General features: G+C 55.9%; 1 protein-coding gene and 3 long non-coding RNA genes across 5 annotated transcripts; 3 read left to right on the top strand and 1 right to left on the bottom strand.

Annotated features, from left to right (window-relative positions):
• Positions 1-72,662: 72,662 nt before the first annotated feature.
• On the bottom strand, positions 72,663-83,957 carry INSIG1 (insulin induced gene 1). The gene is made up of 6 exons (XM_026479210.4): positions 83,850-83,957; positions 82,867-83,295; positions 80,492-80,616; positions 79,117-79,283; positions 78,668-78,767; positions 72,663-74,580 (listed from the first exon to the last, which is right to left on the bottom strand). Exons 2-6 carry the CDS (start codon positions 83,267-83,269, stop codon positions 74,551-74,553), a joined length of 825 nt encoding a protein of 274 aa, XP_026334995.1. The 5' UTR covers positions 83,270-83,295; positions 83,850-83,957; the 3' UTR covers positions 72,663-74,550.
• Positions 83,958-84,245: 288 nt separating this feature from the next.
• Positions 84,246-88,317, top strand: LOC130542064 (uncharacterized). The gene is made up of 3 exons (XR_008956352.1): positions 84,246-85,937; positions 87,765-87,917; positions 88,055-88,317. It is a non-coding gene; the product is annotated as an uncharacterized LOC130542064 (long non-coding RNA).
• Positions 88,318-108,214: 19,897 nt separating this feature from the next.
• Positions 108,215-114,317, top strand: LOC130542096 (uncharacterized). The gene is made up of 2 exons (XR_008956404.1): positions 108,215-109,218; positions 111,219-114,317. It is a non-coding gene; the product is annotated as an uncharacterized LOC130542096 (long non-coding RNA).
• A 94-nt stretch (positions 114,318-114,411) lies between these two features.
• Positions 114,412-138,029, top strand: LOC123002271 (uncharacterized). Of its 2 annotated transcripts, none has more exons than XR_007188182.2 (3): positions 114,412-114,635; positions 123,490-123,619; positions 137,551-138,029. It is a non-coding gene; the product is annotated as an uncharacterized LOC123002271 (long non-coding RNA). The 2 variants fall into 2 exon arrangements; XR_006412012.3 differs by lacking the exon at positions 137,551-138,029 and adding an exon at positions 124,184-125,997.
• The last annotated feature ends 2,230 nt before the right edge of the window (positions 138,030-140,259 follow it).

Here is a 140,259-nt window from a genome sequence, read left to right as displayed (position 1 = left end):
GCACAAGGGGGCTCTGAGGTTTGGAGACTTCCCAAAGCTGTGGCAGCCAATAGAAAAAGGAAACGGGAGTCTGCTGTGTTATTCTCTAGGTAAAGTCTCCTCTACTCCCATGCTGGCCCCAATTCCAACCCCCGCCCCTACACACACACACACACACACACACACACACACACACACACACCACTTTCCAGAGCTCTGAAGGGAAGTGCCTTAATCACCATCACTGTGCGGATGACAATCCAGATTTCTGTCCAGCTCTGAGCGTGACACCCATGCACCTGACTGCCTCCTGGCAGCCTCCACTCCGGGGTCTAATTGGCATTTCAAATGTATCAGTACAAATGGATGGGTTGAGTCCCGCCTCCCTTGTCCCCCAGTCTGCTCCTTCTCCCCCACGCTCCCCCACGCAGCCAGTTTCTCTGGCTAAGCCTCCAAGAGACAGTGCTGGGTCCCTCCCTCTAGCAGAGGCCACACCCTGACCTTGCTGCCTGCAGGTCCCTCCCACCATCACTCCCATCCGCCTCTTCAGCTCCCTCTGCCACCGATTCTCAACCCACGTGCATGTGGCTTTCTACCTCTGCTGGTCCTTGCAGTCGGAAGAAGCCTCAGTAAGTGCAAACCAGTGCTCTTACGTCCTTTGTCTACACCAGCAGTTTCCAGGAATGCGGAGAATGAGACACAACCCTGTAACCATCCTTCAGGGCCCCTCATGATTGCCCAGGCCTCCTCTCTCACCTGAAGTTAGGCCACCGGCCCCCCTCTGCAAGCCTGGGCACCCTACTGATCCTGCCATCCAAGCTACCCGCCCCCCCCCCCAGGGTTCTCGCCCCTCTGGCTGGAACATCCTGCAGGTCCTTGCAGACAGATAGTCCAGAACGAGGTCCTGTGTCTACAACAGTGCCTGACCCAGTCGTGCATTCTTCCTGGCACTTACGGCTGCATGAAGTTTAAGTGTCCACGTGTGTACTGTCGGGCTGAGCTAGAATCTGCAGCTCAGACGGGCGGGGCCGTGTCTCCTCTGGCTTCAGCCCCATCGGGCCAGAGGAGCTGGCGCGCGGCATCACCCAGCCAGCCTCTCGAGCTTCGGTCTCGGAGCCCCTTTATAGTCTTAAAAATTATTGAGGGCCCCAAAGATCTTTGTTTGGATCCTACCTACTTATATTTATCGTATCAGAAATTGAAACAAAGCGGCATCTGCGGGGCTCAGTCCGTTAAGCACCTGCCTTCATCTCAGGTCATGACCCCAGGGTCCTGGGATCCAGCCCACATCCAGCCCCACATCGGACTCCCTGCTCAGCGGGGAGCCTGCTTCTCCCTCTCCCTTTGCTGCTACCCCTGCTTGAGCTCTCTCTCTCCTTTTCTCTCTGTCAAACAAATAAATAAAATCTTTAAGAAAAATTTTTTTAAATTGTGATTAAAAAAATTGAAACAAAAGTTGTAAACATGTATTTTTTTAAGATTTTATTTTTTTATTTGACAGAGACAGACAGCGAGAGAAGGAACACGAGCAGGGGGAGTGGGAGAGTGAGAAGCAGGCTTCCCGCTGAGCAGGGAGTCCGATGCGGGGCTCAATCCCAGGACCCTGGGATCCTGACCTGAGCTGATGGCAGACGCTTAATGACTGAGCCACCCAGGCGCCCCTGTAAACATATTTGTTGATTGACTTGCAATGACAATAAAAACCTTCTTGATGTTTACTTAAATAATATATTTCAATAAATGTTTACTGTGCCTCCCCAAACAAAAGAAAATTAGTCAGCAGAGTGGTGTTTTACATTTTTACACATTTTAAAGTCTGGCTTAATAGAGGATAGCGGGGTTCTCATTTCTGCTGTGCAATCGGTGACTTTGGTTTGAGTCTATGAAGAAAATCCAGCCTTTCACAGATAGGTAGTTGGCAGGGGGAGGAGTGTTTTAGTAGGTTTTTTGGTCAGATAATTATGGACAACCTTCCTTAATACGGCACCAAAATTCAACGAGTCGTAGTTTCTGAAAGGTTAGTTGCAGCATGGAATCTGAAACCACATCGAAGAACATTTCATACCAATACATCCAAACCCATGGGGCCATCTTGAATTTGAAAGGCTCTTTTACCCATGAAAGATTTTGTGCCGTCATTTACTGGCCATTTGGAAAACACAGGTCCTCTGGGTTAGGCAGTTCTTCCAAATGTGGACAGTCTCATCGCACGATACGGCAAAATCACATTTATTTCACCACTGAGCTCATCAGAGAAGTCCGTAAGTACTGTGAAGTTGTCTGGCTCATGGTGTTGGATACAAGGTTTCCAAAATTTTGTTTTTCACTGGAAAACTCAAATTTCATTATTGGCAACCACTCCTGTTTTCCTGGACACGACAGTCTCAGTTCATTTATTTTTGAGAAAATACCTGTCAAATACCCAAGTCTGAATAAGCACGGTCTGTCCGTTACATACTGCTTCCTGTAAAATGGGGTTTCACGAAAAGAGGCTTGCATGGCTCACAACTCGGTCGACAAGCGCTTCTCGTCTGGACAGCCACCACGATTCTGAATGCCCACTGCCCCTGTCTTCACCCAGAACGGTGAGAAAATATGTACTCAAGGGCCAAGGTTTAATAAAACCGCTTTTTACTGTTTTTCAAGGACATCCTTCAGTGAAACTGGCTTCTTTTCTTTTACGAAACTGAGAGCACATGGCCGTGAGAGGCACGGCGCCCGCAGGCGCGGCTGGCCCGTGGCTGAGGTCCTGGGGAGGACCAGCCCTTCACCTGACTGGGATGCTTGCCCGTCCGTGTCCATGTCTTCGGGGGCCGAGGTAGATAGTGGCCCAGCATCACGGCACAGATAGCCATGTGGGGACCCCCGGAAGGACCGGGGAGACCCCCAGGGCGAGGCACACTACATTCTGAGACCCACCGCACTAAATGTGTATTTGAATGATGAATTAATTTTACTCCAGTCTTTTGAGGTGGACCCTTAGAGGTGGTTCTGATGAGAACGTCTTTGATTTCGGAAAGGTAACACGGTGCACGTCCTGCGTGTGACCTGTGCGTGGCCCAGTGGGGGCTGACAGCACCCTGCAAGGAAACATGTTGCTATTTCTGCAGTGAGGGCAGGTTTTACCACGAAATGAGGTTGGGAAGTGACTTTCAGTTTTGCAAGTGCTTGGATCGTGGGCTTGCAGACGTCTACCACGATGCCCACTCCGTCAGGGTGCAGCTGGGATCAGAAGGTCGCCTGCCGCCCAGCTGTGCAAGCAGGGGCGGGAACAGACCGCCCACCGACGCCGGGAACCCACTGCGCTTTGCTCCCCAGAACCCAGCCTCCACCTGCGGCTCAGCAGCCCTCCCCACACCTGCCTCCAGGCCTGGCAGAGCCCTGGCCGCAAGGTCCAGCGGGCTCTTAGCGCCCTGCCCGCGCCCTCTTCCTCCCCAGAGTGGCAGAGCTCAGAGGTGTCGGATCCTGGAGCTCACCAGGCACTTTCCAGCTTCCCAACGTTTCCCTTTCCGTACCACTCGTGAGAATCCAAGGTCCACCAGGGCTCTGGCTGCGCTGAAAATGGTAAAATCTAAGACTGAAAAGGACATTTTTGAGTTCTGGGTGGCTAATATTGGTGGGAAAATGGCTATTGTTTTCAAAATGTTAATCCTCTTTACGAATGCTACGAGGGAAAACATCTGATAGTGAAGTTGGCTGTCTGATCTAAACTTTGATTTCACATGTTATTGAAATATGGCTTTTTTTAAATTGTGAAAAAAAATAAGGAGAGTTAGGATCCTGACCATTTTGAAAGGCAGTTTAGAGGCAGAGCCCGTTCACACCGTGTGCAGCCTCCAGCACCCTCGTCTCTGCACCCCCGCATCTCCCCAAACTGAAAGCCTGTCCCCACGAAGCACCCGCCGCAGCCCGGTGCCCCTGCCCACGTCTGTGAACCCGACCACTCCGGGTGCCCCGCGCGTTCATGTGCTGTGACTGGCTTAGTCCACCGAGCGTCGTGTCGTCCAGGCTCGTCTGTGCGCTATCCCACGGCAGGACGGCCTTCCTCGGAAGGCTGGATCATATCCCACTGTAGGAACGCACCACGTTGTCGCGTCCCCTCATCCAGCCATGGACGCTCAGCTTGCTTCCCGCCTCGGGGGCTGTGAGTGATGCCGCGTGAGCACAGGTGGGCGCATAACTCCTCGAGACCTCACTTTATTCTCTCGGCCGCGCACCCAGAGGTGGGTGGCTGGGTCCCATGCGGGGTTCTATTTGGAATTTATCTGACGCATCATCATCTGCCTTCCACAGCAACTGCCTCCCCACCAGGGGCGCACAGGGTTCCCGTGTCTCCTTGTCCACGCCAGCACTGGGCGCTTCCCGGCAAGGCACAGCTGTAGACCCAGCCTCGCGATTCCTCTAGCTGTGGCCGCAGCAGAGCCCTGTGGCAGGTGGGCTGTGCCCGTGCCTCCGTCCAGTTCCCGTGGTGCACGGAGGGGTGTGAGAGGATGGGTAGAGGGCAGCTTTGGGGTTGGTGATGTCTCAGGTGGGTCTAGAACTGCACTCCGCAGTGGCAGTGGCCAGGACCCGGGGCAGGGATGAGGGGACAGAGAGCCACAGCACACTGGGGAGTTCGTGGAGCTGAGCCAACAGGAGGGCCAATAGCCAGAGAAGTGGTGTTCCCGGTCGAGGTGAGGCGGGGACGCAGAGGTATAGGAGGCCGGGGGAGGGCTGGGGGCAGCTTGGTGGTCAGACCCTGTCCTCACCCTCTCCATGAGTCTCCTGGCCCTGTGCCCCAGGCTGCTGGGACCTCCCACTGCTCACCCATGCCACCGTTTCCTGCTGTCCCCCATCCCTGGCCCATGCTCGTGTTCACTCACCTTCCTGAAGCATCTGGAGAGAGTACGGGGCACATGGGGGAGAGTCCCCAAGGACAGAGAGCATGATGTCTTGTCCCTGGCACTTAGCAGTAATGACAGGTCATGTCTACGGAATGATTGCTGTGTCCTGGGCATTGTTCTAGAAACTTCATGCAGAATGATCCTTCCGCATGCATACGAGCCCCGTGGGCTCTTGTACCAGCCAGGGCTCTCCAGCAGATCAACAGGAGCCTGGCTTTACAGAATTGGCTCTCGACACTGCAGGGTGGCAGATCTAAAATCCCTCTGGCGGGCTGGCTGGTGCAAGCTCTGGCGGGATTCCTTCTTCTCTGGAAACGTCCATTTTGCTCCAAAGGCCTTCAGTTGATTGGATGAGGCCCACCTAGTTGTGGAGGGTGGTCTCCTTTACTTAAAGCCACCTGATTATAGATAGTAATCACCTCTACAAAACACCTCCAGAGTGGCCCCTGATCAGCGTTTCCAGCCTGGCAACTGGAGCCTCACAAGTGACCCGGAAACCCATCCTTCCGGCTCGAGGTGTGATCAGATTGAAAGGAAGGGAATTCAATGCACGCACCTGGACCCTTCCCCTGATCTGCTGTGCCCAGCGTTCCGGGCACAAGACCTGGACACCCTCACGTGAACTAACAGCCCCGGCGACGGGAGCTCCCCACGGTCTGAAGCCTCCAGTGCGGGGACGAGGCTTTGGGACGCCCTCTGTCACATGCACTTGCTGTCGTCAACCACACTTCTCAGGTGGGGACGTGGGGGCTGCTTAGGTGTGGGCCCTGGGTCAGAAAGGGGGTAAACACCACACACTGCTGCACTGTGTCCTCCAGGGGTGGGGAGGAGGCTGACGCGGGCTCAAGCCGCATCACTTGCCAGACGACGACGTAACCCCTCCCAGGCACCGAGGGAGCACCAAGCAAGTACCACGGTCCTTTTTGCTTTTATTCCATTTCGTTTTTCACAAATAAGCTGGTAACTCCTCCCAATGGACATCGTGGGTGTATGACAAACACACATGCACAAGCACCCCTCCATGGCCTGGAAGGTTCCAGGCAGGTCGACACCTTCTCTCTTGTCTCCTGGGGTGCTGGTCACGCGACTGTGGCTGGTCATGCCAGCCCGAGACAGAAGGAGAAGGGGTCCACAGCCATATTTAGGGCCAGCAGCCGTGGTGCCTGGGCCTCCCTAGGGCTGCCCTCTGCCCCCGAGCTCCCAGCCCTGCACCTTCCGCTGTTCTTCTTCACTCCCATCTAAGAAGTGACTCCATGCTAAGATCAGATGGCCTGATACATTCATCCCTACCTCCCTCCACGTTCAGTTACACAAGGAAAAGTTAACAGCTCAATCCGGAGGACTGCTCGATAATTAGGCTACTTTTAGGAAGAGGGGCAGCTGAGGGCTTGTGAATCTGGGGACCTTGAAGGGATCCTCTGGCTCTGTCCCCAAACCACTTTTCCTTGGCTCCCCATGCCTGCCGTCCTAAGAGGACAGACAGCCCTTGAACTGGGAAGGGCTCTGCACCTGGCAGTGGGAGGCAGACACACTCTCAGAGCCACCCACGCCTTCCTCTCCCCAGCCCGTCTACACACAGGCAGGCACAGACCCATGCTTTCATGAGTTTTCCTTGTGAGGGAGGGGTCTTGAGACCCCTAAGCTGCTGGGGCTGGAAGGGAGCTCCACCCACAGTGACCCCAACAGGGAACCGAGGCTTGAGGGCGTCAGCAACCCCCCCCCCGGGCCCTGTGAGCCCTCAACTGTGGTTTCCACACCATGACACAAGCCTGGGACATGTCTGAGAAACTGATAAAACTGCCCCAGAGGGTAAATGCTGTGCTGGGTGCACTTGCTGTGGGAATCCTGAACCCGTGCATGTGTGGAATGCGTCCCTGTCCCGTGGGTGCACACCTGTGTGAGAACAGCCAAGGCCTCGTGTCTTGCCCTGGGGCCTCCCCCTGTCAGCTGGGCCTCCTCCTGTCCCCTCATGGCTTCCTTCCCAGGACCTCAGGGGGTCACCACAGAGGTGGGGACAGCACAGCGCCCCGCTGCGGCCGAGGGCAGTGATGCAACTCGCTCAGACAGAGCCGATCAGTGGAGGAGCGCAGGTGGGCTCAGGGACCCTGCCCCTCCAGCACCCTCACCCGGCTCGCCCTCAGGGCTTGTTTCAGCATGAGCCAGGAGCGCCCGGACCCTGGAGCCGGCTCTGTGTTCTGTCCCCACGGAGCAGAGCCCACTGTAGGATGCTCCCAAAGTCTCTCGATTCCATTCTGAAATGCGTTTCCACCCGTGACACTCGGACGGAGGCTTCAGTGATGTCGAAAGTGCATGTGTCCTGCTTGGGGACTGGGTCCACCTGCTGAGGAACAGTGTGACACTACGCGGACTGCAGACTTCTCTTCCTGTCCGGTAGAGGTTGGCAGCACGGGGCTGGCGAGGCCGGCGTGTCCTCATGGAAGCCAGACAACCTCTCAGACACAGAGGAAGCAGGGTGAGCTCAGGCGGGAGCCAGGGGCTCAGCACGTTTGCTGATAGAACCGTTTTGTTCAGAAGGGGGAATGAAACATGAGAGACTATGGACTATGAGAAACAAACTGAGGGCTACAGAGGGGAGGGGGGTGGGGGAATGGGATAGGCCGGTGATGGGTAGTAAGGAGGGCACATATTGCATGGTGCACTGGGTGTTATACACAACTAATGAATCATCGAGCCTTACATAGAAAACCGGGGATGTACTGTATGATGACTAACATAATATAATAAAAAATCATTATAAAAAAAAAAAAGAACTGTTTCGTTCGGATTTCCTCATTGGGAGGTATAGGCATTTCCTCTCGCCGCTGTAACGAATTGACGTTTAAAAAAAAAATTACTGCAAGCCCAGGGGCTTAAAACAGCACACATCTATTATGCTACAGTTCTGGAGGTCAGAAGTCTGAGTGGGGGGGCGCCTGGGGGGCGCAGTTGTTAAGCATCTGCCTTCGGCTTCGGGCGTGATCCCAGCGTTCTGGGATCGAGTCCCACATCGGGCTGGCCCTCTGGGAGCCTGCTTCTTCCTCTCCCACTCCCCCTGCTTGGGGCTCCCCCTCTCGCTGGCTGTCTCTCTCTCTCTCTCAAATAAATAAATAAAATCTTTAAAAAAAAAAAAAAAGAAGTCTGAGTGGGTCTCACTGGGTTAAAATCAAGGTGTTGGCCGGGCTGATTCCGTCTGGAGGCTCCAGGGGACAGTGTGCGCCCTGGACTTTTCCAGGTTCTGGCTGTGCCTGCACCCTCGGCTCGGGGCCCCACCTCCCTGCCCAGAGCCCGCACGTTACCCTCTGTTTCTACCTGACGGCTCCTTCCTCCGGCTCTGACCGTCTTGCGTTCCTCTTACAAAGACCCTCGTGAGCACACTGGGCCCACGCAGGGACTCCAGGATAATCTCCCCGTCTCGAGACTGTTGTCACATCTGCCATGTAAGCTCGGGCTGCCACAACGGGGCACCACAGACCAGGCCGTAACAACAGTTACGTCTGGCCGCTCGGGAGGCTGGAAGTCCAAGACCAAGGTGCAGGCAGATCTGGCGTCCGGTGGGGACCTGTGTCCTGGATCATAGACGGCACCTTCTCTCTGTGTCCTCCTGCGGCGGAAAGGGAGAGGGAGCTCTGTGGGGATCTCTCTTCTAAGGGCTCGGAGCCCATCTCGGGGGTCCCACCCTCATGAGCCAGTCCCCTCCCAAAGGCCCCACCTCCATCGTATTGAGGATGGGGTTTCAACATATGAATGTGGGGGGACACAAACATTCAGACTATACCAGTAACACATGCCCGGGTTCTGGGGACTGCGGCATGGACACCTCTGGGGGGCCGTTGTTCTGTCTAACACGGCAGGTCTGAGGGGATCCGGTGGGGACGTTCTGAGAACTCTGCTCCGTCCCACCATTCCAGGGACAAGTTTGTACCGAGAAGCCGGTCTCTGGACGGCAGGTCAGACTCTCTCCAGACTGGTGCTTCTCGCGTTGCAAGGATCATCTCACATCTCACGGCAGGCTCTTGGCCTCATCGACTTCTCCTCAGTCAGAAGCCCCACTTCGAGTCCCGGGCGTGACTTGGGAATCTGTGTTTTTAACTTTCACTCACACTAAGATTTGATCGTCTCTCTTCTAGACAAAATGAGTCGTTGGCGAACAGACTAGGAATCGGCAAAGCCGAGACCTCGCCTTGCCCCCCTGCATGTGCCCCCCAGTCCTCAGCGAGCACACCCCACTTTCTTGCCTCTACCTGTGTGTTCTGTTTGTCTCCCCTGCTGCACTGGGGTTCCAGAAGTGGAAGGGTCTCCCCGCCATGCCCCGCCCCCGGTGCACCTGTAACTCTGGCCAGCCTGGGGCGGCCGCCACATCCCCCTCACCGACCTGAGGGGATTCGGGAAACAGAAGCTGGCCGAGATTTGTATTCAGAACCTCCTCAAGATTGGGATTCAGACTTAAAAACCTGCTCGCTTTTGTTCCGACTGCACTTCCAGATATTAAATGTTCTGCATACAAGCCCTTCAGATCAGCCTCCTCGGGGACAGGAGGCGCAGCGAACAGGGCACTGGGCTGGGGCCGGGAGGGGATTCTAGTTCCAACCATCATTAAGCAGCTGAGCCGCTCGGGGCAAACCCCCACGCCTCCGTGGCTTCCAGCATGAAGGTTTGGGAAGAGTCCCCTCTGACACCGTGATCCCGCCTGGGACCGCTCCCTTCCACAGGTGGCCAGGCGAGGGGATATTTTCTAGGCTAATTGAGCATCGCCCCCAATTCCACCCTATCCAAAAAAAAAAAAAAAAGAAGAAGAAGAAGGCCCTTGATTATTCATGTATGAGAACACGGCTTTAAATAGCACCTCAATCTGCTTCCTCACCCACCGAGCCAGGGTCTCTGTGGAGAAGCAGGTGCCCACGGGAGCCTTCCCTAGTCTACATCCGAGAAGAGTCTGGCAGGTGGGAGCCTTCTCCCCCCTCCGCCCCCCAGGGAGGGGACCTGCTTTCATCCCATTTCCATGTGGTGGTGATTCTCATGCTATGACAATTAAAAAGGTGGAGAAACCATTTGCATTTTTCCTGGGTGTTAATGACCTTCCAAACCAGTGTTCAATTGTCTAGTTTAAAACAGTGGAGTGCACGTTGCATGAATAATTCAACTGACACTGAGTTCTCCCACACACAGGGTAAAAACCTCATTTGTGACCTAGTTCCTAAAGTTGAATCGTTCATGTAATCTCTGCATACACTTGGTTTCCGTTTCTTAAGGTATATGTTATTTTACGGAGAGATATCACATCCTAAGTAAACTTACTGTCAAGGTTTGGGGACTTAAATTGATGAAACAGAGACCTAATTTATTTTACATCACCTGGAGCCTTAAATTTAATTAATTTTCCATCTTGGGCACAGGCGCACCTACCGGCTCCCTGTGATCTGGCCCAAGTCGGCGTGTAAACACGCAGACCAAAGGAGGCGTTCAGGATGAGCTCCGGGAGCCGCGGGTGCGGGGGCTGTGGGGTGTCAGAGCTGAGAGCCGCTGTGGGCGGACCGTGCGGGGCAGGCGGGAGTTGCTGTCGGGGCCGCACGTGCTCCCAGGACCTCCCAGCTGTAGACAGAGGCTAATCTTTACCAAGCACATGGCTGGGATTCTTCTCCTCCATAGCACGGGGCTCTTCTGCTGCCGAATCGCGGAAGCACAGGCCCCACCCTGAAGGGATTGAAGCTGAATTTCTGGGCTGAGCCCCGGTGTCCGTCTCGCAATGTGGTCCCTGGGCGTTCTTCATCAGTGTTAGGGTCCTATGGCTGCATTGCAAAGGACCCCAAACTCGGAGACTGAACACAATGGAAATGATTTGTCTCACAGCTCTGGGTGCCGGGGGTCTGAAACCAAAGTGTCAGCCGGAATGTGCTTTCTCCGAAACCTCTAGGGGAGGGTCCTTCCTCCCCTCTTGCAGCTTCTGGCGGAGGCAGACGGTCCTTGGCGCTCCTGGGCTGGCAGCCGCCTCCAGTCTCTGCCTCGGTCCCCGCACGGCGAACGGCCTGCGTGCGTGCCTACACCTGGCCGTCCTCCTTGGGCACCAGGCGCGTCGGATTAGGGCCCTCGACACTCCGTCATGACCTCGTCTTACCTCACTGCGTCGGCAACGACCCGATTCCCCCATACGGTCACGGTCTCAGATACCCAGGTGAGTGCTTGGACGAGCCTTTTTGAGGGTACAGAGCTGGCGACAGCACTGGGTAGGAGCATGGGAGAGATGCTCGCCACGCATTCCTTGTAAGGGACACATGAGCTCAGAGAGTGTGTTACTGCCTCCTCCATTCATCCAACGCAGTAACTGCTTCGTGAGGTCCAGCGTTTACCGGAGCTGAAAGACCGTGGGACGTCGAGCGCTCCCAGGCGGGAGGGGGCAGCGCACAGGGAGACTGTGATGTGCGCCACGGCCAGCGCCCTGGGCTTTGGGGGCACATTTGAAAAACATCTGACCCAGCACGGGGGGGGGGGGGGGGGTAGGGGACTGTCGAGGGAGGGAGGGGGATATTTTCAACAGTGATTGGTCTTCCTAAGAAAACTCGGTGTGTAAATGTGTTCACGCCTCCATTGAAGTAATAGTGAACACTAAACAGAAGCTCCCAGGCAGGGGCCCAGACTGGCTGCCCCTTGGGTGTGCACGCCTCGTCACCTCTCAGAAAGACCCAATTGGACAACCCCGCCCCCACCAGAGCGTGGTGCCTTAAGGGTCGATAACGGCATTTCCAGTCTTTCCGGTTTGAACTGTTTGATCAGATGGGAGGGCTTTTGCCCACAAATATCAGAAAACGGAATGACAATGGCTGAAAGCAACCCTTTCTCCGCCCCCCCCCCCCCCACTAAGAGGTAGTGTAGCTTTGGCAGCTTGACCTTGTCGAGCTGTGTCCTGGGGTTCTCGTGACCTTTCTGACATTTTCCACCCATGATCTCAAGCTGTTGAGGGTCTGAGGTTGAAGCAGAGAAAGGAGGGGACAGGAGAGTGTTGCCTGGCACATCTCTCCCTTTGTACAGGAAATCCGCGGCTATCCCGGAATGCCCGGGGGTTTCCGCGACATCTCGTTGGCCACACCGTGTCACACGGACACCCTTAGCTGCAAGGGAAGCTGGGAAAGTGAACATTTTGGTTTTCTAGGCTTCATAATAAAAGCAAGCAAAGGAGAAAGGGGTTGGGGTCATCCAACCTATCGTGTCTGCCACGAAGAGCGCCCTGGCATGCTGTTAGCAATTTTGAAGTTGAATTTTACGGTGAACAGCTGTACACCCACCGTCTGGATTCTACTGCTGACTTTACTGAACTTGCTTAGTCCTATTAGTCTTCCTCCCAGCAGGCTTCCTAAGGAAACACCTATTAACTCCCCCGTAAGCTGTTCCTCCAGTTTCCCTGCCTCCTGTGAAGACCCCAGGAATGCTGGTGACCACAGGTGTGGGTACGTGTGTCAACCCTCCGGGGATCCTGTGGCAAAGCAGCACAGCAGAAGGCTCCGTTGGCTCACCGTTCCGGAGGTCCCCGAATCAAAGGGCTGGTTTCTTCCGGGGCCCCCGAGGGCAAGTCTGGTCCAGGCCTCACTTCCAGCTCGTGGCGATTGCTGGCAAAGCTCAGCGTTCCTGGGCTTGGCCCTGTCCCTCTGGTGGGTGTTTCTGATTGTTGAGAACGTTCAGGAGAGGGAGGTCCCCTCACTGTGCCCCGGAACTTCTCATCTGCTGCTCACCCCGGGCAGACTGCAGGAAGCCAAGGGTAAGCTCGGGCTGTGCTGCCTGGCCATCCCTCCCCTTGGCTGCCCTACTGCCATGTTGGACGCGAATTTTCACAGGACCCCTGGAACCTGGAAGCTTCCACCAAATGCCAGAGCCCCCAGGGCCAGGCTCTCGGGCTTCCCCACACTGATCTGCCTCTTTCTGCAGGTCCCTACCTGTAGTCTGCCCTCAGGCTCACCGCCTGCCACACTTCCAGAGCCCAGAGAGGCCAGGTTCCCTTGCCCTCTGGAAGGGACCTCTCATTGGATCTCCCAGACATGGCAAGGCCCCTATTTTAGTCAGATGTTTTCTCTACCCCGGGAGAAACACCTGTTGATCACCAATGTGGCTTGTGGGTAAGAGAATCAGGAGGTGCTGAGGGGCAGGGGCACCCCAGGGTGACGGTGACCACACGTTGTTTCACTGTCCCCAAGTGTCACTGCTGTCCTCGAAGCATGTTCTGAACGATCCCTGCCTGACTTCGTCTGTCAGCCCCACAGGCCCTTACTCAGCTTCGGTCTGGGTATAGCCTGTAATTAACCCCATTTTAGGGAAGGGGAACCCCATGTGCTGGTAGCCCAAGTAATTCATTCAGGCACACGCAGTTAATGATGCTGATTTGACCCCACATGGTTTCTAATCCCAGGGCCACGGGGCTAGACCACTGATAATACCACCATGCATGTGGCCATCCCGGTGAGAGAGCACACAGCAGAAGGCTGTGCATTACCGTGGATACGTGGTTGTCTCAGCCTCCGGGAGCAGGCAAGAAGGTCTCTGAAGCAAGTCGCCTGTTGAAGAGACTTATTCCCTGTCTCTCCCACCTGCGCCCTGGGACGAGCAGCAGAGGGAGAAGGAGAAGCAGGGAGCCCGATGCAGGCTCAATGCGGGGCTCGATCCCAGGACCCTGGATCATGACCTGAGTCGAAGACAGATGCTCGAATGACTGAGCCCCCCAGATGTCCTAAAGATTGTATTTTTTATTTTTATTTTTTTATTTTATTTTATTATTTTTTTTAAAGATTTTATTTATTTATGTGACAGAGAGACAGCCAGCGAGAGAGGGAACACAGCAGGGGGAGTGGGAGAGGAAGAAGCAGGCTCATAGAAGAGGAGCCTGATGTGGGACTCGATCCCGGAATGCCAGGATCACGCCCTGAGCCGAAGGCAGACGCTTTAACAACTGCGCTACCCAGGCGTCCAAAGATTGTATTTTTTAAAGCAATCTCCACATCCAACACGGGGCTTGAACCCATGACTTCGAGATCAAGAGTCGCACATTCCACCGACTAAGCCGGCCCGGCGCCCCCCGGGGGTCACTTCTTGATCACATCGCCTGCTTCTGCAGATCCCAGCAGACACCTGTTACAGGTAAGGCGAGCGCGGAATGGAGAAGTGGGAGGTGCAGGGTCCCCACGCTCCTTGCATCAGGTGGGGCTCGGAGGGCCCAGCGTTTCCTCAGGAACCCTGCTGTCTTCTGAGGGTCCAGGTAGCGCAGTGGTTGAAGCCTTGAAGGTTTGCAGGGCACAGGCACCTGCTTGCTCTCAGAGCGGTGGGGCCTGAGCAGGACTGGGGGGGACAGAGGTGTCAAGGACGGATGGTTTCACCCCCAAGAGAATGGGTTTCCAGGGCCATTGGCAGGAGGGCAAGGTGCTGGGTGGGAAGGGAAGATGGTGAGCAGAGGCAGGACTGCAGGGGACACCCCCGGTCACGGAGCCACGGAGGCTGGGCACCACATCATTACCCCTGGTGGTGTCTCTGTAAAATGCCCGCAGACTTGGTCCGGAGATGCCCCGGGAAGTAAATAGAGCTGTCTCTGGTTAGTGGGATGAGGGCTGGTGTGGCTGCACCCGCACAGGGTGCACAGGCCATCGGAGGCACTGCTCTGCCCATCCGGGTGCAGGGCCCTTGGGGGGGACCCTTATATGAGGGATCCTGGAAGCGGAACACGCTGCTCTTCCCTGAAGCAGGTGTGAGGCCGTGGGCAGGGCACCCCACCCACATCCACACTCCTCCTAGTCTCCTGGCAGCCCGACCTGTGGAAGCCGAGCGCTGGCTTTGGGCATCTCCCTGAGCTAGACGCACCGTTCGTTCGGAGATTTCGCCTCGAAACCCGTGCGTGGCCCAGATTCGGGCAGGGTGGTAGCGGTCTCTGCAGCTCTTCTCCCAAACCTCTCCTGTCTCCTCTCCCGGCCCCTTGCCGTTCCCCTCCCACCGCGGAGCCAACGAGAGCAGCTTTGATAAATCTATCAGCTCTAACAGCCGGGATTCAGGCCACTTCTCAGATGAGTGGCAAATCTGTCATAAAGTCCTTAGCACTGAGCCCCGGTGAACTTAAGGGTAAGCCCTGGATACTTATTAAACTGGAGGCCTTACAGAAAAGGGTATCTTTTTTTTTTTTAATGCAGTAAAATTCCTTTAAAAATATCTCCAGTCCCGGTTTGCTGAGTTCCTAGAGACCCAGCTAAGGCCCTGAGACAGTAAGTCCCACCTCTGGCTTCTGGCGTGCTTGCCGCTGCCAAGGCTTAACCGGGGCGAGCATTCTGGTCTCTCAGAAACGTGCTTTGCACTTTCTGTTGAGTTACTTTGCTTGTGTGGAGCTTGGAGCTTTTAGCGTGTGTGTGCGTGGGTGCATGTGTGTGTGTGTGTGCACGTTGTTGCCTGTGGCGTGTGTGTGCGCGTTGTTTCCTGTGGTGTGTGTGTGCACGTTGTTACCTGTGTGCGTGTGTGTGCACGTTGTTGCCTGTGGGCGTGTGTGTGTGCACGTTGTTGCCTGTGGGCGTGTGTGTGCACGTTGTTGCCTGTGTGCGTGTGTGTGCACGTTGTTGCCTGTGGGAGTGTGTGTGCACGTTGTTGCCTGTGGGCGTGTGTGTGCACGTTGTTGCCTGTGTGCGTGTGTGTGCGTGGGTGCATGTGTGTGTGTGCACGTTGTTGCCTGTGTGCGTGTGTGTGCGTGGGTGCATGTGTGTGTGTGTGCACGTTGTTGCCTGTGGCGTGTGTGTGCACGTTGTTGCCTGTGGGCGTGTGTGTGCACGTTGTTGCCTGTGTGCGTGTGTGTGCGTGGGTGCATGTGTGTGTGTGCACGTTGTTGCCTGTGTGCGTGTGTGTGCGTGGGTGCATGTGTGTGTGTGTGCACATTGTTGCCTGTGGCGTGTGTGTGCACGTTGTTGCCTGTGGCGTGTGTGTGCACGTTGTTGCCTGTGTGCGTGTGTGTGCACGTTGTTGCCTGTGGCGTGTGTGTGCACGTTGTTGCCTGTGGCGTGTGTGTGCACGTTGTTGCCTGTGTGCATGTGTGTGCACGTTGTTGCCTGTGAGCGTGTGTGTGCACGTTGTTGCCTGTGTGCGTGTGTGTGTGCACGTTGTTGCCTGTGGGCGTGTGTGTGTGTGCACGTTGTTGCCTGTGTGCGTGTGTGTGCACGTTGTTGCCTGTGGGCGTGTGTGTGCACGTTGTTGCCCGTGTGCGTGTGTGTGTGCACGTTGTTGCCTGTGGGCGTGTGTGTGTGTGCACGTTGTTGCCTGTGGGCGTGTGTGTGTGCACGTTGTTGCCTGTGGCGTGTGTGTGCACGTTGTTGCCTGTGGGCGTGTGTGTGTGCACGTTGTTGCCTGTGGGCGTGTGTGTGTGCACGTTGTTGCCTGTGGGCGTGTGTGTGCACGTTGTTGCCTGTGGGCGTGTGTGTGTGCACGTTGTTGCCTGTGGCGTGTGTGTGCGTGGGTGCGTGGGTGTGTGTGTGTGTTGGGCACATACCCGCGGGTGCATGACCGGCCGCCAGGCACAGCCCCGCTCATGCAGGTCTGATGAGCGCTAACGGTACTGGAGGAACAGCTCCACGTGGCCACGTGGGGACAGACACAGCCACCCCGCTGCCCCCATGACGGGGATGGGGCACTGGGCCATGGTTCGGAGGGGGGTGCACGTCTGGAGCTGGAGCCCTGTCTCAGTGTGGCCTCTGCCTGCTGAGCCCCAGATCAGGCCTTGGGTGCTGGTGGCGGGGCAGCCACTCACCAGATGACCCCAGGGCTTTGCACATGACCCTCTGCAGACCTCCCTCCCCTGCCCCTCCGGTTGGGGGCAAAACGAGAGCTGGGATGATCCTATTGGTAACTCAAGGTTTCGGAGGATAAGTGATTCCTTCTCTTCTGTGGACAGAGGGGCATAAATGACTCTCTGGGCAGCTGAAGTGCCCTCCCACCCCCGTTCAGGGGGAAATCCAGACCAAGATAAGACAAAGGACTTGCCCTGGCCTGAGACTCACTGGCAGAGTTTGGAGAGGAACAAAGCCTGGAGTGTTAGTTGTTGCTAACGTCGTCTGTGCTCGGCGTGGGGTTCAGAGCCCTTGGCAAACCCTGCTGGGGACGAGGACTCCTCCGCCTCTTGGGGCAATGTGGGAGGATGGTGGCACACAGGCCTCGTGACAGCCGCTCCAGCGGGGGAGCCGAGGGGCTCCAGGTCAGTCTCCATGGTGCCCAAGGTCAGAGCAGACAGAGTCAGCTCCCAGCCTCGTTGCCTAGAGGAGAAAAGAGCTAAGAACAGAGAATTCACAAAATGGCCTGGGGCCAACACATGACCATCCCAGGCAGAATGTGCTGGTCAGAGGGGCTGTCAAAGATGTCCAGGGCCCGGTCAGCCCTCCTGGGCATGTGGGGCAAGGAGATGCCCTGTGCAGACCCCCTTCGAGGCAAGGCTGCTGGGAAGGCTGCTGGCAGTCACCTCCAGCCGTCACCTCCTCCAGGGTCCACCTTGGCGGCACGCCCATCCCCACACACCTGGCAGTGGCTTGTCCAGCAGAACGTGGAGCCCAGACACCAGCCTGGGCCTCAGCCTTGGGCCTCCCTCCCCGTCCGTCCCCAGGCCAGACCCTGAGTAAGTGTCCCACCCTGCAAACCGTTTCAGCAGCACAGCCGGGGGGTAGAGAGGGGGCTGCATTAATAAAGTCAGGTACTTGGTGGGGGGTGCCTAGCACAGAGAAGACAGATGGGAAAATGCCCAGGGGTGGGGGAGGAGTGGGGGAGGGGTCAGCGCCTGGGGAGCCGGGACAGACCGCGGGGTGGATTCCTGAGCAGGACAACGACACGCAGGGAGGGACCCAAGGCGGCGGGAGCCATCACAGCCTTGCTCCCCAGGCAGTGCAGGGCGGACCCAGTGCTGGGCCGGGTAACTCCGGAGAGGGCTTTCCGGCTGTGAGAGAGGCAGCCCTGCGATAGGCCGGGTGAGCAGTCGGTAAGGAGGGTGTCCTTCTGCCGCCGGGGCACCTGCCACCAGCACTGACCGATGGGTGCCCCCGTGGAGCCCCACGTTGGTCCCTGGAAGAAGGCAGTGTGCCTCGCTGCAGGGAGCAGGACCGCCGGGAGCCCTTCCTCCCCTGAGGTGCATGCGAGTATCTCAGCAAAGCTTCATTACAAAGAGAGCCTCGGTGTTGAGAAGAGGAAAACAAACAACCCCCAGAAAAATCCAAGGAAAGGATATGCAAGGTGATGTCACCCGGAGGAGAGGAGACAAAGCTGGCACAGGGAGAGAGGCCCAGCACCCGTCCTGCGTCTGCCGGAGCGAAGGAGGTTGTGCGGGCTCGATAGGCCGGATGGCGCGGGAGGAGCTGCGTTCCTGGAAAGCCATTATCGCCGGGAGACGCACGTGCTCGCATGCGGGGACAGTGCCTCCATGTCTGGGATTTGTCCTGAGTGCACTTCCACCCAAGCAGCCGTGGGGGAGCCAGACGGAAGACAGTTTGTGCAAAGTCGACACTCATGGGCGTGTTTGCGTTTACGTTCTCTTCTCTGGACATTGGTGTGTGTGTGTGTGTTCGAGATTTTCCTTAATACGAGTTTAAAAATGAAACAAGAATGGCATGCATGTCTGGTGAGAATGTGGGGACCGGGTTCCCTCAGCCGGTGTGGGATACATGACTCACAGTTTTGGGAGAGCAATCTAGCAATTTCAAACACAAGTATCTTCAGGACGGACTCCCGTAGAAAGAGAGGCGCTGATACCCGAGGATGTGCACACGAGGCGGGTTGGAGGCGGCCCGGGCAGAAACGGGCGTTAGGAGGGACGGACGAGGGATGTGTGGTGTGGGGTTCAGTGGGACCGCAAGCTGTGATGCCGGTGCTCAACCGTTGTGAGACGAAGCATCGCCCCGGGTCTGTATGTTAGAGTCCTGGCCCTCGGCACCTCGGAATGTGACTATATCTGGAAGTAGGGCCTTTAAAGACATAATGAAGCCACAAGGAGATCTTTAAGGTGGGCTCTAATCTGCTATGATTTGTGTCTTGATGCAAAGAGATCAGGACACAGACCCGCAGAGAGAAGAGCAGGGGAGGACGCGCGGAGAAGAGGGCCATGCACACGGTGAGGAGCGCGGCTCTGGGAGAAACCAGCCCTGCCCACGCCCGGATCCCAGACTCCAGCCTCCAGGACGCGAGCAAGCACACGCCTGTTGTTCACACGTCCTGAGTGGCAGTACTCTGGGATGGCCGTTGCAGCAAACAGACACAATAACCCCATTTTTAGAAGCTTTTATGTATTTATTTGAGAGAGCGCAGGCACAAGCAGGGAGAGCGGGAGAAGGAGAAGCAGACTCCCCGCTGAACAAGAAGCCCGATGCAGGAGTCCATCCCAGGACCCGGCGATCATGACCTGAGCCAAAAGCAGACGCTTCACTGACTGAGCCACCCAGGCGTCCCAACCCCCTTTTTATTAAAAAATACAGCAAAAATCCCCTCTACGTGTGTAGACACACGCGTGTGTCAGTGGAGAGTGTGAGATCAGGCTCCACCATTGTCACATGGGCCGCGTTGGGGGCTTACAGGTAAGAGCGTCCGCTCACGTTCCTGTTTTGTGTCTTGCCACACACTGAGCATGAAAATCAGGCAGCAACCGTCTGAGACTCACAAAGAAAAAAAATGAGAGAGAGACACACATGAAAGAAAAAGATTCTGGACCATGTAACAGGAGACTGGGGTCAATGGAGATTGTAAATTTCCATTTCTAGAAATCCTGCATAAAACTGCCTTCAACAACAACAAAAAAAACATTTAGTAAGTATAGAAAGTGGAAACTTAGGGGAAAAGTCAAACGTTCTACCTCTTTTGCTGAGGTTTCTTTCAGATATAAAGCGAGTCTATGTTCATTGTCTAGGACCATGACACTGTGTTATTTATAAGTAGGTCTCCCCACGAAATTATCATATTTTTCTCTTTCAATAGAAAAGGACATTTTCTGGTAGCTCCATAGAGAATCTCAAGGTCACAGACCTGAGGGGGTTGGAGCTCTAGTCTCAACCCAGGGACAGATCTCATTCCCCCCGAAGCCCCACGCACCAGCCAAGCCTGGAAGTCTCGGGTTCCCTCTCCTGCCGCGATGAATTCTCATGCCACGTTCCAGCCTCGTCCAGAAGCGGCCCCCAGGCCGAGGAGGGCTGAGCACACTCCCTTCCCTGGGAGGAGTGGCAGGACCCAGAGGCAGATTGGAACCCGACCCGCTCTGTGATATGAACCGCCTGGCTTCCCTCTTTGTTCACACGCTGTGATAGGACACTGTGATTTTCATTATAACATCCTTCCAGCGCTTAATTTTTTGAAATCATTTTATGAGAATAAAGACCCAGACACAATATAGACCCGCCATAGGCTAAACAATGAAATCCAAATGTTATAATTCAAAATATTTCAGTGTCTTTAGAAACGCAAACATTTTAGGTGGGCGGGGGGAGAAGAGGCTGTATTTTTGTTTATTTCTAAGCATTTGTATCTAGTTTTAGACGCAACTTCACCCATGGTGGGTTGGTTACTCTCTGGCAGTAATTAGGCAAGTAATTTGGTCTCCGTGTTTCCATTTCGAAATCAGGCATGGGTTACTACCTGTGGTTGCCACGAAAAAGAGATGTCAGGAGAATTCCCGTTATTCTCCCTCTTCGTGATCAAGGGACTGAAACCCTAGGGCGGGTTTTCGTCGGTCTTGCTCTGGGCTGTGTTCACCGTGCCCAGGATACAGGTCCCAGGAAACACCTGCCGTATGAATGAATGAACGACAAATGAGTACCTCAACACGACTGAGTTCTTTAAAAAGTATGCGATGCCGTGTTGTTTGTCCATATACCCATTCAGCCGGTGAGGGGAGAAACGGCCCCCGGCACCCACCGCAGTGCCGGCACGGGGTGGGGGGCACTCGCTAAATACCTGCTGGATGGGTGATCATGACGAATCCAAGCTGGGACCTTGACCGCAACCGGCTCCGACCGCGGGCGGGCGTCCCTGACGTCCGGAAGAAGACACAGGTACAAGCATGCCGGCGCCACACCTGGGGCTTCCTTTTGTTCAAAAATTAGGTTTTTTTTGGTTATTTGCTAGTTTATTATTTGTTTTTATTGGAGTGTGGTTGGCACACAATGTTACAGCCGTTTCCGGCGTGCGACATAGCGACTCGACGAGTCCATACAGCATGTCGTGCTCACCACAAGCACGGCTCCCATCGGTCCCCTCACGACACTGTCACAACACCACTGACCGTATTCCCTCCGCTCTGTCTTTCATCCCCCGACTCACGCGTCCACCGCCGGAAGCCTGGGTCTCCCACAGCCCTTCACCCGCTTTGCCCATCTCCCCACCCTCCTTCCCTCGGGCAGACATCAGTCTGTTCTCTGCATTTATGGGTCTGTTTGTGCGTTTGTTCGATTTTGTTTTAGATTCCACATATAAGTAAAATCATGTGGAATCTGTCTTTCCCTGACTGACTTCACTGAGCACAGCAGCCTCCGGGTGCATTCGTGTGGTTGTCAATGGAAAGATCTCGTTCTTTTTTATGGCTGAGTGATATTCTGTTGTATATACAAGCACATCGTTATCCACTCAACTCTCGACGGACACGCGGGCTGCTTCCCTGTCGTGGCTACGGTAGAAGCTGCTGCAGGGAACGAGGGGGACCTGGGGCTTCTTGCTCACACCCAGCCCAGAGAAGAGGCTCCCTTGAGAAGCAGATCGGCTCCTGAGCACCCATGTCCTCTCACACTCTGGGACTTCGCGTGGGGACCACCCTCTGCCCCAAATGCCGGTCTCACTTCCTCCCACTTGACTCAGGTGCTCCCCCTCTGGTGGCTGTCTGCACATGCAGGCCAGTGGCCCAGGGACAGGGACGGAGCCGGGGGACCCCAGCCCTCACAGCCTGCATGGGTGCAGTCTACCCATTTTGAGCCGGTCCTCTCTGCAGACTGGGGACATCTTCCCGGGACAAGGTATGGGTGCAGTGAGGACTGAATCGGGCACAGAGACCTGGGGCATGCGCTCTGCCCCACTGCGCCTCAGTGTCCCCAGGTCCATGTGATGAACGATTCAAAGCATCCACGGAGAGGCTGCACAGAGGGCTTTCAGGCTGTGAGGACCCAAGAGGTGTACACGCTTCCATCTGCCTTTGCTCGACGCCCTCCCCTGTGCCAGGAAGCGCTCACCTTTTCCAAACCTTGTTGCCGGTCTCGGCACATCGGCTTCTCACCCCACTCCCGTGGCATGGGCAAGAATTATTACCCTGCTTGATGGGTGAGGAGGGTCCAGAAGGGCAAGAGACTTGGTCGAGCTCCAACACTTGGTGGCAGAATCGGATTTGGACCCAAAGCTCCACCATCCATGCTCATTTGGGCGCCTCTGCTTCCTTCGACGTTCCTTCGTGGTGCTTGTCCTCACTCTCGTAGCCACACGGATGACGGGGACGACGATGACAGCGGCTAACGTGTATCGAGAACTCGCGTCGTAGCCAGACCCAACACTCGTAGGACTTCATTTCACCCCGACAGCAGCCTGATGGGGTTGGTACACTTACTATCAGCCCCTGTCACAGACAGGCACACTGAGGCTTAGCAGGACTGAGCAGCTCCCTCCGTCACACACGGGGTTGCCTGTGGTTGCTTCGCTTTTTAGCCCAGTGAGACCCACGTCAGCCTTTTGACCTGAGAACCACGAGACAATAAATCTGTGTTGTTTCCAGCCAATACAAGACGCTAGCATAATAGAGAACAGAGCCAGCTCCCGCGTCTCCCCGCCCCAGGCGGCCAGAGTTTGGAGAAGGTTTGCATCACTATTCTCCGTGATTACAGAAGAAGGGAATCAGGTGAGAAAGTTGGTCTCTCCTCAGGCAGTGTACCTTAGAACCATTCCTAGCCTTCCCCCGGAACAGGGGAGCGCAGGTGGGTAGATGGCCCGCTCAGGTCTCTCCAGCCCCTAGTTGCCCGAGTCGGTGCGTGGACAGATGCCGTCCGAGCAGTTTCCTCTGCCCACGCAGCTCTGTGACCCACTGGCCGGGGGGTGGGGGCAGGCGGACTCCACGCTGACTGCTGGCAAGTTATGTTTTGTCCGGGCCTCCAGAATGGGAACCACCGTCCCCACCTCACAGGGAGGGAGGCCCAAGGGCAGGCCAAGTGCAGTGGCTGGGGCCCCTGGCATGTCCACAGGCTGGGTGAGTGGAGTCTGGATGCCAGAGCCCTGGTCTACACAAGGCTGATGAGAGGCGGGTGAGGGCATCTGAAACTGGCCAAACCCAACGAGCCCGATGTGTAACCTCAGCCAGTTCCGAGATTTAGAGAGATTTGGGGCACCAGAGACCCGCAGAGCAGAGCGAATCTCAGCGGCTGCAAGAATCCTCCCCACACCCCGTAGCTCTCAGTTTCTCCGGAAGGCCAGCTCCCAGGAGCACTGGCTTATCAGAGCCTCCCGAAGAGCGGGAAATCCCTGTTGGAGGAAGCTGTTCCGGAGACAAGGAATCAGCCATACGCACGTGTGCACACACACACATACACTCACACGCTCCCGTATCCAGAAACCGTCTCAAACCCTGAGCCACCAGGACTCTCGCGCAGGAGCTCCGGCCCCGATCTGCAAGTGTCAGAGTCGGCCTGGGTGCCTTTCTTGACCTTTTCAGACAAAGCACTTGCTCTTTTAGGCGTCTGATTCCCACTTAGCTCCTGGTGCCCTGGGTTAGGTGCTGAGGCGCCGAAGTCAGGTCAGGCTCCGGGGCCTGGGGCAGCCAGGCGGGCGGAGAGGATTGACCAGGTACAATAACCTGGGCAAACTCTGAGCACACCGCTGGACGGACTTCTGCAGGGCGGCCACGGAACCGCCACGCACGAAGATGTGGTTGCTCTCAGCAGTCTTGTGGGCTCCCTCCACCCTCTGCAGTCAGCACCAACCCAGAGCAACCGTACTCTGACCTCAGACCATGTCTGGGTGGGGCCGTCCTCAAACACGGCACTTAGCCAGCTTGTCTTCCAGCGGTTTGGGCGTAGGGACAGGGGAAATCCTTCCCCCCCCAAATGCCTTCCTATCATTGTGCCTCTGCACCTAGATTTTCATATTAGAGGCTCATTCCTTTGGATGAGCCTTCCTTTACTCCATGGAGATTTAGCAAATCGACAGCATCCTTACAAGGTGTTAATGGCTATGGGATCCTGAGAGGGGCTGGGTCTAGGCAGGGGGCCTGGGGTGAGGCTGAAAGAGGCAGGAGAGTCCCTGAGAAGAGCGGAAAGTGAACCTGTCCATGTGCAGACGACCCATCTCCGCCCCTCCTCCCTGTTGGTGTGCCGGCTGCCCAGCCAGGGAGCAGGGTGGGATCTCTTCGTAAAAGCAATACACAGAGATTGTGGTGACAAGCTACTATGTAGGTATTACAGTTAGAAAATTTTTTTAAAAAATAAAGAACTATCCCTGTAGCAAAGAGTGCTTAAAATGACAGACTCTGGATCCAGATTGCTTGAATTTTAATCCGCCTCTTCCTCTTATTTGTTGTGTGACCTTGAGTGAATGTCTTCACCTCTCTGTGCCTCACTTTCCTTGTCTTTCAAATCCCCTCCAATCTTTTCTTTTGTTCATACAACTGGGAGGGGGCAGGAACCCCCTCCCGAGCTCAGGGCCTGCTGAAGACATGGGGGCACCGTTCTGAGGACACATGAATACAACTTAGGGTTGAAGGAAAGGGGGCGGGGACGCACAGGGACACAGGTGCAAAAGCCCACAGAAATGCACCAATGACTCCTCGGAGGACGCAGCCTGCCAGGGCGCTAAGGGGGACACACCCTCACATGTGCAGGTTCACGCGCACATACACCTAGCTCTACCCGTGCACTGACCGATGCCTGGTCGATGGGGACCCCTGCCCCCAGCCCCCCTGCCCTTCCCCACTATTCCGCTCTGGCACGGGGAGGCCTTGGCTCAGAGCAGATCTGAGCTCTGAACCTGTTTTCTCCACTGCCGGGCCATCATTACCAGCCCCTCCCCCCCCAAGGGTGTGCAGAGGTGATGCCCAGCCCCACCTGGCGGATGATCCTGCGGGGGTTGGGGGACCCTCCACCAGCCCCTCCTCGCGCTCCCTCGCCCTCCCTGCAGCCTCCAGCCTCCAAGCGAGCGGCCTCTCGTCTACCTCTCCGCCACGGGCCCTGCACCAGGGATCTCTGGAACTGTATGAAGTTATGTGCTTGCGGAGCTGACAGCAGCCTCTGGGCTCAACTTTTGATCCGCCTGTATGCTGACATCTTCAAAACAGAACAGGCTTCCGATCTCCTGTTCCCTTAGTTGGTGGTGGCAGCTCTCCTGCCGGGGTGTGGCAGGGGCGTAAACGCCGGGATGTAAGCACAGAAAGAACCAGGACGGGCGCTCTCACGTTCAGGGCTGCTCTCTGCCTGAAAGGGAGCTTTGGGGTGGGGGGCAGCCTCCCCTCTGCTCTCAGCCTCTCCTCCCTTTGTCTCCCCTTCTCCTAGGCCTCCACCCATCCCCTTCCAGACGCTAGCGACTCAGGCCTGGGAAAGGAGGGCCTGCCGGGCAGAAGCGCAGGTCAAGTGTCCCTTCAGGACCCACATGAATGAGCCTCCAGGGGCGGCCGCTGGGCAGGGGTGGCTGGAGCGGGCTGTGCCCTTTCATCTCAGGGCAATCACTTCGGGGTTTCTCCTGTGTCCTTGAACGTACAGAGGACAAGGACTGCTTCCGAGGGGCTGGGGGAGAGAGACTGCTGTGTGTGGTGGTGGGAACGAGGAGGAAAGATGAATGGGGACGGATGGATGTTGGAAGTTCCAGGCCGAGGTGTCATGGGGCCGGTTACTCCGGAGGCCACTCTCCCTGGCGTGTGGAAGGCCGACTTTTCCCCGTGTCCTCATACAGTCGTCAGCCTGTGTGTCTGTGTCCTGACCTCATCTCCTTATAAGGACACCCGTCAGACTGGATCAGGGCCCACCCTCCTGACCTCATTTTATCTTTATCACCTCTTTAAAAACCCCGTCTCCGTACACAGTCACATTCTGAGGTCCTGGGGTTAGGGTTCAACACATGCATTTGGAGAGACACAATTCAGCCCCTAACATCCCTCTTTGGTAACTTTTCCAGCCCATCAAGTCTCTTAGATTCTGTCCACAGCATCGGGCAGGAGACACAGAGGGGCCCACGCTCAGCCTTTCTGTCCACCACAGCCTGTAGAGGGGGGTGGTCCACTGGCTTTTGCAGCTGTGGGAGCAGGAAGTCAGCTCAGAAGCGGCCGCACCTGTTTCTGATGGCGAGGTGAGCGAGTCGGTGCAGCTGCGGCAAACGGGAGGAGACTTGGATGGGAGGATATTTCTCCAGCGAAAGTGAACGGCCTGAAAATCTGGCGTCCAGGGAGCTGCAGGTGAGGGGGGCTCTGAGGGCTGTGGGCACCAGACCAGACGCCGTCCTCTAGGCCAGGGGTGCAAGCAGACGAACTCAAGACTTAGCTGGCCGCCGTGCTGGGACCCCAGTAGCAGATCTGCGGAGAGGGACGTTAAGCCCTAGCAGCCCCTGCCAGGTTAGAGAATGTGGCCAGGGGCAAGTGTCCTCCCGCGACACTGGCCGGGGCCTGGGGTGCACGTCGCTGTCTGCACCCGAAGGATGGGCCCCAAACGAAGCTGCCAGTGCTGGAGCCCAACACCTGCCTCGGGGGGGGGGGGCGGGGAAGGGACCCGGAGGGGGGCAGCCAGACAACCACAACCCTCCCTCTCGGTCTACAAAATGTTCTGTGTTTTGAGGAAGAGAAGGAAGAACGAAGCAGTGGCGTTTGGACTTCATTCCGCAGGCAGTGGGGGGCAGTCGAAAGTTTCCGAGCAGGAGTTCCATGAACGTCTGGGGGTAGGACGCCGCCCGGGGTCTTGGAGGCTAGACTGGAGGCGCGAAGGAGGGAAACGGGCAGAAAAGCCTGGTCGCAGATTTATTATTTCTCTTGAGTTCGGTTGTTTCCTATCCCTCCAGAGCGCTCTCCCCTTTGGCTTTTGGACTGTGCTTGGATCCCAGGTGGACCCCTTTCCTTCCTCAAAGCCGCCTTGCCAACCCTGCGAGGCCGGGGTGCTTGGCTCGCGGCCGGGGGGGGGGGGGCGGGCAGGGGAGCTGAGGACGGGCCGGGCCCGCCTCCACCCCTGACTCGGGCTGCCTTAGTCTGGCTCCCGGAATGGTGCTGACGGTTCCCTGAGACGCCACGCGCTTTCTCTAGCTGCAGGGAAAGCGGGGTCTGCTTTAGACTTCTGTAGCCGTGCAAAGAATTTCTGCGTGCGGTTGGCTACTCCAGGCTGGATTACAAACCCACTTTCATGCCAGCTGGGTTTCTGGCAGAACCGCCACAAGCCGGCACCTGGCAGTGCTCCTGAGCCGGCAGACTCGGAACACTTCGATTGTTCGCAGCTCACACGGTGAAACCTCCAGCATTTTCCGGATGTTCCTGTGGGACTTGCATTTTTGCAAGGGGGCGGTGTGGGAAGTCACGTTCGATCACCTCCAGCGTGATTAGGAACCAACGGTGTTGCTGGAAGCTCCCGGGTATTTGCAGTGAGGGCCACCAGCCCCTTCTAGAGACCTCCACTCAAGTCCAACTGAGTCACGCTCAGCTCCGTCCATCAGTCGGTTGTGTCTGTGCTGAATATTACGCATCGAGCAGACTTGAGGGAGGTGGGGGCCGTGGACCACACCCAGGGCCCAGCATGAAGAGCAGCAGGACAGAGGGGCTGGACCCGCATAACCTCTGGGGCATAGCTGCTGCCCCTGCAGACCACCTGCCCCTCGGGGCTGCCGGGCGCACCCCAGACAGACGCACGTCACCACGGATCTTCTTGCTCATTCGTTTACCAATCTCCTTAACGCGAGGGGTTATGGTGCACTTTGCAAATAGGCACCCTTTCCCTCTCGGGACGACTGTCGGAGGTCAGTGCTGTCACTATCCCCGACACATGAGGGAGCTGAGGCACGCCTGGGTAAGCAACCTGTCTGAGGCCACAGTTAGCGAGGGAAACATCAGATGTTCGTGTAAAATCGGGACTTCTCCCTGGTGCAAGGACAACCAACCAGAGAGAGTTCAAGGAGAAAGGAGGAAGAATTATGTTTATCTCTTCTGGAAAACTCTGGAGTCCTCAGATGCCACCTGCAAGGAGCCAAAGGTCTCAAGAGATGTGTTGGGGTCTGCGGGCAGGCGGGTGAGGCAGCGGGAGGACACTGCCGCAGACGCATGGCGGGCTGTCCCGGGGAGGGCCTAGGCTCAGGGCAGAGCAATCTCCAGGCGGGTCGGTGAGCGGAGCACTACACGGTGAGTCTGGAGTCTTAAGCCCCAGTCCTAGCCCCTGCCACAGGACACTCGACGGGTCCCCGTCTCCTCGAGCCTTGCTTTCCTCCTCTGGGAATGAAGGGGTTGGCCCACCTGCCCCTGAAGCTCTCCGGGGCTGTCACACGAGAAGCAGCGCTGGGCATGGGGCAGAAGCCTCGTGTGGTTTTGGTGCTTGCTGGTGCCGTGGTCTCGGACAGATGGCTACGTTTGTCCAAGCCTCAGGCACCACATCTGTAAAACAGGTAAGTGACAGTGGACCAGCCCCCGGCCCCCCGCCGGGGCTGCTGGGATGAGAGACCTCGCAGAGCACTGTACTCGTAGGAGGAGCTGGTCCCAGGCACCCTCCTGTCTCAGGGCAGTGTCACCTGCTCACGTCCGTGCTGCGGTGTCCCCGTGACCTCCCCGCGGCTCGGCGCCGCACTCCCCTGGCTTCTTTCTGCAGCTGCTGCTCACCGGGCGTCCTCACCTCCTCCTGGGAAGCGTTCTTGGCAGGATTATCTTCCTAAAGGAAAACGCTGACAGCAGCGTCCTCTCCCCCATCGGAAACCTCGGTGTCCTCTTGCTCATAGGGTAAGAGCCCAGCCCACGGCAGGGTGTCCACGAATGAGCTCTGTGCCCATCCCCCACAAGCCCTGCCCGCCCTCTGACCTCTGAGCAGCTCTGTGAGCACAGCGGGATGGCCATGACCCTGTGCCTCTGCGGTGCCACTCCTTCAGTCCAAATGCCGTTCCTCACCTTAGCTGCCTCTCTAAGCTCCAACTCCCACCGACCATCTGGCCCAAGGGGCAGCTCCTCTGTGCACCCCCCACCCCGCCCCTGCTCCAGCCCTGTAACCAGCTCGTCTTCACGCCTGTGCGATCTGTGAGGTCCTCCGAGGCAGTGCCATGCATGGCTCCGTCCACACTGCCAGCAGCACTCAGCACTCAGCACTCACGCGTGCTAGGGGCTCAGTAAACAGGCTGCACCATGCAAGAGCCCGGAGCCGGGATTTGACACAAAAATGATCGGCGGGCGGGGGACAGCAGGTCGCACGACACTTACTAAGCGTACCTGCCGTTTTGTGAATGCTTGAGACCCAGCATCCCGTATCCCGTGTTTGTGGAGAGGGTAACAGAGGCTCAGAAGAGGGAGTTGCCCCTAGCTAGTAAGTGGCCGGATTCAAACTCAGTTTGGCTGACTCCAAAACCCATGCATGTGCATCTCTTCTGGGCCGATGTGCCTGGCACTTGGCTCGCTTAGAAAATTGCTGGTTCCCTCTATAGGCCTATTCCCTGGTTCCAAGAAAATTGATGAAGGAAGTAAATAAGAACTCTCAGCCACAGCTCGGCCTTGCTGTCCCCAGTGCGACAGGGGTCGGGGTGCAGTAAGGCGTCAGGAGGGTGAGGCTAGAGGTCTGTTTCTGCCCTTGCTTCGCACTAGATCATGGCACTGACTCGAGGGGGTGGAAGGAGGGGCGCTCTACCCCACTGGCCTTTCAGCAGCCGGAGAAAGCCGGGGAAGCCAGCGGCACCCAACCCAGTGCGCTTTCACCGCTAAGACGTAAATTAAAAGCATAGACAAGTGGGAAATCCTTCCGGGAGGGTTCTCCTCAATTGCGCTGGCCCCGGGAGCAGCAGGGACTTTCGGCGGGTGCCCCCGACCTCTGCCCTGCCAGGGAGTCCCATGCGTCCCTGGCTGCGTCGTGACTGCCAGCTCCGTGGCGTGCCAGTGTGAGAACACTCAGTAGCAGGGATCATTATTTTTGTCAAGCTAAAATCAAATACTGTAAATTCAGAGCGGCGTTCGGAGGAACAAAGGGGTTCACACGAGCAGGCCACGCAGTGTTTGGGGAGGAAGGGGAGCTGGGCTAAGTCTCCGTGACCTCGGGCAAGGCTGTTCTCTTTGTCCACACCCGCAGAGGAGTGCTCTTCCAAGCTGCCGTTCTGAGGTGGGCGCCTCAAGCAGTCACACACTGCACTTACAGGACCCAAAACATTGTCCGTGGAAAGCAGCGCTCGCTAGGGTCCTGCCGGCTCCCGAACGCGCCTGCAGGCGGTGCGGTTTCCAGCCATGGGGAAGCAAACAAAGCCTGTGCCGTTGTTTCTAGCAAGAGGATCCTGGGTGCCACAGCAGGTGGGCGCTAAAGCATGCCTGTGTCCCCAGCGGCCCGCCCCAGGCTCAAAGCCTCGGCCGCCCAGCGGCCTCCCCCTCTTGGGGCTCCACAGCACCTGCACAGCCTCGCTGTGTTCTCCCTGCGGTCCTGGCAGGTTCCAGGAGGAAGGCTGGCTGCCTACTGCTCCCCGGAGGGGGACCCCCCCCTCCCTCCCGGCACCCCGACCTCTGCCCCTGGAGGAAGCACCCGGGATTCCTTCTGGGTGGTGATCTCCAGGTCACCTGGACGGCATCAGAAGACAACACTGGGCTTTCCAGAAGCAAGTCTGTAAAACGCATTTCAAACCCAGTGTGCAAAAATTGCGTTCCCCTCCTTGTTTCAGGTCCGGCCCCACAAAGCTGCCTCTGGGAGAAGCACCAGCCCTCCCGTCGCTGGCGAGATGGGGGCGCAGCCCCGCCATCACTCCTGGGTGACTGCCGGCTTCTCAGCAAAGCAATTAATTTGGTATCTAAGGAAGTGTGGTCTCCACTGCGAGGGCGACAGGCCCAAAATGGAGATTCTCAAGAAAGCGTCATTCGTTTAAAATTAAATTTTAAATGATTTCTTTTCCCAGCTTTCAAAGCCCAGCCCGATTCCTACAGCCACACAGGGCTGTGTGTTCATACTTTCTGTGGAAAACAAGCACATTCATTTCACTGTCTTCTGAGCAGTGGCCGATGGGCCTTTCCTCCTGACTTTCCACGTCTGTTTATTCTTTCAATATGTTTATAGTTTTACACTTCGTTCCAATTTTTAGAAAGGAAATTCCAAAAACCTGGCAGAATGACACAGTGCCCTCGTTTCTGATTCTGAGAGCCCTTGTCAAAGAAGACGAGCCTCTGTGAGCTGTAATCCACGAGCCAGCGCTCTGTCTCTGGGCTTCTGGGGGTCCGAGGGGATCCCCTGGCGCTCTGGCCCATTCTTCCCTCCCTGGGTGGGGGGCCGCAGGACCATAGGAGAAGGCGTCACCCCCCCCCAGAGGAATGGGTCCCCTTGGCCCTGCTGAAGCCACTAGCCAGGGAAGGGTCTGCAGTGGGGGCCCCTAAGGCTTGTTAGATTTCACCCTGAGATCTAGAAACACCACACTTCTTCAAGCACCTCGATTTGCCACTGAGTCTGATATGAAAAGGGAGAGGCCGAGAAACCCTGGGGTCTTGGGGTAGCTGGCCCCCTTGGCCACCCTCCAGCCCGGGCTGGGACATGTCTGACTCCAGGCCGTAGGCAAGCTGGTTTTTCCGGCCACAGTGTGGGTCTTGTCTGAAGCTTTAGGATGTGTGGCTGGGAAGGAGGACGCATTACGGATCCCGCGTCCCAGGCTGCGCAAACCGAGAGGCCCTCTCCGACGTGTTAGACACTCGGGCAGCCTCGGCCCATCTCAGAGGCAGGACTGTGAGCGGTGAGTGGGGAGCGTGAACTCTCAGTCCGGCCGGCGGTGTCGGCACGCTCCCCTCCCACACGGCGGGGAAAGGGGATCCCATGGATGTTTTCACAAAATTGGAAAATATATTGTTTTATGTCTTTCACTCTGCAGTATTTTTCAAGAGCTATCATACTGTGAGTTTTTTTATATCTAATGATTTCCCCTTCACACATACACGATTTGTGACAATACATTCAGTGTTCTCAAGAAATAATGTGGAATAATGTTTAATTTGAATGTCATTGCCATTTCCAGGTCCATTGATGAGGACCCCGCCCCCCCGCCCACCTCCCCACTGTCCGTGGTGCCCAGTGAGAAGTTTGCTGGTGTCTGTCTGTCCCTCGGGCTCTGCACGTCCGTGTCGGTTACAAGCCACGCAGCGCTGAGCACTGCGTGCGAGCCACAGCTGGGGCCCTGAGCTTTCTGCCACAGCGTTTCTGTGGAGCGTTCCCCTCTAGCTTCACAGCCAGAACACAGTGAAGCGACTTTTCAGAGGTCAGCTGGAGAGTCTCGGCTTCCCCTGCTGCGTTCCCACAGCTGCCGAGGTGGGAAGGGGTGACTTCCCCTGGGACGACCGCAGGACACACATGCCACCAGGTCCTCAACCATCCGGCACCTCTACGGCGCCCCCCTCTGGCTGCTGAGCGCTTCACCCCAGCTGCTTCGAACCGAGTGTGTGTGTGTGTGAGTGTGTGTGTGTGTGTGTGTGGGGGGGGGGGGGGGAGGGGAGCCGGGTTTGGTTCTGGGTGACATGCCTGCCACAGGCTGGACCCCCGGCACCCCGCACGGCGGGCCCGTGAGGATGGTAATGAGGGCAGTGACATGCCAAATGGAAGCAAGAGTGGGGGCGAGTGGGTGCACGGGGCCCCTGGCCCGGGAGCCCCTGCTTGGCTTTCTCTGAGTAAGTCATGGAGGGCTGTTTATGCATCTCGGGGGCGCTCACAGCCGGGGGCGCCTGCCAAGACTTACCTCTGTTTGCGCATCGGGGGCCAAGGTGTGGTTACGTGCAGCGGCTTCCCCATCTTGGAGGAGGGGGAACCTGGTCCTACAGCATCTGGGCCGGGCCGTTCCCACGCACTCTGCCCTCTCCACAGGCTCTGCGCCCAGGAGGACCTACCCAGACGCAAGCAGCAGCTCCCTTGGCCTTCGGCTCTGGTGGGGTTTGGACGGTGGGGAAGACCCCCGGGCAATCGAGTGGGGCGAGTACGCATTTCCCCCTCCTGGTCTTCCCCTCTCACTAGGTTCAGGTGACTGTCCCCATGCCACGCAGTGGGGCCCGCTCCACGCCGCAGCCAGCCCAGGCAGTTCCACGTGTTCCACGGGCCACCTCTTTCCCCTGGGGGACACGACTGACCCTTCTTGCAAGCTGATCATGAACGCAGAGTCGTTCACGGGAACTGCACCATGTTTAGGATGAAGCCCCAGATCTCTCACGGGCCCCCTTCTTGCTTTTCCAAGCAACACTCACTGCCCCCCAGCCCCTCAGCCTCAAGCCAGAATGGGCATCCTCAAGGTCCTATGGCCACGTCCTGTCTCCCCCTGCCTGTCCTGGGTCACCAGATAGCTCCTTCAGTGGCCTGAGTCTCAGCTCACCGGTGTTCCGGCCAGATTCCTCCCTGATCTCAGACCTGGAGTCCTCCCAGTCTCACGCTAGGTCTGAGGTCCACACCCCAGCCCCACAGCGTACTCAGTAGCCATATCCACTTGCTTCTGGAGACCCCACTGTGTCAGGGGCTGGCTTGTCTATGAAGGAGAAGGGCTGTCACAGAGGTCCCCATGCCAGGGACTGCACCCAGACGGAGGGCTGACATGGCCTAGAAGTGGAGGGCTGGCAGGCTTACAGCATCAAGAAACCGGAATTAAATTCCAATTCCATGCCTTACTGGCTGGTGACCTGCCACCAGTGATCTGACCTCTTGGGCCTCAGTTTCCCTGCTGTGACAGGAGAAAGAGTTACCCTACAGTGCTGTGAGGGTACCCTACGGGCACTGCTGCCTCCCTGCTCCCACCCGGCCCCTCGAGGAGGCAGCATGGCCTCAGGTCCCAGAATGTGGCTCACTGCCAGTCACCCCGCGTCCTGGCCAGCACCCCATCCTCCGGGTTAGTGCCACCCCTCCCGCGGGAGGAGGGGCAGTGCCACAGCTCCTGCAAAGTAGTGAAGACCATCTGTAACCAGGAAATGTGGGGGGGGTCCTGCATAAGGGGGTGATCTTTCACACCCTGGCCACTGACCATGTTTGGTCTCCTCGAGTCACCAAGATGGGAGCAGCCAGGTGTCTGGTTTGGGGGAACCACCCAGACACTTATGCTGGGGACTGTGTGAGAGAGGCGGGTGCAGGCTAGGAGGGAGGGGTGCAGGGAGCTGTCTACGGTCTTCACAGGGACCCCCACCAGGCTCCTGTAAGGACAAGCCTGCTGTCTGAAGCCCAGGGACAGGGCACACGCACGGAGAGGAGAGGTTTTCCCCAGTCAGCCCTCAGGAGGGCCCTGCTTCCCGGAGCTCCTACCGCGCCAGCCCTGACCACGGGGTCACAGCCACGCACGGACCCTATCCTTCCCTTACTGTTGCCCGTGGGCTGCTTTTGTGTTCCTAACTAGATTGCCAAATTCGGGGGCAGGACTCATTAGTACAAATGTGTGGGTTGGTGAAATCAGTACGAGTGGGAGAGACAGACTGAGAGGAATAGTCTGGGGTGCCGGTACCTCACTGGACCCCTGAGAACGCCAGTGTCTTCTTTTAGACACTACGGGGTTGGCTGGAGGAGAGTCGGACTTTTTATCCAGGGGCAATGGCGGGCACTCCCCTAGTGCTGGGGTGTTGGTACTCCCCTTTGATCGGAATTTTCCCTCACGAGGGCTGGTCATCCTTTCCTATCTGGTTCTATGTTATGGAGCGGCTCCCCCAGTACCCCCTCATCCAGCAGCTACATAGCCCCAGGACCCCCAGACCAAAGGCCTCCCCAAGACCACAGCTGCACCCCAAGAACGCACTGGTCCTTGGGTACAGGGGCTGCACAAGCGAGCAGGGAACTCCCACGCAGATGAGGGTAAAGCCCCACACTCAGCTACGAGATAGCAAATATTTGGAGCTAAAGGAACCTTCAAATGAGCTAATTTATTATTTTTTTTAAGATTTTATTTGCTTATTTGACAGAGAGACAGCCAGCAAGAGAGGGAACACAGGCAGGGGGAGTGGGAGAGGAAGAAGCAAGCTCCCAGTGGAGGAGCCTGATGCGGGGCTCGATCCCAGGACTCCTGAATCAGGCCCTGAGCCGAAGGCAGACGCTTAATGACTGAGCCACCCAGGCGCCCCTCAAATGAGCTAATTTAAAACACCCTTTGACAAAGAAGGACACTTAAAAGGCGATGACGGATTAAACCCGAGTGGCCTGATGCCTGGCCGGTTTATTTTCTCCGTGCAGGGACTGTGTTCTGGTCTGAGCACCAGAACCTTCTGCCCCAGGCTTACTGTGTTTGTGAGCGAGCCCTGGCGGAGGGCTCACCTCAATGACAACAAGCCCCCCGTTTGTACACTGCCTACACTTGTCAAGGTGCCTTCGCTGGTCCCGTTCGGACGGTCTCAGCCCCACGGAGCTGGCTTTGGTAGCTTCCCTCCACACGTGAGAGAACAGCCTGCCTTAGAGATGACATCGAGGAGGACGGATCACCCCAAGCCTTGCATGCCTGGATATTGGCAGAGTCAGGACTCCAACCAGATGCCCCTGGCCCAGCCCCAGGCTCCTCTGACACAGCACCCCACATTCTGCAGGGTGCCCTGTAGTGATGGCGTTGGCTGTGCCCTGATCCACGCACGATGTGCATACCGTCCCTCAAGCGACCTATGGTGCTCCGTCTCCGAGAGTGGAGGGTGGGCAGAGGTGTTCGTAGACACCCCAGCGGAGCGGTCTGCCAGGGGTCAAAGCTGGCCTTGCATTGTGAGAGCCCCTCATCCCCGGTAGCAGGGCAGGCACTCCCGTGGACGCCGGCCCGCTGTTCCTACCCCTCTGGACATCTGTTTCCTCCTCTAGAGAGCGGGGTAGTGAAAGTGCTGCCCTTACAGATCGGTGGTGAGGATTGAACGAGTGCGTGTGTGACATGCGCAGAGCCGCGTCTGGGCCTTCGTACCCGCTGCCTGCGTGTTGGAATTACCATGCGTGGCATCATTTCTTCAGACAGGCATTCACTCAGCGCTTACACTGTGCACATCCCGGCGTCATCATTCCTACTATCGAATTGGTGCAAAGGTCAAGGAAACCGTGAGCATTAAGGTTGGCAGGGAAGCGGGGGCATCTGCTTCCTGCAGGGGCTGATGGAGCAGTCAGCTCCCTGGGAGGCCCGGATGCCCGACCTGAGATGAGGATGTCACTGCGGCCTGAGGCATCAGCCTGTGGTTTGGGGCTGACTCACAGCTTAACTCCAGCCCCTGACCCTCAGGCTCATGGACCGAGGCGCAGAAGTGCCCACAGAGAAGTCGCAGCGGGCTGGTGCACCTGCTTCCATCTGTAACACCACCCCTCCCGTGGCAGGAGACAACCCCCACGCACACACGCTGGAATCCTGAATGTTCTGGCTTGGGGGCCACTTGCTTCCTCCTCTTTCCCCCCTTACAGGAAGCTGAGGTAGAAAAAGAGATGTTTGAATCGATGCTACCGGAAGTCACGTGTTCTTGGAACACAACTTTCAGGCAAAGGGGCTTAAATCAGCACAGTGTTTCCTTTATTCCCACGGAGGGAGAGGCGGCCAGATACGCATTCACTTGCATTAATTAAGCACCTACTGCACGCGAGCCTGTGAAAGTCCCTCTCGGCCTGGGGAATGCCGAAGGGAAGGCGTAGCCTCAAGATGTTATATTTGCAAGGAAGGCTCAGCGAAATCCAAGTGCCGTGACAGACCTCGGCCCCGGGCGGTATAGGAAACCAGAGGTCGGACAGCCTTCCTAGCCTGGGATTAGGGAGAGTTTGGGGAACAGTGCAGGGAAAGGCATCCTGGGAGAGGAGGCTAGCTTTGGTTTATAATAGATTCCGAGACCTTAGAGCCGAAAGGGACCAGGTGCTCAGGGATTTTTGACACTAAAAAGAAAAAAAAAAGAGTAAAAATAGGGACTCTGGACGAAGTGGGAGAAGTAAGTCACAGGTAGCTCTTCTCTGCCTGGTCCCCGGGTGCCTGGGCCCACTGGGGCTTTGAGGGAGCTGGTCACCGGGTCCTCTTGGCAGGAATTACCGAGTAGAGCCAGGTTTCAGGTGGCAGAGACCCGAAGCTAAGCCAGCGGGTCTCTACCTTGACGTTGGTTAGAACCACCCAAGCTGTTCAAAAACGTTCCCCAGATGGCTGTCGCGGGCGGCCGGGGTTGAGAGCCACTAAGCTTTGTCCGCAGAACAGTATGGCCTGGGTCTTGTTTGCTCTGCAGCCCAGCTGGGGGCTTGGGATGGAGGACGGTTTTCCCCATTTCACAGAGGAGGAAGCAGATTCGGGGAGGTCCACTGGGGGGGCCAAACATCATAGATGCGGCAGGGGAGGCCTGGAGTCAAGTTTGCCAGCGCAGTGCCTTCTCCTTCACTGGCCCCAGGTCCTGCCACGTGCTGACCCGCGCGGAACCAGAGAATCAGTCGAGCTGCACCAAGTTTATGGTTTTCGGGGGCCCTGGAACCCCCCACTTTGGAGGGTGCCGTGGAGCCCCAAGTCTCCTGGGGATGAGCTGTTTTGTCACAAAACCCTCAGGGGAACTGCAAATGTCAGCCCCCATGCTTAGTCCCCACTCCATCTGGACTCTAACTCAGGGTGGGTGAGGGGATGGGGTGAGCCCGAGAGGGGCAAAGGTCCCGAGAGCATCCCTGGGCTACCCAGGGATCTGCCGGGGAAGAAGGAGAGCTATCGAAAATCCCCACCTTGCTGCTAAGCCCCAGCTCCTCAGGAGCAGAGAGGGGACATGCCTGACTCCCCACGAGGTGTGGCTGCTCTGCTCCTGCTGTCCCCTGTCAGCCTCGTGGGCTTCTGGGACCCTTGGGTATCTCTCAGAGTCCCCAGAGGCCAACTTCAGGCCTGAGAGGAGCAAAGGCCCATGCAGGAGCTGAGGGACAATGGTGCAAGGAGGCCATGTGACCATGAGGGCAGGTCTGGGAATGCCAAGGGGAGCCAAGAGTCAATGCCCAGCACCAGGAGCTCGGAAGAGGCAAGGGAGGCCCTGCTCACACCTTGATTTCAGACCATCAGCCTCCAGAATTGGGAGATAATAAATTTTTGTTCTCCTAAGCCCCCGGGGTTTGCCAGACCTTGTTGTGGGGCACCAAGGACGCCAAGAGAGATGGTGAAGTGACCTTGGAGGGCAGGCTGAGCAGGCAGGCCAGGGCGCCAGAGGCCGGGGAAGACTGTCCTGTCCACGTCCAGCAGCCCCATGGCTTGGGAGGAGTTCTGGGGCCTATCTGGGATGGAAAGCAGGCCTCCCAAGCCCCCCGGGCCGGGTCCCAGCGCTGCCCCCGCCTCTCCTCCCCCAGACCGGTGGGTGCTACACACGCTGCTGGGGAGGGGAAGGCATCCATCCCCAACGACCTGCTGCAGGGGTGTGTGGGAGTGTGTTCTTAGCTCACCGCCTCTCCCTCCAGCCCGTCCCCTGCCCATGCACAAACTCAGTTCCATGGTGGAGGAGGGATGAAGACCAAGTCCCCAAGTACACTGTCCTCTGAAGTCCACCTTGAGCTGCCTGCCTGCCCTTGAGGTTGCTGCCATCTCCCCGGGGCTCCCGGCCGTGGGCTCCTTGGGCGCACCCCTCCCTTCTTCACCTCCCGCCCCGCCCCGCACATGCCGCCCTTGACCATGAACCCCGCCGGCAGCAGCTTTCAGCAACCAGGAGTTTGCTTCCCTCCTGGCGGGAGCGCGGCACCTGGGGGAAGGAGGCCAGCGCGATCCTGCAGCGGCTGGGGCGGGGGAGGAGGGGTCAATGGCAGCAGCCCTGGAGCCGCCCCACGGGGCTGGGCCGGGGCTGTGGGAGGGAGAAGTGCCCCCGACACTCACCTGCTCCAAGCCGTGCCGGCCTTCTCAGCAGTCTTTCCAGGGCCAAGAAGGCCTCTCTTCCTTCCTGGAGCCCCATGCTAGGCTCAGCACCGCTTGCACACGCATGCACTCGCGCACACTCACACGCTCGCACACGCTCATACACACTGCGCGCCCGTGCACACTCACATCCCCCCCTCCCCCCGCTGCAGGGCCCAGCGTGGGGAGGCCTGGGAGGTGCGGAGGGAGGGTGTGCAGGTCTGGGCGGGGTGGCCTCAGAGAGCAGGGCCAGGGCTGGCGCCTATCCCGCAGAAGGACCCCAGCTTGAGGCCCAGAGGCCCCCTAGAGCCGAGCGCACCCTGGGGGCCGGGGTGGCCAGCCTGCCTGCGAGGGGCGGGGGTGGTGAGGACCCCCCCACACAGGGGGCTGGAGGTGCGGCACTGGACACCCGGCTTTGCCCAGATCCCCTCCGAGGCGGAAGATGGAAGTTGGCTTTTATCTGACCCGGTCAGACAGAGCCGTTTTGTGGGATAAAGGCTTAACGCTCGGTGAACACGCAGAAAAAGCTCAGCGCTGGCCCTCTGACAATCCCATTGTCTGGGGCCTGAGCCCAGCGGTTAGGGCTGAAAGCGCCAAGTTCATGACATTTCAAAGAGAAATGATACTGAGGGGGAGGGGAGGGGGGAGGGAAGGGTGTGCAGGAGAAGCAGAATCCTAAAACACCCGGCGACAGCACTGGACTCCTCCACCCGGTGCTCCTGGGCAGCGCGCCTCACAGCCACTCTGACCAGCTCCCTTTCTCAGGCCGGTTGGATGGGGGAGCCTGGAGGGTAAGGTCAGGGTCGCCAGAAGCTGCTGTTTGCAAGGTGAAGGTGTGAAAAGAAGCCCGATTACGTGGGTGCAGGGTGCCAGCTTCCAGCCCTGCTGGCTCAGTGGGGCGGCCTCCAGCACGGCCTCCCATTGTCCGCACAGCCCTGCCACATAGGAATTTGCCAGAAGGACTTCAGGTGACAAAAGGAGTTTATTTTTAAAGCACTGCAGTGTTATTGTTTTCTTTCGTTTTTATTATTGTTATTACCAGATCCTTTAAAAAAAACTATTTTCCGAGCCTGGGAGATTCCATTTTTAGTGTTTCATTTGTCTCGCGTGCCTCTGCAAAAGCAAATAATTCGGGAGAGAAAGCGAAGGAGTCAGGAAATTGAATGTGTTTTGTCTCCAGCCAAGTTTCCCTTGAGTGATTTCGTTTGCTTTCTGTCTCGCGGATCGGGCTCTGTTCTCGGACCTCCAGCCTGCTGGGCCAGGCAGGCAGCCCGCCATCCCCCGCCCCATCTCGGAACGCTGGCGGGGGAGGGGGGGTTCTGCACCCCTCAGCCCATTGGCCAGGTAAACCGTCCTCCCGGAGAACAAAACGAGGCCTTGCAGAATCATTCTCCTGCGAGGAGAAAATAGGATTAGGCCAAAGTATCAGCAAGGTAAGTCGGATTAACAGCAAGGTTCAATACATTTTGGCATTCTTGCGCAATTTTTAATTGTACAAAGGTGTACGTTTCCCTTCCCTGGTTTTATTTAAAGAGGATGTTTGTTTGTGCCCCAGAGGTAACCGATGAGCGATAAGGCTCTGGGTGGAACTGGAAACGTATAACCTTGCAGAATGACATTTGGCCCCGTAACGTGTGACACGCACAGGCGGATAAAGGCAGCGTGTCTACGCCCGTTCTTTGTTACCGCCTCTTGCCCCCTGGCGTCGCTTTGATGCAAGGACACCCCTCGCGCGGCTGCCACGGAGGCTGCCAACGGCTCCCTCCCCACAGGCGACCACAGGGAGGACTGCAGTCAATTCATTTTTTAAATACCCAGGCAAAGTCGGCGTTTAAAAGCATATAAACAGGCACTGCAGAGCTTGATCGCAAAGCCCGTCGTTGATGCTACTGGAGAAAATACCCAGGTCTCTGCTGCATTCTGCCACATGCAGGTTTAGTCGACGACGTTTGCTCGTGGGTCATACATGAGCTCCATTTCTTCGGGGCCAGACAAGGCTTATAATTGTTTAAGTTTGCAAATCGCTTAGCAATGGACTCGGGGAGGGAGGCAGAGGGCTGCAGCTCCTGAGCTAGCCAAGGCCAGGTCCTGAATCACTGGGAAGTCATCAACTCTGACTGTCTGTGCCATTGCTGGAGGCCCTTGCCAGGATGAACTGCAGACAGAAAGCCAGAGGGGGACAGAATCAGTCCAAAAGGTTTTTGAGGTTCTGGCTGAGAGAGAAATGTGCGTTTGCAGAAGCTCAGGGCCCAAGGAAAAGAAAGTTATGCTTCATCAAAATTGCCCGTCAGGTCAGGGGAGGGCCGGGACAGAGGTCGGTGGAATTCGGCCTCCATTCATGGCAGACGGCACGCAGGGCGCTGGTAGGGCACGCGGGTCTGGAAGGCCAGTTTCTGCAGCTAGAGACAGGTGTCCCCAGAAGCACGGTGCGGGGTCAGAAGTCTGGGGAAGTTGTGGCAGACGTTTGTCTGCCTCTGTCAGCTCCTGGACGCAGATTATCTTCTTCCTGGTGCGGGATGGAAAGAGAAGTGCGCTTCCTCCGGGGCCTGGCTTTGCCCACCCTGTCAACGGCTGTCCAGAGCTTCCCGCAGCTGGAGGCGTCCTGGGGTGCATTTCCGTAGTTGTCTGGGGTGAGGCTTTCAGGTGAATTCAAGAAGTTTGTAAATCCATTTTGATCAATCTGGTGAAAGAGGATTCAGGGATCTGCTTATTTTTAAAATGTTCCTGTTTCCCACATGTAACGTAGATGCGTGTGTGAGTGTGTGTGTGTGTGTGAGAGAGAGAGAAAGAGAGAGAGAGAGAGCAGTAACGGAGGCTTTTTGCAAGGCCTAATCTCACCGATTCCATGTTTTCATGGCTTGGCTTGTGAATTAATTCACCAAGTGCCTCTTTAAAAACTAACCAATAATTCCACTTATGCCAATGCTGGGGGAGGCCGAGACCCATTACGCTCTCTCAGGTGGGGTGAGACACTTTGGTCTAAACTCTGTCCTGGTTACTCGGTGCACACATTTCAAGTTCGTGATTTCCACGAGACAGCTGATGGTTCTAAAGGCCTGAGGACTCTGACCCTTTTTGCCTCCTCTCCCCACCCTTAAGCTATCACATGTGGGGGGGGTTTCCTTCACTTGAGTCTGGGTCGCTTCGCAAGGGGTTCACTTTCCCAGGTGGCTGGTGGGGGGTGCAGACGCCCTGTGGGAGGAGGCGGGGGGCTGAGCACAGCACACCTGCACCCCGCCCTTCTCCTCTGGCTCGTTTTGCTGGAGACTTGAGCTTAGTGTGACACAGAGTGGTCCCCAGACCAGGGCAGGTGGAACAAATGTCAGCTAGGAAGACAAGGACAGAAGGGCCTGTGTGGGGAAGGCCCGTTCCTTGGCAGCTGTTGAGTTGACCGAATGCGTAGAAAACATCAAAATGTACGCTCACTCAACACGCCTTTGCTTGGGCCTGAGATGCGTACCCTCCGCTGACGTCCCTGGGCTTGTTCATAACCAGCAGGGGTATTTATTCGAGGCAGACTGCCTGTATCCCTATCAATCGCATGTTTTGTTTAGCCAGAAATTAAAAGTAAAGGTGGGCCATCCTCCCAGGTGAAGGAGCTACCCAGGAACTCAGGGACCAGAAACAGAAACGAGGTGTGGGATCAACTCTCTTCTCCATGTGTATTCGTAGGAGAGGGCAAGGGGAGGAAAGGGGGTGGAGGTTCCTTTAGTAAATCCAGGGGCCCCTGGAGAAAGCCAGAGACCCGGCCTCTTCCTGCAGGCCTGTACCCCCTGCCTTCCCGCCTCCAACCCACAGATGCACTAACCTCCACAGAGACCAGGGGGCTCTCAGCCACTGCATCTGTGCCTTTGTCTGCCTTGGGACCGGTGGCCTCCAGCTCATGGAGTGGTGGTCTACACCAGCAGACCCAGGCTCAAAAGATCCAGGGCCAGTTTTTTGGGGGGAGGGGAGGAGGTGGATAAGAGCTGGACCTCCAGCTGCACCACGGCGGGGGAAGGGTAAGCTGTTTCTGGGTGCCCAGTGCGCTGATTACCAGGGTCTGGGGTTCCCGGGCCCAGGCAGCCCTCCTCCGCAAAAGCCCACACCCGGCTGCCCAGAGCCTGAGCCCTGAGTCAGGCATGAGCCTGAGCTCCTGGCTCTGGGGTTGTTAATGTTTTTGTTTTTGTTGGGAGGGGGGTTTGGAGATGTGGAGTGCGCTGGCAGAGTGCAGAGGAAATATCAGGATGTCTCCTTGGCAAGAACTCAGCCCTAGAGCCAAGGAGGCTGGCTAAGCTAGGTTTTAGGGAGACCCAGGCTGGTGGGTGCTGGGACAAGAAGGGACATCACGCTGGGTCTTTGGGGTGGTGCCTCCTTCCTTTGCAAACTTGAAGGAGGGGCACGGAGCACACAAGAGGCCATCCGGTGAGCCGTGAGACTCCAGGTCCTGCTTCCCACTGCTAGCCTGTGTGGGGGAAATGAGATAAACCCACGTAAGATCACAGAACTCTCTCTTGCGGGGGGGGGGGGGGGCAAACAGAAAGGGAGAAGTGGAGACAGGGAAGGGCAAGTTCATTCCCAAGAGTGCTGTAAAAGTCTCTCTGGGAGAGAACAAAGAGGGAATTGTTAATGTTTGTAAGTGTCCATATTTCTTCAATATTTGTCTTCTCTAAATATAGCATCTAATAAAAGATGTCTTAACCCCCCTGAATTGGGCAGAGTCCAAAAGCTCTCTCGTGGCCAAGTTCACACACACCAGCTCCCTCCCTGGGCATCCCCACACATTTTATTTATCCTTCAGTTTATTCAAACTTATTTTTGAACCAGAGGAAGGCAGTTTTATTTGGCTAGTAAAGATTGTGTTTAACTCATTGAGTATGCATTGTAAAAGTTTTGCAGTCAAATGCCAACCCGAATTCCAAATTGGGAAGTTAAATATTTGTTTTTAATTTTCTGGCTTAAAAATGTTAACTAACAGAAATGATTCTTTCTGCTCTAATGTGCTTGCATAAATGGGCTGTTATTGGAGTCTGCCCCTAAAACAACATTTGCTTCCTGTCCTGACACATTGTGTTTGGAAACTCCACTCTTGGAAGCAATTTTAATACGTATAAATAAAAAGCAAGTGCTTGACCTTACAGTGTTTTGGTACACAGGCTTATAGGAGGCAGGAAAATGAGAAAACAGCATTCATAATATTATTGGAGAAGCTCGGTTATAGACAAGTTTAAGTAAAAGAATGTATTTTGTGGGAAATTATAAAAGAGCTTGCTTTCCAAAAAATATAGGCACCAGAGGCCCCTTAATGTTTGTCCTTTTAATATTATAATTCAAGATTGAATAAATAACTTAAAATCTGGAATTTTATTTAAAAAATTCAAGATTTATTTGCCAAATATTTTAGCTGTGCTGCATTATCTTGCGTTTACCTGTTTATATGCGTCACTTTCTCAAAATTAAGCAAATTGCTCTCTTCTTCACTGAGTGCAACTAAAGGACAGAGAAGACGAACAGGCTTGAAGATGACCTCCCACACGTACCCCGCGCACCATCGTGCGGAGTGAAGCTGGAGAACACCGCGCCTTCTCCGGGGAGGTGTATTTCCAGGTAAACCAAAGTGCAAACAGTTTAAAACCCTCTGCTGAAAGGAGACTCTCAGATGATGGCGAAAATGAACCATCTGACTGGAAACCAAAACGGGTCCATTTTAGAGGGTCAGCAGCATTCCAAGGGCCCTCATCTGACTTTTTTAAAAAGCGCAATTTTGGGGAATGATGTCGAAAACCCAGGGGGAATGAGAAACTCCTAACAACCCCAACAAACTGGTCTCGGCTTGTCTTAACTGCAAGCCACTTCCTCCCTCTCCGCTTTGTCCCTAAAATCTAAAGGGAGAAGAGATTCCCCTCCTCCCTGCGGCTGGATCCAGAGAGCACAGAAGCTGGACCCCACGCCAAGGACCCTACCTTCCCCTCCATCAGGCGTGAACTCCCACAACTAAGCCCTCACTGACTCAAACCCCTTCCATCTGTTTTCAGCCAAGTAGGGTTTGTGTGAAGCCTGCCGTCTGCAGCATTAGGGCGCCCTCCCCACTCTCCTGCCTGAGACACGTGTGCAGAGGGGGGCCATGTGTTATGGAGGTGTCAGTGGCTCAAACACAACCATTCCATACCCCTTGGTAGTTTGAACTCCATGAACCTTCCTCCAGGAAGAAAAGGGAAGAGAGGTGTCTCGTTCTCGTTTCTGGGGTGGGCAGGAGTGGAGGGGCTTCTCGTAGGCAAGTTACTTCCCTTCCCCAGACTCAGGGATTTAGCGGGTTACCAAGTAATTTGTTGGACCCTGTAATCTATAGCCAACCCCATTTTAAATCTCCGGAGTGCGGGGGAACTTCTGGGCCTCGATCTCCATCTCCTTCCCCCTTCTGAGCCCCGGAACCCCCTTGGGGAAGCGCTCACTGGCACACAGCTGAGGCAGGCTTTCCTCCCTGGGCATATCGCCTTTCCCGGATCAGTCTGAATCTCCTCCCCAGACCGCCCTGCCTGCGCCCACTCCTGTCCCGGTGGTCCTGCGGGAAGGGACGAGGAGGTGTTTCCTTTTTAACTGTACTTAATGCTTCCTCTAAAAAACGGCGGGAGGAGAGACAGCGGTCTTACCTCCTAGCTTGCCACCCTGCCGCCATCTCGTTAGCTGGAAGAGAGCCCCTGTATTTTAAAAAGCGACCTCCCCCTCCCCGCATTCCCCGCACTGGCTGGGCCACTGCGGTGAGTTTGGCTGCACCGGGCAGCGCTGGCTGCCCGCACGTGGAGACCCGTGCCGGGCGTGTCGCGCGTGCAGGGACTCGTGTGCACGGGGACGGTGCGCGGAGGCTCTGCGAGAGCCCGGGTGCCCCAGCGCGCAGGCTGGAACGCGGGCTTAGGGTGGAGGAGGTCCACGGTGAAACTGGTCGGAGGGAAAGGAGGGAGACAATTAGGGCTTGTCGGGTGCCTGCCCTTTCCCACCTTCCCTGCGTGACCTTTAGGCCCGTGGCGGCCAGGAAGTGAACAGTATTGATTGGGTTCTTCCTCGGGTTCCACGGCGCCGCGCTCGGCTGTGCAAAATGAACCATTAGTGGACGCTATTGACCCAGCGCGCTGGCGGCCTCTCCCCATTCACATGTCCCCGCGTAATGAATTCGTCCATTTAGAAACATTACAAGGAATATTGGAGATTGACTGCCAGAGGAAGTGACACTTGACCCTTGCATCCTGCGCCCTGGAGGGGACAGCCGCCGATTTCAAAATAGGAGTCCTCGAGCAGCGCCGCGCGGCGGTGACCGGCCGCCGCCCTTCCGCGATTCTCCGGGGCCCCTTCCCTGCCCGGGCCCCCTTCCTCGCCCCTCCCGCCTCGCGCGCCGCGTTCCCTGCTCGACACCTTCTCGAAACCGCGTTTCAATCAAACTCACTGGGATGGCACGGAGCAGGCGCCAGGGACAAGAAACGCGGCGCGGGCGACAACGCGCGAACAAGCCGAGCCGCGCGCTCCAGCGCCCCCGCTCACGCGCGCTCTGCCGGCGGGTCCCCCACCGGCCCGCACCCGGCGCCAGAAAGAGCGGGGGCCGCTTACCCTCGGGGACCGAGGGCTGGGAGGCCCGGGAGGGGGAAGAAGGGACTTCGTTCCCGAACCGCCGCGCTCCCCGGTTCGCTTTCCGTGGGGACCGGCGCCAACAGCCGACCAGGAGGAGGAGGGAGGAGAGAAGGGAACAGAGAGGAGGCGCGGGAGGGACGGAGGGCCTGGGCGTGTCCCGCCCTCGGGCCTCGGCGCCCCGGAGGATCGGAGAATCAGAGCCCCGGGCTGAGGATTTGGGGCGCGGGGGAGTTCACAACCACCACCGGGGTGCCAAACGGGGTTCTAATTTTCGCAGTCGGGGCGGCGGCGCGGCTGGGGCGCACAGAGCCCCGGCCTCGGCTCGGCTGGCTCTGGCGCGGGCGGGCAGCACGGACCCGCCGCGGCCGCTTGGCCTGCAAGTCCGGCTGCGCCTTTTGTTCTGCCGGGTGGCTGTAATTTCACATAAAATGCCTATTAGAACCGCGGCTGTCGCAACACGACTTTCTCCTTGTTTTGCCACCAACTAACAGGATTAGCCAACAAGAGCGAGATTTCAAATTAACCATAAAAATTACAAATTGTAATTCATTTAGCTGCCCATTTACTACATTAAAACACATACATAAACGAATGTGCGTATTCGGAGGGTTGAGGCGCCCGCGAGAAGCCGCGCAGCTGAACTCCGGCCTCGAGACCTGAGAGTCAGGGCCTTGGCGCCGGACCGGCGGGCGGATTCGCACTGTCCTTCCGGGGACCAGAACGGCGCCACGTGCCCTCGAGAGCCGTTCAGAGGACTTGGGACGAGCTCGTTGAGTATCCGAGCTATTCCCAAGCAGGGGCTGTGCAGGGCGCGGAGGAGTGGTTCCGAGAGAGGGCTGCGTGGAAACCAAGCCTCTCAGGAGGAAAGCCTTCGGGAAAAAATCCGGGGTTGGGACCATTCTCCATTCTCGTTGGGTGCCTGGAGCGTCGTAAGGAACGACAAGTGGCGGGTTAGTACTACGTGCGGAGGCAGACACGCCGAAATCAAGTCATTCACTCCAGTCACTTTGCACTGGGGTCTTTTTTAGGGAGCAGGCCATTCCTCGGCCTTGCCGGAGGGCTTGTGGGGCCGCGAGGGCCTTTAAAACCCAGTTTCTGCTTTCGCTGTTGCAGTTTTTCGCGTTACAGATGCCCAGAATCCTAGAGTTTTGTCTAAGCAGCAGACTCGGCGGGAGACCTGATTTCTGGGGTTGCCATGGGTCCGGGTGGGTCAGCAAAGGGGGACACGAAGCGGGCCGGGTTCTCCATCCTTCTCCTCCGGCAAACAGCATTCAGAGGGAACACTGACCAATGCTTCGCCCCTGCGTGGTTGTTTTTTGTTTAGTTCGGCAGATTTCGTTCCTAAACCAGGTCGTCTTTGGTAAGGGACACGTGCCTTTCTCCCCCTCTGCCTTGGACCCTAGGCCTCCCCAGGGAGGTGGCGTTGCCCCCACCGCACGCAATCGGCAGGGGGCGCGCTGAGACGCCTCCGCCGCGCCAGCCTCCAGCCCGGACAGCCCCGGGGGCTGCACTGGCTGGGGGGCTCCCAGCATCTCTCCCCCGGGAAGAAGGGACCGCTTGGGCACCTGCGGGCGAGCACTTCCCTGACTGGGGGAGTGCGCGCCGGGCTCCCTATGCGGAGGGCGGGCCGGGGAAGGCGAAGGCAGAGGCCGGTTGGAGCCACCAGCTGTTGGACCCAGGGAGGTCAGATCCCGAGCTGGCGAAGAGCTCAGCGTGGACTCAGCTCCAGGGCTCCATCCCAGGACCGGAGGAAAGTGCTGAGTCTGCCTGGTCGCATCCAAGATGCGCACCTTAGTTCTTTCCGGACAGTCTCCACCACTCCAGCCCTAAACTCTTGGCCAAGTCCAGAGGCAAACGTGACTTCTCCCTAGGATATTCTCGAATAAGTCTAGAACGAGTCCTCCGATTCCACCGGAGCACAGGCCTCCACCGATAAAGCCGATAAAGCCGGAGTAAGGATGGCGGGGGATGGGACGAGAGCCTAGGCTGGGGCTTGGGTCTCCTAAGGAGACCCTTCTTGGCTCTGACACTGCTGTCCCACACAGTGATTCCTCTCCCCAGTAGTCAGAATCTGCTCAACGGTTGGGTGGCGCCCACAAAGAGGAGCTTGGAGATGCTGGGACGCAAGGGGTACAGACTTTTCCAGAAGCTCCATGGAGCTGTTGCCATCATGGTGGGCAAGGCCTTGGCACTTCTGAGGCTCCAGCATAGGGTGGGCCAGACGTCCAGGTTGCTCCCCCCCCATGCAGGGGAGTGACACTATCCAGGCCCCCAGCTGCTCCCCACCTGGGCCACCTCCACGCCCAAGAGAGAGGGGAGCGCCCAGCCCAAGCCCAGCCCTGTGATGTCAGCCAGTCCTGCAATGTCAGCTCGCTGTGGAAAAGCGAGCCGGTCAAGATATGGTTTTCCTGTTCCCCTGGCTGGCTTTATCACTCTAGTACACTGAGCCAGAGGACACAAAGGGGAGTTTGTTCTTGAATTCTCTGCCAACAACCACGGCCAGATTATGTTTCCTTTTCCTACACTCACGGTGGTCCAGTTCCCGGGTGCAGGGAGCCGGGAGCTGCCTTTGTTCGGCTGACAAAGACCGGAAATCCAGCCAAGGATTGTCACAGGTCAGGTCCAATGGAATGTCCACATCCTTTTGCAGGTTCCTGGGCTAAACCCTTGCCCTAGGGGCCTAGGGCACCCCCTCCGATCCCGACCCTTTACTTTTGGGAACCTAAACCATTCCCTTGAGCCTGCCAGAATCCTCTCGGACTCCCAGCAAAAATACCCTGTTGTGTGCAAAACAGGACCTTGAGCAAGAGTTGAGAGGTCTGGGAAGAATCCCTACGGCAACAGGACCAGTCTGCTTCCCAGCCACAGGCGGAGCGTGGGCTGTGGCCAGGGTCCATGCAGCCTGCCCCTCCTTTATAACAATAACCACCATAGATCAAGTGCCCAGGTAGCCTGCCCCGTCCTCACCCTGCAGACCCCAGGTGTGGAGCCTGCTGTGCACGGAGAGGTCCCAGCCTACTAGCCTGCAAAGCGAAGATGGTTAGCCGGCCCCACTTACCTCATTGTGGAGCGAAGCCTAGACAGAAAAGGGGTGAGCAAATCCCCTGAAAAGTGTAAATATCTCAACATCGGCGGTTTGCTCCCAGGGGGGAGGACAGGACGTGTCTTGTCTCCTTTCGGCCTGAAAGGCCAAGTGCGTGCTGGACTTTTCCCAAAGCAGCTGCTGTGGCTTTGCCCTTCGGAGCAGTGGGGCCGCTGCCAGATAAGACAGTGCTTCGCACGCTGATGAATTTTAACCTGCTGTGTTTCAAAGTTCCACAATTAGCGGCTGAGTCATGGAGCTGAGATGAGTACAGGGTGGTGAGGTCAAGTCCTGTGGGAGAAATGATGCTGGAATCTGAGATTTCTGGGTCTCGGCGCTCAACACATTTTATTAAGCACCTGCTGTGGGCCGAATATTGCATTAGGTGCCCCGAGGGCCACGCACACGCCCGGGCACTGTGCAAGCTCCTGACCCGACGCTTGCCCCACAGTCTATGCGCTCTACTCAGGGAAGGTGCCCTCCAGCATAGCTTCCGAGTCACAGCTTGAAGAAATGGGGCACCGACCGGCCTGTCTAGAACCTTCCACACGATGCCAAAACCCTGCCCGACTCACTACCCAGCTTCCTGTTGATGGCTTCCCTCAGCCTCCCACCTGGACCGGGTGCCTCGCAAGTGAGGACAGCTCCGTCCACCTGTGCCAGCGAGTGAGTGACAGGTGAGGGGCGGGGGCCCCAGGAGACGTACACTGATGCGCGTGCACGAGACAACCAAGCTCTAGAACATTCTGTGGAAGATCCCTGCGATGCTCTCAGAGGTCTGAGCGTATAGCGCTGCCCGGTGCAGCCCCTGGGCTTCTCCCCACCCCGGCCCTGCTCTCCTGACTCCTCCAGACCATGTCCTCTGGCTGACAGAGACCAGTCTGGCCTGGGAAACAAGCCCCAGCTCCCACCACTTCCGGCACCGGTGCGTCGTCTTTGCAGGTGAAGAGCCTCAGATGGGAGAAATAGGCGGCGGAGGCCGTTTTCCCAGGGCTTGCATGCACACCTCCAGATTGGGAAATGAGATCCCGTAAGACGAGATGATCAACCGTCAGGAGGTCAAGCACGGCCCTAGAGGAGACTTGTCAGCTTGTCAAAAGCATGCTTGGGTAGCCTTCCCTGCGGGCCGATCCTCGGGCCTGCCACTTGATAAAGGCAGGTTCACAGCCAGCCTGAAAGATAGGCTCCACCCTCATTCTTCCCACTTTCCAGATGAGAAAGCCGAGGCACCATGAGGTTTGGTGATTCGCCCATGTGACCCACCTGCAGGTAAGTGATGGAGCCTTGAGCTGTCTCCCGACAGTCTGGCCCCGCACAGCGTCACCGCTCACCGAGACATGCCCGTGCCCAGAGAAGCCCCAGCACCCACTGTCGCTGGATGCGGAGAGACAGGGAAGGAGGCACAGGAAGGTCCAGCCACCCACCTGGCTGCAGGGACCCAGCCTTTATATATTTTTATTTTTTAAAAAAGATTTTTATTTATTTATTTGACAGAGATAGAGACAGCCAGCGAGAGAGGGAACATAAGCAGGGGGAGTGGGAGAGGAAGAAGCAGGCTCATAGCGGAGGAGCCTGATGTGGGGCTCGATCCCATAACGCCAGGATCACTCCCTGAGCCGAAGGCAGACGCTTAACCGCTGCACCACCCAGGCGCCCCGGGACCCAGCCTTTAATCCTCAGAGCCTCCTGGTCCTGGCCCTGAGGATAGACTTGATGAAGGATGCCTCGAATCTTCCCAAATCAAAGGGCACAGCTGGCCCCACATGCCATTCGTCCAATAACCCCTGCTGGGAGAGATTCCAGATGCTGACCCTGGCTCCACTCCCCCTGGTCCTCAGCTTTGATCTGATGAGTCTTAATCCCCGCTGGCGACCTGGCCTCCGTCCATCTGCTTCTGTCCACCATCCAGGCAGCCGCGCCAGCCTCTTCGGGATTCTCTGGCCTGAACACCTGTTCCCACTGGCGACTCTTGTTCCTCCCGTCTTCCCACAGGGTGGCGGAAACACAGCTGGAGTGAAGCTGTCACTGTGCCCTACGTAAATGTCCCCCAAACTGTCAAGAAAAAGTCAAGTGTATTTAATACACTGCATTGAAAAGTCAGGAAGGGTGTTTAATAACAGATTAGAGGATTCCCTCCGAAGTAGGTAAAACAATGTTAAAAGTTGAGATACTTTTCTATTAGACGTCCAGGAAACTCAGCTCCGTAAGAAAACAAAGTGTTTCTCTATAGTTCATTCCAAAACTTTGCAGCCCAAACACTACCAGCGAAGTCCTAGGAGCCTGCTTGGGGTGGGGGGTGGGGGGTGGCTTTGAGCCTGGCCTCAGCGCCCCACAGACCTGTTCTGGAGCCCAGCCCCTCTACTCCCTAGCTGTGTGGTCTTGCAGAAGTCTGCTACCCTCTCTGAGCCTTTTCTCCCCCCTAAGTGGGGCAGTAACAGTCATCAGGGAGTTGCCGTGACGGTACATGAGGGAGAGTAAGTCAGGTGCTTAGGACTCCATGTCTATCACATTCATTTTCTCCTTGGGCTCAGAATGCCCGTGCACCAACAGATCTGGACGCCAGGGCATAGGTAGGGGAGGAGAGGCAAGGAGCAGAAGCTGGGCTTTAGAAGAGGGGCCATGGAGAGGGGAAACGAACAGACTGTGTTTGGGAGAAGCTCAGTGCTCCTGGCCTCCACTGAGCTCCTTCCTTCCCAGGTAGACCTCGGGCCGTAAGGTGTCTGTTCTCTTCTGCTCCTCAGGAGATTCAGAGAATTTGTATGATGTCTCACCTGCGTCATGCACCATGCTTCACTTTCCTTATGTGTCTGTCCTTCCCGGGATCCGGTGAGGTTAGGGTCGTCCTTGAGCACGTTGCATCTGGGCTTTTGTGCGTTAAACAAAGGGTCCACCCCTTCCCCCAGCAACCATGCCCCAAGGGTCCCTACCTTTCCTGCCTGGCTTGAAACTGTACCCCAGTCACCTATGAAGCAAACTGCACTCATGTTGGGGTTCCAGGTTTCAAAGCTTCAGGGAGTGTGGGGATGGAAGCAGCTGGATGGAGTTTGGGGAACTCTCGTTTTTCCAGCGGGTTTCCTTTCTCCAAAACCACATACATCAATGCCGTACCTCTTTTCACCAGAGCATCTGATGGCTGAAGGAACAGGCAGGGCTGCGTTTTACCTTCATGGGCCTTTTTGGAGACCCTCCGAGGAGGTCCACGGGTGAAGCAGGGGTAGGGATCTCTAACCCCCAAGATGATAGGGCCCCCTGAGAGCAGCTCTGACTCCCTGCTCCCTTCCTGTGGGCCCTGTGTGCTCTGTTGTCTATAAGAAATGAACCCTCGTGGGCGTCTCCCCCAGCCACCCTGATTCCGGGGTCGCATTCACCCAGCTTCCAATGACCTTGCCTAAGAAACACCCCTCTTGACATCGACTTCATCCAGGGCTGCAGAAGCCCAGTTTAAATTAAAGGGGAAGCCACCGGCAGGGCTGGGGTCTGGGAGCCTTTGAAGTTTGGGCTCCAAGCACGTTGTCACCTGGGGGGCAAATGGATTTTCATTCGGAGGAAATCAAGTCCTTTGAGAGAGTGCCTGAATGAGAGAAGATGGGCGGGGGGACGGAGGGCTGGGGTCTGGGCTGCTGTCTGAGACATGAATCACTTCCCCGTTAGCAATGCTGGCCTGGGGAAGTGCTGCCACCCAGCCTGAGTAGGGCCCCCACCTCTCCGGACCCTCTTCTCCACGGACGGTCCCCACAAAGAGGCCAGGGGGATGGCTTTGCTACGGGAATGTGCTAACTCCACCCTCCGTTCAACATCTGAATCGAAACCTGGCCTATAAATGCAGTATTTTTTGAGGTCCCAGAGGGGCCCCGTGGGGTCTCCATGGCACCTGGAAGCTGTGTCCAGCAGGCTTCCCACACGGCCGGTCCACTACCAATGACCCCTCAGTCACATCTGATGAGTGGCTGGAGGAACCCCGAAACCGCAGAGCACACTCATCTGGTTAGTGTCATGCCCTGTGCCATCCACGCGTGGCTCTCGTCTCCCCTGTGACAGCTTCGATGGACTCCGGATGGGCCGGCATCTCGGTTCCTTCTCCGGGAGGGCCTGCCGTCTTACCCCAGACTCCGCACATCCTTGCTCGCCTCGGCCCCCGGAGCTTCCTGAAGGGCTGCCGGGAGCCCATGTGCTCTGCGGGGCTCGGCGCGGTGTCCTCTGGCTGCTCTGACGGTGAGTAATCCCCACCTTGCATGACGGAGCAGTGAATCCATTCACAGGCGCTTGAGAGAACAGAAGTCGCCAGCAAAGACTTAGGAAGAGGGAAGGGTGGGCAGAAAGGAGGTGTTTCCTGGTGCCCCTCTTTCCCCTTCTGCCGGACTGTGAGGGCGCACGCAGTTCCGGGTGCTTCCGTCCTGTTGCGTAGCCCAGTGAGGGGACGCCAGGCAGTGTCACCCGGTGTCCCATGGACAGTTCTCATTCAGTGGGACCCAAACGTGGGGCGGTTTGGAGGGGCCCGTGGAGACGGCCACTGGCCTCTCCTCCAACTGTCGGTTTATTCTCTCCGTGCAGCGAACGCACACCGTGCACACACGGAACCACACGCGGCGACTCGAATCCTCTCAAAGGTGAATAATCCCAGGAGGGAGAGGCGGCGAGTGGGGCTAAGAACCAGGCGCTCTGGACGTGCGCAGGAGGGGAGAGCAAGCCGTGATGGGCGGGGGGCTGCGGCGGTGAGCAGGCACTCCAGCCCCATGGCAGGTAGCTCTGTGACCGCGGGCAAGCCAGCAGCGTCTTCCGCCCTATTGCCAGGGCGAGGGGGGGGCCTCCTGCCGCCTGTGAGCAATGCGCTGAGAACATGGGTCTGGAGGGAAATGCAGAGATGACACTTCAGTGTTTCACTTCCCGGAGGAGGACCGAGAAGTGACGCCGCCCTTCAGAGAGCCAGGTGTGTTTTTGGCTCCTGCTGGCTCTGGCTCAGGGGGACACAGCTTTGCGCCATGTCCCACGTTGGGGGTCCCTCACCTGTCCCTCCCGTAGACGAGCTGGAGTAGACGGCTGGTGGGGGGGGCTCGAACAGAGCGCGTTTGTACGGGGGTGCTCACCTCCCCGCCGTGTCCTTCCCAGACCCCGAGAGTGTGGCTGTGTTCGCAGATGTCATCAGTTAGGTTAAGATGAGGTCATCCTGAAGCAGGTGGGGCCCTGTACACCTGACTGGTGTCCCTGTAGAAGAGAGGAGGACACGGAGCCACCCAGAGAGTAAGGCCACATGCCGATGAGGGCAGAGACCGGGCCGTGCGGCGGCAAGCCAGGGGACGCGGGGGCTGCCGGCAGCACCAGAAGCCCCAAGAGGCAGGGCGGCCTCCCCTGCAGGTTTCCGAGGGAGTCCGGCCCTGCCCACACCTCCGTCTACGCCTCCCAGGCTCCAGACTGGGAGAGAGTACACTTCTGCTGTTCAACCCCCGGTCTGTGGGACTTTGAGCAGATGCAGCTCTCAGACTGGGCCTTAGCACCCTGGCAGAGACGGGCAAGGTCGCGGGGCGCCGGTGGCAGCCAGGCCTGGGGCACGGGAGTCCCTCCTCCCACTGCAAAGTCACTGTGCTGTTCCTGATGCCACGTGTCCTCCCCTGTCTGCCCTGATGAAGGGGGCCTGCAAGGCCCACGTGGGACGAGGCTGGCATGTGAGGGCGCTGGAAACTCCCTCTGCCTTTTCCTTCCGCCCAGCCCTGTCCCCACCTGACAACACCTGCCCGGCCTGCTCCGTATTCTAGGAACATCTGTGGGGGCTGGGGTGTGGTGAAGACCATGGGAGGGAATGCAGGCCCGGCCTGGAATGAAGATGTTTCTAACAGTCACAGGACTGCCGAGGGGGTGGCCACATGCCTCGCAGGACCTCAGGGAGCATCAGCGTGGCCGCAGGCAGAGGGCAGGAGTGAGGGAGAGCTTAGGGGTTTCCCAGGGCAAGGCAGGGCGGGGTCAACAGATGAGGACTGACCGGTTTGAAGAATCTCAGGGGGCTCTACGCTGTAGGGGTGGTTCTGAGTTGCCCGGCGCTGCGTCCGCTCGCACTGGGGTGATTAAAGCAGAAGAAGGTTGCCTCCAGGGGTTCACGGGCCAGATGGAGGCCCGCGGCTGTAGACCGGTTGGTTTGCATACAGAGGCTGCGCCACTGGCCCTGCACTGCCTCTGAGAGGCGGCTCCCCCAGGGACCGGCAGTCTGCCCCGCCGGGAGCGACATCACACTACACACTAGATAGACACTCTGTTCTTGAACGCCTGTGTGTCTACTCGCAACAATACCTGTGTTTGAGCAGGGACGACGCAGGATCGCCCGCCAGCCGCCCGTGTCGCCCAGCCTGGCGGGTGTGTCTGGGCACGTGCAGCGCTCTGCCTCGCCGTGGAGGGGGAGTCCAGGCCCCGAAGAGCTGGCTCCAAGGCAGACCTGCGGGCAGGCGGAGGAAGGCAGGGGTGAGGCCTGGAGCGGGAGCACGGTCGGCGGCTTCCGCCTTCTCCGCAAGCTTGCCGGTGAGTGTCACCGCTTCCCGGGAGCACTCTGTGCCACGGATCAGAGACCACGGGGGTCCTTGCATGTCACCCAGCACCTGAGGACATGACATTGCTACCCATCTGCGGCCGCCTGCTGCCCGGTCCTCCCCCCGCGCTCTGCAGGGGTTTGCTTGGAGCACGCAAGCCGGGGCCCGTGACCTTGAAGGGGGAACACGGCTTTGCAATGTGCCAGGCTCCCTTCCGGGGAGCACGCGGGGTCTGGCTACACATCTGCCTTGAAATCCGTGGATGAAAGGAGTTGCTGTCCACGCAGTGACAGCACAGCCTTGAGGCCCAGAGAAGAGGAGCGTGCATGCCGCACCCAGCCCTGGTCTCTCGGTGGCCCCACTGCTGCGGCCGCAGGAGGGGCAGGAGGCCAAGGGCGGGGGACGAGAGGGGGGTGCGTTCGTTGATGGGGTGCCGCAGGTGCAGAGCGGTGCCACCCCGTGCCCGTGTTCCTTTTCCTCCCTCTGCGCGACTTGTCTGCCCTCTCTCCTTCCGTTCAGAAGGCAGGAGCGACGGGCAGAGGTCCCTCTTCATGTTTTGGGTCAGGGCCTGCAGGATCTTTATAACAATGGTGGGGGTGATCACTCGGAGCCCATCTACACTTGGGTCTCCCTGTGCCTGATTACCCCAAGGGGACATGCCCCCCGGGAGCAGCAGGGACCTTCCTGCCGGGTCCAGACCTCAGGGTCAGTGTTTCCCAGATGGCATTCCTGGGAAGGTTAGTTCCTCTAGGGGTCGATATCGTATGCCATGCAGAACAGAAGGGGGGCTCCCTGGAAGGAATAGGCGGGCGTACCACCATCCGGGGCCTCCTCCCCAAGGTTACGATACTCGTGTAAGCATATTAAAGCCTCTGAGAAGTCCTGAAGGAATAAACCTGTGTGGTTTCATTTAAGCAGGGGCTTTCCCCAGAATCTTTGCCGGTGCCCCCGAGCCCTCGGCGTCTGGTGCTCTGGAACACTCGGGGAGAGTCCTGTTTCACAACATCGAGGGGAGATGGTCTGGGAGCAAACCAACAGCAAGCATGGTTTCCGTTTCTGTGACCTAATAACCAAGCAGGCTCTGCCTGCCGACAGGTTTGAAAGCTGTTATCTGGGCCAGCTCCTGGGGAAGATGAGGCAGCTTGTCTTCAGTGCCTTTGGCCTCCCCGTCTTGTCCACTTCTTCCCTGTCGGTGACCCCTCTCTCCTTGACCTGCCCACATACCCAATTTTCTGATTCTGCCCATGTTTCCTCTCCTCGGAAGTTTCCTTTATGACTAGAATAGAACACTTGTTTATACTAATATGTAAATGGCTAGCCAGCTGATAGCACTTGAATTTGGCGTGGGCAGGAAGCCTTGTGTCCGCTGCCCACATGCCTGGGTGTTTGCCTCCCAGCTGAGGACCGCCTCCCAGCTGAGGACCAGCCCCCATTTGCTCTGAGTTGAAAGTGTCCTTTCTAATTATAGAATTTCAAAGATTCGGAAGTTGGTTAGAGTTGGTCTCTGTTAACGACTGTTAACAGCACCTACTCTGAGGAGAGGAGGTCCTACGCTAGATGCAGAATATACACTGGTGGGCAACAGGGATAAGGCCCCTGGGGGCTTGGCTTCCAAGACGGGAGTCGGAGAAAACCAAGGTAAGGAGGTGAGCTACATTTCATTCTAACAGGGGGTTGGTCTAAGCAAAGGGAGGAGGGACTGTCAGGGAGCTGGCGGCTGCTGGCGGCTGCCAGAGTGTGAACGGTGGGAGAGGAAATTCAGATGAGTGGGCGTGTTCTGCAAAGGGCCCGAGTATAAATGGAGTGACTGCGGCTTTGGGGCCACGTGGGTCTCTGCCTGCATGTTCTTCTTTGTGTTTTGAAAACCCTTTAGAGGGGCGCCTGGGTGGCTCCGTCCTTAAGCGTCTGCCTTCGGCTCAGAGCGTGATCCCAGAGTCCTGGGATCGAGCCCCGCATCAGGCTCCTCCGCTATGAGCCTGCTTCTTCCTCTCCCACTCCCCCTGCTTGTGTTCCCTCTCTCGCTGGCTGTCTCTGTGTCTCTGTCAAATAAATAAATAAAATCTTTAAAAAAGAAAAAGAAAAAAAGAAAACCCTTTAGAGACGGGAGAACCAGTTGTTCACCCTGGGTCACCTTTGGTCCAGATCCCTGGCTCAATGTTGGAGTTCTGCCCACCGGAGGGCACTGTTTTTAGGGAAATTTCTGGTTTCCTTCAAAATAAGACAAAGTAAAAATTTAAAAAGCATGGGTGTAAGTCTAGGGGATGAAGGAGGAAAGTGCCTGAGGTTGTGATGGTGAGTGGTCTGTGTCCACTAGGCCAGCCTCTGGGGCCCAAACCCCAGCCTGGGTGCGGCCATGACAGTATGTTGTAGATGTGTTAACATTTAATCGGTAAACTTTGAAGAAGAAAATTGCCTTGCAGAATGTGGGTGGGCCCCACCCAATCAGTTGAAGGCCTTAAGAACATGGACTGAGCTTTCCTGAAGAAGAGGGAACTCTGCCTCAAGAGTAATATAGAAGTAAGTCCTGTCTGAGTTTCCAAGCCTGTGGCCGCCTTTCAGAACTTGTCCTCAAGATGTCAACACCAGCTCTTACCTGAACTTCCAGCACCCCCTACGACTTTCAGACTTGCCGGTCCCCACAGTCAAGTGAGCCAACTTCTTAAATATATCTCCCTCCCTCTGTGTTCCTCTCCTCCCTCCCCACATACCTTCTTGGTTCTGTTTCTCTCCTTGGAGAACCCAAAGGCAGCCACTTAGAAAATAGTCATTCATCTGAATTGCCTCTCTGTAAATCGTCCTGAGCCGCTGAACCTTTCCTGGGACGGCTGCAAAGGGCAGGTGGCATGTCTGGCACTATCCTTCCCAGGAGAGAGGAGAGAAAAGACTTTGGAAGGGTGTGGGGCCAGGCAGCTGCAGCGTCCTGAGCAAGGGAAGCCTGGATGTCTGCTGAAAACCAACAGCCTCACTGAAGGCCTTCCCCTGTCCCTGCCCTTCCTGCCCCCATCCCTCAGGGCCACCCAAGGTCGTTTGGCTGGGCCAGGAAGCACAGAGCCTGCCGCTCAGGGCTGCGTGCGTCCACTGTCGGCAGGAGGGACAGGCACATGGGAGTCTGTGAGTCCACCTGGAAGGTGCCCTCCCTTTCCTGGGCTGTCCTGTGGCCTGTGAGGTGCCCTCTGACCCCAACACTGACCCCATCATTTGGGGTATGGAGGTCCTGAAGGCTTTTCCTTTCTGAGTCCCAAGTTCAAGTGCAGATAGGCCCTAGTCAGCTTTTCTTTTCTCCATCACGTCCTATGGCGTAGGGATCGACCAAGAAGAAGGTCCACAGAGGTTCTTGTCGTGCATGGTGGAGACAGGAACTGTCCCTCCGGACACGGGAAGAGCCATGTTCCCCGGTCTTCTCTCGACTGGGCGAGGTCAGGAAGCTGAGTGTGGGGCAACGGGTAGTAAGCGGAAGGGCTCCTCCCCTCTGGCCATTCTCCTGTGGCTGGTGGCGGGCCACTGGCCCTGTAGGATGAAGGTGACTCCTGGGCCACGGCAGGGCAGCCTTGGGGAGCAGAGCCCCCAGGCCTCAGTCACCCCCGGCCTCGACTCTTGAGAGACAAGTGCATCTCCAACGAAACCCTTCTATGTTCGGGAGCACTGTTCTTGTGAACCCTGCCTGAGTCAGCACGTCTCCTCTCCTAGGTACGTGCCCACACCTCAGAGAGGCTCTGAGGGCCGGCGGGGGCTGCCGCGGGGTCTGGAGCCGCAGACATCGGCAGGGGGAGGGGGAGGGTGCACGAAGAGCCCCCTCGGAACGGGGGGTTCAGGGGGTGCCTTCCCCGGGGGCCCCACACGCCTATGACCCATCTTTGCCTCTTGCCTCTGTGGCCACAGATGGCAGCTAAAGGGGCTTCGGAGGCCCTGCCTTCCCAGGAGGAGAGAGGAAACTGGGCTGTCCTGGGTCCCCACATGGGGACCCCTTGTGCTTCTTGCCTCTCTGTACTGTTGGGCTCCTCGGAGCAGCACGGGGTCAAGAGGAAGCATCCCAGTGTGTGCGTGTATGTGCTCTCCGCCTCAAAGAACAGGTTTAATGCAGCGAGAGAATGGATCAGTTGAACGGAACACAGACAGACTTCTGAAATCTGCGTCTGCGTCCCTCGCTAGTCAGTCAAATGGTGTTAGTTTATGTAAACGGAGCTGGGATGGCGATTGGGACGGGGGTCCTGGGGCCGGGAGGGACAGGAGTAATTGGCCACATGAAAGACACCTGTGGTTGGCTCTCCTCACGGCCGAGCAGCGGTAAGCGCCTCATGGAATTATTATATACAGGGAATGAATTTTAAAAATTCATGCTTCCCCATGTTCTTCTCTTCATCACATAGTTCTTTAAAAATATCATCCTCAAAAGGCAATCTTAAATATTTAACAGGATCATTCTTGATTAAAATCTAATAAAAGGTGGGGGTCGCCTTCCACACACAATGCAGGCATACAACTAAGGGGGGGCTCTCCCGGGGAGTTCACGTGCTCCCCGGCGGGGTCCTCCTTCTGTTCGAGCTCTCTGCGTGTCCCGCCCCTGCTTCCGTCCCAGGGTCCAGGACACCTGCTGTTTCCCTTCACCTGAGAGGTCTACGCCCAGCTCCAAGGACGGGGATCCAGCTCCCGGTGCTCACAGTTTCCATCCCGTGTCTAATGAATCACATTCTACCCAATGGCTTGGTTAGGACGAGGGGTGCAAACAGTTGTCGTCTGAGCTTTTATTGTGCCCAGCCCCGTGCTGGCCCAGCGCCCGCCAGCCAAGTAGACACTCCTCAGGGGCGTCCTGGGGGACGGGCCTGGGGGAGGGACGAGCCTGGGGGCAAGCATGCTGCCGACTCCTGGTCATTTCCAGAGGTGAGGACTCATTTACACCTGAACATCTTCTGTGCATCTCTGGGCAAGATTGCATTTGCCGGAGAAGATCTTTCTTGTCCCGGCAGTGTTCTTTTGAGACCGAACCTGCATTTGAGGGTAGAGAAAGCACTATTTAAGTAACGTTCCATGATGTCTTGTCCAGGGGGTGAAATGCATTCCTGTGTTGGTGGCGGAGTGTTTCTGCTAGTTTCACTGCTTTTAAATTGTTAAGAGCATTGAAATGACTGGTAGCTCAGACGCTCTAAACTGGTTCCTCTCGGGGCCCAGGAGAGTCCTTGCGGTCTAAAAAATGGAATAGAGACAAATTAAATGATAATAGCGCACCTGCTCAGATCTGTAATTTAGACTCTTGTAATGAAAAAACAATGAGTGGCTTTGCCTTTCTGCTGTGTTGCAAGCTTTTATCACAGTTGTTCAGGTTACAAATAAAAAGCCGTAAGCCCCCCACCATCACCTGCAGCAGAGCGCTTCCTCCTTCCCCCGGGGCTGCTGCGGCTAGACAGAATGCATGTTCCAAGCTGGAGCCCCCGTTCTCCCCGGCAAGTTGGAAGGGCTCCCGGCTCCTTTAAGGGGCTCCCTCCATGGTCCAGGGTGATGATGCCTCGTGCTCCCTGGGGTCTGGCCTGCACGATAAGCTCCCCTGTCAAGTCTGTGACCCCTCAGAGGGCAGAGCACATAGGCCGATGATGATTTCCCATAAATAAGGTCGCCCAGAAGCTTTGCTTGTCACCCTGCTGGCCCACGTTTGCTCACCTGGTTCCGCCTGGCTTCAGGGGAGGCTGGGAAGTGAGGTCTTCTGCAGGGTGTCCTTGGTGCAGCCCAGGTGTTCTGGAAGGTTCTAATAGGAGGAGAAGCTTCTGGGGGCATAGCGACAGAGGCACGGAGCAATTACACTGAGCAGAGCTGAGCATCACCTGCGAGGGGATGCCCGTGCCTCGTGGTCACTGCCCAGCACTGAGTTTCCCTTGGACCATGGGGCCGGAGTCAGGAAGTATGGGAGAGAGCACTTCCCTTGCTATCCGGGGTGTGAGGGAGAGGTCCCCACGAGGCTGTGCCCAGGGCTCCGGTCACACCCCTGTGTCTCAGGCACTGGGACTCCCCTCACCTGGCCTTCCTCACACCAGCACATCCCCGAGGATGTGGAAGGAGTAAAAGGCCAGGATGAACGCCCGGCTGCCCAGCTTGGGGTAAGTCTGGTCAGTTGCAGGAGCTCCCTGACCACAAACTAGGGGCTCGAGCAACGCAAGTGCACAGTCTCTCAGTCAGGACTCAGCACGGCCCCAGATCCAGGTGTGGCCACGCCCGGCTCCCTGCAGGCGCCCAGGAAGGACGTGTTCTCGGCCTGGCCTCTCCCGGCTGAGTCCGGTGGTCCCTGGCAGAACTCCAGTCTGTGCATGACATCCCCTGCCCCCCCTGCACCTGTCAGCACCCACACTCCCCTTTTCATGAGGACACCAGTGCCATTGGATTAGGGCCACCCTGCTGCTGTGTGACCACGTCTTAACCTAACTAGTCAGATCTGCAATGGCCCCATTTCCAAATAAGGTCACCTTCAGAGGTGCTGGGGGTTACGACTTCAACGTATCTTTTTGGGGGGACACAATTCAGTTCATGAGAAAGGTTCTGTCCAAGTCGAGGGGAGGTGGGAGAGGCAAGCAGGAGGGTCAACTGTGCTGCAAGGCTTTATCTCTTCACAGAGTGGGGACAACATGTGACATCTTACCCTTCTTCCTATTTTTCATCTGTGTCAATGCAGCCAACAGTAGAAGAGACACAAACCCACAATGACGAACAGAAGAGCGTACAGCCGTCAAGGTGGGTCCCCCCGAGCCAGCGGGGCAGTGGAGACACTCAGACCAGCGCTCAGTGGGGGTGGGGCGGGGGTGGGGCGAGGGTGGGGGAGGAGGGGCACAGCCGGGAATGGGGGGCGCCCGGAGGAGAGATGACCCTGTGCTGGTTCGGGGGTCAGGTACCACGGAGGCAAATGAGGGATGGGTACACGTGGAAGGTAAGTTCTGGCAGAAAGGGGACCATCAACATCAGGAACAGTAAAAAGTTGCACAAGAAAATGAACATCTTAGCACGTAAGGGGGTAGCTATGAGCAGGGCCGAAAGCACTCAATGTCAGTTTGAGAGAGATGATGACCGAGGCAAGGGGCGGAGAACCAGCGTGCGGCGGGGTGACCCATCGATCTCCACAGGAGGAACCAACAGGCAGCTCTTCACGGTGCATATCCACGAGGAAGGCTCCAGAAACAAGAGCTAGGGGAGGCGAGTGGCGGCCCCCGTCCAGGGGTACCAAGTGGTGGGAGGGGCAGGGAGGACGACTGCTGCTCTGCATCATAAATCGGACACACCATGTTACTTTAAAAACGTATGATCTTGGTAAATGAAATGAGGGCTAACGTCCTTGAATGCTATGGCATCTTTAAAAAGGTGTGCGTGTCAGACCCCAGGGCCCCCGAGGGTAGCTCGGTGTGGGAGCCCTGAGGACGCAGACACAGAGGGCCGGAGCAGAGTCCCCGCCTCACGGGAGTGCCAGTTGGGGGCTGATTGGCTGCTGGGGGGGCGGGGCTGTGCTCCAGATGCCAGCAGCATGTCCCCACCGTCCAAGGCGCCCACGCCCGGGACCCCGGCCGGATGCCGGGCTCAGCCGGCAGCGTGATCCCAATGGAGACCACACATGGGAAGAAGACAGGGTCGTTGGCCTGGCGGGGCTGGGAGGGGACATGTTCGGGCTGGGGAGATGCCCTGAAAACACACCCCGAGATCATCTTTCCCCTCTTCCGCGTCTCAGCGCTGGTGTTGATCCGACCACACACCGCTGGGGCTCTGGGCCTCGAGGGGCTGCCCACACAGCCGTGCCTCTGGCCAGGGACCCACTCCGGACCCTTCAAGATGAACGTCTGGCGCACTGGTCTCTCTGGTACCCGGAGATGCCTGCAGCAAGGGACGAAGGGGACAGCAGGGCCTGCCTGAGGTCATGTGGCTTGCAGAGACCTTGGGCTGCCCTCTGGGGCCTGGGGGCCTCTGGGCAGCATTCGGGGACCCCTGTTCCTTCCATCAGAGAGGTCTTTCTATTCCTAGCAGCTTCTATGGCCCCCAGACAGCTCAGAGCCACCCTTCTGAGTGGGGCTGGGCTGGGCTGGGTCAGGCTCTGCAGCCCACGGGTCTGTCCTTGCCTACGAAGGACAGAGCTGTGAGGTGCACACCGGCCTCTTGCCTGGAGGGGCTGAGCGGTGTCCTCACGTCCCTCAGGTGCTGATGGTCCCCCTCCCCCAGGGGGTTTTAGCGTGGAAAGAATTCCCAGCCTTTTCTCTGTGATTTTCCCCTTACTAATAGGACTTCCAGCTGTTTGTCCCCATGAATGAGGGAAAAAGTGCATTTTTCTTCATTAACGTGCCTGCTACCAAAGCCACTCATTTGAAAATTCGTTTTGGCACAGGCCGCAGCATCTGTTACTGTGTTGCCTAGGCCCTGAGGGCACAGGTGCTCACCTTGCCGGCTTCAGATGGTCCTGCACGAGCATCCTCGCTCCCTTCCCGGTGTTGACAGCAGGCTGGGGCAGCTGGGAATGAGCGGGGCTCCGTTTCCCCACCAGGTCACACAGACGGATTTGGCCGCCAGAGCCCCGAAGGCAGGCATGTGCACCTGGCCGCCCCTTCCCCTCGCGCCTGAGCCCTGACAGTGCCTGCTGCATGGAGCGCTCTGGGTCGACCCCTCCATGCAGGGCATACGCAAGAATCCATTTTCCTCCTGGAGCACTGCAGGGGGGTGGCGCTGAGGGCTCTCTTTGCAGGGGTCCCTGGAAATCCGCTGCAAGAGAGGCAGTTGAGGAAACAGGTGTGAGGGGCGAGCTGAACAACCACCAGACAGTAAGGTGGCTGGGGAGCGGTCTGGGTGGACCCAGAGTCTGCATCTCCTGAGTCATGAATTTGACCTTCTCCCTTTCCCAAACTGTTATTTTCAGCTCTCTGGAGAACAAGCCCCGAGCCCCCTGTAATCTCAGTGAGTAAACTACCTACAAGCCTGTGTGGTTTGTCTGCTTAGGAAAGAGAATAGATTATCTACAACCAAATTCCCGCTGGTGGGGGGGGTGGGGGTTGTGGGCTGCGGAGACGCAGGTGCCGCGCCGGCCACCAGGGGGCGCGGCGCCGCTTGGAGAAGGTGACAAAGCGCCGAGGGGAAGGACGCCAGCACACGAAGGACTCGGGGAGCCCATGCCTGTGGCAGGCGTGGGCCCGGGTCACAGCGGCTGGTTCTAGAAGGCCGGAGGACGGGAGAGACGCAGAGCTCGTGGACAGCAGCAGCCCTGTCCTCAAGGGCAGCCGCGGCGGTCGCGTTCCGGGAAAGCTTCAGGCACGGGGCACACTGGCCACAAGCCCACATCTGGGGGAAACCTCTGGCAACCGTGGGAATGCGTTAGAACCAAGGGGGGTGCTTCCCTGGGGGTCCCCACAGGAGTGAGAGGTGGTTTCCAGAAGGCCGACTGGGATTCCCGGGGTGGGTCCCAAATCGTCAGAGATGGAACAGGAGCGGCTCCCATGGGGTGGATCTTTCCGGAACACTGGGTCTGAGGAGTCTTTGGTCAAGCAGGCTCCTCTCCCCCTCCCTAGGTGTGTGGGTGGGGGCAAGCAGGTGAGGCTCAGGCTTAGGCTTAGGAGTCAGCTGGGCCAGGCAGGGATGCACACGTGAAGCCGGCACCCCGCACTCCAGGCCCCACAACTTCGATGTCTGAGGACAGTTTTGGAAGGGGGAGAGGAGATGCTCCTGGTGTTTAGTGGGGAGGGGCGTCTGTGTCTGGTTTCCTCATCTTGCAATGGGAATCATCCCTACCTCATCAGTCATTAGGGTTGGGTGATACAAGGGTTAGGTGAGATAGTCCAGACACGCACGGCCTCACACACGAAGCCCCCATGAAGGGCTGCTGGGCTGCTCACCGGGACCTTTGGGGTTGCAGGACCAGCTGTAGGGACACCTGGGCAGAACTTACATAGCTGAAAAGCCTGTTCTTCTTCTTTGAAGATTTTATTTATTTATTTATTTATTTATTTAAAAGATTTATTTTTATTATTATTTATTATTATTTTTCATTCACCCAATTAAAGAATGGGCAAAGGAATCGAGTGCACATTTCTCCAAAGAGCGCATACAAACGGCCAACAAGCATATGAGAGATGTTTAACATCACCCAAATCAGTGAAATGCAAATCAAAACCACACTGGTAGATACCACTGTGCATCTGTTTAGGATGGCTTCCATCAAAACACTAACAGAAATTCACAAGTGTCGGCAAGGGTTTGAGAAGTTGGGCGGTGCTGGTAGGATGGTAACATGGTGCGGCTGTGATGGAAAACAGTGTGGAGGTGTCTCAAAAAAATCAAAATTAGAACCACCCTATGATCCAGCAATCCCACGCCTGGGTATATACCCACGAGAAATGAAAGTGTGGTCTCAGTGAGATATTCACATACCACGCCCACAGCAGCATTGTTCTGGAGAGCCAAGACTCAGAAGCAACCCAAATGTCCATTGATGGATGAACAGACACACAAAACGTGCTCTGTATAAACAACAGAATGCTATTCAGCCTTAAAAAGGAAGGAGATCCTGACATCTGCTACGACCTGGATGAACCTTGAGGGTATTACACTGAGTGAAACAAGCCAGTCACAAAAGGACAAATGCTGTGTGATTTCCCTTAGATGAGGACCCTAGAGGAGTCAGATTTAAGAAACAAAGTAGGATGGTGGGTGACAGGGTCTGGGTGAGGGGGATGAGAGTTAGTGTTTAATGGGGACAGAGTTACATTGGGAAGACGGGAAAAGTTCTGGAGATGGACAGTGGTAATTGTGCATTTTTCTGTCACATTATATATTATTCTTACTATTTGTGGGTATTAGAAAAGATCTGGAAGTATACACATCACACTGTATTTACTCCTGGAAGTCAAAGTTGAAGGAGAGAATTCTAACTTTTACTTCTCCATTTCTATACTATTTGGCACTTTCAGAAGGAAAGGATATTACTAGTACAGTTTTTTAAACCAGAAAAACAAGGTTTAATATTTATATAGTTTAGATGGGTAGTTAGGGAGAGAGATGATAAGTTGGTTAGCTAACTAGTTAAACGCTTGCTTATGAATGCTGCAACTCAGTCCACTTCTCTATCTTAAGAACAATTATTATTTTTACTTCTCCAGGTAAAATTTGTTATTTTTAGTTTTGTGCACTTTTGCTTCAGGACTGTAATCCTGGAAATCAGAAGTAAGCTCCTGTAAAGTAGGCTGTAAAATTCTCCTGGTAGCCTCCTCTGTAGATTGCCATAGTAGCATTCCAAAAGCAGAGTAGAGCAAATAAAAGGAGTAAAGACATCATAATGATGGTGACAATGATGATGGTGATGGTGGTGATGGTGATGATGATGGTGATGATGTTGATGATGATGGTGGTGATGATGATGGTGGTGATGGTGGTGATGGTGGTGATGGTGATGGTGGTGATGGTGGTGATGTCAATGATGATGGTGATGATGATGATGATGGTGATGATAATGGTGGTGATGGTGGTGATGGTGGTGATGGTGGTGATGATGATGGTGGTGATGGTGGTGATGGCAATGATGATGGTGATGATGATGATGATGGTGATGATAATGGTGGTGATGGTGGTGATGGTGGTGATGGCAATGATGATGATGATGATGATGGTGATGATAATGGTGGTGATGGTGGAGAGGATGGTGGTGATGGTGATGATGATGATGATAATGGTAGTGATGGTGATGGTAGTAATGATGGTCGTGATGGTGATGATGACGGTGATGGTGATGATAGGTAACATTTATTGAGCTCATATGTTTGCCAGACTATCACAACCCCATGAGATAGGTACTGTCATTGTGCCCATTTTACAAATAAGGAGAACAGGCCACCAAAATGTCATCAGCCAAGCACGTATAGCTAGGAAGGTGTGGAGCCCTGGATTTGAGCCTGGTTTGAGAATCAATGTCCTGGTCGGCCTTTCCTCATCTCCACTGCAGGAGACAGCAGAAGTCAGCTGGGCACAGCAGAGCAGAGCCTATGGGACAGGGTTGCCTTCAGGAAGAGGGAGCAGACCTCATGTGTCTGTACCAAGGGATGGGCTCTGGTTCATAGCACCAGGAAGCTCCAGGGGAAATCCTCAGAACCAGGAGGGTGGTGGGAAGGGTAAGATCCTCCCTGTAATCACAGGTTTCTGCCATCAGTGATGGCAGAGCTTCAGCTCCCGGGGTGGGGGACCTGGCTAGGAGAGGGGCACGGGCTGCTTGTGGGGAGGACCGGTGATGTGAATGGGGGCATGCAGTGTTCACAACGGAGCACAAGCATAGCCCGCACCTCATCTTTTTTATTACAACGGGGTGCCCCAGGGCAGGGGAAGGAGAGCAATAGGGAGTCCCAGGAACAGTGCGGCCCCTGCATGTTTGGTCACATTGGTGGCTGGGGGGTCACCAGGGGCCATGCCCGGCCCAGAGGTCAGCACTGGGGCTCACCAGTGGGAGGAACAGCTTGGGAACCTAGAGCTGCTTGGGCTGGACAGAGGAGCTGGGAGTGGCCAGAGGGGAGGACATGTGGCTGCCGTGGCCACGGGCTTGTTCAGTGTCCTCCTGGGCGTTTAGCTCCTCACCTGTGAAGTGGAGGTGAGGAAGAGGTAGACATGTGTGATTCCTAAGACATTTCCCAGCTCTAATGTGGTTGCATTCCCAATAATAGAAGAGAATTCCAGCCAGGTACTTATTTCCACAGCCCGGTGTCTTCAGGCTCCCTGGGGAGCAGGAGTGGGGGCTGCAGCTGTAGGACAGAGGGTCTGGCTGCCAACCCTGGTTTGAGCCTGGGGTGAGGGCCCCCAGAGGAGGGTGCTGTGCCTGGGCTTTCCCGATTTTGTTTGTTTTCTGGAGACGGTTGTCCTAGGGGCTAGCTGCAGAAGGGAGACTGATTGCAGCAGGAGACTTTGACCCGGGGAGCAGAAATTCTAGCTGGTAGGGGCCAACCTTAATCTGAGCCAGTTATGTTTGCACAGCCCGGAAAACTTCCTTGTTGACTAATGGATTTCAGGGTTTGACTTCCAGGTCCTGGCTCTTAGCTTCCTGCTCCATGTTTCTGTATCCATTTCTCCCTCCCACTGCCTGGGAAATGAAGTGGTTCACCCTAAGAGGGGTTTCCAAATGACAGAAATCTGGAAAAATGATTTCTACAGCAAGTATTCCCTGTCATTTCAATATACTTGTACTGGGGGAAAAAGGAGTTTGGACAGCGCTCTAGAAACCCCCGGGAGTCTGGATAAGCAGCCAAGTCAGCAGAAGAGTAAGTGTTCTCTTGTGCTTCTGGAAAAGTAAGCATCGTTGTAGGAAACAAAAAGCCGACAGAGGTGTCCTTTCTGCCAGATCTGGAGACCAGAGCGTAGGCCAAGGTCACAGGACCACAGTCCCTCCTAAGGCAGGAGGGCGGAGCGGGCTGCAGCCTGGGGCGCTCCTTGGTGTGCAGACGGGGTGCTGCAGTCCCTGGCCTCGCGTGGGGCCTCCCCTGTGTCTTCCTGTCGTCTCCTCTTGGTTGCCCTGCAACCACGTTTCCCCTCTTGACAAGGATACCAGCCCTGCTGGGTCAGGGCCACCCTAGTGACCGAGTCTTCCCCTGGTTAGGACTGCCGTGACCCTCGTTCCAAACAATGTCCCATTCTGAAGGTGTTGGGGTCAGGCTTCCACTTATCTTGGGGTGGGGAACACAGTTTAGCCCGTGAGGCACAGGGTAAAGCCGAGGGAGTTCCCCGGAGAAACGGTTCTGCACGGAAGGACTGGGAAAGGACGCTGTCCCGGACTTGTCTTCGCTCTGACCTCGTGGAGAACCAGAGCGGTCAGGCAGCATGCAGCCAGGTACCAAGTTCACGCTCTGGGTTGACAACTAGAGGCTGTTGTAAGTTAAACACGGGTTCCTAACCCCGGGAACCTGCAGGTTTGACAGCCCCCCCTTCTTTCATTTCTGTTGAGCTCCTACTCCAATTATTGCTCCTCGTGGTTTTAAATGACCAATTTACGATTGCAAATTCCTGTACGTGGATCTTAGGAAACACAACAATTTCATTTATAAGAAACCTTCAAACAGGGCTTTTCTGTGTGCCCAGATTTCTGAAAGGACTCGAAGCTCGTTACTAATCTTATAATGTGAAATAAAGTGCAGACTCTTCCTCCTTTTGGATATGTGAAACTTTGATCTTTCCAGTGACTTGTTGGCATGTTGACCTTTTTCCGGACGGCTTGGCCAGCTGGCAGGGCGTCCGAGGAAGACGTGGAGAGTGATGTGTGGTGGGGCGGGAGAAGCGGACCCAGCCCTGGCTGGGCAGGCTGCTCAGGCTGTGGAGGCCTACTGATTCCAGCAGCGTGTGCGAGTCCTGGCTCGCACCCCACCCTCCCCGCGGCGGCCACGGGAACGGGGAGTCAGGAGGTGGCTCGTGAAGGGCGGGGCCCCTCTCCTCAGCCTGCGGTCCTGCTCAGAGCTTAGCCATGCACCTGCCCTGCTCTCCTCGGGTCTTTGCAACTAGGGTGATTGACAGGAACCTCGGGGACAGGGTGCTGCCAGCTGCTCGGGCTAGGGGTGGGGGGGACAGTAGGCCCCAAGGGGGAGAGAACGAGGACGGGTATGAGAGCGGGCGGGAGGCCAAGGCACAATGTGAAGGGGGCCACAGGTCTCCCGGGTGCAAAGCACACAGCACTGTGCCCAGAGCAGGCAGCTCTAAGGGTGTCAGTGTGGGGCGGTGGCTCCAGGCTCTCGTGACATTGAGTCAGCAGCCGGTGTCACCCCGGGTTGGGTCCCGACAGCCCAGCCGGCCTCGGCTGGTGGAGGCTGGCACTGGAGGCAGGAGATGTGGGTGGTCAGGGCGGCCCAGCCCCACCCCTGGGAAAAATCGTCCACGGAGCCACGATACTTGTTGACACTGCCCGGAGCGACAGGGCCACCCAGGGCAGCCAGAACCTCGTTGTGAGAACAGCCCCAGTGTCACGTTGGTAAAAAGCCTGCACGAAAACGTGACTGCTTCACTTGGAAGCCCCGCTTGTGAGAGACCCTAACAACCCTATTTAGGTTCTCGTTCTCAGACTGGCGCTCCCACGGGGAAGGGCCCAGCCTGGGCCGCAGGTTGGCGGCCGTTGGTCAGGGGTAGGGGGAGCAGGGCCGCCTGAGCCACTGAATTCACCTATTCAACCCTCTTCCGACAAGTGTTCGGGGGGGGGACGAGCCAGACCCCGACGTGAGGCGCTGAGCAGGCTGGCTCACAGCTGGGAGAGGGGAGGGCCGCCGTCATGGCTGCGGTGGCCGTGGGGACAGGGCCCTGCGGCCTGGGGATCTCTGGGGAAATGGATGTGCTGTGGAAAGTGAGAGGGACGCTGGTTGAGGCCCGAAGGACGGGAAGACTGAGCAGCAGAGCGGTGACCGGGACGTGACCTCGGAGCACGGAGCTGTCTTGTCTTCCTGAACTTGAGTGTGTCACCCCGAGGAACAACAAAACTGCAGAGAACTAGTCAGACAGGTGCCAACACCCAGTGTCCAAGAAACGGAAAGTCAGGAGAGCCCCGTGTTGTGTGTGCCACGGTCTGTCTTCAGAATCACGTCTGGGCCAGCCCTGCCCGGGCTCCGCGGGCTCCGCGGGCTCCCCAGCCCACCTGGCGCCCGGCACGGCAGTGTTCCTGTAAATGCCCAGGTGAGAGACTCCCCAGGTGTGAACCGATGAAGAGCAGCGGGCTTGGGTGTCAGGACTGCACAGATTTCACGCATCTGCCTCTGCCTGTTTCGGCCGCGTGCAGGGATCACTAGGAAATCCCTCCTGTGGCTAATGGACTGCTTCTCAGCCCTCCTCCTGTTCGAGAGCAGGCCTGCTGGTAGCTGAGGGGGGAGTGGGCCAGAATCTCACCGCACAGTACGTACCGAAGCAGAATTTTAATATCTTTATTAAGCTTTTACAACATAATGCTTTTCAGGGTAGGTCCCAACTCTAAGTCTCATCGGCAGGCTACTCCCCCAGAGACAGCTGCAACTCAGAAAGGGGGCGTTGTGAGCAAAAGGTCGATTTCAGCACGTGAACAGAAAGGTTCAGTTTTTAAAATTATTCTCGTATTTTAGACCGGGTGTGGGGGGGAAGAGAACCTTAAGCGGGCCCCATGCTCAATGCAGAGCCTGACATGAGGCTCTATCCCATGACCCTGAGATCCTGCCCTGAGCCACCCAAGCGCCCCAGGAAAGGCAGGTCGAGATTCCAGCTGGTTCCCTTCCCTCGTCTTTTCACCAGCGTGAAGGGAACGCCTGTCATGCAAGCACTGAGTGACGCGCGTCCAGCGCCAGCCTGCATCTCCAGAAACACTCTTCAGCTGAGGTTGGAGGTGACCCCAAACCAGCCGAGTGCCTGCACTCAACCTTGCGTGCGGCCGACGGAGGGACACCAGCAAACCTCGCCGGTAAGGGAACGGGATGACAGGATTCCTCGGCCCCCACCCACCGAGGGTCCACGAGGCACCCTGTTCCCAGACTTCCTCTCAAATCCGGACTTGGATGGGCTTGGCTGTGCCGGAGACACCCTGGATTCCCCTCCAGCAGGACTTCGAGTCTCTGTGGTGAGGGAGAGGGCTGCCGGCGGTCACCCTTTTCCTGGGCTCTATCTGCATGGAGACAGCTATCTAGGATGGGGAGGAGGGGCCCTCACCCCAGGACCGAGCACAGCACCCCTGGGAGAGGCCGGAGCCGGGCCCAGGCAGACGCCGTCCCCTCCACCCCTTTAAAGGAAATCTCATGAACACAACAGTTGGTTTTGAACCTTTAATAAAAGTAAAAAACGAATGCAAAAAGAACACAGTGCTGGAAACTTAGTATGAATGTGGATCTCACTAGATGTTTGTATCCGGCATAGTGCAAAGTTTGTTCGTAATATCTTACATTTTTACAAACGCAAATCACTTTGGTTCATATACTTGCTATAAGGTATTGGCAGAAAATTCTTCCGATTCGCATTTTTTGGCTACATTATTTCTAACAGATACAGATTTACTTCCAGTTTCAGAGAAAAAAATACTTACTGTTTGTACATGATCAAGTATATTTTAAAGAGTCAATGACTGCTTTCACCTAATAACTTCCGGTTTTTCATAAAATGCTGACCTCTTCCTTGAAAAACCTCTTCACACAGCCGATCACCCACCTCCACTTTCGGAAAGCGTGTGCGGCTCGGTGCGAAGCTCGGAATGACCCCGTTGTCTTTTACGCAAGACCCCGCTAACCAGATCAGCTACAGTCACCTACAGTTTACCCAACGCGCTTGTCTCAGAACAGAACCAAACCACCGCAACAAGGTCATCGCGCGAACCGGACCGAGGGCGCACGTCTGCGGCCGCGGGCACCAGGGCCTCCGACCCCCGGCCGGCCCGCGCCGTTTCTAGCCAAAAAGGAGTCGCATACAAGTCACTCGCACAGAATTTCCAACAAAAACATGTAAATTGCAAAGTACAAAAAGGTGAATTTGTAAGTAAAACTGACAAGTCTCCTAAACCCACAGCTGGAGTATTTCAAAGACCAGGGCTCAGCGGAGGGCACGACAGTAACTTCGTAACTGAAAGAAATTATTGCTGAATTCTGCCTCCATGCAGCACTGAAATGGATGGAGAACCCTCTTCAACCTCTCACACGTTAAAAAAAAATAAATATTTAAGAGAATACAAGGCTCAGATTGGTTTCCATATACATTGCACTTGACGTTTGAGACCCAATCCTTGCAAAGTGGGTCTGGGATGGTCTATGCCATTAAGTGAATACATTGTGCTCACCAGTATCTTTGAGTATTTAGAGACACCAAATGTTCCAGGTGGCGGCATGTGCACGCTTCGCTTACAAGGCAATCACAGATTGCAAATTCCATAGGGCTGTGGCCGAATCGCCAGGTCTGTTCTGGAGGACGGGAGAACCGCACACGGCTCGGGCTAAGACACGGGGACTCCCTCTCAGAGGACCATGGATTTGGACGAACCTCTCAAGTACCGAGGTGAGAGTTCCAGAATCTCAGCGTGGGACTACGGCCTTCACTGCGCTCGGTAGATTGTCTGCGTGAAACTCCGCGGGAGGGAGGAGAGCACGGCCGCGCACCGCGATACACGCGCGTGTGGCCCGTGAGCGTGAAGCGTCTCAGCACTGCGGCCGCACAGGCGCGGCCTCCCTGTGCTCACCGCCACTTCTCTTTTTACACAACCCTATTTTTACAAAATCTTTTGGATAAACATCATTCCTATTTTTCCACACTTCGCCTTTGTTAAGCACCATCGAGCTATCCCTGTGGGCACTGATACAAACCCAACAGCTGGTAATTAGGCTTTAGTTCAAGGCTGTAAATATGGCAACTTGCTTTTAATAACATAAATGAGATCGAATACTCGGGAAGCCGTGCCCGCCTGCACGCCTACGCCCGCCTGGGGTCGCGTCTCCAGAGCAGACACAGGCATGGACACATCAAGCAAGGTACCATTTCGAGAAAAGCCGTTCTTCTCCACTTGCTATTTTAAGACAGGTGAGTTATTTTTCCGGGAGTCACTGGTACAGTCAGCCCAATCTAAATGGATCACTGAGGAAAAAAGATAATCTTCGTCACAACCCAATGTCGCAGACTTTCTTCCCAAATCTTGCTCTTCTCCAGTGGGTTGGAAGACTCAGTCGCTATGTGGCTTTTCAGGAACCCCCTATGTGGAAAGAGAGTGAGAGCGTTAGCACCACACGTGCACGCGCAGGACAAATTCCTATGACGGAGGGGACGGTGGGGACAGGAAGTGTGGGAGCCACGGGGGCAGAAGACAGGCCACCCCCCGTGACCTCCTCACTGCCCTGGGCTGGGAGCCACCTGTCCTGCCCAGCACAGCATGGAGATCCCTGGCACGAAGCCGCTGCGCGAGTGTAGACAGGGCTAACCTGGCTCCCGTGGGGAGGGCGCAGGGGTGCGGGCAGTGGCACAGGGAGGCTCGTGCACCGTGGACGGGCAAGCACACTCTTCGGGGCACCATCGGTCTGCTCCCAAGGAAGAGGGCTTCTGCCCCCGACCTCTACAGACGCCGGGCAGTCTGCTGACACGGGCCTGGCTCTAGGGAGCTCCGTCATCTGAGCCTCAGGGCAACTGCGGCAGAGCCTGCGGGAGCCAGTGTGCTCCCCGCTCTCCAGGTGCTGCCCCGCGATTCCCAGCACGGGGCGGAGGTCTCACTGGAGGAGCCGCAGCTCCAAAGACCGAGGGCCTCTGCTGAGGTCACAGGAGGACCTCCGATGAACACTTTCCTCCCGGAACGCCCCGGGCCCGCCACCCGCCCTGCTGGACATTGGGCGAACGCCGCCAGTCAGCGACAGAAGCACGAGACCGTCCCGTGCAGCAGATGTGGGGGAGGCACAGTGGGGGTGAGGGGGCCGCCGGGAGGTCTGGGCGCTAATTCCTAGCCCAGGGAAACAGACGTCTGGAAGCACGGGGGAGGAGCGGGTGGCTCAGGCACACACGGAAACTCAGAGAACACGGGTGTAGACTACGTCAGGTCTGCTGTTTGCGTGGGACACAAGTGACCACTGACAAGAGCTAATGCACAGCCCGGGTTGGACAGGACACCGGGTGCACTGCCTGAGAGCAGTATGTCCTGGGGCCAGAGGGATCCCACGGCGACGCCAGGGCACCCGCACAGACACCGGCACAGTCCCAGGGAGGGCTGCGGCCGCCGGGGGCCGTATGCCAGCCGGGTGGGTGTCACAGCCCAGACAAGCTGCCCTCGCATTCCCTCTGCACCCGCTCAGGTGAGCTGCTGACCAAATGAGTTTTTGAATTTTGAGCGGAATAAACCTGTTTTTACAAATAAGACACCTGTGAGGTTTTTTTTTTTCCTTTCTTTGAAGAAAAAAAACAATTGAGGAGGAGAACTTATGTACTCGTACTCTCTCCCTAGAAAACCTCTTTAACTTGTCCTTTCTAAAGGCAGTTGTCTCCTTGCTGAAGAAGTTTCCAGAAGAGCTGACTTTATGTCACAGCGTCAACTTTCAAGCCACCACAAAAGCACTGCTCAGGCTGACAACTCAGGGACCCCAAATCACACACAGCACGACAGGGTGCACTCTCCCGGTCGGTCAGGGTGTGCGGCCTCGGTGCTGCCCGGCTCCCTCACCCACCCTGCGGCACTCCACCCCTTGTGGGCCCCTGCGGCTGCTGCCCCGGGGAAGAAGCCCCCCAAACAACAGGCCCCGCAGAAACCTAGTCTGGCAGGACACCTTTCTCAGGAACGTGTGCTTCATTCCCGGGTCCTGACGAGTCTGACACCAACTTCCTGCACTCCCAATTCCAGCGGCAGGCGGGACACCACTGCAGCTTCCCGCACTGTTGGGTGGCGCGGCCGCAGGCACTGTCCACCGCGGGCAGGGCACACGCGCGACAGCCGGCTCGCTTCAACTGCAAACTGCATGGACGTGCGGGGACGGAGGAAAGACTGCCGCTCTCACGAGATCCGTGTCCAGGGATGGAAGCCAAGAGAATCAAAAAGGCAGAGACCAGCCGGACAGACTCTCGGGCCGTGGGGGGAGGACAGGAGGACGACAACCTAACACCAGGGTCGTGCCCAGGCAGGTGGCATCGCTCAGAAGCGAAGTGGGGCTCTTGGGTGTGACAGGGTCAAGGCCGTCCGCAGGGACCTCCGTGTCCCTAGAAAAATCTAACGAACTCTAAAACCCACGCATAGTTCTACTTTCCAGAAGTGGCCGCTTCTACCCCGTTCCAGATCCCGTCTCCCAGCCCCCCCAACGTGAGGCCGGTGTTGTCTGCAGGGGCAAGTGCTGCCGCCAAGTCAGACGGACCCGTGTGGCAGAGCGGGCTTGAACCCGGGCGCCCTAACTCCCCGAAGCAACGAAGCCAGAAGCCACGCTCCCCCGCGCTCCATCCTTGGAGCTTCCTCCCGCAGGAACACCAACACGGCCACGGCAGGGAGCACAACCAACCCACTCACGCTCACCATCCTGTGTTCTCCACCCTTGCTGCTCCCCCCCTGGAGCCGCCAGGAGCGGCGGGCAGGGCCACTGGCCCAGAGGAAGGAAGCCCCCACTCTGACTCTGCTAACCGTGCCTGCAGCTGGGACCCAGGGGGAAGGACCGCACTCCCGTGGATGGAGACAGTGGCACGTGGGGGGCGGGGTGCAGAGACTTGAGAAGTCCGCTCATTCTCATGACACGAGAGGGAAGGCGATTATCACAGCTCTTGTTTCACGATATGACAAGAACATCCTTACTTAAGTCCCCCCACTTTTAAAGACTAAAAGGGGAGAGCAGGCTTCAGGAAGAATTAAGCTCTGCAGCTAGTTTTATCCTGAAAACTTACACCTATCGGTTAAATTTTCACTTAATTTTAGAATTTCCACTCTAACGACCTAAGGGGCACAGCAAAGATCATTCACTGACACAACCATCGCGGTATTTTCGAAGGCACGATTCGCATGACTCCGTTTCTAGACGCTTACTGCTCGTGCCCGTGGGCAGCAGCTGTCTCTACCGAAGAGTCGCTTCCTTCCTGAACCTGCGTCAAACCTCTGTGAATGAACAGCATCAGCCCTGCAGCCGGAACCGCCACCTTCATTCAACGCGCTGAACGTCACTCAAATGCTCACTTTACAAAGAGTTACCCTGGCTGACGACAATTGTACCCCGAAAACCGTACTAGGAGTTCTCTACGGAAATAGAAGCCCGACAGCAACAAGCACTGGTGGACGGATGGTCGACCTGCCCGGTTCTACCTGGAACACCGGTCAGGGGGCTGGGCAGGAGGGAGCCAGTGCACGGGTGTCCCATGTGAGGCTGCAAGTGGATACAAGAAAGCCAAGTCCTCTGACCCTCATCGGGGCTGCGAGAAACCGTATTTTCATCCAGTTCCTGTCTGGGCGCTGGCTCCACAGAACGGTAACGGGTGGGGGGAGGGACGGAAGAGGAACTCCGGAACCAGTGGACATGCTACACATTCTTTCTGAAATATTTCTATTTCTGTGAACCAGCCAAGCAGCCTTCAGATTCGGCTCCCACAAGCTGAGTATGAGCCGGCACAAGTCAATGTCCTGTTCTGTAAACAGCCTGAGAGACCAAGATAAGTCTTCTGAGAAAGCCCCACAGTTGATCAGTGGCCCGCCTGACTCCAATTCTCTTCAGGTCATTTTACTGAAGCCCTAAAGTCGACTCGAAAGAACAGTTAAATGTCCACACTGAATTTTCTTACTGAAGTGTTCGAACGTGAATGTTTACTACAACAGAACTGCCAAAACGATCCCTGACTTCCTCTGCCTTCCCGGCTCTCAGGAAACGGCTCTGAGCCGCGGGAGTCCGTCTACCCCGTGACGGCCGGGTGCACCTGTCCCAGGAAGGGCAGGGCTTGCCTCCCCAGGCCCGGACCTGGGCACAGGGTCTCCGCGCCATCTGCTGCCCTGGCATCACCCGCCCCGTGTGGAGGGCGGGGGCCTCGTTATCAACTGTTAGCCATCCCGGTGACTGAACTCGGCCAGTCCCTAGGGTAGTCAAGAGCTCAGGAGAGCCACTGAACGCACCTGTTACACGAGTAACAAGTCCGCCTCCTAGCTCATCGCGTGCGCTTACAAACCCCCTAATCTTTATAATTCAGCAGAGTTGCCCTGGTATCATGACGTATTTTTTTTTAATGTACACTTTTCTAATTGTTCTTTAGTCTCCAGTAGACACTGACCGACGCCCATGACCGTGACTGCATGAAGCCCTCCTAGGAGGCCAGCGCCGGGAGCAGCCCGCGGCCCCACGTACCATCGCCAGCTGCCGTCCTATGTTGCCCACGGTGACGCCTCCTGAGAAGAAGATGCACGGCAGCCAGGAGCGGATGTAGAGGAAGTCCGGGGATGTGTACCTGCAGAGAGAGCGCAAGAGGAGAGGGTGCCCGCGCCGCCAGCTTCCCCGAGTTCGGCCAGCCTCGGGGGAGATCCCCTTCGGCGGGGCGACACGGGACACACGGCGACCGCCCCGGGCTGCGGGCCGGTCGTGTCTGAATGCTGCCACTGCCACGGCTGCGCAGCCCGACAGGAAGCTATGGACGGGACGCTGTTAACGTGTGAGTCAACCATCAGCATTTCTGAGAATCTCATGCCTCATCGACCTCGTGCATGTGTAAGTCAAATGTGACATCTCGGCTGAGTGGGTGTTTCTAACAGCAGCGCAGTAGCCGCTCGGGACGGAGCCGACGTCTGAGGCGCACTTACTGGTAGACACCATTGTACACCAGCAGCTGAGTGATCACGGTGGCCAGGAAGGCGACGGTGATCCCAAGCCCGAGGCCACTTCTCGAACGGTCAAAGGTCCACCAGAGGCCCAAAGACAGGGCTGCTAACGTCAAGGAGAGCTGGACATTATTGGCAAAATCCAATTTCTGGTGATGCAAGGTTAAGGAAAATTCGGTGATTTTTAAGACAAGCAAAACAAGCCAAAGGGAAAAAAACCCACCAAACAAGCAAACAGAACATCCCAGATCCTACACGTGTGTCCCCCTACTAGGCACCACCTAATTCTCCCCCCAAAACACCCGCCCAGGCCGCTGCAGAACGGATCCGCTGGTACGAGGCTGCCACGACCAGGAGGACTCCCCTGGGTCACTCAGACCCTCCAGGGAAACGCTCTGAAAGCTGCAGCTGCTGGCATTTTGACCGCAAACAACGTATTCTGCTGGTAAGTCACCTACAGTCCCAGTTCTAGTTTTTATTAGTAACGTGAACTGGGCAAACACGCTCCTCTCCCCGTGTCTCCCCAGACACCTCACAAGCAGTCATTCGACATGACACACTCCCAGTCCGTGAAGACACACAACAGCCTTTCCTCCCAACATGACCGACCCGCTGGGGAAAACACCGATGTTGTCAGAGCTAAAGTAGCTTGTAACATCCCGTCTTGACACTCTTATCGTTATAATACAGGTAGCGCAGACTTAAAAAACAGTATCTAATGATACCTTCCCCTAAGATTCTGAAAGAGAATCCAGCTGTGCTGAAGAAACCCTAAGTCTCTTGAGACCTGGGACACTGTGGCCGGTCTTCCCGACAGAGGCACTAACGTACAGACACTTAACAGAGCCTGTGCGATGCATTCCGCCCGAGGGCTTGGGAGGGCGAGGGACAAAGCCTACTCCAGAGGACACCGCCTGTGCCTGGCCCCGAAACTCGGCGGTCACAGCCAGGGACAGGGCAGAGAAGCGGAGACCGGTTTCTTAACCTCTAGAAGCAGCGGCCCCAGGAACAGGGCTCCGCAGTCACTTCTCCCTGGGCCACAGAAACCAGGTCTTCACGATGGACGAATATAAGGTGGAAGCGTGAAAGGGAATTTACAACACCCACGCCAAGGAACCGGAAGATACTATCACACAACAGAGAAAGTCTCTCTGCTTCTGTGATTATTTTAACAGTTTCCCGAACTATTTCGGAAACTCTTGCTAAGTAGAAACCAAGCAATATGCTTTAAAACAAAAGAGGTAGAAGGAGACCATTCGACTAACCTAGGAAATAACATATACTCATTAAAAAGACCAAACTGTTTCCACACAAGCTAAGGAAATGCTCTGGGCCCGGCGCGTCCCCCGGAGGATACGGCGCTGGCGTGGTTGATGCCGACGAACACGGCCACACAGCGCATCACGCTGGCCCACTCCCGCTTAAACTTGTGCGGCTCCCCGAGGCGGCTGTCGATGCAGGGGTACAGCAAGCCCACAACAGCTGTGAAAAACAACGCAGTATTAGAATACGCCGGCTTACAAGGACAGGACTTCTGTGGGGCAATTGTTAACATATTATTCAAATCAGTTCTTTTCCTAGAAAATGTTCCTGCTAGAATACAGCATTTTAAGACTAATTTTGTATTTTCGTTTTCCTTGAGTACAAACAAAAGGATCACACTGTTTTGAGAAATTTAAAATAAAATTGCTCTTCTTCAGTTTAATTAAGCACAGACTTACATCAGGCAGGGGGTTAATTAGCCATATAATATGCTATGACAAGTCAGCCGTGCGGAGCCTCCCCTGAGCCCAGGTCCTGACCTGCGGGAACAGCCTGGGAGCAGACTCAGAAAACCAGGCCCCTGCTCCCCGCGGGCTCTGATGGGACCTGGATCCTCATGTTTGTTCCCTCATGTGTAAAATGACGAGGGTTATGTAACTAGAAGGCGGAGTAGGAAGAGCTTACTGTGGTCTGGAAGAGTTAGGGAATTTTCACAGGCACAGAATTTTAAAGCATGAGGACAAAGAGAATTTAGACAGGGGGAAATGTGGCATTCCAGGACAGAAGTAAAATGGTCTAAGTGAAGACAGGAGCAGGGCCCACAGTGGCTGGTGGGGATCCAGGCCCCTGGGACCGACTATGGGACAAAGTAAAGGCAGGAACAGGGCCCACGGTGGCTGGTGGGGATCCAGGCGCCTGGGACCGACTGTGGGACACAAGGCTCAGCACTTAAGCCATCCAAGTGCAGAGGCTTGAAAGCCACGGGGCAGTTCCACCTGGTGTCCTATGAACGAGGGAACGATTTCAGGTTCCTAAACAGAGAAACAAGAGACACAGTGCCGGCAAAACATTCAATGGGAGAGTTTCAGTTTCAATTTTGTATTACATTTTATCAAGTTCTAATTTTAGAGTTTTTGAAACCTGGAACCCAAACAATTCTGTAACTTATTTTGCTCTAACTTAATCTTACCTTCTACAGTTAAAGGCTAAAGACGTACAAATGTACTATGGGATTTTGCCATATGCTTATCTGATAATTCGTTTTAAAAGGGAGGTATGAGAAACTGTTTCAGATAGTCCTAGAATCCCTTGAAGCTTCAATTACAAATAAAGCCTAACCTAAAACATTTCATTTTTAAGATCAGATTTTTGATTCCAAGAAAGAACTACTGGATCATACGTGCATAAAAAATGGGATCTGCATCTAGGTAAAAATCTCAAAAAGCATTTTTAAGAGCATAGCCATATGCTTAAAGGGTTTAGAAAGGCCAAGCAGGATCCTATCTTCCTAAGAACAGAGATGGAAGCAGTCTCCCCACTGAGTAAGGACAGTATCGCCCCACTGGCTGGAACACAGTGCTCCACTCCGAGCCCTGTGCCATCCAGCTGTGCTCAGAGAGTCTGCTGCCAACGGGATGTGTCTCCACAGCGCAGGGGACACACCCAGGCTCTAGGGAGGCAGTTTGCAGGGTGATGCTCAGTGGCCCTGCCATTTACTGTGTCCCCTTAGACAGGGATACTTAGGGTGTCTGCGGCTCAGTTTCCACGCCTGTGAAATGGAGTCATCACAGAGCGCTTCTGTAAGGAGTGAACAAAGCAAAGCACATCAAACACAAAGCAAGCAGTCCATAAACGCTGGCTATGCAGCCAAGAGCAGGGCACACCTGCCCCGACCAGGTCCCACTTAGAGAGCCCTGTGCTCTGCCCAGCGGACCGTGGCACGCTGAGGGCAGAGGCCAGACTGCCCTCTCTGTACTCCCACAGCTGGTACAGTGGGGGCTGCAGGAAACACCTGACACAGCGTGCTGATCAACGAACGCTGGTCCACTACAGGCGCTAAGTGGTCTTCCGGGCTGAGATCAACCACACATTGTCATTAAAGCAGCCAGGTAACAGAGCAAGTCCACAAGAGGTCAGCGCACCCGTCCACAGCCAGTCCACAGGGGCTCCGGCCAAGTGCCACGGCACCCCGGCACCGAGCTGGGCGTCCCCTCGGTGCGCCGCCCCCGCCCGGCCGGCCCACGTGACGGTTTGTTTTCGGTGGCCGGCGGGTAGCGTGTTCGAGTGCCCGGCCAATGGCAGCGAGGCCGCGCCGCTCACCAGTTCGCCGGCCGCCAATCCTGGGCCGGCTCGGCCAGGGTACCGCGGCGCGGCGAGCTCTGCGAGCGGCCCCAGGGCCAGGTCGGCGGGAGGCCCGCCCGGCACCCCCGCGGCCCTCCCCCCCACCGCGCGGGCCCCCGCTGCACTCACCGGCCGCAGTCCCGCAGCACGGCGGCACCCACCAGGCCGACGAGAAGATGGTGGCGATGACCTCCTCGGGGAACAGGGTGACGTTCCGCTGCACCTGCAGCAGGTTGAGCACCAGGGCCAGCACGACCCCCACCGAGAACAGCACCAGGCTCCGCTGCACCAGGTGGTGGTGCCAACTGCCGGGGGGGCCGCCGCCGGCGCCGCGACCCCCCGCCCCGGGGCTGTGAGACCCGCGGGCGGGCGCGGGGTCGGGGTCCGGGCCGCGGCGGGCCGCCAGGGCGGCGGGGCTCAGCATGTCTCCCACTTTGGCCGCCAGCCCTCCAGCCCCGGCTCCCGGGAGGCCTCGGTGCCTGGCGCCCTGGGCACAGGAACAGCTCCAGCAGTGGTCGTCCAGCCTGGGCATCGGTCACCGGAGGCGGGCCCGCGCTCCTGCAGGGAGAGGGCGCGAGGGGCGGGGCCCGGTCAAGTTCGCTGGCTGGGGGCGTGCGGGTCCGGGGCGGCCGTCGGACCGACGGCGATGCCCACTCACCGCGGCTCGTCCGGGAAAGCCCGGGCCCCTGGGGCGCCCGCAGACTGCGCGGCCCGCGCCGCAGGTCCCACGGGGAGGGCCCACCTGGGCGGCGCATGGGCTGGGGGCGGCTGCGGCCGGGTGTACGGCGCGCCGGCTCGCTGCCCCGCACGGGAGCGGGCCCGCGAGTGCCGTCCGCACGCACCTCTAGTGCTGGCCCGTCCAGTCCCAAAGTTTCCCACACCTCGTCCGCGCGCAGCGCAAGTTACCAGGGGCCCCGCACGGAAGGGGCGCTGAGCCGGCCCACCGGGGTCAGGGATGCAGCCCCGCCCCGGGGACGGGCTGGGGTCCGTCCCGCTCCCGGGGGGTGGGGGGGGGCGCCCGGACCTCCCCACCCACGCCCCCGCCCAGTCTCTCGACTCGAGCTCGGCCCCGGCCCGCGCCCACCTCGGAGCCGCCAACGCGCCCCGCGTACCTGTCCGAGGGGCGCCCGCGCGCGGGCTCACCGAAAAAGGAGGTCAAGGCCCGGACCGCCTGGAGTTGGGCCCGTGGCGCGGGGCGCGCGTTGCAGCTTTTAAGGCGGGCGGCGGGGGCCCGGGTCACGTGACCCTCCCAGGTCCGCGCTTGGGGCGTGGCCTCTGCGCGCCCCGCCCCGCCCGCGCGCCCGTCCGCTCGCGGTCTGGTGAGGCGGCCGTGGCCAATCCGGGACGGGCGGCCCATATGACGTCAGCACACGCCACCGCCGCCTCGCGCCCGGCGCTGGCTCGGGAGCGCGGACGGCCGCCGGGCGGACGGCCGGAGGGGCTTCGGGGACCGGCCGGGTGGGCCTGGGGGGGGAGAGTGGGGCTGGCGGGAGCGGGTGGGTGGCGTCTCTCGGTCGGACGACCTGGGCCCCAGGTCCTCGCCCGAACGTGACGCACGGATGAGCCTCCTCTGCCAACCTGGCCCCCTCCACCGGGCGGTCAACAGGTGATCGCGCTGCACCTGCCGCGTCACCTGACGGTGCCCCGACCTCTAGTCTATGGCCCGCTTCTGAGGCGCCTGATGGTCACCACACCTGCTCATTTACCGCGTGTTGATTGATGCCTGGCACGTAGCGAGGGCGTGGAGATTGGAGCTGTTTGGGGTGTGTGTGTGTGTGTGTGTGTGTGTGTGTGTGTGTTTCCCGGAGGTGCAGAGGGGTCCAAAAACCTTTCTTGGACAGGAAGTCTTTTATGAAAATGCAGATGATGCAAATTTCATTCATACAATAATTTCTAACACTTTGACCCTGTCTTCCCTTACGTACGGAAAGCAAACCATCACAACTACTCAAGAAAAACACAAAATGTAAACTCATTAAACTTTACTCTCAAAAAGTTGATCCCTATCTCGTTGATGGTAATGTGCTTATATCCTGGTTGCCACATGTGTCACACCATATGCCCCACTCTAGTCAAAACTCCATGTCCTGTTGAGCAAGCGCATTCTAGTTTAGAGGTTCCTCAATGGCAGCAGGAAGAGTCTGGTCTTCTGTAGGGTCTGCGGGTGAACAGAGACTGGAGGAAGCTGTGCCTTAAGAGCCAATCCCCTGGTGGCCAAGAGACCCTGGGGCTGAGGGAGCGTGAAATTCCATTCTGTGAGGCATCTTCAATATCAGGGTCTGCGCTCTATGCCAGAAGCTTTAAAAAAACAGAAACATCCTCTTGAGATAGCCATTATTTCTCAAAGTTCCTTTTTTTGGTGGGGGGGTGGCAGAGGGAGGATTCACATGATTTATAAAGATAAAACGGGAAACTTCAGGGAAAAGTAATGCTTACAGTGGCTATGTTCACACTTCAGGATTTAAGGGGTGTTTCATTAGGAAAGTTTTGAGAAGCGCTGCGTGAAGATGCTTGTCATTCGTTAGCTTGTTACTATTGCCCCAGCGTCAGTAATGGGTTTTCTGCCTCTGCTAACTTAAAGGCCAGACACGGCCTGGTTACGGTGTAGATACCCTATATCCAGTCCGTCGTGCCAAACCTGGTGTGAGTTTAACCTCATCTTTTCTACTTCTATGACAGCATGTGTTTTTAAAAAGTGTCATCATAATGGGTTAGGACAAAATTGTTTTCAAACCCTCATGCATAATCAAGACATAGCATTTGCTCATAATGTGACTTGTTTTCATTTCTTGAACATGACCCAAAGTGGGGGCGGGTTGAATAGAGGGGTTCCATCTTCACCTCTCTCTGCGGGAAGGGCAGAAGCAGGCTTTCACGCTCTCTCTGTATATTCCGCTCTAAGCCCCAGTCACCACTATCAACTTTGTTCCTAGAGGTTCAAAGCACTCTTGACTTCATGGCATGTTGTCTTCTGGGTCTTGGCCATTTTCTCCGCGCACCTTGTGCAAGTGCAGACTGTTGCAGTAACACCGGAACTTTGTAAAAGCAAAAAAATTAAAGGCTGACCCCCTGTTCACCAACAGGAAATCGCTTGGATCGATGGCGGCCCACCTATCCAAGGGATGCTGTAGAGGGAGGGGTTGCTTGATCAGCCGTCAGGAGCCCGTGCCGCCTCTCCCCTGCCCTGCCGTCAGCTTCAAGTAAGTGTCGTACGCACGCCCTGGGAAGCACTGCCATCAGTGAAGATGTGAACCTCGTGGACGCGAATCTACATCACAGTCTTGGCCCTGAAATGCAGGCATATCATGGACTCAATTAGGAAACCCCCGTAGACGCAGGGAGCTTCTCACCAGCTTTCAAAACCCAGTTCATTCAAGTATATAACGCCCAGTAAGCGGAGGCCACAGCTGTTCACTTGCCTGTGGATTTCTTACAGCCCTGAAATCAGTCTGTCTCCTGGGATCTCAGAGGTCCTGGGTTCTCTTTCTGTTTTTTCTCTTGCCATTCTGTCTGGCCACGCGGACTATCCCAGTGTCCCACTCAGTTGCAACCCCCTTATGTACCAGTACAAACCTTATGAAGACATTTTTTTTTAAGATTTACTTATTTATTTCAGAGAGAGAGGGAAAGAGTGTGCAATTGGGGGGTGAGGGAGAGAGAGAATCTCAGCAGACTCCACACTCAGCACAGAGCCCCATGTGGCGCTCGATCTCACGACCCTGAGATCATGACCTGAACTGAAACCGAGAGTCAGAGGCTTAACCAACTGGGCCCCCCAGGCGCCCCTTATGAAAATGTTTTATGGGTTCCTCTGTTGTCTGTCTCCTGTGTGGAAAGGGACTCCCCATTGCATGAGCTTATTAGTGTGTTAAGGTCTGTTCAGGTGGCTACTTTTTGTCCCCACCGAGCTGCTGTCCACACAGCCCAGCCCCTGACTCTGCACTCCGCCACATCCGTACGGGGACGTTGTGAATCAGAAGCCTCCTGGAGCCACCCCGAGGCCCGGGAGACCTGTGGGAATTTGGCAGGGCTGCCGGGGGGCTGTGTCCTGTTGGGTTCCTGCTGAGGGCCATCGGTGTGGCCTCAGTGTTGGTAGGGTTTGTCCCTGCACCCCCAGGGTCTGTGGTTTGCCCCAGTGCCGGTAGAGTCTGGTCCCACGCATGCAGTTAGTGCAGGGGAACGGCAATGGTGGACGTGATGTACGGTCTTGCAAACCACGGGCTTGGCTCCAGAAATCATATTCAAATATTTTGTTTTTCTTGCGGTAGTTTCTCTAACACGTGAGGGCTCTCTGTTGAGCATGGTGCGATCTGTTCTCCCCAGCCCCAGTCACTGACTCTGAGTTAAGTATTTAGGGAAATGTGTTCGCGAGAGCACCATTCCGTTCTTAATTACATCACTCTATGTTAATCATTGTAGGTGTGCCATCATGCAAGGAAAACTTACTATTGCTTATGGACTAGACGCAGCACCATACTGTCTCCTCAAATCACTAACTCGGGACACAAGACCTCTGTCAGTCCTCTGGACACAGAAGACTCAGGGCGTGAAGGGAAGGGCGGGGTGTCAAAGATCTTTGCGAGGTCATGCAGTGAGCAATCTACTTCCCGCACTCTGTATTCCAGCTTTTTTTTTTTAAACATTAATAATCACTTATAATAAATATTGCTTTTAGAATAGGGTAGATGGGGGCGCCTGGGTAGCGCAGTCGTTAAAAGCGTCTGCCTTCGGCTCAGGGCGTGATCCTGGCGATCCGGGATCGAGTCCCACATCAGGCTCTTCCGCTATGAGCCTGCTTCTTCCTCTCCCACTCCCCCTGCTGTGTTCCCTCTCTCGCTGGCTGTCTCTCTGTCACATAAATAAATAAAAAAAAAATCTTAAAAAAAAAAAAAAAAGAATAGGGTAGATGGCTAAGTATGTTATTTTTAAAAGAAAAATATCACATCCTCACTGTTAAACATTCAGAAAATATGAAAGAATATATTTTTATTATTTTTTTATTTAAAGATTTTATTTATTTATTTTAGAGAGAGAGAGAGGAGGAACAGAGGGAGAGGGACAGGCAGACTCCCCACTGAGCAGGGAGCCCGACGTGGAGCCCAACATGACCCTGAGATCAGGACCTGAGCTGAAATCAAGAGTCAGAGGCACAACTGACTCAGCCACCCAGCACCCCAGAAGTATGTTTTAAAAAACCCATAATCCCAGGGGGCAGCCTGCAATCTACTTTCTGTCTCTAGGTTTTCCTGTTCTGGAGGTTTATATGAATGGTATTATATAATATGTGTTCTTTGGTTTCTTTCTTTCCTCTTTTAAGATTTTATTTATTTATTTGAGAGAGAGAGCGCGAGAGAGCGTGAGTGAGGTGAGGGGCAGAGGGAGACGCAGACTCCCCAGTGAGCAGGGAGCCCGATGCGGGGCCCCATCCTGGAACTCCAGGATCCTGACCTGAGCCGAAGGCAGACGCTTCACCGACTGGGCCACCCAGGCTCACTGGTTGCTTCACTTAGCACAATATTTAAGGTTCACCTGTGTTGTATCATGTGCACTGCTTACTTTTTATGGCTGAATAAATACCCCATTATACGGAAATGCACATTGTATTACCCATTCACCAACTGATGGATAATGGGGCTCGGAGGATCGATGCTTCCGTGCACATCGGTGCGTGTCTCTGTGGGAGCGTGTTTCACTTCTCCCGGCCGGGCTGCCGGCGCGCGGTGCTGCGACTGGTGCTTCTCTGAAGCCGCTGCCCGCTGCACATCCCCGCCAGAGGGGGTGAGGATTCTGACTTCCGCACATCCTTGTCCACACCTGTTCCTCCTGCACTTGACGATCCGCACCGTCCTCATGGCCACGAGGCGGTCAGGTAGCGAGACGGTGTTCTGTAGGCCGAGGAGCCTCTTGACTTCCTTGCTGAGACTTTATTGGCCAGTGTCATCCCAATGAGAGTGAGGGAAGAGGCGAGTAGGCAGCAAAGGAGGACGAGCAGATACAAGGTAGTGCCGTACTGAGCCGGCTGCCGCGGCGGGCGAGACACGTCCAGCGCCTGGTCGCTCAGACATCGTCCACTTTGCAGATGCAACAGTCCTTTGGGGGAAAGACGTGTATTGGTCAGCTCTCTGCTCCTGTCTCCAGTGGGTCCAGGTTTGCCCTGTGGTTGTTAACCCCTCTGCTCTCCTTGTTCTGATATTCGCCCCTCCATGCCGCTGAAGACAGCAGATTCCATAGCCGGCGTGGCCGGAAGAGCCCAGACTGCGTCTGTCGGTCTGGTTAGGTCAGATTTTCCTTCCATCACTCGAAAGGGAAAACAAGAGACATGATTAGCCAAGAGACCGCAGGGCCAAGGGCTGTCCCCAAGGGTGCCACTTTGGCATAGTGATTATTTAAAATAAAAGTTACTGAAGAGGCAACGTGGGCAGAAGGACACTCAGACCCTCCTCTGTCCCCTAAAAGCAGGAAACAGATCTCCCACGTGAAAGTTCCCTCCCGGGACCAGGAGGTAAGGAGACACCCTGATGACCAGAGATGGGAGACTTAGGGACAAGAAGGCTGTTGAAGCAAAGCCTTGTTACTTCTTACTCATTTACTGCCATAGCCCCAGTTCTGTTTAGAATTCCTTACGAATTGAAGCTCCCAGAGTAAAGTCTTCTTTCTCCTGTCAATTCCTCACAGACGTATTGTCTCTTTGTCTAAAAAAGTATAAAAACTGCCTGAGTTGGTCATATCTTTAGGTCTCAATTTCATTATTGGGCCACTGTGAGCACATAATAAAACTTTGGTTTTCTCTCCTGTCAATTGTCTCCCATAAATTTAATTCTTAGTCCAGCAGGGAGACCTTGAAAGATAGAGAAGAATTTGTCCTTCCCTTCCAGGCCAACCCACAGATGTGGAGGGTTGTTGGTGCCTCCGTCAGTGACCATTGCAAATGGCGGCCGAAGCCACTGGAGGGTGGGCCAAGGCAGGGATGAGAAACCTGTGAGCCTCCCACAGACCTGTGAATAAAGAGGAGGAGAAGAGGCTGCAAAGCCCAGAGGATAGGAAGAAGATAAGAGCACAAAAAGTGCCGGGAAGCGTGCTTGTGCTGGGGAAGGAGGGTGGGAAGTGGCAAAGACAAACACCCACTCCTGACTCCCTCTGCAAGTGTGCAGTGAGGTGGTGTCTGTGGGGCCCCTGGGGCGAGGTGGAGACGGGAAGTGAGGCAGCTAGCCGTAGACAGTAGGGCAGAGGAGTTTTCTTCTGTTTTACAAATGAGGAAGATGTGAGCCAATTTAAATGCTGATGACAGATTCCAGTAGAGAGACTGATAAAGGGGAAGGACGTGTGAGTAATTCCCTGAGGAGTCCTAGCATAGCCCGGAAGCCACCTTTGTGAGGAAAGGCCTGGAGTCGGGATGGGCGTGGGGCGTGGACTGTAGAGCGGAGCCCTCAGGTACTTCCAGTTTTTGCGGTGGAGGAGGAGATGAGGGGGAGGGACTGATTCCAAGTGCCCGCCTCGGGCTGAGGCTTCCGGAGGGATCTCACAGGGGCCTCAGGGTGGTGTGATTATTCCTTGGGCCCCGCCCGGGACAGGCTGGGTCGAGAAGGCCTGCCCTCTGGGGCATCCAGAACCGAGTTTTTCTGGGACAACAGGGCAAGGAAGTCCAGGAATTTGACTAGTGGTAAGGGGGTCATGGAGCCCAAGGAGGGTGGAAGGAAGTATGGGGGGGGGATGGCCTGGGAGGGGGAGCCAGCCTCTCCTGTTGGCCCCCCAGGGAGGAAGGACCGGTGTGCTGGGAGCACCGTGTGAGTGAGCTCTGGATGTCGTTCTGCCATGAGGGGTTTTGCTTTGTCATTGACAGAAAAGAAACCAAGCACCAACACATTTGTTACTGGATTTGGCATCTGGAGAAGAGGTCACAGGAACTTTCATGAATGCATGATTTCAGGAGACAGCAGCTGTAGGTGATGACAAGGTCCACGGAGTGGCCCTAGGATTGGGCGGTGGAAGTGGTGTGGAGTGAGTCACCGGTCCCGGGGAGGTCAGGGCACAGAGGCCAGGGCTGGAATGGGTCATGCCCGTGGAGGACAAAATGACACATTTGGGATGTGAGGGTGGGCCGGTGCCTGAGTTCCTGGGGGGTGAAGGTAGCGCCTAGGAGGGTGGGAGATGGCCGTGGCACAATGGGTGTACTGACTGCGTTGGCTAGTGTCCCCCTGGATCATGTCCTTTCTGGGACCTCAGAATACAACCTTATTTGGAAATTTGGTTCTTGTGGATGTGATGGGTCAAGATAAGGTCATAGGTTTGGCTCCAATCCAACATGCCTGATGTCCTTATAAGAAGAGAGGAGATGCAGAGGAGACGGGAGAAGGCGGCACAGGGGCAGAGGTCACAGCGAATCAGCTGCCAGCCTGGAGGCCCAGGACAGCCAGGCGCTGCCAGGAGAGGAAGGGGCTAGTCTTTTTTTTTTTTTTTAAGATTTTATTTATTTATTTGACAGAGATAGAGACAGACAGCGAGAGAGGGAACACAAGCAGGGGGAGTGGGAGAGGAAGAAGCAGGCTCATAGCGGAGGAGCCTGATGCGGGGCTCGATCCCATAATGCTGGGATCACGCCCTGAGCCGAAGGCAGACGCTTAACCGCTGTGCCACCCAGGCGCCCCGGAAGGGGCTAGTCTTGCAGGACTTTTCTCCGTCGGTGTCCGAGGCTCTTGGTCACGCGGCTTCGAAGAATGAGGAGGCAGACCAGACAGAGTGGTGGGCAGCAAGGCAAGCTTCACTGAGCGATAGCAAAGTGATAGTCCAAAGCTCCCAAGGGAGGAGGGGACCCGAGAGGGTTGCCACGGGAGGGTCTGAGTCTAGGGATTTTTACGGGCTTGTGGGCAGCTGCTTTAATCTGATTAACCTTCCCTGTACCTGTCATCCAATCAGATTTTTGTCACCTGCCTATCACTTGGGAAAGGGTGGAGGCCTCCTTCTGGGGTGCAGTAAAATCTGCCTAGGGGTGGTTTCCTCGCGGGCGGGTCCCTCGTCCCCGCCTGCTTTCCAGCTCTCCTTCAGCGCAGGGAAGATTCTGCCATCCGGCCCCTGCCCCTGGGCTATGGGGCCAGGAGAGGCTAAAATGCTGTGTTAAGCCCCCTGACGCGGATGTGAGGCACCCCCACGGCGGGCGGCCACAGGGCAAGGGTCCCCAGGGGGCTGGTCACCACGGTCCGGGCTCCAGGGGAGGTTGAAGGCGGGCGTGCATGGGTGGACTTTTGGGAGGGGAGTCCTCTGCCTGAGGATACATAGCTGGGACACTAGGAGCAGGGGTGGGGGTGGGGAGTAGGCGGAGTGGGTGGTGCATTTCCCCAGGTGAGCACTTGTGCCCCAGGGCCCTGTTTCCCTTCGTTATCATCCAAAACGCAAAGGCCAGGTACCACCTCCTGTTTAATCCTTGCAAACTCCTGAAATGCCTTAGCTGTTCTGTCGAGGGAGGGCACCGAGTCCCGAACTAAGAAGTCTACTCAGAGCTGTTGTGCACAAGGAGAGGCCGAGCAGGGATTCCAGTCCAGGGCTGTTGGAGTCTGAGGCTGCTACCCTCTCCCCCTCCCAAACCCTCACTGAGCATCTGCCGTATGCACGGCGCTGGACACACAGGCGGCTCAGGCTTCCAGCCGTGACGGGAGGAGCCCCAGGCTTGTGGACGAGGGCTTGTGTGAGCCTCCTAGGGCTGCTGGAGGCAGGCTGTCACACAAGCAGTGGCTTAGAACAGCAGACCTTCATTGTCTTCGAGCTTGGGTTTCAGTGAGCAGAAATCACGGTGTCGGCAGGCTTCGCTCCTGCTGGAGGCTCCATGGGAAATCCACTTCTCTGCCTTCCCCACTTCTGGAGACCACCCCCACTCCTTGGCTCGTGGCCCCTTCCAAGTGTCAGCCCAGCCTCCACCTGTGCCCCAACACCTCTTTCTCCGACTCTTCTCAGGACCCTGGTGCTCACACAGGACCCACCGGACAGTGGTCCCGTCTCAGGATCCTCAGTCCCATGTGCAAAGGCCCACTGCCACGGAGGGTGACACGTCCACAGGTCCCAGGGATTGGCATGGGCACGTAAGGGTCGAGTCCGTTCTTCCTGCAAGAGAGGCGAGGACATTGTTTCCACGCCCCGGGGCTGGTTTCCTCCAGGGGCTCGTGGAATGCTCAAGTCCAACAATGAGAAAATGCTCCTTGGACGGTGGCACGGCTCCCCTGGGGCTTGAAGGGCCAGCCTGGGGTGGGGAGAAGGGGGAACGTGGAGGGAGGCTGAGCGAGCAAGGCACAGCAGCGCGGGGTGCTCAGAGCATTCCGAGCGTGGCTGGATGTGTCGGGACGCTGTCTGGAGAAGTGGGAGCAAGTTGGGCCAGATCCTGAAGAAGGATTTGCTCAGAAGTTTAGCCTTGATCCTGTGGGTTCATGTCTCCAAATCTTTTTTAGCCGTGTGTTCCTATTGGTTACAACAAGCTCAGCGTGCACCCCGAAGTATATGGTGTATTTAGAAAGTATATGGGCATCGCTGTACTAATATCTTAGAGACGTGTTAAGATACACAAGGAAGAGAAATTGCTAACAGGATGGCTGATTTTTGGCTGGCCTCCGGGCCACCAGGTAGAGCCCCCAATTCCCAGGCTCCTCTGTTTCCTTCTTGGGCCTGGTGGAATCACCACCCCCTCCTCTTCTTCTTGTCCTTCTCCCAGCAACAGGCTTCCAGAAACTTCTGAGGACAGCAAGCCTGGTTGCCATCAGTGCAGGTTAGTGGGGAGACATTGAAGCTTCTGAAAATGCCCCAAGGCCTAGTAGCAGCTGCAGTGGGCAAGCAGGCTTTCCAGGAGAAGCATGCAAAGTGGCTGCTGCGTTCAGTGTTGCTAGTGGGCCGTTACCGTGAGTCCGGGGTAAGGGTGCGCACGAGCCGAGCCACCCAGAATAGTGGGAACGCTCGAGGTCCGATAAGAGCTGCATTCGTCTTGGTACCGGGCCTGTATTAGTAGGTAGGAGGGGATTACGGAAAGCAGGGTTAATAGAATCGAGGTGTCAGCAGGGCACGCGACCTCCGAAGATTTTAGTGGAGAATCCTTCCTTGCGTCTCCCGCTTCTAAAGATGGCTGGCCCCCTGCGCCGGCAGCCACATCTCTCCCATCTCTGCCCGCCCCTGTCGCCGCGTGGCTGTGTCCTGTCTGGGTGTGTTCTCTCCATGTTTCTCCCCTCTTCCTACTGCAGCAGGAACTCATCTTTAATAACTTCATCTGCAAACAACCCTATTTCCAGGTAAGGTCGCCTTCACAGGTTCCGGGGGTTAGCACTGGGAGACACAAGTGAACTCATGACAGCACCTACTCCCTTGAAAGCGGGGACCTCAGGTCGGCCCCGCTGCAGCTCAAAGGCCAGAGGACGGGCACTGACGCCGGCTGCCATCTGCGGGGCAGCTCTGCTGAAGCCAGATGGTGGGTTTGTCCAGAGCAAGAAGTCTCGGTCATGCTCTGAGGACATGGCAAGTGATTGGGCTTGACTTTACCCAATTTAGAGAAAATATTTACTAATAGTCTTAAAAACACTATGGAAATTTCATTGGAATAAAGAATTTAAGGACTTTAGAAGTAGGACATGCCCTGGTGTGTTGCTTAAAATTTTGCGTGTATGTCAGGGCTCCTGGGGGGCTCAGTCGGTTAAGCGTCGGACTCTTGGTTTCAGCTCAGGTCATGATCTCAGGGTCATGAGATCGAGCCCCTCATTGGGCTCTGTGCTGGGCACAGAGCCTGCTTAAGAGTCTCTCTCTCTCTCTCTCTCCCTCTGTCCCCCCTAAAAAAAATCTGCATGTATGTCTTTAAATACATAAATAACTCCTGTTCACATAGGGAAGTCAGAAGAAGTAAAAACAAGAAAATAAAAATGACTTATAATCCCCAGACTCAGAGACGGTCATGGTGAGTCCTCTGGTATGAGTATGACCAGATCTTTCACCTGTGTGATTACACTTGTAAACTTACGGGTGAGTTTTTACTTAGGATTATCCTGTACATAGTATTTTGTTACCTTGTTTCTGTTTACTCCTGCCACTGACAATCTGATAACTCAGGGTCAACCTCATCCCGGTCACATCAATATTTACCGGTCACATTCATGTTTACTGGCCACATGGGGTGTGGGTGTGTGTGACAAGTTTCTCAGCCTGTCCAATCACTGGACATTCACAGACAGCCTCCTATTTTTCATGATCATAAATGAAGCTTCAACAAAGAACCTCATAGCTACATACTTATGCATATCCTTATTCTTTTTCCTTAGGATACATTTCGGCACTTTTTTTTTAAAGACTGATCCATTTATTTGAGAGAGAGGAGCATGTGTGTGAGAGAGAGTAGGGAAGGGGTTAGAGGGAGAGAATTTCAAGCAGACGCCTTGCTGAGCACGGAGCCCGACACGGGGCTCGATCTCAAGATCCATGAGATCATGACCTGAGCTGAAACCAAGAGTCGGATGCTTAACCGACTGAGCCACCCAGGAGCCCTGACATACACGCAAAATTTTAAGCAACACACCAGGGCATGTCCTAGTGCTATCTTTTGCACACTCAGCTAAATATATGTGCAATTCTTGATTGTAAGTATTCAGTCTGGTTTCCAGCTCTGGAATTAATATTCCTTATCAGTCTGTGTCTCGGGCGCAGCCGTGCGCAGGGTGTCACAGTGATCATTTCACCACTGAAGTGCACCTGTCAGACTCTCCCGGGACACGTGGCTCTCCTGCTTTCCATTCATAACCATTTCTTGTTCCCTATTTTTTTAAAGAAATCAGAGCTGCGTTTAAATCTGTGGTTGAACAAAAAACCCTTAAATTGCTTGTAATCTTAAATATTCAGCGGCAGTATGAAAACTGTATAGGGCTCATTAATGAGCAAGATAGCTATGCTTCATTGCTGTAAGATTTAGTTTCTGTTGCTCTGTATGTAATTTTGCTGAATAACAAACAATTGAATCTCACTAATGGAATCCTTTCTCCTTTTTGCAATAAGGAAAATTTTTTGAATTGTAATTTATTAATTATAATTAAGTATTGGACTAATTTCCTTCTCAAGGGGGGGATGCTGGGATATACAATTTCTGTGTATTTAAGAGTTGAGAAAAGAGATGAGCCTCCTCCTTCCCCTCACTCAGGGTCACACCCAATGAGGACAGAGCCACTAGGTGTTTGGGTGACCTGTGACGTTACCACAAATGACCCCTACCTCTAAGGGAGACTGGACTGCCTTCAGAGCAACCTGTACTATGCCTGGGGTTGGTGTCCGCTTACCTTCCAGGCCTACTCAGCTGAAAACAATAAAGCCTTTTGCAACCAAACATAGATGACTAAGCTCCCTGCAAGGTCTTACTGCTGGCAAGAACAGAGTGGGATGGAAAACTTTGTCTGATTTCCTGAGTTGGCCAGGTCTACTCGGGATCTCCGGTTTTTCTCCTGATCTGTTCATGATTCAATAGAGAATGTGTGCTAGGGCTGCTGCAGGGGCTGTGTATTTGCACGCCAACTGCAGGCACGTGGCGAGAATTGCAAAGGTCCTGAGCCCTGCCACATGTATTTTGAAGCTCTGTTATTAGGTGCATACACATTTATGATTGTTAGGCCTTGGTGATACATGGACCCTTCTATTATCATGAAATGTTCTCCTATCTCTGGTGATCCTCTGCTCCCTCCACGTCTACTGTCAGTACAGCGACTGTGGCCTCACCCCACCCGTTGTGGCTGGGCCTTCTCCACCTTTTTGTTTTCAGCCTGTGTGTTTGCATTTAAAGCGTATCTTTCGTACACAGCCTATGGTTGGGTCTCCCTTTTTAAAATCCACTTTATGTGTCTCTGCCTTTTCTTTGGCGAATTTAATCCTCTATATTTATTGTAATTTATTGTAATTATCGATATGACTTGAAGTCTGTCATTTTGCTGTTTATCTACTGTTTGTTTTTCTTCTTTTCTCCTTCCTCTTCCTCTTCCCCTTCTCTTCCTCCTCCTCCTCCTCCTTTTTGGCGGTACTGTTCCTGTCTTCTTCCTTCCTTTTCTTCAGACTTGCTTGATTTTTGGAATTCCATGTTAGTGTATCTATTATCTCTTGAAGGTATATCTTTCTTTCTTTTTTTTTTTTTTTTTTTTGCATTTTTTTGGTGGTTGCTATAGGGATTGCAACATACATCCTTCACGGTCTCTTTAAACTTATACATATCATTTCACAACCCTATTTATGCCACACTGTCGTCCATCGATATGAACCCTATAATGTTACAGTTTTTAAATGTAAGCAGCTGTCATGTTATAGAGAAAAGCAGGCACAGCAACCCATGAGCTGCACAGAGGTTTTTCCCAGGCTGCCTCGCCCTGTGGCCTCTCAGCCCCTGTCAGCTGGTCACCTGGAGTCGGCTACAGTGCTTTCTCACTGGTGCCCTGAAGGCTGTCATCACGGCTGGTGGGTCCGATCCCTGACGGTGACCGTGATGGCCGCAAAGTCAGGGCGTGGTCAGCAGCGCCTGCAAACAGGGGCTCTGCTTCCCCATCACACAGCGTCTGGGAAGCTTGTGTCCGAGAGAGATGTGCTCGACCCAAGCTCGTTCTGAAATATACGTGCTGCAGGAAGAGCATTGAAACAGGACGTTTTACTTGTAAAGATGGAGAATGATTTTATATTCTTGTAGTCAGTAGATCTTATTCTTTTATTTTAATTCCAGTTAGTTAATGTACAGTGTGCAATAGCGTGATTCAACATTTCTGTACATCACCTCATCCTTCATCCCCATCACCTGTTCCCCTCCTCCCCCCGCTCTGGTGACCATCAGTGTGTTCTCTGTAGTTCAGACTCTGGTTTTTTGTCTGTCTCTTTTTCCCTTTGCTCATTTGTTGTGTTTCTTAAATTCCACATATGAGTGAAATCATATGGTGTTTGTCTTTCTCTGACTGACTTATGTCACTTGGCATGATACATTTGAGCTCCATCCACATCATTGCAAATGGAAAGATTTCATTCTTTTTCATGGCTGAGTAGTATTTCATTATGTATATAACCTCCCTCCCACATCTTCTTCATCCACTGACCAGCAGATGGACATTTGGGTGTTTCCGTCACTTGGCTTTTGCAGCTAACACTGCAGTGAACATCGGGGTGCGTGTATCCCTTCGAATTCGTGCTTTTGTATCCTTTGGGCAACAATTCATACTCCCCAATGGTGGGTTTGTTACTACTAACAAAGAAACCAGGGAAATATATTAATTTTGATATTATAATAATGAAAAGAGGTTTTTAAAATAACAGCAAAGAGGTTTTTACTGTTTTTTTTTTAAACAAACACTCAAGTGTGTGAGACGGTTGATGCTTTGCTGCTGAAGGTATTTGGACAAACGAAACTCGAGGGCAGTGATTGCACTTTTGAGAATCGGTTTTGACCTTGATAATTTCTGTTTCCAACTGTGGAAATACAAGTTTGTAAATAAATATAGGTGATAAATTTTATTCTTAAACCAGGGGTACGCACGTCTCTGATCCACCAGCGGGGTGCTAAGGATACGGCTCATGCTGTAGGACTTACGCCAAAAACGAAAACCAGCAGCTACAAGCCAATGAAAAGATGAAAGTATTAGAGGCGTCGGAATAACAGGCCAACCCCTAGGAAAGCGATTAATAATGCAGCAGACGGTGAAGATGGCATCATGGATGTGCTTCTTCTGGGTAGGTACGACCCCTCCCAGCCGAGAACGCAGGGCCGCGCAGCACAACTGGGTTGAACATGGATTTGCATCTTCGGGAAGCACAGCCACATCAAGGGTTTTCTCCCGACTCCTGCTTCCGGGGGCAGCTCAGCCCCCAGGGCCAGCCGGCCCTCCACCCCGCCTCACCGCCCCCCCCCCCAACTCCCAGCGTCTGCTGAATTAACCACAGTGGTTGGCTTCCCAGTCCCAAGCAGGCAAGGGTTCTGCTGTCCCCTGGCTGTCATCGGCCACACAATACCATCTCCATTTTCCTACTTCCCCACTCAGCCTTTCTTCACACTCGAGAGTCTGGGAGTCGGTGTCGGGGGAGCGGCTGTGGTGACCGTCCCACCTCTCCTGAGATGCTCTGTTTCTCCAAGACCCCCTTTCCTCGTACCTTCAAAATCTTCCCTTCTGCTGGTTCCTAAATTTCAAATTCCCTTCAATATAAAGAAATTTGGTGAAGGCTTCTTCAAGAAACTTCAACATTTCTTTCCCATGTGAACAAGGGCCCTCATTGTTACTTAATTTAAATGTCTACTTACAAAGGATAAAACGAGGTCCTCTTAAAAAAAAAAAGCCTGCTTCAAGGCCGTACTTACAGAAGGCGTTTAATAATTGCTTAATAGTGCTCTTGTGGATAATAGACCTCTTTGGCCAGCAGTTGGTTTTTTGTTGTGTGAAAAGGGGAAAAGAGTAGGAAGGAGAGCATTTTCACCAAATATTTATCAAATCCCATCCAATGCATTATTCTCAAACTTTAACGTGAATCCAGAGTCCCACGGGATCCTGATCAAGTGCCGATCCTGATGCCTGGGTCTGGGGCGGGGCCCAGGACTCTGCATTCCTTGCATGCTCCCGGGGGATGTTGACCACAGCCCCGGGCCTACCTTGCATGACCTGGGAGCCGGTGTCCAGTTACTGGCACATCCAACGAACCCCCTCCCCCCATGCAGAACACTGAGAATCTTCCAAGTGCTTTTTATTATTCGAGCCTTAATTTTCAACTCTTTGTATGGAGTGAAGCACATGTTGTCATTGTATTTGTCATACGCTTACTTGGTTTTACAATACATAGCACCGATGATAATAATCATGTTCAAAGAACACTATTTTAGCTTGACTTTGTCGCTAACGGTTCTGTCACCGATCCACACAAAGACCCTAACAGAGGAGCCGTGGTTTTAATGGGGGTGAACACGGTTGATCATAAAAGCCAGTGAAATGCAGGGCATAAGCCACGGGCGCATGAAAAGAGGTTTGACAGGAGCAATGTTTATCCTAGACCTGACACGGACGGAAAGCCAGAAACCTCATTTCTAGTGGGCGGGTCTGTGCTGCAGCCCCCTGGAGAGAAGGGGGGCAATGCAGGCTCTGCCTCGCCCCCCGCACCCAGCCTGTCCAGCCGGGGTTTGTGCTGGGACCCTGGATCTGCACTCCGGAAAAGTCCCCGAAGACGCTGCCAGGCCTGCTCGGGACCACACCCGGAGAGCCCCTGTCTTAGACCATTCCTCAGGGTTGTTACGGGGCCGCCTGGAACTCTCCTGTAACCCCCTGCTCATACGCTCTGGGCGCTGTTTTGGAGAGTGAAAAGTGTACGACAGCTTACACAGCTTGCTACTTTATTTAAAATACTCCTATTTCCATGGCATTGCTCTAAGTATTTTTATTAGTGGGTTTCAGATGTGAGGTTCTTGCAGAGGAAATGGGATAATGTGTTTGACTCAAAACACTCCTCACTTTGCCCTTTTAACGGAGCAAGACACCCAAGAGCAAGACTGATCTACTCAGCTGCTCCCTTGAATATGTCCAAGAGTCATCTCTACCGTGTTACTCTTCTTACTAGAACATTCTATGCAAGCACAGCTAAGGAGCTGCGTGCGTGTGTGTGCACACGGTAAAATGTGAAGGCAGTGCGGTGTCGGGATGGGTCAGCCTCCGAGTCAGAGCTTCTGAGACCCGGTTCTGACTCAGCCACTCATGTGAGCGGGAGTAAGTCATCAACTGCTTCTTTGTACTTGAGTTTCCTCAAACAGCAGGAGGTGATCAAGTCATCCTCGGGTGCAGTTGAAGACCACTCCCAGCTCCAGGATTCCCTTCCTCCTCCCGTTCTTGGCTCGGGCTGTTTCAAGCATTTTTGCATAAACCCCTGGAAAAAAGAAGGTAGAGACATGTAATGAAAAAAGATATGTATGACGCTCTATAAAACCAAAATATTGAGAAATTGTAAAGAAGGTGAGAAATATTTGTTGAGCTTCTGCTGGAGCAAGAACCGCACTGTAAGTCCGCACGTCCTGAGGCTGATGTCCGTGGCAGGGGTTCGCGGGCTGACTTCCCCTCTGCCCTCTCTTGGCGGGACTGTTTGGGGCAGACGGGGCCCCTGCTCCCACCGCTGTGCACCTTTGGGCGGGCGAGCCCGTCTGGCAGGCTTCCGAGCCCTCGTGAGAACCCGTCTCTGCCTCAGGGAGGGGGGTGCAGAATGTGCGGACAGCGCGGGGAGCCCAGGTGCAAGCTCACTGCTCCCCAAACCCCAAGTGCCTCCCTGCCTGCCCCTGCAGCCCCCCCCACCATGCTGCCCTCTCTCTGAAGAGCTGTTTGCTGCGCAAACCGTGGCTCTGCGAGCACCATGAAGCTGCTTTACTCCGGGGTGACTGCTCCGTAGGCTCTCCGTGGTTCAGCTCGCGGCTGGAGGCCGGGTGTGTGTGTGTGTCCCACAGGTGTCACCTTTCCTGCACACCCTGGTCATGACCTGCGGCTGCTGCGTCAGCCCGTGTGTTTGGCTCGGTGTTATTGATTGATCCCGGGGGCCTTGTCCAACCTGGGAGACCTTTGACACATCAAGGTAAAGAGAGGACAGCTTCCAGGAACCTGGGCCCAGAGCCCTCTTATCGGTGACTCCAGGGCACTGCTGAGAGGGCTCTGCACCATCGCACTTTGGGGGGGGGGGTGGCACTACATGCGGGGGAGGTGCTCACCCCTCTTTTCCTAAAGATAAGGTGGCTGGTCTGTAAGTTGAAGTCCTTTAATGTGGGGCTGTTCAAACCTCAGCGTCCCTTCTGGCCCCCCGGGGATCTCGTCCACCTGCAGACGCCCAACCCGCAGGCCTGGGAGGCCCAGAGTCGGCCCTGCAGCCCATTCCCAGGCAGAGCTGGTGCTGCGGGTCTGGGGGCACATGCAGAGTAGTAGGCCTTTAGGAAGAACTCCCCATCCTTTGCCTTTTCAGTTGTCTTGGGCCATGTGAACTTGAGCGCTGTTTTGGGAAGCATAGACCCTTGGGTGAAAATGTTCGTTGGCGCGCCTGGGGGCTCAGTCACTTGGGCATCTGACTCCTGGTTTCCACTCAGGTCATGATCTCAGGGCGGGCAGGTCGAGCCCCGCCTCTGGATCCACGCTGAGTGGGGGGTCTGCTTGACATTCTGTCTCTGCTCCCCACCATGTGCTTGCACTCTCTCTCTCAAACAAATAAATCTTTAAAGAAAATATAAATGTTCATCCAAAAATACATATTTTGCTGCCTGCTCCCAGCCTTCCCTTTTCCTGGATCTCAGGAGCGCCCATGCCTATGTAATGGAGGTCGTCCAATATTTGGGGCGCCCCCTTCAGGCTAGACTGTGTTAGGTGTTTAGGGGTGCAGAAACATCTCAGGTCCCACTCCTAATGAGCCCTTCATGGAATCGTGTGAAGAATCAAAAAATCATCATGAGGTATTAAGTATGGCCAGGTTACCAAGTGCTGTCAGCAAACATTTCAGATTTAGTTTGTGTGGATGCGAGGTATGTTTCTAGAATCGAGGCGAGAGCCCAGGCTCAGCTCTGCGGTCCTCCTGCGATGCTCGGAAGGAGATGGCCTGGTCCTCTCCTGATGTCCCGCCGCACATCCTCATTCTCGTGCGCTCATTAATGGGCACCACAAACTGGAAACCCTTTGAAAGCGGAGTGTGTGTCGTAACCATCGCTGGCTTCCCCACAGTGCTTGGCACAAGCAGGTGCTCAATGCGTCCGGCTGCACACGGCCACTAGGCCCTGGAGCCTGGAGGTGTGTCGCCCCCAACGCGTCAGGTGGGACCGGCTCGACCACAAACGGGGAGAGAGTTTCCCTCCTCCTGTTTCCCCATGGTCTGCAGCCCAGGGCTCAAGCCCAGGGATGTATTAGCGAGTAGACGTCTTTACCTTCAATGCCGCCTGGCTGGAGGGGCGCAGACTTGGGCCGATGGGTGGGGACCACTGGGGTGTCGCCAGAGGCCAGGGACTGAGTTGCAACACCCATGTTTTAAAGAGGCACACTCTCTTCCTAACTGAGGAAAACAAAATACTGATTGATTCCCGAAAGCTCTGCTTGGGGACCTGTGTCTTGGCACCGGACCGACGGTGGCGTCCCCGCCCTCACTGACGTTCACAGATTTAAAGTCCGGTCTCGCTTTGAGGAGAGGAGGGGAAACCGGTGGAAAACACCTTTGAACTTGAAGCGGTCTGTTTGGGAGGGAAAGACAACAATATCCCTCAGACTTCCTCGTGCTCCTTCATAGGTTCCGATCCATTATTTACCCTTAAGAAATACCTTAGCCGAGGAGTTACGCTTTTTAAAGTAAATGTAGGCAGCCTTTCTTCAGTGAAATACCACACCCAAGCCTGTTACCTGAGTCACCAAATATCCAGCGTCTCCCAGCTGGTACCACTGTGTTCAGCTGTCAGATGACCTATGCCAGATGTCTCCAGAAGGCAGCAGGTGCAGCCTTTCCTCGGGCCCCACCGCCGAGAGGACACACCTGCGCTGGGACCCCTGCCGGCGGGATGTGTCCTCGAGAGAGGCTCTGGTGCTAGCCACACCCTCTGCTGCTGTGACACCCACCCTCCCCGGTGCCCCCCAACACCAGCGACCAAGGACATTTGTACTGGCAGTTCACGGGAATCCCGCCTGCCCACCGCTTCTCCCTGCAGGTGCTCAGGTGTGCCTACCCGGGTCTTCCTGCGCCCCCTCCGGCCTGCCCAGAACACCCCTCGCGGAACCCGCCCCTGAGCTGGCGTCTCTTTACGGCATTTCTGTCCTCAGCTCCCTCGTTGACTCTCTAGTAGCGCATTTCTTGTCAATATCTCCACGCCCCGATAGGCTGTCCCTTTGAGGACGCGAATTCCATTTTATTAATGTGTGGGTGGGGGTGGCTCCGAGGGGACTGAGTTCAGTGAGAGGTGCGAGCAAACCACACTCCAGAGGTGGAATCCGTGCAGCAAATTTACTGATCACCGGACAGGAGGTCCACACGGAGGTGGTCCGGGGTCGGTCCAGACACTCCGCACCCCACCGGGGCTGCAGCTTTTTCTTCCCAAGCTGCTCTCGGACCCAGGAGGGGAAGGGTGGCTCCCTGGAGTGGGTGGTGGAGGAGAGTTGAATGAAGGGAAACCATCCCGAGGGGAGGAACCTCTTGGAGCTGTCCCACCCCGGCCTGGGGGGCGAGGTGGAGGCAGTTAGCAGAATTGGAAGAGGGCTGTAGCAGCAGCTGTTGGGGGGGGGGCACTGGAAAGGGGCTGCGGCTTTCAGAAGAGGAAGCACGGGAGACTGACCTCATTTCCCTCCCTCCCTCCACTCTCCCGCTGGGGCCTCCCACTTTCCTCTTTTGGGGGGCCTAACTGGAAGCCAGAGGGTAAGGAAGCCCCCGACTCAGTCTGTAAGGGCCAGCGTCTTGGGCGTGAGTGGAGTGCAGGTAAGTGGACGGTGGCTCTCGGGGGCAGTGGAGGGCATCCGGCCCTCTGCTGTCATTACAGCGCGCCGTCCACCGGATGCTGGTTTCGGCGGGGCTGCAGAACTCTGCGCATCACGCGTGTGTTCAGGTGATAAAGCAAGGAGACAAAGGCCGTGTGAACTGCGTTGGGCCCTTTATACCAGGAGAGCAGAAGATCTTCTGGAAACTCCCTTCCGTCTTCCAGTCACAGCTCACAGGCCAGAAATGGGTCCATAGTTTTCCTCTGAAGGCAAAAGTGTGGGAGCCCATCAACCCCCAGAGCAGCCCCCAGTGTGAGGCCGAGCATCGGGGCTCTAAGTATTGGAAAACCCATCAAGCGTGCCTGAAGGAAGTGGGTAGTTAGGGAACTATAAGTCAATGAGTAAACTCAAGAAATCGTGTTTGTGCTTACGGTTACTCTATCCGACACTGCGAAGATTTGCAAAATGGAAAACAGTTTATGATCCGAAACTGACAATCTAAACTGGATTTTACAAAGAGGAAGTTGTACTGTATCATCCTATCCTTATCCTGTATCATCTGCGGGGGACACTACTTGCATTCAGATCTATCAAAAGGACAATTTTTTAAAAAGCAACACTTGAAGTGGCACGAAACAAAGGTTTTACTCTAATACAGAAGGACTTGGAGCGAAACCTGTGTGCGACCTTTTGCTTTTCTTTGTTAATTGAGTTAGCATGGGTTTGCCCTATGCTCCTTGGGCCCCGTGCCCTGGGGGAGAGGCTCACGAGACAAGCTGTTGCCTTGGCCTGCAGGGAGCTCACAACCTGTTCACACCAACAGCTGAGCTAGCCTCCACGACCAAGTGTGAGGAGCAGCAGGAAACCAGCACGTGCTCGGCGGGGTGGAGCTGGGGTCAGGCCCCGGAAGAGGAGCTGTGCCTGCAGCCTCCTGCGGGGTCAGCGGAGAGCAAAGGGCGCAGGGCGGGCAGGTAGCCAGGACAACAGGACGGCAGCCGGGCTCAGGCTGCCTTGCGCTTGGACGAGGACTTGTGAGCGACGGGCCCGAGTGCTGGGTGAATCACGCCACCTCAGTCATTACTGACTCTCCGTTACCGATCTCGAATACCTTCTCCCGGCCGGCCACTGACTCCAGGTCAGGCAGGGGGCCCGTGACTCTCTTTCTCTGCCCCACTTGCATGCACAGTGTTACTCCCCAAACCAGCGATGTCTCCCATCTGCAGCGAGTCCTAAGACACGTGTCTGTGCACATGTGTGTATGCATGTGCGTGTGTATTGTGTGTCCGCACAGGTGCATCATTGCACATGGGAATACATGCATGTCACACATGCGCACGAGTGTGTATGCGTACACACGTGCACACGTACACACGTGTCCACACATGGAGATGCAAACGTGTGTGCACAGGTATGAATGCGTCGCACACGCGAGTGTTTGTGTGCGAGGGCACACATGGATGTGTGCGCACACACAACACGCATGTGAGTGCACACGTTCCTGGACCGAGACTCTCTGGCCTGGGCAAGAACCTCACCTGCGCGCAGAGGGACTTGAGGCGGCTGACTTCTGATGTTCCCACGACGCAGACACTAACCCGCTCCGTCCCGGGAGCTCAGCAAGCAGCACCCCCAGCGCACTGCCCGCCGCTTCCTGTCCTCCCACCCGTGCACACACCGCATTCTCACCCGACCGGCCGCTCTACCCGGCCCGGTCCTCAGGCCGCATCAGCTGCGCCGCTCACGTTGGCGTGAGGCACGGGCGATGGCTCACACCCGGCTTTACTCGAGCGCCCCCAGCAGGGTGCTCAGCCCTTTAGCCTCCTTGGCTAAACCACACACTGACCTTGGGAAACAGGCACATGGAGCTGAAGATACAGGCGGAGGGATTTGCCCAAGGCTGCGCAGCAGGACTTGAATCAAGATTTTCCCACCCTGCTTTGGGGCTCGTTCTATTACTTTGCTGGTTTTGCCGGTCACGATGCCGAGCAGGACTCCAGGAGACTTTGCTTGCCCTCCACGATGTCCATTCCAGAAGCTGGGGAGTGACCCACAGGCACGCAGGGTGACTCGTTAGGGTCCACGGGCTGGGAGTGCGGGTGGACCTCCTGTGGTTCCCATCGTCCAGTTCTCTGTTTCCTGGAGCCCCGGGCCTGCCCTATTTACAGATTTCATCATTTTACAAGCTTTGTGTCTTTCTCAACATCATATTTTTAGAAAAAAGCACCTTCCTTCTGTTTTTAAACCACCTTTGGCATTGTTTCAAGATCTGGGAAGTTTCCACAATGCTTGTTCCATGGGCTCCTCTCGCCCCGAGAAGCTCCCTGGGGCTGCATCTAGTCTTACTTAGGGTATGTGGGCTGGTCGGCATGTGGTTGAGGACTGCGATGGAACAGCACTGAGCAGGGGGAACGCGGTGACTCTTCCAAGACCCCAGGTGCACCCCACCTGCAAACCCCTGTTCCAGGGTCCACAAGGAGCAGCTACAATGCTTACTCAGACTTTCAGCCGAGAGGACTGATTCACAGCAAACAGCTCATGGTCCAGTGGGGAGGAAGGCTACATCAGTACGTGCAAGGGGTTGTGGGAGAGCCCACCTTTGCCAGGAGAGGCCAAAGAGACTTCTGTGCGTGTGTCTGGAGCACTCCGACGCTGATACCGGCTCTGCTTCCCCGGCGGGCAAGCCAGTCCACATCGTCAGCTTTCTGGACTTGAATGGGGTCTTGGTCCCCTTGCAAGGTTCATCTTCTTCCCTCTGTCAGCTTGGCTTCAATCCCAAGAATGGGCTCGGTTGGTGATGGGGCCATCCAACCCCCTCCCCGTCTCTGTCCTGAGCTCACTTCAATGCACAAGACAAACTGGAGGACGTTGGCGGGTGACGGGTGCCTGAGCCCCGAAGAGTGTGCTCCCACACACAGGCAGGTGAGCTTGGCAAAGACGAGGCAGCCTGCAAAGGGTAGGGAGGCTGGGTGGCTGCTCGCGCCTGTGCCCACAGCCGGTGGAAGGCAGCAGAGCGCGGGGTTGGTGCCAGGACACCTTACACGGGGCACCATGGGATTTATCATTTCCTTCATCTGGAAGTCTGCAGAGAAGGGAGGCCAAGAGTAAAATATTTTAAATATAAGGACATTTGTTTAAGTTTGAGAAGTCACTTTTTTTTAAAGATTTTATTTATTTATTTGACAGAGATAGAAACAGACAGCCAGCGAGAGAGGGAACACAAGCAGGGGGAGTGGGAGAGGAAGAAACAGGCTCCCAGCGGAAGAGCCCGACATGGGGCTCGATCCCAGAACTCCGGGATCACGTCCTGAGCCAAAGGCAGACGCTTAATGACTGAGCCACCCAGGCGCCCCGAGACGTCACTGGTTTTGGAGGTGGTCTGGGCTAAGGTTAACAGGAAGGGAAAGGAGGGACACAGCCATGGACAAAATGGTGCTGGCAGGTGGCTTCGGGGGCCTCCCAGTGTCTGTCCAACGGTCACAGATGTGACGGCGACATTGGGGTATCTGAGGTTACAAGGAGACGTTTGTATCTAACACTTTCCCCTTTGGGAGAAAAGAGGATCTTGAATGAGAGCACAACGGTGACGGTGACATGCTGCCTTCATGGTAACTGATCACATGTCAGATGGTCAGCTCTGCTCTCACCCCCGAATGGGTAAGACGTAAAGTGAGCGTGTGCCCTCATTTGTGCAGGGACGGCCCCCATCCTTTAGGCTGCACAGAACAATGGTCATGTGCAAACAGCGTGTGTTGGAGCCGACGGAGGACAGATTTACCAATTACAGTTCCCCGCTGTAAGCAACAGAAAACAACTCTTGTTCATCAAAGCAGAGAAGGAACTTCTTAAAGTCCTATGTCCAGTTCACAGAACGCAGGTGGCACGGGGCTTCCTGGAGGGAATGATGCAAGGGGACAGGGCACCTTTGGATGGACCCCAGGAGGTCTCCACCACCCATGCAGCTGACCCACACCCCCTGCCTGGACCACCAACCGCAGCAGGGGCCACCAACAGCACCGCCGCCCCCTCTGCCCACAGGGAGTGGGTGTTGCTGTCCATCCCCAAGGGTCCGAGCTGTCCCCACTCTTGGCAGTCGCTGGCTTTCGAGTAGGGGGGCATGCATCTTGGCTGGCGTTGTGCGTCCTGTCAGCACGGGGGCTGGGAAGGGAGCGTGGGACACCCCCACCCCCTGTGGCTGCCTTTAGAGACGGTCTCACAAGTCCGAGGATTTCCCAGACGCTGAGGAGGGTTTCACGTGTTGGGTGGCCAAACAGAGAAGGACAAATGTGCGTGATAGCAGTGACACTCTCCCGTCGTCCGGGAGGCGCTGCGGACTCACTGGTGTGCAGGCGCTCGGTCAAGTCAGGAATGAGAGGTTTTCCCCGTGTTCCTGGAAGTGACCCTGGAGTATGCAGCCAGGGAGCGGTCTGAGCAGAGCAACGGTCCAGCGAAGCCCTTCCCACCGGCTTCCCCACGTCACCGTGCTGCTGAAGGGAGGTTCCGTGAGCTGCGAGCTGCGAGGAGCTGCACCACACACAGAGCCCCGTGGTGGGCGTCAATCTCCAGGGGCTGTGGAGACAGACAGCCACAGACCGTGCGGTTCGGGCAGGGAGAGGACACTTCACATCCGGAAACAGGCGATGAGGGCACAGGACACGCTTCCCACCACCTGCAGGCAGATGGTCCGCCCCACAGCCGCGGGCCAAGCGCTGGAGCTGGACCCTGGAGCTCAGTCCAGCTGTCAGCTGGGGACAGCGGGGGCTTTGCTCGGACAAGCACAGCTGGCGTTTTCTGGGACTGCGCCGTCCCTGGACACCCTGGCTTGTCCTTCCAGCCCCACCCGGTCCTGTGCCAGATTATTCCTCTGTGCTTAGCCTCTTGGCTGGCACTCCTGGCTGGTTTCACACCCTCAGTGCCGTTTCTCCGTCGTAGTCGGCTGAGTCTCCAGGAGACCTTTTGCACAATTGACAATATTTTTCCTCCTCTCAACTTACTCTTGTGTTGGTGCTCAAACGGGCTTAGGCCTGCTTCCTCCGCGGTGTCAGGAACAGTTTCCAGTCCTGCCAGGGAGGTAAGGGTTAGCCCGGGTGTCTTGATTTCACTCCTCTTGTTCCCGGGGGGGTGCATGTGCTCGAGCCAATAAAAACACAGACACTGGATACCAGATATTTCAGATCGTGTTCAGATTAATCCCAGGGTCCTATTTTTTTACTCAAGGATGTTTCCTGGTGCCCTTGACCCTGCCAGGCATTTCTAATTATTCTGGTTAATAATTTTCTTATATTTTTATGAATCTGGAAGCATGGGAGTCCCTTGACGTGACTTAACCTGGTCTGTAGGAGCCACTGCTGTGACGGCTGTTGATGATAATTTGAGGCAAATGTTCTCTAAATTCTCTAGATTTCCTTTTCACACTTAAAGCTGACCTTGAGGAAGTTTGGGGCTTTTCTGTCACGTAGGTCAAAACCGAGCAATTAATTTTTTGATGGTTCCAGGGCCTTGCATCTTTATTTTTTCTTTAATTATTTTATGTTTTATTAGGGGGAACACATGGCATCAGAAGATACAGGGAAGGAATTAATATGTGGCTCGGGGACAGCCTGAGACAGTGGTAGAGGTCGTCCGTTGGAGGAAGCGTCAGATCCCAGAATGACCTGTGACCACAGACTCAGTAAATCCTTCCAAGGGCAACACCACATCCAGCCTCCTAGGTTGTCGATAGTAGGGGAGAGAAGCAATGGGCTCCTTCTGCCGGGTCCCTTGATCATTCCATTTCCACTGGGTTTCCCTGGGCCCATCGCCATCTCTGTGACTCACGTAGTCCTTGGTTGACCTCTGGTCACTTTTCACCCAAATCATAGTGGGTGAAACAGTACGCAGGATGTGAAGTAGAGTTATTGTCCTGTCTTCCCCCCTAAACAGTGAGCCTCGAGCATGATAGAAGCCGGGAATGTTATTCTCTGCCCACGATGCCCCACACACATGTGGGAACTCACTCAGGAGCGCCGTGAGCCCCGATGACGAGTAGCACGCTCCCCACGGTGCTCGTTCTTGCCACTCTTGCCCCGGCCCCCCACGGAGATCTCTGTTTTGCCCATCATCTGGGGGCATTGGTCCTGCAGACCCCGTGTCCGTGTCCCAGTCAGCTCAGGCTCCCTCACAGAACAGCATCGATGGGGCTGCTTACAGGACACGTGTTTGTTCCTCCCAGTTCTGGGGACTGGAGGCCTGAGATTACGGTGCCAGCACACTGGGGTTCTGGCGAGGGCTCTCTCCTGGCCTGCAGACGGCTGCCTTCTTGCTGTGTCCTCATGTGGAAGAGAGAGGGAGGAGGGAGAGAGGGAGAGCATGGGGGCTCTCTGGTGGCTCTTGTTAAAAGGACACTGATGCCATCATGAGGCCCCACCCTCATGACCTCACCTAAACGTGGCTGCCTCCCAATGGCCCCACCTTCTAGTAGCATCACACTGGGGTTAGGGCTTCAACATATGAATTTGGTGCTGGGGGGACACACACATTCAGTCCATAACAAGTCGAATGGACTAGAGCTGTGTGTCTAATATGGTAGCCAGGAGCCACACATGGCTTTTGGGCACTTGAAATGTGGCCAGCCCAAACCAGTGTGCACACTGAATCTCAAAAACTTAGCATGAAAAAAAATAATGTAAAATACCCTGTAAGTAATCCAAATATATGATTTCTTATTATATGTTGAGAGGATACTATTTTGGAAAATACTGGGTTAAATAACACATAAAATTGATTTCACTTATTTTTTTAAAAAACTTCGTGAAACATGTCTATGAGCAAATATAAGCTCATATATGTGGCTGGTGATGTGTTTCTATAGGATGGTGTTGGGAAAAGGGAGAGGCGGGGGAGCGGGAGATGGGGCTGGGGCGAGGCTGTGGGCGTCCCCATGGCCAGCACACCAAGCCCATGGCTGAATCGTGAAGGCAAAGAAAAGCTGCCGTCGATGAGAAAGAAACCCAGCCTGTGAGAGGTATAAGGAAAATAGGAGAATTTCATCTCATTATGTTTTGTTTCTGGACTTCATGTCTCCCGATGTAGGCAGAGAACGAGCAACCCGGACCCGCCTCTCCCCGGTTTCTGCAGGACGCGTGTGAAGGTCTTCAGTCAGCATCGTGTGCCCCAGATCCCAGGTGCGGGGCGCGCGGGGCTGCGCGAGACAGCAGCAGACACCGTTGAAGTGAGACGCGCGGTGATGGTAGATTCAGTCCCTCTAGGAGCGGACTTCTCTCCCTGAGTCAGTGGAAGCCACCTGCAGATCAGCTCACAGAAACGAAGCAAGAGAACTCAAAGAGGGACGGGACCCCTGTGGGGTGCAGTGCTGATGCTACGGACAGCCAGTGTCTGAGCTGTGACCGTGGCCGGCTCGCTCCGACAGGTGGCAGATACTACACCCCTGTTTTGAGCCTGGGGCTGGGGAAGGGATCGGGGACCACACTTGTCCCATCACTGTCCTGTGGGTTTGAGCACATGTGAACGATTCCAGCACGTCTCACTCCACCGTGCGTCTTCTCTTCCTCCTCCTCCTTGTCCTCTTTCTTTGAGGAGGAAGCTGACAAGAGCAAAGGAAGTTGGTTAGGCAGAGGCCATTCCACACAGAGCTCGTTCCCGTTCCCGTTCACTAAATACGGCTGAGATAAAAACCGTGTGTGGTATTATTTCTTGTGGGTCCCTGCCCCCATAATCAGCAATAGTTTTTCATCCTCTGCTGTGAGCCGGCAGAGAGCAGAGGAGCGGGACCATCCTTTGGGGGTGAGGCGGAGGCCCCCCGGGCTGAGGATCTGCGGAGCACTGGCCCGCGCAAGGAGCTCCGGCCCCGCTTGCAGGAGGCCCCCGTCAAACCCAAGTGGAAGGCATGGCTACCCTCACGTCCCGATGAGGAGCCCAGAGCCGAAGAGGTCTGGTAGCTTCCTGAGGCCCCACGTCTGCTCGGAGGGGAGGACAGGTCCCCCGAGCCATGTCTCCCGTTGCTGCCTGTGGTCGCCCCCGCACCGGAGCCCGGCCACGCCATCTCACCGCTGCCATGATGTGGCAACAGGACGGCATATAAATAGTAACGAGGGACAACTAAGCCAGGGTTACAGGCCACTGCCAGGGGCTGAGCCAGGCTCGCTCTGGGTTAGAGGAGGCCACGGCTGCAACTCCAGGTGGGTCTCCCAGCAGGACGGGGGCGGGGGGGGTGACGAGGGGCAACGGGGATGTGGTGTGAGAGGAGGCACCAGTGTGGCCAGCATCTCGTGGTGGATGCAGGGGACGCAGGGGAAAAGGGGGCAGGTTGTGAAGACCCAAGTCCCATGGGGGGCGGTTTCTGGTGAGTAGTGGAGGCCCCTCGAAGGTTTTGAGTGATGCCAGAATACGAACAGATCAGTTCGTTCAGCCGTTGAAGTGAGGGTGCAGAACGTGGATGCCGGGGATCAGCTAAGCCCCTCCCCTCGTGCCACAGACAAAGGACAGAGCTGAACTGCGCTGTCAAGGTCGCGGCCGGGAAAGGGCTGTGGGACCCTGGCTGCCTTCATTCCTGGCTCAGGAGTGCCCGTCCAGACCCTGTTGGGAATGGGGGCAACTGGCTGCACGTGACTTTGGATTTACGTTCATTGAAATGGAGTGAAATGGACAGTGCAGCCCCCATGGACCCTGAATCGCCCTAGCCACTGCTCGGGTGCTCAGTCCGTGTGGGGTGGTCAGTGGCTGGACACTGCGGATCTAGAACATTCCCATCGTTGCAGAAAGTTCTGTTGCACAGGCTCCTCCCCACTGCGGCTGCTCTGCCCTCCAGGATTTCAGCGCATCGTCTGCACCCACGTCTGACTTTCTCCCGAGCTCCCTGCAGTGCGTCCGGCACTGGGACAGTGTCTACAGAGGGTCTGGCTAACCCATCTGAGGCCCTTTTAGGGTCATTTCGGTTTCTCTTTCCCTTCTGCTCCCTGCAGCCACTCCAGCCCTTGGCAACAGCCCTGCTCCCCAGTTCCGGCCAAAAATTGCTGAGGCTTGCAGCTGGAGGAAGACGTGGATCTGGGCTGATGGTGGCACCACTTTGGCCTGGAATGTTCTGCCCCATGGCCTGAGCCTGGCACAGGAAGCAGGGCAAGGTGAGGCAGGAGCCCAGTGAGCTGGCAGGGATCAGCCTTGTCCTGTGGCAACCTGCCAGAGTCAAGAATACCCTGGAGCTCATCCTTCCACGGAAGCATCTGGAATGATTGTCTCTGTGTTCCTCAACCAGTTCTCCCATAATGGTGACATTTCAAGCATTTCGAACATTGTTTGGGGGGAACGACAGTCTCCTGCTCATCTAGCTGTGTCAACTCATTTATTTGTCTTTTTCTTTTTGCTCAGAAGGTGGCATTTGTGTTCAGTGACTTTATTCGTAGCTGCCTGTGTTTATCGACCATGACATATTAATCATGCAAATTAGGATATTATTAATAAAGGAAAAATTAATTCTGCTACTGCTTCTGGGTTTGCTGTGACAGCTTTGTTAATGCCCATTCCTTGCTAATAGCGCCAGTGACTCCTCGCGGCTGCTGCAAATTGACACATTACATGCGGGGTAAAGGTTGGGGACCGAAGCACGGAGGCAGCTTTCCTCCTCAGGGTTGGTGTTGAAAGCACGTTATTTATTTGAGAGCCCACCCTTTTTGGACCATATTGCAAAATTCCCCTTTCTTCCCACTGTGGCAGTTTCTCCGTCTCCCAGTGTCTCCTCGCGAAGCCCACAAACGCCAGCCCAGCGCACCGGTGTGCTGGCCCTCTGCGATTCCTGAGTCCCAGGCTTCTTGTTTTCTGAGTGCTATTTGCAGAGCTAACAGTGAATCATTCTTCCTCAGCAAGTGCCCCTTCTCGTGACTGCTTGCGAAGCACGGGGTGGGTGCCGCAAGACTTGCAGGCTGTGGGCGTCTGTCTTCATGACGCTGGACACGTACAGATAATTTAAAAGCGTGCCCTGGGCGCCTGGGTGGCTCAGTCGTTAAGCATCTGCCTTCGGCTCAGGGCGTGATGCCAGAGTCCTGGGATCGAGCCCCACATTGGGCTCCCTGCTCTGCTGGGAGCCTGCTTCTTCCTGTCCCACTCCCCCTGCTTGTGTTCCCTCTCCTGCTGGCTGTCTCTCTGTCTGTCAAATAAATAAAATCTTAAAAAAAAAAATGCGTGTCCCGTGCCCACATCTCCCGGTACTGCCCTGTCGTTAGTCCTCGTGGGCACACAGTGGCCCCTGTGCTCAGAGAGACCGGCTTGTTCTTATCTGCTTCCGTTGTGCAATGCTCCCCCCTCTGGTGAGCCAAGTGTGGAAACAGAATGTTTTTGGAAACGTGGCGGTCACCCGGTGCACAGCAGGAACACCCCCTCTGGAAGGTTGTGCCACTCTGGAAAGCCTGCTAAGTCACACCACCTTTTGTCATGAGACTTGGCTGACCCTGAGAAAAGAAACAGTCGGCTCTGCTCTCCCCGCCCTGCAAGTCGACAGTGAGTGCAGGGGGTGGGGGGAGGGCGTCGGCTGCCGGGGGGACCTTCTTGCAACTGTTGGCTATGAACTCGAAGGCTTCGCCCCGGCGCTGCCTCAAGGCCGCGGGAGGCAGGGGAATGACACGGGCAGAGTTCGCTGAGCCGCCTGGACTCCCTCACTTTGTCCTCTTTGATACTTTTTGTGACTTCTGCTGTCCTTCCCCTGAGGTGTCCAGAGCCTCGGGCCTCAGTCTGTGACATCCCACCTGTGTTGATACTCACGCTCCCTCCTTTCCTGGGAGCATCCCCCCTGCTGCTCCTTCAAATCTATCTGTCCTGCGCTACTTCCCCCCCGACGCCCGCTGCAGCGGTGGGAGAGATTCTCCCCGGCCTCTTAGGGCATAGCCTAAACGAGACCCCAGGCCCCAGACCTGGGAGGCCGGGCACGGGCGCCATACGTCTGCCAGGGCCACCTTGAGAAACTGCCACAGGCAGAGTGCCTGAAACACCCTAAATCAACCCTAAACCCTAAAACGGCCTCCCAGTTCTGGAAGCTGGAAGTCCGTGAGCAGGTGGTGGCAGGCTTCGCTCCCGGCTCCCGGCGCTCCTGGGCTCGTAGATGGCGTTCTCCCTACGTCTTCACATGGCCTTCCCTCTGTGTGGACCCTTTCTCTTCATACAGCATTCTTTTTGTAAGCAACCAGTCACTTTGCATTAGGAATCCCCCACTCTGGTATGACCTCATGGTGACTAATCATGTCTTCAATGGCCCCATTTCCAAATAAGGTCACACTCTGAGGTTTTGGGAGTTTGGACTTTGACATATGAATTTTTTTTTTTTGTGGGGGACACAAGCTAACCCCTTAACAGGAGCAAAGACCATACTCGGGGAAAGACCTGGTACCGGGAGCCCCACCGTCTCTAACCGTGACAGCCCACGGCCCGGCCCAGCGGGTAGCCTAGAATGAACCCCTCTGAGCGTGGGCTGGGTACCCAGGTCCTGCATCCCGCAGACGGCAGTCCCCTTGCTGGAGAACATCGTCACTGTCAGGATCCGCACTTTTGATGAGTTTGTGGAAGTGCGACTCTGAGAAAGGTAGAGGACAGGTGCCTTCAGGGACAACAGGAGTAAAGTCCAGAATTGCAAGAGCTCTCTCTCCACCCACATCTCTGGCTTCACTACGCCTCTCCCTATGCTCGGCCTGACTCAGACTGCCTGCTTTAAGTGGGGGCAGGAAACGAGGCCACCGGCTGCCCCTGCCCCTCCCACGTCCCTGCCTTGCCATGACGGAGTAGTCACAACTGGCTCTCCCTATGATGAAGTTTCACGCTGGGGGAGGGCTCTGGTGTGTCCAGCGGGTGTCAGGCCAGGGACTTATTCCCAGAGCATGAGGGGCAGCAGGTGGCAGTTGGGACAGAGGTCCAGCCCTGGCCAAGCAGCTGTCACCAGAGGTGGAGTGGGGTCCGTAAGCTCTCTTGAGGGAAGCAGTTGGATTATCTCCCCGACGAAGAGGCATGTGCTTCAGGACAGGACCAGGAACGCTTCTGTGATTCCCTGAGCGTTAGATCAACACCCCAACAGCACTGTGACCGTCCGGGGGGAAGGGCCACTCCCGGGTTTCGCCGTGTTTTCCTTTGCGCCTTAAAAGGGGCAGAGCACACAGAACTCATAGAGCGCTTTACTCGGCGGGTTTTGGGGTTCTTCTGGGACGTGGCCTTTGGCAGCTGTGGACTTGGAGGGAAGAGGTGCGTCTGGGAATCCTGGCTTGGCCACTCCTGGCTGTGGGAATTTGGGCAAGAGGCATCCCCTTGGAGCCCTGTGGAGTCCAACTTGAAGGTTCTGCAGGGTTTCTGGGCAGGTTGAAACGACATAGCACTTGCTCTGGGCCAGAATGTGTCCCTCCAAACCGAACATATTGAGTCCTAACCCAGGACCTCAGACTGTGACCGTGTTGGGACAGGGCCTTTAGAGAGGTAATGCAGGTAAAGTGAGGTCAGGAGGGTGGGCCTGTTCCAATCTGACGGGTGTTCTTGTAAGAAGAGATTGGGACACAGACACACAGGGAGACGCTCGTGTGAGGACACGGGGAGAAGATGGCGTCCACCCACCGGGGAGAGCGGCCCCGGGAGGAGCCGGCCCTGCCCACGCCTGGATCTCGGACTCCCTTCCTGTGAGACGTGAGAGGATGAATTTCTGTGGTTTAAGGCCCCCTGGTCTGCGGTGCTTGGGGACGGCGCGCTGGCAAACTGAAGCAGCGGCGGAAGGCCTCAGCCTCACGTCGGGCACGCCACGGGCGCTGACGGGGGCCCACTCACGTGGCAAGAGCACGCTCAGCGTCCTCGCGTGTGAGCATCCCGCGGCGTCTGCGCCGAGCTCTGGGGGAAGTTCGAAGGAAGATAAAACTATAGGCCCCATCAGAACAGGAGCTTGACGGGCTTAAACAGGCAGAAGTTTGGGGGCCTGCAGAACTCGGGGTTCAGACACAAGTGGGTCCAGGGTTGGCTTCTCAAGCAGCTAAGCCACATCTTGTCACCCAGAACCCAGTCTGTCTGCTCCCCACTGGCCGTCCAGTGCGGCATCTCCCGCAGCCTGGATCCCTGTCGTTGGAGGATACCTGTCAGGGTCTCTCCGTCACCTTCTGTCCTTAGAGGCCTCCGCAAGCTTCTCATGCGTTCAGTGACTCGGCCGGGATCGCTGTTAGACGATACCCGTGCCTACGGGTCTAATCTGGAATCCCTGACCAATCATGAGTGACAAAGAAGGGACTCAACCCTAGACGTGGGGTCCGTCCCCAAATGTGAAAAGACAGCAGTAAGAGTAGGATGGGCATTGAGCCGTCAACCAGTGTCCAGCTGAGTCATCGCTGGGCCACAGGGACTGTCCCCATCAGCCTCTCCTGGGGCCTGGCGTTACTGTCGTTCAGATCATGACAGCCCAGAACACAACATTTGGAAGAGACACTCTGCAGATGGGGAGACAGGCTAGAGGACAGAAATGGCTTTTGCTGCACAGGGACGGAAGCCAGGCCTTCCTCCTCACCACCCACCTGGGCTTGTCCCTCAGGTCGGTAAGCACGAGGCCCGAGGACACAGGGCGTGCTTGGCCTCGGTTGGGAGGAAGTGATCCAAGCCACGGGGGCACAGTTGCCCAGGGAGGCTGGTCCCAGGTGGCTGGGACAGACGCAGCGTCTCAGGAGGAAATTCATCATTTTCCATCTTGAGTTGAGGAGGGAGAGAGGCAGAGAGAGCCCAGGGCTCAGAAGCCAGAGGGTGGGACAGAGCTTCCAGGACCCCTCTGTTTCCTCACCTGTCTCTGGGGTAATTGAGTCCCTGGTGGAGGGGTCGCCTGGACATGCAAAAGGGTCCGCATTGGGCTTTGCAGAGCCCCCGAGGCCCCTGAACTCTCCTGCCTGCTTCTTGATGAAACCGTTGGTATAAGTTGACTTGGCACATGGTGAGGAGTCCTGAGTGAGAACAGCTCACAACCTTCACAGCGGCAGTGGCCTCGTTCCTGCAAAGTATTGCCAAGGGGCCGCATACCCTTCCAGACCGAGAACCACACAGTCTTCCTGCGCTGTGTGGACGGCAGCGACAGAGCATGACGGGCTGGCGGAGGGATGGGAGCCCTCTGCAGAGCGAAAGCCGGCTGCGGTGGCTGGAAGGGTCCTTCACTCTTCATCCCATTGTTCTTGCTCTGCCTGAAAGGAGCAGCTCTCGGGGATCAGACTCTAGGGAGGAGGAAGGCAAGGGCTTGCCCGTCTTGGGGGCGGTGTGTGGATGGGAGGCCCCAGCTGGAAGCTGAGGGAGACCAGGCCTTCACCGTCCCGCACCGGCTGCCCGCGTCGGGTCCCTGGACTCATGCCCGGTGGTGTGGGGCGCGCAGGGACACGGCCTGTCTTCCGGAACCGGGGAGACACCCGGTTCCGGTTCCTTTCAGAATCTTAATGTCACACCCACCGACGTGTGCAGGTGGTGGAAAGTGCACAAAGAGAGAACATAGATTATTGGTTAGAAAAGAAGTGATTCCTCAGGGTCACGAAAATCGCTGAAATGAGTTCCACGCTGTGCTCCCGGCAGTGTCGCATGCTTCTGTGGACCCTTTCACTCCATCTGGAGTCTGGGGTGTAGGCCACCGTTCCCCCATCCACAGAGGGGACTCTGAAGCACGGGCCCACGGCGTGTGGCGGAGCCGGGACCAGAAGTGGGAGCTCCAAGCGCAGAGCCGGGCCTCGGCCGTCCCCCCAGCACGGGCAGGCGTCCTCACGGAGCTCTCCAGCCTCACACGCACCGGAGCTCCTGGGGGTGCGTGTCTGCGTGTCTGTGTGCCGTCGCCTTGAGTCCTTTAGGAGTCGAACAGAGGAGGAGAGATCTTTGAATAAGAAGGATACAGATCCACCATTTTCTAGGGTCACATAAAAAACAAGCAGCAAGGACTTGGGTGCAGCGGGGGCTCCGGCTGCCTGGGTCTCTGCGACCTTGCTCCCCACCCTGCCCTCCGCTGGCCCTGCCAGAATTCCTCTTGTTCGTGCCACGGAGGGTCTTCCCGCCTCACCGTGTGGGCCGGCTCCCGTCCCCTGGAATGCCTCATCTTCCCTGTGGCCTTTGTGACTCGAGCTGGCGTCCCGCCCCTTTGCCCCAGTCCCTGGGGGAGTGCCTCACCAGCAGGACCACCAGCACGGCCACACTCCCTTCCTGCGCAGGGTCTGCTCTCCCCTGCGGCCCGGTCGTGTCGCCCGCACCCGGCCTGGACTCCAGCCTCCCCTCACTAGGCCGGGCCGTCTGTACCTCAAGCGCCCAGACCTCTTCCCAGGCTGCAGTTCTCCCCAGATCCGCACCTTCCCTAGGTTTCCACACCCCTGTGCGCAGTGGCTCGCCTGGAGACCAGGCTTCATGGCGCCTTTCCCTCACCACGCCGGTCAAACCAGTCAACAAGGCCGGCTCTTTCTTCCAGATTCTCCCTGGTCACCGTCAGCCCTCCTGAGCTCTCCTTGACCCTCTATTTTGCACAAAGCAGGCAGGGGGGGCTTTGGAAGCACTGGTCAGACCCCACGCTGTCCTGCCCTGGGTTGTGTCCCAACGCCGTCCCGCCGTTCTGCCGCAGCCTCCCTCCCTGCTCCTTCCAGCGCCCCCGTCTGCCCTCCGCGGGGCCTCCTCCCTGCCCCTCTACGCGCTCCCCTGGCTTCGGTTGTCCTTCACGTCACCAGTACCCCCTGTGCTCGTCCCCAGAGGTTTAAGGAACCTCGTTCTAACTGTCCTACTGCCTCCATGAACACCTTGCTGGTGAGCAAGGACCTCCCCTTCCCCGCCGGCAAGTGACGCCCAGACTCCTAGAAGGACGCTGGGGACCCAGCAGACACTTGCAGGAAGAGCAAAGGCCGTTTTCCTTCCCTGGGGCCTTCCGCACACGAGTGAGGAGCCTGTGCTCTGCAGCCTGGGCCGCTGCCCTCACCAGCCGCTCAACAGAGGCTTCTTAAATGCTCGCGAATATACCGACGACATCATCCACTTTTAACTTTTCCAGACGAGCACGGCCCAGAGGTCTTTTAAGTTTGATTCTTGTCGTCCAACCACCACCCGTGGCTTATAAATTAATGTGCTTTCTTAACACTATTATCAAGATTGGCTTTTAAGTTTTAAGATGTTAGGTCTCTGAAGCTAGTAAATTTCTTTAAAGTCACACAAGAGAGAGTCATCCTTGTGAGGGAACTCTGGCCCATGCTGTGGCCCTTAGGTTTGCAGAGTTGGTCTATAACCTACAAGCAAGAGAATAGCAACGAGGGTCGGCTGCTCTCCGGTCTCCACCCCCTGCTTCTTCAACAGCTTATGTTCCAGGTGGGGGGGACCCGAGAGGCAAGACTCGGCCCCCACCCCGGAAGCCTCGCTCCGCAGAGGGCAGTGGAGATCACACGCCGAGGGAGGCGGGCAGGATGGCTCAGCGGGCTCTCCCATTAGGGAGGGTAACACGGAGCCCCCGGGACAGTCTCTGGATCAATGATGCTTTCAGGAGGTAGGGAGACGATGGGAGAGAAATGACATTCTGGAAGAAGGCAGAGCAGGTGCTGGGCGTGGAGATGGCCGAGGGCGGTGCATTGAGAGGGAGAGCTGCGGGGGCCGGAGCCCCAGGGCACCCCCCAGCTGCGGGGGACTGTGAGCTGGGAGAATACGGTCAGCGTTGGGGAGCTCCTCACAGACGTGCGTGTGGCCGATGGGCTGGAGCCACACAGGGGGCCGGAGACCAGAGGAGGGTCTCGTGTGGTCTGGGTGAGGAGCGACGGAAGCCGGACCCAGGAGAGACGGATAGTGATGGCGGCCACAGCGTGGCAAGGTGCCACGTGGGGGCCTGGTGACCCGCTTGATACGGGAGAGTGAGGGCGAGTCTGGGATAGCTGACCTCTGGCCTGAGCCACCAGGAGCACGGCGGTGCCCTCCAGCAGCATCAGAAATGTCAGCACGGAGCAAGACTGGACGGGGAAGACATGAGTTTAGGGTTGTTGTTTTTTATTGCGGTAAAATACATGTAATATAAAATTTACCAACTTAGCCACTTTTAAGTGTGCAATTCAGCGCAGCAAGGACGTTCACACCGTGTGCAGCCATCACCAGCACCCTCTCCAGAACTTTCTCAACTTCCCAAACTGAAACTCCCTAAGTTTCCCCAGGAGACACTAACTTCCCTTCTCCGTCCCTCGGCCCCCGTTGCCCACCCTGTACCCTCTGTCTCTAAATGGGACAAATTCCTGTAAGTGGACTCCTGGACCCTTTGCCACTTTGTGTCTGGACTCTTTCGCATCGTGCAATGCTCTCAAGATTCATTCATGTCGGAGGCGGCAGGACGGCCTTCTTTGGAAGTTGTGCCTGACCACGTTGTGCAGGTCCCCTCGTCCAGCAGCGGACACTCACTTGCTCCCCCCTTGGCGGCTGTCAGTGATGCCATGTGAGCACAGGTGGCCACGTCACTCCTCGGGACCTCGCTTTCCATGCTCTCGGCTATGCACCCAGAGGCGGGTCGAACGGCGGTTCCATCTGCAATATTTTGAGGAACTGCCACACTGTTGAGTGAGCGTGGGGAGGGGCCCGCTGGGAGCCTGTGCCCAGAGAGGCCATTCCGACAACGTGCAGTCAGAGTTGCAGCTTCAGGGGTGGGGTCGTCTGAGGGGATGACACGCTTGGTGTGACCACGCCAGCCACCCCCTGGGGGACATGGCCATGGGCGGGCATCGCTGGAGATGGGGGAGAAGGAGACGCTGGACACTGTCTCCTTCAAACAGGGGCGTCTCGTGTGCTCCAGGGCGGATGGGGGTGGGGTTGCCACGCATGCCGACCCCAGTGAGGTTGGACGAGTTGCGTCTCTGGCCTGTGTTCCCTTCCCCATTTGCATGCTAATGGTAACTGCCCTGCACAGGGAATTTGCTAAGCCGTGAAGAAAAACGAGTGAGGCGTATTTGGGAAAGCCTTACGGTTGTCAAGTGCTTCCGTCTCTAGTTGTCACTCTTGCATAAAAGATGCCCAAAAAATGATAAATGACGGATGCCTCCAACCAAAAGGAAATACAGGAAGACTTCCTAAGGCACGTCACCCTCCCCGATCTCCTCCCCTGACCACCCCCTGATCTTCTGTATTTCTCCCCAACGTCGGCTGAGAGAGGAGGGGGGAAGGCAAACTTCCAAGTCTGTTAGAACTACCTTCCCCGCAGGAGAAGAGCTCCAACTCAGCAGCACGGTTCTCTCCCTCAGAGTCAAGAAGCCTGGAAAGCTCACGTCCACGGAGAAATGGCGCCTCTCGGTTCGGGGAACTCGGTTCCTTCTTAGCCCACTGTTGGCCAGGCGTGGCTTCCATGCCCAAGGCCACTTCACGCCCGTGAGGGCTCCTGGAGGGCTGGCTCTGAGGTTCACGTTCCAGCCACGAGGAAAACTAGGCCTCGAAGAACATCTCCTGGCAGGAGCACAGGAGCTCTGCCTTCATCGCATTGACCTGAACCTGGACGTAGAGGCTGGGAGGGGCTTTATTCCAGGTGGGCCACACCAGGCCCCCCCTTACGGAGGAAGACAGGCAGAATGGAGAGTAGACACGTGGCCGACAAGAGGGCCCGGAAGAGTGCCAGCTTACAGGGATGAAAGATGACTAACATTTGTGGCTGCTTCCGATTCTTTGTAGAAACAGTTTTATGATAAAAAGGATGGTGACAGATGCTGACCCTTCAGAGAATAAGGCTGTGGGAGGAGGCGGCTTGTGCACCGGGTGATGACTGCGTGCATGGGAGCGAGGACGGTACTCTGATGTCTGGTCTTCGCGTCTTCATGCTCAGCCTGCCATAAACTGTCTCCCGATGTTTACGATGGGTGTGAGTCACCATGCTGGGGGTCAGCCGAGGCCGGTCCTCTGACGCTTCTCCCGAGTGTCTCCAGCAGTGTGATCTGCCACAGGGTGACCCGACATCTCAGCTTGGGCACGTTGGTCCCTCCGTGAGCTGTGTCCCGGCTTAACCCTTAATCCCATGCCTTCACTCCCCAGATTGTCCTGGCGTGATGATGACCTGCTTCGGAAGTGTCTGGGAGTCTCTGAAAACATGCATCTCTGTGCTGCATCTCATCTCATGCTGAGCACAGAACCCAAGGCCGGGGTTTGATCCCACGACCCCGAGACCATGACCTGAGCCGAGACCAAGAGCCGGCTGCTTCACAGACTGAGACACCCAGGCGCCCCTGGGATGTTACATTTTAACGAAATAGCAGTGTTCCAGACGGCCACGTCTGGGGAGGGGGCACAGACACAACTAGAGATCACACAAGTATTTTACAAAGAGAAGTGAAGTCCAGGGGTTCAGGGAGAGAACGGCCGTTTTCCTGCCACTTATCCTGGTGTTTTCTCCGTGCAGCGGCGTTGCCGGAAAGACCTAGGCTCGAGTGCAGGAGCGTTGCGGCCCTGGCCCCTCAGAGCTGAAGACGCTCCTCCTCGGAGCCCCCATGGAATGAGATGGGGTGTGAACTGCAAAAGGACTCGCTCAGGTAGGGGCCGTCTCCGGTGAGGGCTCACCCCCGTGCCTGCCGCTTCGGTGTGTGTTCGCCCATGTGAAGTGCTCTTTCATGGGCGTCCCGGCGGGTGTGTCCAGGTGCTGCTGTTTGGCTTCCTGTGCGTTTCTGTGATGAGTAAGAGGTTGAGCACGTGGTGCAGGTGGGGGCCGATGACTCCGGGCCAAATAACAGGCCGAAAGGCCGAGGCGGCTGGGAAACCAGTCTGCCGACACCTGCCTTTCCTGGCCTCGAGACTGGGTTGGACATTCCCTCTAATTATCCCGACCTGACACCACCCAGACTCTTCGCAGGAGCCAATCTGGACGCACGGGCCCACATCTCAGAGGCCCACCCAAGCCTGTTGTTTTGTGACCTTGGCTTGAAACCTGCCTGCTTGCCTGCCCCAGTGAAGTCCCTGCTAACCTCTCCTAATTCCTTGGTCACGGAACGAGCATAAATGCTATTGGCGGTTCAGTCTCTGCATGTAAATGGCGGCGGCATTCCTGAGCCTGTTTTATTTTTTATCTTTAAAAAATATTTTATTTATTTATTTGACAGAGAGAGAACTCAAGCAGAGGGAGTGGGAGAGGGAGAAGCAGGCTCCCCTCTGAGCAGGGAGCCCGATGCGGGGCTCGATCCCAGGACCCGGAGTCATGACCTGAGCCGAAGGCAGACACTTAACGGACTGAGCCCCAGGCGCCCCTCTGAGCTGGTTTTGGCCGTAGAAGCGAAGGAACTTGGATCTGTCTGGTGTAAAGTTGAAAGCTACTTGGAGAATGCCCTTTTGCTTTCCGTTGGGTGAAACATCAGGAAAACGTTTGGTTGCCAGAAGGGCATAATGTGTCCAGGAGCAGCCAAGTCCTCCTACCAGAATCTCCTAGACACGGCTTCTGGGTTACACATTGGGGATGATTCTTGCCAGGCCAATCTCCTGATGCTGGGCTAGTTTCAGAATTTGCGATAATTCAGACACCACTTGATCTGACGCGGACTTTATCACTTTTGAAGACGTCAAGTTTGCCAGGCGACTACCTAAATCATCTGGCAGATAACACGTTTTCCAGCCCTTGAAAGGCGAATGTTAAGTGTCCAAAATGAGATGTTAATTGTTAAAGGTGACAAAGCCTGAGAGCCGTGGGCAGTGCCGGAGTTTGCCATGCCGGGACGCCTCTCGCGGCTGCCTGGAGCTGTTTACGCACCTGCAGGGGCGGGGGCGTCAGCTCACACGCTTCTCAGGACTGAACTGCACAGAGGTGCCCCGTAAATGTTTACAGATGCTGCCTCGGCGCCCACTCCCCCCCAGAATTGTCTGTCTGCTCTGGGGAGGCGGCATGGAAGGACATTCCTAATTTATGCCATCAGTGAGATTACTGGTGTTTATTGTGCTGAGTTGATACAAACCTGGCAAGAAACAAATAGTTGGCCAGGAATCGGAATAAAGAGGGAACACCCAAACATGGGGCGTTACAGGAGAAGAAACCCGCCATGGACGCCCCCGCCCCTCAGGGACACTTCTCTGCTCGGTCACCTGTCCTGAAGCCGGCGAGCCGTGGCGGGGGGCCATCTGGGTTCTCCCACACTGCTGGTGGGGTGTGTGCTAGGCCAGTAGCATCGGAACCCCGGGGGTGCGTGGTCAACGGGCAGATCCCAGCTTCCCAGCCCAGCCAGGGAAACACGGAAGCCGTGTTGGTCCCACTCCTTCGAAAGGCGACTCCAGTTACACAGTCATGTCTCCTCCTCCCGCCACAGCATGGACCCGGGATGAGGGGGTATGAGGGTGGGCCTCCCAGTTCTGAGCCTCGGGCTGAAGCTTATCAGGAGCCAGGCTGGGAAACACTGCTGGGTGGTAAGCAATGGGCCCTCCGCGCGGTGTTTATACTGAGGGTTTAGGGTGGACTTAGCTGTTTTTGGAGCCCTTAGAGGGTTGACCAGATGCAAGGAGTCCCTCCTCTCACCCCAATACCCTTACAGAGTCCGCATGTGTTCTTTTGTTAAGAGACGGGATTTTTCCTAACCTTCCCACTTAAGGGAGAGTGACCTGGGCATTTCCCCTGTCAATAAAAACCTGTCCTCCACATAATCATGACGCCCGTGCGGTACACCGTCGTATGACTGTGCCATGCTTGACCTGAGCTCCTCCCTCTCGTGGGGTCTTTGGGTGGAATTACGTATTCTCCGTGAGCAAGGCTGTTCGGTGGCCACACGTGGACACAATGGTCCAGAGCAGGCTGTGCTGAGTTATCTAACGAGTGGTACCTTCTGTGTCGTCCGTGGGAAAACATTCTAGGCTCACATTGTTTATGACATAGGTCACCGGAGTATTGCTGAGATAACCAGAATTTAACTGTTTTTATGAAGATCAGGGATGCTGGTCTTGACAAAGGATTCCTCCATGAGTAGGTGGTAAGACAGTGTGTGGGCGAGACACACGGCTTAGTGGTTGGACGACATTCCCATGTCCAATCACCGCAAGACTTACTGAGGGGAGGAGGGGAATGGACGGGGCGTCCGGCCAGCCTGACTCCTGGGGAGGCGGCTCTGTGGACTGAGAGCCGCGGTTCGGATGGTTTGGGGTCGGGGTGGGGGGGCACACTTCTGCGAAGGGCCAGAGCTCAAGGCTTTTTTTGATTTCTTACCAGGACAGGATCAGAGCCTCAGGGCCGCCTGGGGCCTGGTGGTTCAGCCCAGCTTCACCTCCTGCGAGAGGTCAGCGGTCCACCGCCGGGGGTCGCACCTCACTGTTCTCTAGTAGTAATAGTAGTGCTTTATTTCTAATTCTTTAAATGGAGATGTAATTGATGTGTAACAGCATAATATGTGGTACGTGTATCTTTTGGAAAATGGTCACCACAGTGAGTTAACATTCTTTACCATACATGGTCACAGATCTCTTCCAGCCACTTTCAAGGGTACAATACAGTATTGTTAACTACGGTTCCGTGCTGTACGTGGCATCCCCAGGACTTTCATTTATCTTCAAACCGGGAGCTTTATCGTCTAACCTTTTGAGCCCCTGCACCCATCCCCCTCCCTCAGTGTCCCCTCTGTGCTTGGTCACTGGCTGGGAGCAGCGAGGGACGCCTGGACTGGCCTGGCGGGGGTGGGGGGAGAGATGGCTCCAGAGTGCGGCCCGGGGCCCCGTGATTAGGCTCCTGTAGTTGGAGGTGTGTGAAACCTCATACTCGCTCTTCGGAACAAACCCCAGCGCCCCCCCACCCCCCGCCGCCCCGAGTGCCCAGGCTTCCCACCACACGGGGATGCCCCAGTGACCCCCACCCTGACTCCACGTCACTGGTCAGATTCCTCAGTTCTAATTTAGGGTTTAATCGAGGTGCCTTTGTTTAAAAAGAACCGATGCTCTCCCTGGGTGGTGTAAGCAGACAGTCGGGCGTAAGGAAGGGAATTCCTTAGAAACCTAGGCCATGAAGCCGTCTCCGTCTGTGTCTTTCTCTGTGTTCTCTTTCTGGGTCTCTCTGTCTCTGCTCTCCTCTGTGTCTTTGTCTGACTCCCTCCGAGCAGACCCGCTCCAGCTTGGCTGCGACCTGCTGCAGGGCGGCTGCCCAGGATGGGGTCGTCAGAGCCAGAGCCCCCCGCCCCCGCCCACGATGTTCCAGGCAGTGCCTGGCATGTGGCAGGCGTCTACACTGGGCCAGATCGGCCAGGCTGTCCAGAGCCGCACCAGTACCTACTCGGCACATGTGGCCTCTCTTTGTCATCCTCGAGGACAGTCTGAGCTGCTCCCCATGACGCGTTCAGCGAGAAAGCACCCCTGCTTCTGGACCCCCAGCACCTTCCTCTTCTCCCTCTGCCTTAGCCGTGGGCAGGGCACTCAGCAGCCCGAGTGCCAAAAAGCATGGGGCTGGGGTTCAGGCCTCGACCCCCCCCCCCCCCCCGCCCGGCCACTGGCCTCTCGGCCCAGCGTCTTTCCTGCGGTGATGCCTGAGGCCGGGATGTGCCCTTTCTTTCCTCCTGGGAGGGCCCTGCTTCTGGAAGCAGTGGTCAACCCTGAAACCCTTTAGGCGCCCCGCCCCAGATTACATTAGTCTGATTTGTTTTGTAGCCTCTAAATATTGGCTGGTCCTTCTGTTTCAGAAACTAAAAAAAGAAAAAAAGAAACACATAACACTTTTTTATTAAAAAAAAAAAAGGCCACGACAAAATATAGGGGGGTCCGGGGCTTCAGTTTAATGTCTCAGAAAACCTCGCACTGAATCGAGGCAGGAGCGTGAGGGTTTCATCAGACATTGAGGGATTTATTTCTCCGTGGTGGGATAAGCATGTGGACAACACGGGAAAGGAGCCGAGAATGCAGTGAAATGAAGCCCCTTCCCTCCCAGCCAGCCGGTCCCCACCCCACAGGCGCTTCTGTCCCTGGTTTCTGGAACATTCTTCCAGAGGTGGACTGAGGTCGTCCTAACGTTTTTCGGGTGATGTTTATTCATGGCCATGCTTGATTCCTTCTAGGCTCATTTCTGTAAACCCTGGAAGGGTTGTTAAAGAGTGTGTGAGAGGCGCCGGCCCTGAGCTTTGATCTGGCTGCTTAATTGCCTTTACTAATCACGCTGAGATCAAGCGGATAAAAATAGCCTCCAGGGTCGGAGGGTGAGCGAGTCCCCCGTGCGGGGTCGGAGGGCAGCAGGGCTGAGGTCTCATGGACTCTGGCTGGCAGGCCGAGATCGTCGCTCTAATTAAATAAACCAACCGGAACCGCTGGAATTACACAAACATCACGACAGGAGGGTTTAGACCATTGACTCTGGGAGAAGCGGAAAGAAAGCAGGAAGGCACGCTTCCTGAAAAGATTCCAAATTGTTTTCCTGAGTGCTTGGTTCCCAAGCAAAATGAGAAGCCTCTCTCTGTCTCTGCTGTCTCTGTCTCTGTCTTCCTCCTTCCCTCTCTCTCTCCTCTCTGTGCTCTCTCAAAACTTCTGAATAAAAGGCTCTGTTGCTGAGTATTGGCTAGTGCTACTCCTCGTTTTGGAATGTCCTGGTCACCAATCCCTGGCCTGTAAAACCTGACTGGAGACGCCTCCTCTCCTACAGGAAGGCCTCCAGGATTACTCCCTTCACCTTTGGGTGAGCTCATCGTTTCTGCCAGTGCTTATACAGTTAGCCTGGATGTCATTTTGTGCTTATAGATAAATCCCTTTAGAATGCATTTCAGAGGCTTCGTTTGTGTATATTTCAGCTTTGCAAGCAGACTGTGTGTTATATCAGGTCTGAAACGATGGCTCTTGTTTCTGTCCTATTTTCCCATGCTGAGCTCATGTCACCTGACTCATAAGCACTTTCTCCAGTAACCTCGGGATCCAGGTAAATGGTGTCATCATCTCCCAGCCTCCCAGGCTTTGAACCCACAAGCCTTGGAAAGCATCCCAGCCCTTGGGCATGCTGACATTTAATGCCACAGACAGACTTCAGGTCAGCAGCATAACAAGATTTCACACCCCTGAGATCTGCACGGAAGCTTCTCTGCTGAGCAGTTTCAGAGAGAGGAGGGCGGCTATGGGGTCTGACTTTTGGGTGGAGGATGGGGTTGGGGTGCAGCTGCTCTGAAAGCTGCCTTTGATCCCCCAGGACTAGGTGTGGGGGACTCGAGCCAGCCCTGCCACTGGCGGCCTGGGAGCCCCTGGGCAAGCCACCTGACCCGGCCACCCTGGGCCACCGAGGCTCCGCAGCTGTCAGAAGGGGTTAAAGACACCAGCTTGCTGACCCCGGAGCAGGTCATGGCGGGGAGGGGCTTGGCAAAAGAAACAGCCTTATAGATGCTTAGGGTATCTTCTGGGTTTCAGATTCGTGGCTCCGAGTGAAATACAGGGTACGTTGGGAAAAGAAACCAGATTTAATTCAGTTATCCTGCTTCACCCCCTAGGACCATCCTGTAACTCAGCCCAGCCATCCACGCCCTCACGTGGGACAGCGGGCTCTGGGCCCAGGCGTCTCCTGACAGGCCTCGGTCAGCCACGGGTGGGTGGCCCCGGTATCCCCACTACCCCAGCAGACAAACAGCAGCTGGCAAAGCTGGGTCACCAAGGAGCAGAGAGGGAGGGGCGAGGGTGGTGGGCATCGTCAGGGACCTCGGGCATTTTTCCCCTGAGCCGGGGCTCTGAGAGCTTCAGCCACGCGGGCAGAACTGGCCCGTCACATGGGATGAGCACAACAGATAGAAGAAGCCACGGCGGACCCAGGGCACGTGGGCACTCTGACTCGGTTCCACAGCGGTGCTCAGGGCCCGGGTCTTCAGTCCTCCTCAAGTTACCTGTAAGACACCCACTGGGGGGCTCAAAGCATTAGAAATCTCCTCCTGGAGGCTTTGCAGGAGACCGGAGAGGTTCCAGGACTCACTGCTGGCTCTCAGCTATGCTTCCAGCCGTGGCGCTCCGTGGCACTCCGTGGCGCTCCGTGGCGTGGGGCTGCATGGCCCCCTCTGTCTTCTTCGCGGGGGCCAGCTCCTCTCTGGCCTAGCTGTTGGGTTGGGGCCCACCCTTCATCCACAGCCATCACTTGATCACATCTGCAAAGAACCTAGTTTCAAATAAGGTCACATTCACAGGTATTGGGGACTTGGGCATAGCTTTTGGGGGGGCAGGATTCCATCCACCACCCTGGGCCCTGGGCCCACAGTCTTAAACACCCAGTGCTTTGGTAGACAGAGGGCGCTGAATCCACTCTTCGGTTCAGGGATGAAAAGACACAGTCCTGCGCTCAATGGGCTTGTGGTCTTTCTGCCCCATGTCCTCGTGACCCTGAGTGTCAGGGGAGGGCATGTCCAGTGTGCACGGAGAGAGGAAGGAGCACGTCCAGGTGCCTGCATCTGTGCCGACTCCTCGAAATTAGAAACAAATGGCAAGTTGGCTTCAGGCTAACACTTGTCATTGAGAACCTACTATGTGCGCGGGGAGTTAAGGGTTTCACCGGCCTCAGTGACTATGTTCAGTCAAGGAACAGAATTCACACAGAAGAGCGTCACAAGATGCCTTATGCTGTGCTCAGTGGGGGCGAGACCTGTAGAGTGTGTTGTGCACTGAACAAGTAGACTGAAGATAATTCTGGAATGGAATAGCTAGACAAGGTTCTGATAAATCAAAATTTTGCAAAGTAAGTGCATTTTACTACTTCAACTACAGTAGAAATCCTCTTCGCAGTGATTTTTCAGCTGGTTGATTAATTGAAAGAGTCCTGAAAGCAAGGAATGCTTTTTAAAAAAGGTATAGAAATATCTTGAATTTCGGACATACCAATGCACACTTTCACTTTTCTCTTTTTAGTGTGGAGTCATGGCCTTTCCTTGGAGTCGCTGCCGGGAACTGTTGGTCTTTTCTGGTGCAAACCACACCTGGGGTTACAGTCTGGGATTTCTGGGTTGGGTCTCCCTAAAGCAGGATGCATAGGAGTAATAACTAAAGGGGACATACTCACTGATAAAAGCACTGGGGAACTTTCTGGGGTTCCGGAATGTTCTCTTATCCTTAATGACATGGTAGTTACACAAGCTGTACAAATAAGATTAGCTTCATGGATTTTTTACCTCAACAAGAAAATTTTATAAATAAGATGGATTGAGAACTAAAGACATAATGTAATCTTAGCGTAGAGTTCTACATTTTTATGACTTTCCCTATTTTCTTTTTCTTTTTTTGAAGATTTTTAAAAAAGATTTTATTAATTATTTGAGAGAGAGAGAGTGCACACAAGCTGGGGGAGAGGCAGAGGGCGAAGCAGACTCTCAGCTGAGCAGGGAGCCGGACGAGGGACTCGATCCTAACCCCTGGGTCATGACCTGAGCCGAAGGCAGATGCTTCACGGACTGAGCCTCTTTTTAAAAAAGATTTTTAAAAAATATTTTAGTTATGATTTTCTCTATTTTCTACAAGTGTCCTGTCCACAGCTAATACAATGGCAATTTTTAAAGGCAAACTCGTTATGGAATCTTTCTAAAGTCGTTTGACTCAGTTTTCGGAGAAACAGAACTCCAGGGGCCACAGTTGATGTATTGTTTAATCAAATTGCAGGTTGTGATAAGTTTTAGGAACAAACATGGCCGGGAGGCGTGTCAGGAGCAGGGGAAGGACGCGCCGGCCCCACGGCCTCCAGCTGAACATGATCCTCTGGGGAGGCCTTTTGAGTAGCCGATAATCAGCCCCCAGCCTCTCACTTCTGTAAATCTGCACGTTATTTTATCTTAATCTTACAAAACAGCTTTTGTGGAAGGTGCCAGGCTCCGCTGGCGACCTTGCTGTGTGTGGGCCAAGAACACAGAAGCTGTCCTCCCAGGAAACCATGATGTGGCCTCTGCTGAGTCACCGCATGTTGCCTCAGTTTACTCCCGGTAACTGGGATATGAGCACTGCCCTGCCACAAACAGCTGTAGGGAGCACTCGGTGAGAGCCAGACCTCCCCCAGCAGCACCTGGCCTGCGGGGTGCCCTGGAGAAGCCGTGTTGGTGCCAGGGAAGTCACTGTGCCTGTGTCCAGGAGGGCAGGACGAGCGCCCACCGCAGGAACAGCCTTCACGTCCCCTCCCTGCTGCCACGGCAGCCTCAGTCCGGGGGCCTCTTCCAGGACTGAGCTTCAAGTCCCCGCTGTGGCCAGCCGGGCTGGGAAAGAGCGAGAAGAGAGGGAGACGCAGAGCGAACCCTGGGCTCACTCAGCTCGGAGCGCCCTCTCGATCGGCCCCCCACGCGGGCTTGTTCCCCTGCCGAAGGCTGGTCGGCAGGCCGGCCCGAGGGGGACGCTTTCCCCACACCCCCGCGGTGCTCGTGTTACAGAACGACAGCAGGAGCACGGCTGTGGTGTAGATAGTCGGGGGCTGGATTATGCACCCCCGCCCCGCGTTCACACGTGGACGTCCTAGCCCCCAGCGCCCTGCAGGGGACCTTCTTTGGACACGGGATCTCTGCAGGCAAGTAGTCGAGACGAGGCACGGTGGGTTAGGGCGGCCCAGGTCTGGCGCGCTGACGTGCAGGTTTGGACACAGACGTCGGCGAGGAGGGAGGTGTCAGGAGGAGCCCGCCCTGCCCCCTCCTGACCTCGGCCTTGCAGACTCCAGACTGGGAGGAAGTAAGATTCTGCTGCTCACCCCCTGGCTGCGGATTTGTTGGGCCGAGCCCTAGCCACGTAGAACACACGCGGCACGCACCGCACGCGCGTCGGCCACAGGAGGCCGGACCACCTGCGACTGCAAACCACAGAGCAGGACATCAAAGACTGCTAGTAAAACGCAGGTGCAGCTTGCGAGGAAGCAGACCAGTGAGCATCAGTGACTCATAATTTGGCGTGGGAGACAGCACAGCCCAGCGACTCAGAGCCTGGAGCCTGGCTGCCTGTGGATCCCGGCTCTGCTCCTTCCCAGCGGTGTGACCAAGGGCCAGTACCTTAACCTCTCTGTGCTTCCCCTGTCAATGGGAGTTAGTAAATAACGCTCACCTTATGACATTACATGAGGATCAAGTGAGTTAATATTTGCAAAGGGCTTAGAACAGAGCCTGGGAAATGGAAAGCCCGATGTGTTTGCTGTTCTCTCCCTCACCTGAGAGGCCCGATGTGTTTGCTTTTCTCTCCCTCACCTGGGAGGCCTGTGTGACAGGTGACAAGGAACAGGAGGTGGTGGTTTGTTGTGGGGGAGGGGAGCAGAGCCACGATCCGGAGCATGCCAGGACCTCTTCACACTCTCAGGAGCTGGGAGGACCCAAAGAGCATTTGTTCCTGTGAATTACGTCTGTTGATATTTGCCACGTTAGAAATCACCAATTAGAAATTTTCTGTATTGGAAAATTGGAAACCAAGAACATTTAACAATATTAATTCATTTAAAAATAATGATGATAAAAATAATTCATTTAAAAATAACGATAAATCCTTTATATTCTGGCGGACGTATTTCATGGCAAGCAGCTGTATTTATAGTTCTGTCCATCTCTTCGCTGTCTGGCCGAGCAGAAGATGCTGGGTTTCCTGTCTGCGTCTGTCGTCCTTCTGCTGTTTTGTTTGAAGGAGGTGAAGAAGCTCTTGTTGTCACGCGCATGTGGCTGGGCAGGAAGGAGCTTGTGGGGCCCCTGGGAGGTCTCGGGGCTCCAGGGAGGTGCTCGGGACCCTTTCACCCCCACGCCCACCTGCCTGCAAACCTGCGCCCCTGACCAGGTCCCTTGGGCGCCCTGGCGGCAGCAGTGACAGCTTCCTGTGCCCGACCCCCGGTGCGCACCTACCCGAGCCGTGCTGCCTGCAGTGTTGAGTCCTGCGTAGACGTACGGTGCTCGTGGCTGAAAACCACGTGCTGTGGAGAGCTGACTGTTTCGTCACCCCTAGATGCCGTCCAACGTCTGAGAGCCCCGGGGCTCGCCCCGAACCGTCCTTTGGTGGCCAGGATATCAGTGTCGCATCTCTGTGGGGTCAGAGGCCGTGGAAGCCCCAGGCTTCAGATCCGTGAGTGCAGCACACTCACCCCAGGGCCTGCTGGAGCACCAGCCGGCCTGCTCCAGAGAATCAGAACCCGGAGGAGATCCAGACACGTGTGCACGTGAGGAGTGGGCTCACGTGACTGCAGAGGCTGGCAAGTCCCATGAGCTGCCACGTGCAAGCTGGAGAGCTGGGAGGGCAGTGGGGTCACACCCGTCGAGTGCAGCTGAAGACCCACGTCACAGTTTGAAAACAGGCCCAGGGCAAATACTCCCCCGGCCCTCTCTCCTATCCAGACCTCCCACCCTGGGGAGGGCAATCTGCTTTTCCCAGTGTGCACATTCAGACGCTAATCTCATCTGGAAATACCCTCGCTGAGGACACCCGGAGTGCTGTCAGACCCAACGTCTGGGCACCCGGGACTCAGCCACGTTGACACGTGAACTTGACCGTCATATCTGGTGAAGGTCTGTCCCTTGCCCGCGCCCAGGGCAGAGCGTGCAGAGCCGCTGCGGGCTGGTTAGGCGCCGCACTAAGGAAGGGCTGCTGCCCTGGGAGGCAGGAGAGCCCATCCCAGCCCCACCTCTGTCCTCCGTAAGTGGAGAGGCTTGGCTCAGCTGACCTCCCAACTCTCCCCTCCCACAATGCGACCCCAGAACACCTCCCAGGGTCCGGTTGCAGCTGGTGGCATTGGTGCTGGCCCCCCAGGGTGGTTTGAGGGACCCACAGGCTCCTTCAGGCTGAGAGGCATTGCAGGGGCCCTCCTGTCCCCTCTGCAGGGCCCCACCCGTGGAAACCAGAGCCCACATCTCCTTGGTCCCAGTTTTAAGGCCATCTGATTGTTTTTGTAACTCTCTCCAGAAATTTGCTTCCCAGAAGTACTAGCCAAAATCAGTGCGAATATTTTTTTCTGTCCAAATGGAAAAACCATGTTTAGTTTTGCAGATGCTGCCATTTGCCAACCCGAAGCAACAGACCTGCGGCCCCTCCTAACTTCATGAAGGTGGAAGTAGGGGCAACCTCAGGGAAAGGGACCTGGAAACCACGCAGGGCACCGCGGCCCAAGGAGGAACCAGTGGACCCGGAAGTCCTTGCTGCCCACGAGACCTGTTCTGCTCCCCAGACTGCTGGAGTACAGGCTGGAGTGGAGGAAAGTCTAAGCAGATACCCATGTCGGTGGAGATACACATCAAGCTTTATTGACTTAAGAGGTAAATATTGATGGAACTTAAATACCAAATCAATATTTACCTCAAGGGACGATGCAGCCTGAAATTGAAGTTGGGATATGTGTGCTCTTCAAGCTCTTTATCTGCAGATTCTGGATGTCTTCATCACAAGTGGTGTGTGAAACGGGAAGATGTGGTGGGACTGGACTTCTAGAGGCGCCAGGACGGAGTGCTGGCAGCAGGCTGCAAATCGCCAAGGGAGACCACCAGCGTGAAGCCGCAGAGTCAGCTGGAAACTGCGGGACCAGCACACAGCAAGCCAGGACACTGATTGCTTACGCTTTCGGCTGAGAGTTCACCTGAGAGAAGGTCGAACCGTAGCAGAAACGCGCCAAGGACGTGCCCGCCAGCCCGGTCCTGTCGGCCACAGCGGGTTGCCCGTGCTGGGCACTGTGGGGCACGCAAAGCGCTGCTCCCGACCTCCGCAGACGTGGCTCTCACGGTGGGGGGTGCGTGGGGGGCCGAGACTCTGCGCGTGTCACTCCCCCCCACCCCCAAGGCTAGTGCTGTCAGTGGGACCTCGGCGATGCTGAAGTCTGCTCAGAAAGACAAGCTGCAGAAGGGGTGGAGGTTAAGAAAGGACGCTGGGGGAAAACAGAGCAAAAGTGAGAGTCGCAGCCCCATCTGGGACCTCCCCCACCGCGACTGGGGAAAAGGTGGACGTTTGCAGGGCCCCTCGCCTGTCTGCAGTGCCCCTGGGAGTGTATCTGCCAGCCCGCCCCACTCCCACCACATGGGCCAACTAGCGAGCCTGAGCACGCGAAGCGGCTCTCAAGGTCACGGGCGGTTTCCGGCTGTAAGGGCAGCACATCGACCACCAGAGCTGGGCATCAGTCCCCTGGGCACCGCCAAAAAATGCTGAGGGCGCCAGCCCCCTGGGTGCAAGCCTCCAGGAGCCATGACAGAGTACATGAGTGACGTGTTTGAGGCCCCTGGTACAAGCTTGCTCAGAGTCGGCGCTCCATGCACTGCGGCTGCTCCGTCGTCCCGGCGGCAGCGGGCTTTCCCCACAGGACCGTGAGGGCTCATTTCTGAATCCTCCACGACTGAACCCCCCCCCCCCCAAGTCCCCTGCCATGCTCTGAGCTCAGCAGACCAATCCTCCAGCACGCAGCCTGGCCTTGGTACCACTCCCCATTCTCCCGTGTCCACGAGGCCTTCCAAAGCCCGGGCTGCCCGCCCGCTGGCCTCGGACTCCTGCCTGGTGTGCGGGCCTCCGCCTCCCGAGAGCCTCCCCTGCCAATTAGCCCAGCCTCCTCAGGCTTTCATTTCCCCTCCATTCTTTAGAAAAGGAGTCTGGGGGCACCTGCGTGGCTCAGTCAGTTGAACGTCTGACTCCTGATCTCAGCTCAGGTCTTGATCTCAGGGTCATGAGTTCAAGTCCCGCGCTGGAGCTTGAGTTCATGCCGAGCATGGAGCCTACTTAAATAGATAAATAAATAAATAAATAAATAAATAAATAAATAAAAATTTAAAAAGTCTGTGTAATAAAGGAATAAATCCCATTGTACAAAAATGCACACACTACGGGTACACATAGGAAGAAATAAGTCCTTCCCCACCTTCTGTCTGCTCCCCTCCTGGAAGTACCCCCAGAAACCATGGCCAATTCTGCGTATGCAGAATTACCACTAAACAAATGATTATTATAGTTTCTTCGACTTTACATGAAAGGGTCGTGTTATACACACTGGTCTACAGCTTGTCTGTTTAATGTGACGAGAGGACACGGGTAAAACAGACCAGCTGGGATCTCGTCGACGGCTGGACGGGGCCTGTGGCTGCAGCTCTCAAGCTCTGTGGTCCCAGGACCCCCGCACACACTCTTAAGAATCGTTGGGGGGGGGGCGCCTGGGTGGCACAGCGGTTGAGCGTCTGCCTTCGGCTCAGGGCGTGATTCCGGCGTTGCGGGATCGAGCCCCACGTCAGGCTCCTCCGTTGTGAGCCTGCTTCTTCCTCTCCCACTCCCCCTGCTTGTGTTCCCTCTCTCGCTGGCTGTCTCTATCTCTGTCAAATAAATAAATAAAATCTTTAAAAAAAAAAAAAAAAGAATCGTTGGGGACCCCGAAGACTTGTTGTTGTGGATTACATCTGCTGACGCTTCACATAATAGAAACTAGAACTGAGAAATTAAAATTAACTCATTTTAAAAGAAAAATAAACCCATTAGATGTTAATATATGTAATATGTTGTAGGAGAAATGACTATTCCAAAACAAAAATTGTTATTAGGAAGACTGGCGTTGTTTTATACGGTCACAGACGGCTGGATTCTCACGTCTGCTTCTGTCTTCTCTCTGTAGCAAGATCCTGGAGCCGCTGGAAACGAGGCAGAAAAGGGCAAATACCGTGTTCCCGTTATGAAAATAGCTTTGAGCTCACAGCTCCCTGAGAGGGCCTCGAAGCCCCCAGGGCCCTGGACCTTACCGTGATGGCTGCTTTCTACAGAAGGATGTCCCGTGTGTTGAGGAAAAGCTTCTGTGTGTGGTATTTGCCTCTCTGGATGAACATTCCTGACTCCTATCTCTGAGCTCCAGCTACGTCCCAGGCACCACGGCACAGGGGGCATTGCTGGTGAGGCCAGGGCCTGTCCCCCAAGCTTCCCTCAGGGGGGCCACACATGAAACAGGCCAACGAAGGGAACAGAGAGCTAATTTTAGGTGGTGATAAATCCTGTGGGGGAGAAATACAAGCAGATAAGCAGAAATTGAGGGCTGTGTGCCCTTATTTTAAACTCAGTGTTCAAGGAAGCCCTGCCTGCTGATGTGAGGTCAGTGGGGAGGAGCCCGGGGCAGAGGGCAGAGCCCAGAGTGGGTGCCTGGGGCAGGAGCAAGCCTGGCCCGCGTGGGGACCGGGGCTGCGTGGGGACCACGTAGCAGAGAGGCGACCAGGGCAAAGCCTCTGGGTTTTACTCCGCGGGAGACAGAGCTGTTTCAGTCAGCTGAGACTGCGTGACCAAATACTACGGACGGGGGTCCCAACCACAGAAATTCTCACATCTTGGGTTAGTTCTGGAGGTGGGAGGTCCTAGGTCAAAGTGCTGGCTGGTTAGGGTCTGTGGGGACGCCTCCCGGCCAGGCGGCCACCTTCCCACCGGCACTCCCCTGACCTGTCGGTGTCCGTGCATGTCGGTGTGCGTGCATGTCAGTGTGCGTGCATGGAGCGGGCTCTCTGCAGTGTCTCCAATGAGGAAGAACTGCCACGGGATCAGCCCCACCTGTCGGCCTCCTGGAACCTTAGCTACTTCCTTGCTCCAAATACAGCCACGCTGGGGATTAGGGCTTCAACAGAGGAATTGTAAGGGGACACGTATATTCGGTCCATAACAGAAGTCAAAGAAGGGTTTCAGGCTGGGACTGATGTCATCTGATTTGCAGGAAGAACTACGCTCCCCTGTTTGTGGGAACCTTCGGGAAGCAGGAGGCCAGCGAGGAAGCTTTAGGTGTAGATGGTGCCAGAGGTGTTGGCCTGCGGCCTGGGAGGTGACAGTGGAGGGAGGGAAGTCAGTGGGTGAGAGGAGTGCTAATGCCTTAGGACGGGGAGCTCCGAAGAGAGAGGCGAGACCGCAGCGGCTCCTGGGTTTGGCCCTGGACGCTGGTCGAAGGGTGACGCTCTCACACGCCGGCTGCAGCATACCTGTTCCTACAGTCTCGGACGGGGGTCCGCTAGGCTTAGTGTGTTGTAGGTCACAGACAGATTTATAGGAAGATTGTAGGACGAGAGAGGGCACATTAAAATAGAAAGCTGTCGCTATGTGGCTATACTGGGCTCCCCAGTGTCCCCTCAAAATTCACCTCCACCCGAGGCCTCTGAACGCGACCTTATTTAGAAATGGGGTTTTTGCAGATGTAACGAAGTTAAAATGAGGTCACACTGGATTAGGGTGGGCCCTAAATCCAATGACTGGTGTTCTTCTAAGGGGAGAGAGACACGGAGAGACGCGGAGAGACGCAGGGAGAACACCACTGCCAGCCACCGGAAGCTGGGCCAGGGAGCGAGGAACCCTTCCCAGAGCCTTCAGTCGGAGCCTGACGTTGCAACATGCTGAGCTTGGACTTCTGGCCTCCAGAATGGGAGACGTTGTGCCGCTGGGTCACAGCAGCCCTACGAAGCTGATACGGCTGTCCTTCCCAAAGCCAGCCCAGTGACCCCCCGGGCTTCCCGCCAGCGCCAGCCAGCAGCACGTGGAAACCTTTACTGAGAGAATTTGCGCTCTTAGCAGGGTTGAGCAGCTTTTCCTGAGTTTATTGGACAAAGACTTCATTACCTTCTTTTGGAAATTGCCTCTTCAGATTTGTCCATTTTTCTTTTGGGGTCATTTATTAATTTGCAGACACTGATTACGTATTTATCCTCACTCCAACATTCTAGTGTATTTTCCTCTATAGGATTTTAACCTTTGCAGTTCGTATTTTGTGTTTAGCTTCAATCGGTCTGGAACGGATTTGGGGGTGTGGTGTGAGGTAGCTGGCTATTTTATTTCCCGAATGGAGAGCCGGCGTCTGCAAGTCTGCCTACCGAACGGCCTATCGTCATCTCGCCGGGCCGCCGGCAGCAGGAGTCAAAGGGCATTCGTGTATTTCATTTTTTGTAGAACAGTTTCCTCTTCTCCATCTTGATCAACTACGTGGAAAACAGCCTAAGACTAGAGTATATCACGTCCTCCTTTCCAGCCTCCCTGTTGCAAGCCCGTTGCTGCCTGAGACAGAAGCGGGACCCTGTACTTTGCCTGGCGAAGGGGGAGGAGTCGTCTTCCGCCAGATGCTTGTAAACACGTTCAGACCCAGGCGGTCCTGGTCCCAGCGAGTGGGAAGCGCCGAGCTGATCTCACTAAAAGGCAGGGCCAACCCCAGACCGAAAGGGTGTGGTGGCTTCTCCGGATGAGGTCCCATGCTCCCCAGGACGGGACAGAGCAGCCCCACTGCCTCTCGGCTTCAGGCTGTGCTCCGGGTCCACCTTTCACAGGAGCTGGGAGACCCACAGGAGTCACAGGACCTCCTGGGGCCTCATTA

This window comes from Ursus arctos, unplaced genomic scaffold, assembly GCF_023065955.2.
Source record: "Ursus arctos isolate Adak ecotype North America unplaced genomic scaffold, UrsArc2.0 scaffold_3, whole genome shotgun sequence".
Lineage (NCBI taxonomy): Eukaryota > Metazoa > Chordata > Mammalia > Carnivora > Ursidae > Ursus > Ursus arctos.
This window is presented reverse-complemented; position numbering and strand designations above follow the sequence as displayed.

What these genes read in the sequence shown, in the direction of transcription:
- INSIG1 (XM_026479210.4), bottom strand. Translation starts at nt 83,269, where the DNA reads ATGCCCAGGCTGGACGACCACTGCTGGAGCTGTTCCTGTGCCCAGGGC. An exon ending in GTGCTGCGGGACTGCGGCCG is followed by an intron (nt 80,617 to 82,866) that starts GTGAGTGCAGCG and finishes TGTTTTTCACAG; the next exon opens with CTGTTGTGGGCTTGCTGTAC. An exon ending in TAGGACGGCAGCTGGCGATG is followed by an intron (nt 74,581 to 78,667) that starts GTACGTGGGGCC and finishes CTTTCCACATAG; the next exon opens with GGGGTTCCTGAAAAGCCACA.